Source organism: Cryptomeria japonica, chromosome 6 (assembly GCF_030272615.1).
Source record: "Cryptomeria japonica chromosome 6, Sugi_1.0, whole genome shotgun sequence".
In the NCBI taxonomy this organism is placed as follows: Eukaryota; Viridiplantae; Streptophyta; class Pinopsida; order Cupressales; family Cupressaceae; genus Cryptomeria; species Cryptomeria japonica.
In genome coordinates this window covers 165396396-165540574 of record NC_081410.1, presented here as the reverse complement: position 1 = coordinate 165540574, position 144179 = coordinate 165396396, and the positions used below count along the sequence as shown (strand labels likewise).

The window sequence follows — 144179 nt, the reverse complement described above, 5'->3', positions numbered from 1 at the left end:
ATGAAAATTCGTGTAGGAGGGTTTATAGGGATTCAGATTTCTTGTTCAAATTTTCCAAATCCTTGTCCTTTAAAACCTTGTTTTGATATTATATTAAAGCCACTCCTATAATAATTTGTTAATTGAGAAGGTGAGTGAATATTGTAATAAATTTCTTTGAAATTTGTAGTGTAAGGATGTTTAAAAGGAATGAAAGGATTAGTAGATGAAGAAGGAATATGTTGTGGAGGAGGATTTTCCTTTCTTTCGTCATGCATATCCTCTTTGGTAGATTGGGAAGGAAGACCCTTATCATCTAAGGCCTCATCTTTTCTTAATGTTATGTGGGGAGGAAGATCATGAATAAAATACATAACATCATCTTGTCTACAAATGTTTTGATGACTAAGATAGGCTTTAGGAGAATAAGGAGGATCTAGAGATATGGAAACACCAATATCTTGATTTTACCCCCCTTGCGCTAGAGTATGTGTATGAGAAGAAGATGGGACTGTGTTTCTTTTCAATGCTTGCTCTTCCTTAGAGAGATCATTGATAGGAGCATTATCTTTTTCTTCATTCCCATTAGATACCCTAGGAGATGTACAAATATTAGGTTTTCCATTATCATCTCGAGGATTTGGATCTACAAAAGCTTTTAGGTGATCTACGTATGTAATACATTTTGCCAAAAATATCACCATAATACAACGCACATGATAAATGAAAGCTTTGAGATCTAATTGATGAAAAGGAAGCAACTTTGAAACCCTAAAAATGCAATATGTCCAAGTGTTGTGAATGAAAATAAGTAACATGAAGTAAAAGAAGCCATTATCTGACACATGATTATAATAAATGTAGGTAAAAAGCAATGTAATCATATGTAAAATAGCAAATATTTAATGCCCGCCAAAATACCCTATATAAAATAACTAAACTAACCAACAAATAGAGATATATATATTTTTCACACATCTACTATTGCATCATAATACACTACAATATTCATATGCATTAATCATGTCATCTCATGAAAACAACTTAAACATAATCTTATTCTAAACAATCATAATACGCAAGCGGAGTAACAATACAATTCACTAATAATCATTCCCTAGGGTATCTCAATGTCATTGCTTAATTAACCATAACACATAAGCACATCTATATTCATGATACCATTATCATCCATTACATTTAGTTCTTAAACAATTACTTCCTTCCTATTATGAGAATTATGAACTAATGAATGCAAACCTACATAACCCCCATTAACTCTTGGGTTCATTTTAAGACATCAAATCAAATGTTCCTATTTCCCCTTTTTGCAAACTATCTATCATGACAATATCACCTTTTCCAATTAAACATCAGCTAATACAATCTAGTTCATTTCCTTTAGGAATAACCATACAACCTACAAGCTACTAATTCATATTCATATTCTTAAGATAACCAACATTAAGGAATAACATCTTTTCGATTAGAACTTTCACTTATAGACATACACGAATCATTTAGCATTTTCACTTCTATCCATAGATACACACAAGATAATCCAATCACATTACTAAATCATTCAATTCTTTTCCAATCTAGAGTTACATACATAATGAATATCCATTTGCACCAATCATAATTTATTACAACTCATCATGATCTCAGCCTACTACAAGTCCTATTGCATATGTTCACAAGATACTAATTACATAATCTCCTAATCAATTATCCATGCATACCCAATATTCAATTATAACGTTTAAACTTTTCTCTCTTACAATGGAAGATTCCTCACAAGTCTAAAGCATAATTTTCAATTCAATCACATAAGACACACATATTCCCATTCTATTAGCTTCATTATTCGTTCATGAACCTTAACCCCTATAAGCATAGATACTGATAAACCAAGATACAATACAGGTTCAACATATATTACTACACAATATTTTATTACAAGAGTGATGGTCACAACCTACCACTTCCTAATCCATTTCTAACCACATTAGAGATACACAAAACACTAAATGCACAACAATAGATCCATTCATATTATTTCCATCAATTAATCAATTTTCAAGATACAAAAAATACATCTGTGTATTCTCTTACAAGAGTCATAACCATATCCCATACATTAGCTATCATTACATATATGTCATAGGGGGATATCTCTCATCTACATGTACAATTAATTTTATGGAATTCACAACACATATGCTATACGAATCATGTGCATCCATCTACTACAATGTCCATCCATAAGATAAAGAGATAAAAATCCACAACCACGCACAAGAGTATCCAATGAGATCATCCCAATAGAAGAAGGCATCAAACCACCCAGCCATGTGGAGCCCTAAGGAACCACCCCCCCTCCCCCCCCCCGTGCTAGGAGATGATATGAGGTTCCAACTAACACTCTAGACCTAGGCCGACACCTAGCAACCAAGGGACTGAACACAGAAGCCACAAAAGATCATTAACCAAATCATGTCATGAGGCTAAATCAAAAGCAATAAAATCCTAGAGGCGTGCCAACAACCATGGTATAAAGATCAAGGACACGTGTAGGGAAGAGTGTCATCACATTTTATCCTCACAAAGAAGGGCATAATATATAAACATCGAGATCTCCCCGCACCCCTGATAGACATGTGGAGCCATCTCAAACTATGAGAAATCAAGGGAGTTTGTCTTACCATCTCCATGGTCTTCCCAAGCTCATCTTGAGTCTCCACTCAAGGGCTATGAGGTGGGGCATCAAAACCAATTTCATTATCTTGATTAGGTGAATCCTAATTACCCAACCCACCAATAAAATTATTATGGTTATCACTTGCAAATTAAAAATAAACTCTTCATGTGGTTCCATGACAAGTCTAGACCCTAAGCATCCTTACAAGGAACCTCTTAGAAGCCTATTGCTCATGACCCTGGTCCTACACATGCAAGAGCCCACTCTCCCTATCCATGGGCCAAGAACTTAGGGTGAAACATAGACACAATAACCACATAATAATATCACTGCAACATCATGAAGGCTCAACATAAACTTATATCATAATCACAACAACATTGCTGCAAAACTGAAGTACAAAAGAACCATAAGGCCAACATAATAAGCAAGAGCCTTCACCATCAAAACATAACAAGAATCAAGAGTAAGCCATACACTATCTTACTCAACAATATGCAAATACAATCCTCAATAGTGAGGCACATCCATCCCACTGGAGCTCATATGTAATCAACCTCAACAATAAGGCATTCTCCTTCTTGCTAGAGCTAATCAACATATATGCACAAACCTCAACGGAAACACACAAACCATCTTGTCGGAGTACAAATCAACAATAAAATGAATGATATTGAACCATAAACATCTCAGAGAAAAATCAAGACAATCACAAAAATCCTCTGGTACAAGCCAAAATCCAAAAATAAATCACAAACTAACAAAATGAACAAAGACACATATACAAAGCAGTTTAGTGCATTTGCCAATCAGATTAGCACATCCATAGAACATAGTAGCGCATTCACAAAATATAACAACGCATATACTAATCATAATAGAACACTGGCCTAACATAACAGTGCATCTGCCTTTTAGAGTAGCACATATACTAGAGTAAACAACGCATACAATATATATTTTAGCACATACAACCAATTTTGTAGCGCATATATAGCCAGGACTAAGAACTCTGAAAAACATAAATAAAGACTCACAACTGACTCAAAAGATTCACTAAGGCATAAATTATGACTTGAAACCAATCCAAGAGAGACACAATAATGAATATATCACAAGGAACAAGTAAAAATCTCATCAATCAACCAAAGTAAGGACATAAGATTTATTTCCAAATACCACAAGAACTCACGACATAACTTGGAGAATCAACACCTAGGTAACTAAATAAAGGATATGAACAAGGAAAACATTCATTCCAAACACACATGGAAGAATGGCAAACAAATTCACTCTTCCTAGGCCAAGATGAGAATTCACAACAAACCAAAACATTCATAGAATAATCGCAGAGCCATTCATGACAAATTACCAGGCAAATAAATAAATAAATAAATAAAAATGAAACATATACAATTTAATCTTCAATCTATATAGCATAATTATACAACATTTCATTTTCTACATTATTTCTCCCATTCCTGCATAAAGCATTCAAGCATAGAGAAGATATATCTTTTCCAGAAAATCAAATGCTTAGATAGACAAAATCAATCGACCTAAACAATAGAAATCATGTCAAAAGAGAGCTGACGACGAACAATCCAATTCCCAAAAATCCAACAGGATTCAACAATCTGACCAAGCTCCGAATTGAAACCAAAATCTCCAGCAACATTCAAAATTCTTCATAGTCGCAAAAAAATCAATCCAGAAGCCCCCCCAACAAATGCTAAAAAAAACAATAAATAAAATCTCATTCAAAAACTATAGAATAATCCCAACCAATCAAAATATTCCAATAAACTATATTCTATACCAACCCCCTTCCAAAAATCGAGGTAAGAATATATAATAATATTATTTATTTACCCCCAAATCTCAACCAATAAAATAATAGGGTAGGTATAAACATAATATTTAATTACTCAATTAGTAACAAGAGAATGTAATAATATAATAACCAATAATAATAAATCAAAGCCCAATAAAATAAATCAAAGACAATATAAATAAATGCTTCAATTAAATATAAAACCACAAATAATATAAATAAATAAACTTGTATTAAATAATAATATCCCACAATCACAACTCCCAAGAGGGACAATCATAACAAGGGGTAGGTACATAAATAATAACAAATAAATAACTAATAAATAAAACAACAAGGCAAATAAATAAATAAATAATTAATCAAAACAATAAATAGTTAGATAAACAATAAATAACCCAACAGTAAATAAATAAATAAAAAATAGACAAATAAGAAAAATGGATAATAAATAAGTAAATGTATGGACAAGCATAAATACTCAACCAGTAATAAAACAATAAATAAATAAATAATTCAATAAATCAAAAGCTCAAATAATAAATATTCAATTCAAACATTAGACCATAAAATAATATTAATATAAAATCACCAATTAAATACAAATTCATGAAATAAACATCAATAAATAATAAATCTCCAATAATAATAATTCACACATTAATATCAAATATTAATATCATCCATTAGTTTAATTTAATACTAAATAAACTATATAAACCGATTAATTATTAATTAATAAATAATCATAAACTCACAAGGCAATCCGACATAGGGTTGAACAACATACCACATGACACAAACTACAACTCAAGCCAAGACACTAACTGACAAGGTTATCAACTTAAGCCTAGAGTGTGTAGAGGGAATTCGTGCCATCTCCAATCAACTTGCCACTGGAATTAAGACACACTCAAACTTGTGAGGCCAGGTGGAGTCGATGTCTAGTACCTGCAAATCCTGCAACCACCAATAACCATGAGGCAACATATATGATAATATATATCATAAATTATCATGCAAGTGAGAGAGAATCACAACGTCATATCATGCCCACAATGAGTGATACGACATCGTCCCTGTCACAAAAACAATAGAAGACAATCACAATCATTATAGCATCAATTCAATCATCATATTAGTCTGGAACATAATTTCATCCACATAAATCATAATGAATACACTAATGTCAAAGTGACTATCAGTATAAGAATGAGATAGAGATATCAGAACACGCACAAACCTAAAAGTGTTTATCACACCCTCTCAAAAGGACGAGTCGGGGAGGGGCACTACAAAATACATCAAATCCATTAATTTTCACAATGAATATTTAAATTTAGATCTAGGCAAATTAATAAATTAAGGTTTTATAAATAAAACCTCTTAATTTACATGAAATGAATTTTAAAAATAAGAATTTGAATTTTGAATTTTGAATTTTGAATTTTGAATTTTGAACGTTAAAATTTGAAATTTGAAACTTTCAAAATAATTGAATAATACAAAATTTAGAAAAAATCATTATTCAATTAAATAAGAAAATTGATTTGAGATTTTGAAAAGATAAAAAAAAAAGGTGAAAAAGTTATGCAACCCTCTAGGAAATTTAAATTTAAAATTAGGGCTTTGCTAAAATAACCTCCTAATTTTAATTTAAAATTACCCACTAGGAGATTTGAATTTAAAACTTTAAAATTACCCAATGGAAATTTAAATTTAAAATTAGGGCTTTGTAAAAATAACCTCTTAGCTTAAAATTTAAATTTGAAATTTGATCCAAGATTGCAATTTTGAATTTGAATTAGATCTGAAATAATTAATTCAAAATTTAGACAACCCACAAGCTCAATTTTAATTTTTTTTAAATTAGGGTTTTTGAAATTAACCACTTAATTTTAAAATTTTAATTTGGAATTTGACTTGTAAATGAAATTTTGAATTTTTAAATTGCATACACACTTAGATCTAAGAACATAAATCAGAATTAAAGGTGTAAGAAGTTGGGTTCACCAAAATGTGATGGTGAAAAAATTAGGGTTTCAACCATTAGAGAGATGAAAACCACTAATTTGCCATTACATTCAAAAGAGGGTGGAATTCCATAGATTCAATCGCAAATCACTAATGATAAGGATTGAATACTAAATGGATTTAAGGAGAGTGTGAATTGTTTTGCCCTCTTTTGTGAGTTGAAATGTTGAATTAAAATAAAGTGTTGAAAAGTGGAGGTAAAAATGTGAAAACAGTGAGCTACAGATAAAAGATTTTTGTGCACACCTAGATCTAAGTAGTATATGCGGATTCAGATCTGATCCTTGAAAAAGCTCCAAAATATCGGGACCGGTGTGTCTGTCACTCTGGTTCTACTTTTTCACATGCCAAAGAGGGTTGATTCGTCTCTACAAATAATGCCTATCCTAAAGAGTACAATTTCGTATCTATTTCTTGCACACAAAAAGAAAGGGAAATAGGTTGGGAATAGGGGCTTGCCTAAGTCAAACCCTGATTAAGGAATTAACCTTGATTGAAATATTGCAAATACTGAAATAAATAATGGAAGGGTGTACCTCAGATAGGCAATGACTAATAATGATGCTTTGCTTCTTGAATTTGTAATCACATATGTTGTATGAAATGGCATGAACGTGACAAAACCCTAATCAGACACACATGCTTGCAAATGAATGATGTAATGCTGCTCCACAATTGATGAATGAAGAATGCAACCTTGAAGACCTCTAGAGATGATTGATGAATGCTTCAGTGCTTGAACACTTGATGATTATAATTTCATCTTTCTCTTATGGTGTTATCTCCTCAAATGAGAGGGGAAAACCTCCTTATATACTTGCTCATTGAAAAATGTATCAATTTTCTAACATAGGCCGACACAAGGAGAAATTTCTGCTCAAATTTGAGAATGAAAGAGGGGGTCAAAGAGAGGCCCTAGTCCCAATGAGGACCAAAGTGCCACGCTCTGGTCCTATCCCTTTTTAGGGTCGGGGCAAGGGGGTTATGTGGTGGATAAAGTGAAAACAAGGCCCAATTTGCATGGTATAAGCATAATCAGGCCTTAATTAGGCATAGGGATGCGAACACTAAGGTGAGGGCCCCAAATGCAACAAAGGGGTGCAATTTTAGGAGGCTACAAGATGCTCTAGCAGATTTGGAGTTTGGGGCATAAACGTTTATCAAATTCCATTCTTCATTAAAGAGATTGTCCTTTATCCTCACAATTAGATTTTTTTTACATCTATCAATCAAAATACCTATGAATCTAATAGAATCCCAAAGAGTAGCCAAGCCTCCTGAAGCACCTTCAGAATCACTAGACGTGAAATCAACATTCGACCATACTTTATTTGCTACTTTTTCAAAACCATCACTCTTCATTTTTTTTTTCTTGAATCAAAACAACATCCATTTTTTGATCTAATAAGGTACATTTTAGGATATACTGCTTGGAAGGGTTATTTAACCCTTTAATATTCCATGAGACAAACTTCATCAAAAACTTTCCCAAAAAACACTAGCAAAACTATAACTTCTGTGACTCCCCTATAATGGAGCATCTCCCTTTACCTTCATTTCTTTTTTGATTCTAATAAATCATCCAAAGTATTTTGCCTACCATTTTCTATCTCTCTTGCAACATCTTTACTTTTGGTTTCTTTTTGAGATGGGTGTCAGATCTTTCTTTCAACAACAGTGTTAGCTTTGTTTTTCTTCTTGCCCTTGTTGTTATCTTGAGTCCACTCCATATCTGATTCTTCTTCTAATAAGTTTAATTTTTTATTTCCTTGAGGGCGGGTTGATGGAAAACCTAGAATAGCCAAGTTTTCCATTAAATCTTTAAACCCACCATTTTGTTTCTTGGGCACTTTTTCTCTCTTTTTTTCTTTATTAAGATCAAACTCTTGGTTTTGGCTACCAAGAGAGGGAGACATTCTATCATTACCCTTGAACTGAATATTTTCTTGATCCCCAGATTTATATCCTTGACAACTTTGTTTGTCTAGCTTTGGTTCTGCATACCTTTCTTATCCATCAAGGAACTTCAATCTCTTTTTTCTTGAGGCGGATTGTCCTCTATGTTTCCCCTATCATCTTTGTTTTGGTTCATATCCCTCCTACTTAATTTTGATTTCTCATTGGAGTGTTAGTCTATGATGTTCAAGTTCCTCTCTTTGAAAGGAGAAGTGTTGCTACTGTCTTCTTGGATACTAGGATGGGTCTGATTCTTCAAGCTATTCTCACTGTTTGGTTCCTTTTCAGCTTGCACATCTAATAACATTTTCTTCAACTCTATCTTCTCACTAGATTCATAGGCTGAATCCACTGGAATAGACTATTCAAGGTGGTGATATTCCTTCATTTTCTCTAATACATTCTTCTCAGGATTAGCCAAAGTTTGAATTTCTGGTTCAATATATTTAGGGTTAAGATGGGGTTGATTCTTGCAATCTAGACCTAAGTGCCCGTTTCTACCATAATTTTGGCAGTACAAGACATCATTATCATATTCAATGTTTTAAGTCCAAGAGCCATATTTATATTTGAGAACCACCAAAGTTGGTAGAACCATATTCACCGAGACATTGACACAAAGTCTTGCAAAGACTAGTTCAGATTTTGTAAGGTCACTTTGTCCACTGCCACTAGTTATCCAAAACAACTAGCTATTCCCGAGAAGATCTCGGTGTTCCAATATTCCAATGGAAGACTAGGTAAACTTATCGAAGTAGGAATGACAGATCCCAAATTAGCTTTAAGGTCAAAACCTAGTTTCCATTTACAAAGGGAAAGAATATTATTAGCATTAGAACCAAAATTCTAGGGACCCCCTGTGAGAAATTTTAAAAGGTCTTCATTATTGACAATTTTGAAAAATATAAACCATTTGCCATAGTATTAATCTTAACACTTCCCTTCAATTTCCAGACCCCATCCACCCAATGCCTAACCTTATCAACATTACGATGAAAGGCCAAGAACTTACCTACAAGCAAGAGTCTTAAGTCTTGAATAACATCTTGAACTAAATCATTTGGGACATCAATCTCGTATCCCCTCACTAAATACAAGGATTCCATTTGAATTTATTTTCCCGCTCTTTTTGGAGTATCCCCCTATAGCAGTTTGTCAACATAAGTTTTTGGATCTTCCTCTTGGTAGGACCCCAGATCGAGAATCGGGGATCCTAGGGACCCATGCCCACCATTTTAGGGGGTGGGGAGGGAAGATGAGACCTCCCATTTTTTGTACTCTTAAGAAAACAATAAGAATCAGCCCATGAAAAAACAACCTTTCAAGAGGAGAAATCCAACTAACACACTTCAACGTAGGACAATGCACAAAAACCCTAGCTCTGCTCTGCTCCTAGATTTTATTTATGTCTCCCCTTTTTATATTATATTGTTGAAAAGACCATTAATATATTTTACTACGGATATGTTGTAATACAAACTCAACTTTTTGATCCAATAACCTTTCGAAATAAATGATATTTTGGTCATCTGTCATTAAAAATGTACATGTTTTACTTTGTCAATAATAAGAAAGTAAAATATATTAAAGAATAACAACTTTTTATTAGTTAGTAAATAAAAATAATAACTAGTTAAAGATTGTCCATCACAAGATTTTCCTCAAGGGAGGGAATGATAAGAGTAACATATAAGGTGGTAGAGGAGAAAATTGTGAGCTTTTTTCAGTCTTGAGATATGTTAGTTTCGCATTCAATTTGAGTCGTTATGCATTTAAGTTAATAGAACCTAGAAAATATCCTCAATCCATTCACTTTAAACTTCACCGATCTATGTATTTGACATGTCATACTCTTGCATATCCCTTGGATGGAATCATTGATGTCATTTTTTTCATAATTAAAATTCATTTCCCACCTACTATGAGCTAAATTTATTAAAAATAATTATCCACCCATCAAATTGTGTCCCAAACTATTCAAACTGAGTTCTAAGTCTCCTTTTTAAAAAACTAGCCCTAACACATTAGTGCGGTTATCAAATCATGAGAGGATATCAAAAAAAGTGAAAATAAATTTCTAAGTATAATTTATAAGATGTAGGCGTGTGTCAATATTTATGTTAAAAAATACTACATCAATATTCCATCCTAATATAGTGTGTCATTATTTTTAATGATGCAAAATTAAAAAAATAGGGGTTCAACTAAGGCTCAAGAAATTCTATAATTTTAGCTCTTACACAACAAATTCTATAGGTTATTTTTAGTGTTTTTGGATTCAATTGTGTGTGTATTTTTTCATCAACATTTTGAATCACATTTTATGATGATTATTATTTTTTAATCCAACTTTTTTTCATTGATTAACACATATTGGATTAAAAAAATTAATTGTTGTCATTCTAAAGTAGCACATCGTGCTACATATGACCTTCTCTTTCCCTCTCCCTACCCACCCTTTCTCACCTCTTTTTATTCTCATTGGGTCTACAACAATCTATATTTCTATTCATAAGCACTCCATTATCTATATGATGGATCATAGAGTGTGATCTGAAATGTTGATGCAAAAATACACACACACAATCGAATCTAGATGCACTAAAAAAGAACTATTATGGATTGTAAAAAATTGATATGTTAAATTCTAAAGGTGTTCCTGAATGCTACAATGAACTTTCAAACATCAAGTGAAGGTGAATCAAATTTTAAATTTTACAAGTGCAAATGATGAGACCATAGTAGAAGCGTAAGATCACAAAGTACTTGGGAGGGAGTGATAAGAGTAACATATAAGGTGGTAGAGAAGAAAAGTGTGTACTTCAACTTTTTCGGTTTTTATTCTATACTTACTTTGGTTTTATCTTAAAATATGTTGTTTTGGCATTCAACACGAGTCATTTATACATGTAAGTTGATAAAACCTAGAAAATACTCCTCAAATCCATTCACTTTAGGCTTCAATCATCTATGTATTTTACATTTCATAATCTTGCATGTCTTGCACATAGTCGTAGACATGACTCTATCCCTTGAATGGAATCATTGATGTGATCACATTTTTCCATAATTTAAATTCATTTCCCACCTACTATGAGCTAACTTTACTATAAAAAAATCTAGTCATCAACTTGTGCACCAAAGTATTCAAATTGAATTCTAAGTTGTCATATTTAAAAAGCAAGCACTAAGCCATTAGTGCAGTTATGACATCATTAGACAATTTCTAATTAATTGAAAGGATTGCATCAACATTCACATTAACATATACTACATCAATCATTCATCCTAGATTATTGCACCATTATCTTTGATCATGTGAAAATAAAAATAGGGGTTTCACTAAGGGTCAAGAAAGTATAGAAATTAACCTATCACACAACTAATTCCTAAAGGTTTTCCTCATTGTTACAATGTATTTTCAAACATTAAGTGAGGGTGAATCCAGTTTTATATTTTACAACTACGTAAAAATGGTGAGATCATAATTGAAGGATGAAATCACAAATTCAATTTTCTCCAAGATCACAAAATAATAGAGGAGAAAAGTGTCCATTTCATCTTTTTATCTTTTCATTTTATACTTATTTTGACCTTGTCTTGAGATATGTTGTTTTGAAAATCAATATGAGTCATATATCCTTGCAAGTTGATAGAACCTAGAAAATACTCCTCAATATTCATTTAGACTTCACTCATCTATGTATTTGACATTTCATACTCTTGCATGTATTGGACACAATCATAAACACTACTCTATCCCTTGGATGAAATCATTGATGTGATCATGTATTTCCATAATTATAATTCTTTTCCCACCTATTATGAGATAAATTTATTATAAAAAATTGTCCACCCATCAACTTGTGTGCCAAATTATTCAAATTGAAGTCTAAGTTGTCAAATTTTTAAAAAAACCCTAAGTTATTATTGCAATTATCACAACATTAGAGGATTTCTGATTAAGTGAAAGTAATTCTAAGCATAATTTATCAAATGTGGGCTTGCATCAACATTAACATCAACAAATACTACATCAATCATTTATCCTAGATATATTGCACCATTATCATTGATCACATGAAAATGAAAATATGGGTTTGACTTAGACTTGAAAATGTATAGAACTTAACCTATCACACAACTAATTCCTAAATATTTTTCTCAATGCAACAATTTAAATTTTTAGAAATCAAGTGAAGATGAATCTTTTTCTCAATGCAACAATTTAAATTTTTAGAAATCAAGTGAAGATGAATCAAATTTTATATTTTACAACTACAAATGATGAGATCATAGTTGAAGGATGAGATCACAAAGTCGATTAGGATCACAAATATGATTTTTTCCAAGATCAGAAAATACATGGGAGGGAATTACACGAGTAGCATATAAGGTGGTTGAGGAAAGAAGTGTGCACTTCATCTTTTCTCTTTACATTTCATACTTATTTTGGCCTTGTCTTGAGATATGTTATTTTGAAATTCAATATGAGTCATGTATTCATTTAAGTTGATAAAACCTATAAAATAATCTTCAATCCATTCACTTTAGACTTCACCCATCTATGCATTTGGCATTGCATACTCTTACATGTCTTGGACACAATCATAGACATGATTCTATCCCTTGATTGAATCATTGATGTGATCATGTTTTTTCATAATTCAAATTCATTTTCCACCTATTATGAGATAAATTTACTAATAAAAATTGTCTACCCATAAACTTGCCCACCAAACTATTCAAACTAAATTTTAATTTATCAAATTTAAAAAATAAGCCCTAATTCATTAGTGTAGTTATCACACCATTAGAGGATCTCTAATTAAATGAAAGGAATTCTAAGCATAATTTATCGAATGTTAGCTTGCTTCAACATTTTCATTAACAAATATTACATCAATCTTTCATCTTATATATATTACATCATTATCTTTGATTTTGTGAAAATCAAAATAAGGATTTGACTAAGGCTCAAGAAAGTCTTGAAATTCACCTCTGACACAAAAGAAATCATAAAGGTGTTCCTCAACACTATAATGTACTTTCAAATATCAAGTGAAGGCTATTCAAATTCTAGATTTTACATCTGCCATTCATGGGATCAAAGTTCATGTCCATGAGATCACAAAGTCAATTATGATCACACCTAATTTTTTCTAAGATCATAAAATACTTGGGAGGGAGTGATAAGAGTAACATATAGGGTGGTAGAGGAGAAAAGTGTGCACTTCTTTTTCTCTTTTCATTTTATTCTTACTTTGGCCTTGTCTTGAGATGTTATTTCGACATTCAATATGACTCATTGATGCATTTAAGTTGATAGAATTTATAAAATACTCCTCAATCCATTCACTTAAGACTTCAATCATCTACATATTTGACATTTCATACTCTTGCATACATTCTTGGACACAATTATAGAAATGAATCTATCCCTTGGATGAAATCATTGATGTGATCATGTTTTTTCATAATTAACATTCATTTCCCACCTATTATGAGCTAACTTCATTAAAAAAAATTATCTTCCCATCAACTTGTGTGCCAGAGTATGAAAATTTAGTTCTAGGTTGTCATATCTAAAAAACAAAAACTAAGCCATTAGTGTAGTTATCACATCATTAGAGGATATCTAATTAAGTGAAAGGAATCCTAAGGACAAGTTATCAAATGTAGATGTGCATCAACATTAACATTAACAAATAATATATCAATCATTCATCCTAGATATATTGCACCATTATCTTTGATCATATGAAAATAAAAATAGGGGTTTGACTAGGGATTAAGAAAGTATCGCACAACTTAACCTATCACACAACTAATTACTAAAGGTGTTCCTCAATGCTACAATGTACTCTTAGTCATCAAGTGAAGGTTCATCAAATTTTAGATTTACAGCTACAAATGATGAGATCATAATTGAAGGGTAAGATCACAAAGTCAATTAGGATCACAAATATGATTTTATTTAAGATCACAAAATACTTGGGAGGGAGTGAAAATAGTAACATATAAGGTAGCAGAGAAGAAAAGTGTGCACTCCATATTTTTCTCTTTTTATTTTATACTTACTTTGGCCTTGTCTTGAGATATGTTGTTTTGACATTCAATATGAGTCATCTATGAATGTAAGTTGATAGAACCGAAAAAATACTCCTCAACTCATTCACTTTAGACTTCACTCATCTATGTATTTGAAATTTCATACTCTTGCATGTCTTGGACACAATCATAAACATGACTTTATCCATTGGATGAAATCATTGATGTGATCATATTTTTCCACAATTCAAATTCATTTCCCACCTATTATGAGCTAACTTTATTAAAAAAATTACTACCCATCAACTTGTGCATCAAACTATTCAAATTGAGTTCTAAGTTATCAAACTTAAAAAACAAGCCCTAAGTCATTAGTACCATTATCACATCATTAGAGGATTTCTAATTAAGTGAAAGGAATTCTAAGCATAATTTATCAAATGTAGGCTTGCATGAACATTCCATTAACAAATACTACCTCAATCCTTCATCCTAGATATATTCCACTATTATTTATGATTATGTGAAAATAAAAATAGGAATCCAACTAAGGCTCAAGAAATTCTAGAACTTTACATCTCATACAAAAAAATTCCTAAAGGTGTTTCTCAATGTGACAATGTACTTTCAAACATCAAGTGAAGGTGAATCAAATTTTAGATTTTACAAGTGCAAATGATGATATTATAGTTCATGAATGAGATAAAAAAGTTAGTTATGATCACAAATATGATTTTATTCTAAGATCAAAAAATACTTGTGAGGGAGTGATAAAAGTAACATATAAGATGCTAGAGGAGAAAAGTGTGTACTTCTTTTTCTCTTTTAATTTTATTGACTTACTTTGGTCTCGTCTTGAGATATGGTGCTTTGACATTATATATGAGTCATTGATGCATTTAAGTCGATATAATCTAGAAAATACTCCTCAATCCATTCACTTCATACTTCAGTCATCTATGTATTTGGAAAATCATACTCTTGCATGTCTTGGACACAATCATAGACATAAATCTATCCCTTGGATGGAATCACTGATGTGATCATGTTTTTTTCATAGTTAAAATTCATTTCCCACCTAGTATGAGCTAACTTCATTAAAAAATATCTTCCCATCAAATTGTACACCAAAGTAATCAAATTAAGTTCTAATTTGTCATATTTATAGTAGTAGTTATCACATCATTACAAGATATCTAATTAAGTGAAAGGAATCCAAAGAATAATTTATCATTTGTAGGCTTCTGTGAACATTAACATAGACAAATAATTCATCAATCATTTGTCCTAGATATATTACAACATTATATTCGATCATGTGAAAATGAAAATAGGGGTTTGACTAAGGCTCAATAAATTCTAGAACTTAACCTATCATATAACTAATTCTTAAGGGTGTTCCTCAACACTACAATGTACTTGTAGACATCAAGTGAAGTTGAATCAATTTTTAGATCTTACAAGTACAAATGATGAGATCGTAGTTGAATGATAAGATCACATAGTCAATCACGATCACAAATATGATTTATCTAAGATTATAAAACACTTGGAAGTGAGTAATAAGAGTAACATATAAGGTGGTAGAGGAAAAAAGTGTGTACTTCATTTTTTCTCTTTTCATTTGATACTTACCTTGGCCTTGTCTTGGGGTGTGTTTTTCAACATTCAATATGAGTCATTTATGCATGTAAGTTGATAAATCCTAGAAAATACTCCTAAATTCATTCACTTTATACTTCACTCATCTGTGTATTTGACATTTCATACTCTTTCATTTCTTGGACACAATCATATACATGACTCTATCCCTTGGATGGAAGCATTGATTTTGATAATTCAAATTAATTTCCCATCTACTATGAGTTAATTTTATCAAAAAAATTATCTACCCATCAGCCTATGTACCAAAGTATTCAAATTTAGTACTAAGTTGTCATATTTAAGAAACTAGCCCAAGGCATAATGCATTTATCAAATCATTAAAGTATTTATAATTAAGTGAAAGGAATCCTAAGCATAATTTATCAAACGAAGGTTTCCTTCAACATTTACATTAACAAATACAACATCAATCATTCATCCTAGATATATTGCACCATTATCTTTCATCTCATGTGTGAAAATGAAAGTAGGGGTTCGACTAAGGCTCAAGAAAGTATATAGCTTAACTTCTCACAAAAAAAATTCCTAAATATGTTCCTCAGTGCTAGATTGTACATTCAAACATCAAGTGAAGGTGAATCAAAATTTAGATTTTACAAGTCCAAATGATGAGATCATAGTCAAAGGATGAGATCACAAAGTTGATTAGGACCACAAATATGATTTTTTATAACATCACAAAATACTTGGGAGGAGTGAGAAGAGTAACATATAAGGTGGTAGAGGAGAAAATTGTGCACTTCATCTTTTTCTCTCTTCATTTTATACTTACTTTGGCCTTGTCTTGGGATATGTTTTTTTGACATTTTATAATATGAGTCATTTATGCATTTAAGTTGATATAACCTAGAAAATACTCCTCAATCCAATCACTTTATACTTCACTTAGATTTGTTTGACATTTCACTCTTCCATGTCTTGGAAACAATCATAGACATGACTCAATCCCTTGGATGTAATAATTGTATGATCATGTTTTGTCATAATCAAATTCATTCCCCACCTATTATTTATTTTATTTATCTATAATTAAATATTTCCACTAGTTTATATAGTTGAAGATATATGACTGTATGTAGTGAAATTAGCTCTCATAGGAACACATTTTTCCTTGTGCAGAGTCTATTTCCTCCATCACAATAATATACTTGCTCTCTTTCTCATGTTGACTTTTTTAATCTAAGGCTTTCTCCACGTAAATTCAAGGTCTCTTATGATTTTCTGATTTGTATGTGAATGTTGAAAGTCTAATCACATAATCTTGATTTGGTAATGTTACTTTCAGGTTTTCATACACATTCATAAGTTAATAATGCAACTTTACTTCACATTGTTTTCAACATTTGGTATTAGAGCTAACAATTAGGTTAAGAGAGGGACGACTTTCAAGTGTTGAATTTTCTAGTTGCAATGGGAGCTTTTGTTTTGTAATATTTTGCAAATTTGTGAAAATTGTAAACCATGGTCACTACCCTTCACCAAGATATTTAAAAATTCAATGGAACTAACCAAAATGTGAAATTGAAGATGGAGGATCTCTTGAAAGAGAGAGATCGGTGGTTGCCAATTTCACAAGAAACAAATCCATCAACAATGTCAGATGAAGATTGGAAAAATTGGACAAGAAGGCATGGGGAACCATTCAGTTGTTTTATAGATTTTGTCCTCTTGAATATCTACACAAATGACTTCACATACAAGTTGTAGAAGAGGATAGACAATTGAAGAGGGGAAAATCTAAGTTTAATAAATTGCATAAACCACATAAAAACACTAATAAAGAATTTAAACAACTAAATTGATCAATTATACCTTAGCTTCTACTCTTCCTCCGACTGAGCTAGATGAAGTGGAAGATGCACCCTTGTTACTCCACTTAATTTTCTCCTCGGATGAGGGATTGGTGTGGAATGCTCTCCACTACACACCAAGAGATTGGATTGAGTAATTGAGTAGGATGAAATGGATTGGATAAGTGAGACAAGATTTGGGCATTATGATGATGCTATGGATGATCTTGGGACTAAAATGGACAGCATGTCAATGCACGAGAACTGGATGATTTGTGAGGAGAAGAGACTCCAATTTATAGATTGGAGGAGGCCAAAATGGAGGGCCAAGATTGATTTGAGAATGAAGGGTTGAGATTGATTTGAGAATGAAGGAGAGGATTGAGAGGACAAGGTGTGGGATTCAAGAGATATGCCATAAAGACATTTCTTTTCTCCACACCTCTCAAGGTACATGGGGAAGAGTTCCCCAAGTAAATTGGGAAGAGAAAAAGGAATATAAAATTCCTTGGGGGAAGGGAGGAGGAATTAAAAATTCCAAAATAGAGGATGTGTGGGAAGAATAAATGAGAAAAGGAATTAAAAATTTCTTGGGAAGAGGATGCATAGGAAGATTCAAAGAATTTGAATTTATTTGAAAGGATCAAGGTGATTAGGGACGTGCAAATGATTAAGGAGATTAATTAGGTAACTTAATGAGCGATTAGAGTGCAAGTGGGAAAGTTAGGAGGATGTGACATGAGGAGAGAGAACGAGTGGAGGAATAATGATAATCATGCTTCTAGAAGAATTAATTAGGCTAAGTGGGGATTAGAAGAAGTGATTTGTAAGAATCACATGATTAGCTTAGTTAATTGAGATTAATTAACTAAGCAGGGTTTAGAAGAAATAAAATGTTTTTAGAAGAAAAGGGGAATAATCAACTTTGATTATAAGGTTGCAATGATAAAATTAATTAAATAAGATTTAATTAATTTTAAGAGGAATAAAGACCAACACAATTAATTAAATTAATTATGCGGAAAGGCTTAACATAATTAAATATTAATTTAATTAATTTTAGGTGTCTACATTTTGCTCCTCTTTGATATAGCATCATGAAGTGATGTTATATCAAAGAATAAAACATAGTGGATGGAAAGGATAAGGACTAGTAGCATGATGCCCCAACCATAGGTGGGATGAGGAAGGATGACGAGAAGGTAGTGGTATGGCCCCTCGAGAAGACATGCGGGTTCTAAGAACATGGGTGTGCTCTCGAAATGGATAAGAGGTCTACATGATGAAAGGATGAGGATGGAAGAATGTAAAAAGGATAAGGATGATGAACGGGCAATGAATGAATTGGAGTCTCCAAAATAAATGGATGAAATGAGATGAATGAACAAAATGAAGTAGTGGATGAGATTATTTGTTGTGTAGATGTGGAGAGAAAACCTAGTTTTGATATTGCAACAGACAATCTACACCACTAACTATAGAAGTCAGGATGTTATGAATATTTATTGCATGGACTAGACTCTCAGACAATAGGTATCTCGATGCACGCAGGTTCGCAAACATGGATGATGGTGTAGATGTGAGACTATAGGATCGTACAAGAGAAACCATCAAACACGTCATACCACAAAAACTATTCCCCATTATACATCAACCAAGACATACCAAGATATAGGATGATCAAGGAAACCCTGAACAGATATAGTCTTGGGACACAAGATAAAAATCAAAGCGAAAAAATCAATCATGATAACAACATGGACATGACCAACTGATATCTCTTGCCAAAAGTAGGATGTGGATATGCATAAATTGCCAGACATGGGAAGGATGCATCTCAATGGGCAGGGGGATTGGATATATTGATGGGAGGCAACATATAAGCTAGTTGTGCAAGGTGTGTGGATGAGAGGATTTACACTGAGATTTGATTAACATAGTATGGATGGGTGTTTGGATTATGCGCAAGTCAACATAAGCTCATATAGATGGGAAAAACTTAGTTTGATAGGGAAAGCTCAGTGTGATGGGACAAAAGCTCAGTGTAAATGGGATAAAGCTCAATGTGATGGGGATCATAAATGGATTGGATAATATGGGGGGGATAAATGACTGGATATGATGTGAGGGGGATTAATGATTGGATTGGATGTGAGGGGAATTAATGATTGGATTGGATTGGATGAGAGGAGGATAAATAATTGGATGTGATAGGATAGGATTGAATATGATGGGATTGGATTGTGGATATAGGATAAATGGATTGGAACCAATGACAAGGGAGAACCAAGTCTTGGTAAAAGGATGTATGGTGTAATAGATTGCTTGAATAGGAGATGGAGGGATTAAGTAGATGGATAGTGATAGGATATGGAGGAGTAAAGCATGAAAGATAGGTGGAATGGGGATCCGAGAACTACATTGCAAAGGAGTGCAATGCCCCATATTAGAAGATAGTGCAATTAAGATGATGGAAGGATGGTGGATAAAGATGTATGAGATGGACAAATAAAGTGCAAGGGATATGGATGGAGGAGGAATTAAGGCTTGCATTTTCCAAAGCATGCATTTACATTATTTTTCCTCTAGCTTGGTCAAGATCAAAGGTAGGAATGAAGGATGAATTTAGATAGGATGAGTGATATGAGATGGATAATATGGATAGGATAGTCAAGATCAAAGATATGAAAGGAGGATGGGCGTAGATAGGATGCAGATAGTGGATAAGGAATATGGAAGATGTGGATGGTAGGATGGCATAGATGATGCTTGCCCCCAAGTGTAGAGTGAAAGATGATAAGGGGATTACACATGATGCTTGTTTACCAAGTTTTCATCATGGTACTTACCCAAGGCATCACAAGAAGTGGTTTTCACCATTGAATGGATTTTTCTCTTTACTTTTTTTTCATTTTTTTGTTTTTTTTTGAAATATTTTGGATGGATATGGATGGGAATAAGTGGATTTGGAAGATAGTGGATGTGTGATAGGATAGAGGAAGAACTCAAGCATCTAGTTCCATTGATGGTATCCCTTAAATATGTTCTATATTGAACCAAGATAACTAGAGGTATGCTCATAAATGTTGGTAGAAATAGATGGGGACATGGAATGGATAGAAGATGGAAGGGGATAAGGATTTGTGTAAAAGATTTAATTAAAGGGATGAGATTATGGAAACTGGATGTTGGATAATGGATGGAGTTGTGAAAGACTTGTGGATAAATGGATGGGGATGTTGGGAAGATCAACATTGACACACACCTTGAAGGGTAGTGGAGTTGTGGAGGAGAGGACTTTAAATTAGATGGAGGATCAAATGTGGATTTTGGGACATGAGGAACCAAATTAGATGAAGGGGATGATGGAATTAAGATAACGGATTTTGAGATGTAAGGACCCAAAATGGATTTTGAAGATGGAGGATTTTTAGATGGAGGATTGGAGGACTTATGAGTTGAGAAAACTTTTGGATTAGCTAGTTTGGATGTCGATTTGGATTTTACATTGAGATGAATTTCTTCTATGAGTAGCTTGGGAATCCACATAGTTTTTAATTTTTTCTTTTTGGGCCTTTGTGACCTTTTGTATTTTTCTTTCTTTTGGATCATATTTTTCTTTTCTTGAGCATGTTTTTTTGATGGGACATGTTGATCCTTGGATTTTTGTGGATTTTTGGATTTATGCATTTTAGATCTGGCATCCAAATTGCTTCCAATAGCCATGGTTTGGGTGAGTGAGGATGGATGACATGGAGATTTTATGGATGGCATGATGGAGGAAGAATGTTGGGAGGAATTCAAGGATGTCTACCTTTGTTGATCTTGCTTAGGGATCATTTGAGGTGATAGAGTGGTGGATGGAGGGATGGAAGGGATGAAGGGTATGATTTTGGAAGATAAGCAATGGAAACATTTGGATTTATATGGAGGGATTTTAGATTTAAAAGAGATGGAAGATACACCAACATCTTGAGCATGATTTTTGTAGCCAATACCATATGAACTTTCATTTTCTTTTACTTGAAGGGGTTCCAATATGCCTTGTTCATGGAGGCCTAACCCTTTTCCTTGATTAGTCATTTTTTGACAAATTCTTTTTCCAATAGGATACTTATTATTTTGGAAACAAGATGCGGATCCATTTTGAGGGGGATGGCATATGGGAGGGATTGTAAGTTCTTGGAGGAAATAGAAATAAATGAAGGTGGAAGATCCAAGTTGATAGGCATGGGATCCATGGATAGCTTGGATGGGGGTGATGGGATCTTATGTAGGATTGGGATCATGTGGGGGATTAGGAGGAATATTAGGATCTTGAGAAGGATTGGGATCATGACATGGAGATGAAGGAATATTTTGATCTTGACTTGGGATGGGAACATGTGATGAAGTGGGAGGGATGATCGGATCTTGAGGTGGAAGGAGAGCATTGGATGGAGAGATTATTTTTTCTTGAGATGAATTGGAGGGGATGGTATCATGAGATGGAAGGGAATCATGAGATGGAGTGGAGGGGATGGTTGGGTCTTGAGATGGAAGGGGATCATGAGATGGAGTGGAGGGGATGATTGGGTCTCGAGATGGAAGGGGATCATGAGATGGGGGGATATTTTAATCTTTAAGTGGAGAGGAATCTATGATAGCATGCTCTGGAACAAGCACTTGACATGTTTGGGGTTGTGGAGATGGTGTAATATCAGAGGATATGGATTCTTCAACTTGGGTAGATGGGGGGATGGTGATATTGTGAAGCTTAGGGATTTGAGGGTTGTCTTGATTTGGAGGGGATGGAGGTGGATGGAGGACTTAGAGAGATTGTACAACTTTGTTTTGAGGTGGGGTTTTGTCTCCTTTGTTAGTATTAATTGGATAAGATTATGAAAAAAGGACTTGGAGGATGGGGATGATGTGGATTTTGGAGGTTTAGGATTAGATGGAGGTATAGATGTTGGATATCGAGGTATGGGGATGAAAGATAATATGAAGACATGGATGGGGAATAAGAAGGATTTCCCTTGTCAAAGGTAGGGGAAGGATAAGGAATGTGAGATGAATTGGGATTGCCTTGGTAAGTGGGCTGGGGTGAGAGACATGAATAGGTGGAAGTCGGATAGCTTTGAGGCATGCTTGAGCTAGATGGGCATGATTGATAGGGTAATCCTTGAACTTCCATAATCATTTCCTCAAACCAACCCATGATGTTTGAATGTGGGTTTTGGGTAGCCAACTTTTCTTTTTGTGAGTGTGTGTAGACCATGCAAGGGTAACCTCAAAATGATGAGAATGGGGTGACAAGTTGGCAGATGAAGTGGAAGATGCCTGCAACAATATAATACATCCAACAAGTGGACAGATAGAGATTCTGGTAGCACTGGCTCCACTCCATGACACTCACTTCTCAGGCATACCAGATTCTCTTACCCCAAATATCTGAGGATCTATGATAAGGGGAATTCCTATATCATGTTGATGTGGTACATGAGGGGTATCTATGGGGTATGATCTACACACCCTGAACCATCAAACGTGGGATTTGGGTTACTAAAACAAAGGTTCTCAGTAATTTTACGACAAGTCCAGTCCAGCAATGGTTTCGCAAAGAAAGCCACTTAAGGTTTTAACTGAGCTTATCGGTGCAAGGAAGGCCCCCACATACATTGAATTCACTCAGCACTCTGACCGTCTAACTAGGTTTTATTTATAGTGGCCCAAAAACACACCACTCGAGATCACGCCGAGAGAGTCGATATCCCCTACATGTCCCAATTCAAGATACCCTTGTGAGGTGATCAAATCCCCATCAAGAATAGCCCTCTACTAAAAAAGTAAAAAGCAGGTGTTGTTGATCGCTTTTCTCTTACACCCAAGATCCACAAAGGCGAGGGGAGAGGATACTAAGCACAATGGTAGGTCCACCCTACACACGTGCAAGTGAACAAGACATGGAAAACATATGTTCATTTTAGTCCCACATGAAAAATATTTTCTAACCTAAATATAATGAAAGTAAACTAGATTAGTGCGAAAATAATGGTCTTTGACTAACGCGATGCAAAAAGATGATTAGTAGTTTATGATGATTGATCTTGGACAATATAAAAAAGTTGAAAACACAAGATGATTAGCCCAAAAAATATTATAAAATTTAACTCCTTATGATTTTCTAGGTTATTTCAATTTTTTTTTAACGAAAAACGATTTCATATGCTAAAGTTATGTGCGTTAAAAGTTTAAAAAGAAGGATTGAATTTAAATGTTTTAAACTAATTTATGAAGAATGATACAAAAAATATAATGACAACCCATTTTAGATCTCTGAGCCCTCTTTCTAACTCATTTTGAATTTTGAAAATACGATATTCGAGCAAAATGTTATGCCCGTTTTACGAAAACTATTTTTTCACTCAACGTAGATGTCAAACGTCTATGCAGACGTTGATTCAGTCCATGCGCAAACGTCGATTCACAGTTTTTAATGAAAAATTAAAAAAAAAATAGGCAGGAATATTTTTTTACTAAGCACAGACGTCAAACATCTGCGCAAATGCCGATTCCGTCCATGCGCAGATGTCGATTCATGATTTTTAATGAAAAAATTCAAAAAAAGTTAGGCGGGAAGATTTTTTTACTAAGAATAGGCGTCAAATGACTGCGCAAACGCCGATTTAGAGGGGCAGAGATGTTAAAGCACAAAGCCTACAAAAATGGCAGGTTAAAAATTCAAATTTTGCACCCAAATGTTAATCCTAATCGCAAACATTGAAACAACAAGTTGTAGATGTTGATTTCCAGGCACAAAAGCTATGCGAGAACCTGCAACTTAGAAACTCAAATTTTAAATTATTACTAAGGGACGTGGGTCCCATTGGGAGTGCCAAAATGAAGAGGGGAAAATCTAAGGTTAATTATCTATTGCATAAACCACATAAAAAAACACCAATAAAATATTTAAACAACTAAATTGATCAAGTATACCTTAGCTTCTACTCTTACTCTGATTGAGCTAGATGAAGTGGAAGATGCGCACTTGTTGCTCCACTTGATTTGCTCCTTGGTGAGGGATTGGTGTGGATTTCTCTCCACTACACAACAAGAGATTGGATCGAGTGATTGAGTAGGATGAAATGGATTGGCTAAGTGAGACAAGATTTGAGCATTATGATGATGCTATGGATGATCTTGGGACTAAAATGGACAGCATGTCAATGCATGAGAAGTGGATGATTTGTGAGGAGAAGAGACTCCGATTTATAGATTGAAGGAGGCCAAAATGGAGGGCCAAGATTGATTTGAGAATGAAGGGTTGAGATTTATTTGAAATGGAGAGGATTGAGAGGACAAGGTGTGGGATTCAAAATATATGCCATAAAGGCATTTCTTGTCTCCACACTTCTCAAGGTACATGGTGAAGAGTTCCCCAAGTACATTGGGAAGAGAAAAAAGAATATAAAATTCCTTGGGGGAAGGGACGAGGAATTAAAAATTCCAAAATAGAGGATGTGTGGGAAGAATAGATGAGAAAAGGAATTAAAAATTCATTGGGAAGAGGATGCATACGAAGATTCAAAGAATTTGAATTTCTTTGAAAGGATCAAGGTAATTAGGGATGTGCAAATGATCAAGGGGATTGCTTAGATGGCTTAATGAGTGATTAGAGTGCAAGTGGGAAAGTTAGGAGGATGTGATATGAAGAGAGAAACTGAGTGGAGGAATTTAAAATTGAGGAATAATGATAATCATGCTTCCAGAAAAATTAATTATGCTAAGTGAGGATTAGAAGAAGTGATTTGTAAGAATCACATGATTAGCTTAGTTAATTGAGATTAATTAACTAAGCAGGGTTTAGAAGAAATGAAATAATTTTAGAAGAAAAGGGGAATAATCAACTTTGATTATAAGGTTGCAATGATAAAATTAATTAAATAAGATTTAATTAATTTTAAGAGGAATAAAGACCAACACAATTAATTAAATTAATTGTGTGGAAAGGCTTAAAATAATTAAATATTAATTTAATTAATTTTAGGTGTCTACAATGATATTTATCAAACTAATTTTTTTTTCAATAAATTATATCTCAAAAGATGGTTGTATTCTTTAAAGATGAAAGTTGGCGATTCAATTTTTAATCATTTAAATGCATTTAACTTGATTACAAGTTAGCTTGAATTAGTATATGTTAAGTTAGAAGATAAAGAGATGTGTATCTTATTTTCTTGTTCTTTTCCTGAATCTTGAAAAAAATTAATTGTTGTCATTAGTAGTGGGAAAGCAAAGCCAAAGATGGACAACATCATTGAATATTTCTTTTACAAGAGATGAGAAGAAAGTCTATAAATTTTGGCTCCCGAGATGACTTGCATGCAGGGGGTAGGTCAAAAGAAAAAGGACCTAAAGGAAAATAAAAAATAGGGATAAGTCTAAAAGACATTCTAATACACTCAAAAAGAGAAAAGTGTTGAAATTGTGGTAAAGGAAGGCATGTGAAGGAGTGTAAGAATAAGAAAAATAATGTGGATTCCTCCACAAAAAGTCCTTCAATGATGATTATGATGTTTTATTTGTTTCAACTAGCACTATTAGTAATGATGTTTAGCTTATCGATTTAGGTTGCTCCTACCACATGGATCCTCACAAGGATTGGGTTGGTACATACAAACCATATGATGGGGGATATGTCTTCCTTGGTGATAACAACACAAAGAAGATTATTGGTAAGGAAAATGTAAAGGTTTGTTTTAGTGATGGGAGGATTAAAACTCTTGACAATGTTTTGCATTATCTAGGACTTGCAAGATATTTAATTTCAATATCCAAGTTGAATGATTCTATAATGCATCTGACATTTGACAAGTCTAGTTGTGTAAGAAAACTTGCAGCCAACTTTATGACAATTTACATATAACCCATTTTATATCTTAATCAAATAAACACATAGAAGCCATATGCAAAGAATAGACAACATACCCATGAAAAAGTGACACAAGATATACCCTGGGAAAACCATCATGAGGGAAAAATCCAGCCTCCAAAAGCATCATCCACCATGTATTATCAACAATGTGTCCATTACAGTACAACTATGGAAAGCTTCTGAAACTCAGTCATCACAAGCCATCAACAAGCACTCCATGCGACCAAGCATGAATCCACACATCCTATGCCATGCTTCCTTCACAAATTATAATCTGGCTAATTGACCAACCCAAACAACTACCCTTGTAGTTGCTTTTATAAACACAAGCTCCCACAAAACTACCAAGTGGTATTACATCAAAACCATGTGACAATAAAATATAATATTTTTCTTACCTACCCTTGACTCACATTTAATATTGGGTACTTCATCACAATTACATTCCCCAATATTAAATAAATACAATATAATAATACCAATGTGTCAATACAACTAATCAAGTGGTTAAAAGAATATCCCAAGGGAATCTCTACATGTTGCACGTCCATCTACGTGCTCCTAGGTGCAACAATACATTATGATATTACAATACAATTCCATGTCCACCTCACAAAATAATAAAATAATAAAACAATAAAACATTATTATGCAAGGTGTACAACATCATTTCCCAAGATTCTCCCACTTGTTGTATACATTGCATAAGGGCCAAGGAGTAATTTGTCACATGAACAAGAGACTGATCTCTCCATGCACATATACCATCATGGAATCCAAGTGTTCCATGTGCTCCATCAAGATACCTGCAACAAGAAATAAAGTGACTACCATCTCATACACGAATGCTCCCACCCTTTATCATGCCACTGCCACTGGACATGAAAAGGCCATCCAAAGAGAGCCACAAAATTTGTTGCAACAAATGATAAGTCTTTCACCAACTGATATCCAAACACAAACACTAATCCAAAGGTACCCAATGCAAAGGTAGTTGTTTTCATAACTCAAATAACACCCACATCAAGTGCTAACACATCAGCTATACATGCCTCCAAGGCATACAAACCAAGTGAATAACATCTCATCAACATATGCAACCTGTAACATGCAACCATAGCCCCAAGTGCAATACCTTCCACGTATGTACACCAAGGAACTCCCACTGCATAGGTAATGTCAATATCAGAAATCAATCCACTAACAACATATCATACAAGTGTAACCATGTAGTATCAAGAACATCCACATCAATATGAACATCATGTAAACCGATAACCTGCAAGTACCACTCTCACACCATGTCTCAAACATTCTCCCATGTTCTCCACACCAACAAAAGAAAGTGATAAAGGAACCACCATGTCATCTCCCACATGACAACAAATGAACACAAAACTAGTGAACACATAGCTCCAAACAACCTCCAACCAATGTAATGTGAATACGAACACGCAGGAAGATAACCGAAACAAAGAGAGAAACAGTGCAAATCAAATCTTGTCGTATGTCCATCTACAAAACACCTCTAAGTGCCAAATTGTGTCAAGTATGATCTCCTCCATAAAACCCCACATGAAAAGCATAACAACACCCAAACACCATTTAGTCCCTTGGACCAAACCAACATATATAACATGTAATCAATCATGGATGTAAGCCTCTCATAACCAAGAAGATCAAACTAAATATCCATTCCCAATCCCAAGGGAATGTGCCCAATAAACCATCTCCCAAACTAATATCAATGACTGCCACAATCATAACAATAACTCAAATGCACAAGGAGATAACCAATGCCATACATCTCTCAAATGAACCCTCTAGAACTAACAAACTCCATGTAGATCAAGATCCATATCTATGAAAGATAAGCATAAAATAATGCACTTGAAAGGAAACAATTGGCAATACCTCTCAATTAGTAAACCGTCGATTAGACCAAGAGTGGGGAATGAGGATGCTCATCAAGCTATCCAAGTCATCATGACTCACACTAAGAAAAATCTCCTCTCAATTCCATAAACCATGTGAATGCTCCTCGGACTTGCTACTGAAACAACCAACCTTCCCAACACATATCTCTAATCACAAGAGATTAACAACATCACCTATGTCTCAAAGTATCCATGAGTACCTATACCAATCAATCCATATCAAACTCCAAATGCAACATAGCACCACCATGAAGTAATCAAGCAAATGATCAAGTACCCAATACAAAGAAATCTACCAAGATCAATGTCAAAGCTCCAATAGTTGAATCAGGAACATAAACATGACAATGTGGTCTAATCCATCTCAAAGAGATAACATTCCTCATATGAACATATTGTTGGCATTATGTGAACCGGTATGAGGACATAATGACATTGTATGTTGTCATTGATGTCAATATGCTGAAGAGGTGAGAACCGACATATGTGAGAACCGGTATAACACTATGAATCGGCATTTGTGCCAAAGTGAAGCGATGTGTTTGTTCAAGGTGAACCGGCATATGATTATGGGAACTGGCACATGGAAGCTTTGTATGACTACTGGTTGGTAGTTTAAACTTCAGGGTTTCCGGTTGAAGTCCTTCAAGCCTGTGTGGCTCAATTGGTGACTTAGTGTGATGAGTTAGCATGGTAACGAAGAATAGATCGTGTTGCCATGTAAGCCTTGTGCACGTGAAGGATCTTGCATGAAGGAGATTGTTCCTATCTACCTCGGGAATGTGCGAAGTCTGTAAACGGTGATAACGTGTGATGGGTTATCAGCGGCCAAGAAATCGTTGGAAAATGAACGATGGAGAATGTCTTGAAATTGGATCAAGACTGTCGCATTTAATGCAATGTGCTCAACGGTCAGATTGAACCGTTTGAATTCCTTAACCTAACAGGTTTAGGGTTTAGGGTTCATGCTACCGACCTATCTATTTTCCTATAAGGTCGATGTTGTGTTTCTTTCTGAGGTTGTTAGCAAAAGTTGTGTGTGTGTATCCAAGAGAAGAGATACCTAATTCTTGCCAGACTAGAAGAGAGAAGTGATACCTGCAGAGTGTAAGTGCAGAAGGTGAAGAGGAGCTAAAGCGGATCTGCATTGGCATTGAGTGTTGTTACCAGATCATTGCAAAACCTGTTGATCTCTAACCACTTCAACAGTTGAGAAATTCCTTAACAAGGTAGCTTTAACCGACTTGTTGTAAATCCTTTAACAGGGTGACTCAAAACCATTGAATTCTTGAAATCCTCTAACAAGGTAACCTTTAACAGGGTTTAACCCTTAACCGGGTATCCTAGCCATCCCTTAACTGGGTGATCCCTAACAGGATCGGTTCCTAACAAAACCTATTGTATCAGTCTTTAACTGGACAAGGCTCCTAACAGAGCAGACTTCTAAAGAGTTCAAAAACAAGCTTGTGGGTATTCATCCCCACCGTGGTTTTTCCTAGTTGGGTTTCCACATGAAAAATATGTGTGTCATATGTGATGTCTTCTTCATGTGATGCTATGTTGTTTTCTGTCAAGCGGTGAATCATGTTGATCTAGCTGTTATATGTATATCTTTGATGGTAGATTACCTGTTAATGTACTAGGGTGAAATGGAAATGAAGTGTTAGATTGTATGAGAAGATAAGTGTCAACCGATTTATGCTTGTCTCAGTTATTCTGAGTTTTGCCGGTTGTACTCTGTTTAAAGACCAGTGTTATTGTTTGTCTGTCAATGTACAGTGTCTGCTGACAAACTGGTTTAAGATTGTGTTTTTGCCTGTACTGATTCACACCCCCCCTCTCAGTACCGGTTTGGTACTATCCATTCATCATTGAGTTATCACATATCATGTAACCATATCATGCCAAAACTCTAAGCTAGCCATCAAGAGTGTACCATGACATAATATAATCCATCCAAACAACAAGGATAAACATGTCAAATGAAAACATAAAACCACATCTATACCCGTGTGCAGGAAAAGCGGGGCTATGAAACTCAAAATGTGAAAAATGAAGCTCCAAGAGGCTTGTCCACACACCCAGAGGACTTCTTGGTGCAAGTTATGGAGTCATGAAGAATGACTCAACTTCCCAAGGATGGTTCCATGGTTCTCTATCTCACAAGGTCCCTCAAGCTAATGCCTTTGCTCTCATATCACTAAGCAAAGTGGCTTAGGGATGACAAATGCAAGAACGAGGGATGCTTTTGATTGATTTTAACATGAGAATACATCCTATCTATGCATGATCCTACAAAAGCAATAAAATATATTATAAGATGACAAGATTAGTAGTAATACTATCCTGACATGATAGACTAGTTATATGATTTAAGCTAATGATAAGAAGTAGTCTAAAATGTTTATTAGATTAATTCCTTTTGCAAAGAGAGACTAGATGTGCTAAAATTGAGCATAAATGAGATACTAAAGCTTGTATGGATCTTAGATAATAGATTTCTTAGATTCATGGATTCATGGATCCCCAAAATAAAGGAATGAGAGCTCTATTTATAGCAAAAATACGGCAATGGATGGCCAAGATTGAAAGAGTTAATCAAGGGTCAAGATTGAAAGTTGTCAATCCATGTTTACAATTCTCGCCAATGAAATGGTGACAATTGTCAACATAAGGCTGGTTGAGAGGAGATGTAAGAAGCATTAAATGCTTGAGAAGACCTCATGGTTACCCCCTCATGGTTACCCTAGGGGGTAAGGGTTAAGGTTAGGTTAAGGTTATCCATTGGATAAAGCTTTTACCCAAAGGATAAACTCTTGTGCAAGGGTTAAAGGAATAACCATGGTCAAAGCAATAAATGCTTGATGAGACCCTTGGGTTAGATGGAGGTTAAGTTAGGCAGAAAGTCTCTAACCATGCCACTAAGGGTTAGTTAACCAGTAATGGTTTGAAGACTTTGGGGACAAATTTGTAAGAGTCCTTCCAAATTTGGGGGCATTCAACAAGTTATCTTGTTGAAAGGATAAAGGCTTTAATGCATTTTGAAGACTTTACTCCAAATTTGAGAAGTGACCTCCTCAAATTTAGGGAAAGGGGATAGTTGATGGGTTTGGGTTAATCGATTAGGATTAGATGGATTCTAAAAGAATTTAGGAATAGGGTTTAGGATGCAAGTGGGAGATGAAGGAAAATGCAAGTGGGTGAGGAAAAATAAAATTAATCAAAATAAATTGCTTTATTTCAATTTGGTTGCAAGTTGGGGATTTTAAATAAATTTGATTTATTTAATTGGGGTAAACTATTCAATTAAATGTGAATTTAATTAAAAAGTAGAGAGAAGGGTTTTAATTAAATAAAATGATTTATTCAATTAAATGATGCAAAAAGGGATTAAGTGAATTTAACTAAATAAATTGAATAATTTACTTAATTAAATAGAGGAATGTGGGTGATTTAATTAAACTGGATTTAATTAAATAGAGGAATGAACATAAAATATTCATTTAGGAATATCATCATTTTTATACGTCTACAATACCAAGAACTCTGTGAGTTCTCAAGATACAAACATCCTTAAATAACATGAAGATAACCATCTCCTAACATTGTACCCACAAATGCAAGAGAACCCTTCTGCAACAACAACGTCTAAGGCATCCTCCAACATCTGCACACAAAGAAGATCATCCACCAACCAGCATGGTGAATACACATCACTACTACAATCTCCCACTGGACTATGATACCAAGCTCTCCATAGCATTGTGATAAACCATCTCCTAAATGAAGAACATCCGGGTCTACACACATCAACTGAAATGTCAATAATAACAAGTAAACCATGGAATCCATATCAAGAAGATACAACCACCACCAACAAACCATAGATTAGGAATAAATCCTGCACCACCAACTCATCGTTGTCAAAAGCTCCCACTGAAAATGCATCAATAAATAACAAAGCTATCATGACATCGTGATCAAATACATGCGACAAGTCCCAATCCAACTATCCAAGTACCATAACATCATCCATCATCTCATCTCAAAACAACCATACCAATGCACAAATGACCACAGACAAGTTCAACTAAGGAGTATGCACCACAATGAGTCAAACCTGGTGGATATAGACAATCCACATTTGAGCCATCCCACTGCAACTGAATAGGTGATCTCAAACCTACCAATCACATAACTCGTAGATCCAATCACTAAACATGCAAACTCATCATCACATTAGTAAATTGCAAACTGAGATATCAAAGAGAATAATCCATGTAGACAACCATGACTCAAACACCAAATCACCATTCGATCTGATTTGCCAAACATGTCCACAAACTAGTACCATAGTCAAAGGAACTAAATAATCATCAAGGAGATAATCAACAACCTCCTAACATAAACCAAATCACTACCAAATCACCACAATCATGACTATGTCGTGTCAATGCAAAAAATGTACCTGTATACCCATGACACCATAATCATTACCTGCATCCAAACTGTCACCCACATAAAACTCCAAGTCTCAAATCGAGTCCAATCATGTCCTCAAACCAAGAACAACATGTAAACCTCTCCATACTCATCAAATTGATACATTAACAACACCAAACTAAGCTAAACTGAACACCCTCTCCAATGCCTATTCGAAATCGAAAAATGGATTCTGCATGCAAAAAATATGACCAAAACTGCATCAAGGAGAATATCAGGCTTCCAGGCTCCCAAAACATGTCAAAACAACAAAATCATTGAACCAAACCTATACCAAATGGTAGTGCTCAAAATTACCTCTCCAATGAGTATAAGAAGTCGAAAAACGAACTCCCCGATTGAAAGACACTCGATTTCGCTATATGAATAACACATGGACTTAAAAATTTAAATATCCCAAAGTCAGAAAATATTTTCCAATTGGACAAATTAACTCTCCAAAATTTTAAAATAATATCCTTTCTGGGTGGGGCCCACAGACTAGACCCATCCACTCATCCTCCAACAAAAAATATTTACAAGTGGCAATTATTATTTTATAATACCAAACAATGCAATTTGAAAATATTAAATTTATAACACATTGCATTAAAAAAAAAAATTATTAGAAGTGGCGGTTTAAATTTTGTTACTGCGTGGGGTCCACCCTCGACTGAGGCCCATGGCCTCGCTGATTGGGAGTTCCCACCGGAACCGGCGGCTCCAACTGTAAACAAGGGCGAGGGACATGGTGGTGGAGCCACCGACAGGGGCCCAACCTTGTCGGTACCCACCGCCGGTAGTACCCCAGCCGTCGTCTGCCAACGTCGGCCCTGTCAATGCTAGTAGAGCCTGCGATTTTGTCAGCACTAACAAGTCGATTCTGTCAGCACTGACAAGTCGATGTTGTCAGTCGTGCCTGCAGTGCACGGGGTTTGGGTGGGGTACGCCTCACCACCCCAACATCAAATTTCTTTTGTTTTTCAAACTTTTCAAAAAAGTCGACCCCTGCAGATTTATATATATATTTTTTAATTTATTTTGCAAGTTTCGTATTTTTAATCCAATGGGAAAAAATTTTAATTAATTTTAATTTCTAAGACCACTTTGCAAGCGATACGGTCGTACCGTCTAAAAAAATTTCAAACCTGGGCCTCCGACAGCGAAATGGGGCAAATTATATATATCATTTTTCGTCTCCCAGCCAATTTGAATCCATCCATGAGGTTTGTTTTGTGCCACATGGCCATTTATGAAATCTCACCCCAAAACCTTCATTCAAAGCATTTTTCAATGATGCCCTAGATTGACCAAAATTCTTCCAACCCCAAATCTGCAAACAACCCATCATAACAAAAAACCCAAATAACAATCTACAAAACCATATATCTTGCCTCATCTTTTCATTCTTTCATGCATTCATGGATTCCAACTAGGGTTATAAACACCATTAAACCAATAGCTCTGATACCACTTGTAAGGAAACTTGCAGCCAACTTTATGACGATTTCCACATAACCCATTTTAGATCTTAATCAAATCAACACATAGAAGCCATATGCAAAGAATAGACAACATACCCATGAAAAAGTGACACAAGATATATCCTGGGAAAACCTTCATGAAGGAAAAACCCAGCCTCTAAAAGCATCATCCACCATGTATTATCAACAATGGGTCCATTACAATACAACTATGGAAAACTTCTGAAACCCAGTCATCACAAGTCATCAACAAGCACTCCATGTGACCAAGCATGAATCCACACATCCCATGCCATACTTCCTTCACAAATGCTAATCTGGCTAACTGACCAACCCAAACAACTACCCTTGTGGTTGCTTTTATAAACACAGGCTCCCACAAAACCGCCAAGTGGTTTTACATTAAAACCATGTGCCCAAAACCATGTGCCAATAAAATATAATATTTTTCTTACCTACCCTTGACCCACATTTAATATTGGTACTTCATCACAATTACATTCCCCAATATTAAATAAATACAATATAATAATACCAATGTGTCAATACAACTTATCAAGTGGTTACAAGAATATTCCAAGGGAATCTCTACATGTTGCACGCCCATCTAGGTGCTCCTAGGTGCAACAATACAATATGATATTACAATATAATTCTATGTCGACCTCACAAAATAATAAAATAATGCAACAATAAAACATTATTATGCAAGGTGTACAACACCATTTCCCAACAAGTTGTAGGTTGGAAAGAGGAAGTTTAGTGGTAGCTACAAGATCTCAGATATGGAATTGCTTTAGGCTAAATGCCTCTAGTTTTTGTAGCTTCACCAACATAACTAGCACTAAAAATCCATGCATGTTGTGGGACCATAGATTGTGTCATGTTGGTCAAAAGGGTCTTAAAATTATCTTAGCAAAAGTGAGATGATAGTATTTCTTATTATTCATGTTGTTAAAAAGGATTTATGTGAGCATTGTGTATTTGGTAAACAAAAAAGTTCAAATTTTCCTAAATGAAACTATAAGGCAAACAAACCATTAGAGATCGTTCATTTTGATGTATGTGGTCCAATGGATGTTGACTCTTTAGGTAAATCTCAATATTATGTATTATCCATTGATGATGGCTCAAGACACACATGCATTTATTTCATGCATTCAAATTTGAAGTTTTCACTAATTTTAAGGAATTTAAGGCCTTAGTTGAGAAGCAATTAGAATATAAGATATGAGTGTTGAGATAGGACAATGGGGTGAATATTGTTCAAGAGAATTTGATGAGTTCTATAAGCATGTAGGTATTGTTTGGCAAAAGACTACTCATTATACTCCCCAACAAAATGGGGTAGCAAAAAGAATGAATCAGACTTTGATGGAAAGAGATAGGAGCGGGTTAAGTGGTACCAAGCTTGATATATGTTTTTGGGTTGAAGTTGTGAACTGCTTGTTATTTGATTGATAGTTCTCCTTATTCAGCTTTTGTTTATAAAACTCCTTATGAAGTATGGAAGGGTAGAAAGGCATCAGTTTCACACTCAAGGGTCTTTGGTTGTGAGACTTTTATTCATGTGCCTCAAGAGAAGTGATCTAAGTTGAATCCAAAAGAACACAAATGTATCTTCATTGGTTGCAATGAGAATATAAAAAGTTATAAGCTTTAAAATCTTCTAACCCATAAAATGACCTTTTCTAGAGGTGTGATTTTCAAGGAATTTAGAGCTTACCCGGGTGAAAAACAACCAAAGGAGAAAGATGCACAATTGTAAGAACAATTAGATGTTTCAAAGGATGGAGAAAAAGAAGAGGGTTTAGAGAGTTCAAAGGAAGTGCAAGATGAGCACACAAAAAAAGATGAACAAGTAGATTCCATTACTCCTAACATGAAGAGGTTCACAAGACAATGAAATTTCGCTTACGCCACGTGTAGCCCATGAGATTTTCATTGTGTATTTGCTTAGTTCAACATTGACGACGAACCTAGATCTTTCAAAGAGGCTCTCTCTTTGAAGGAAAGTAAGTCTTGGATGCAAGCCATGCAAGGGGAGATGATGACCTTGGATAGTTTCCCAAAGGAAGGAATCCCATTGGTTGAGTGTAGGTATTTTTTTAAAAAATTGGTGTAAATTGTCAGTTAGAGCGGTACATGTTTAGATTGGTGGCTAAGGACTACTAGAGAAAAAGAATTGATTTTGGTGAAGTTTTCTCTTTTATTGCTAAATTGACTTCTATTAGATTACTTTTATATATTCGTGTTTCTTGTGATTTTGAGATAGAGCAATTGGGTGTTAAATTTTCTTTCATGCACATGGATCTTAAGGAGGTAATTTATACGAGATGACCTGACAGTTTAGTGGTAAAATGAAAAGAACAATTGGTTTGCAAGTTAAAGAGATCTTTGCATGGTTTAAAATAGTCACCCAAGATGTGGTACCATAAGTTTGATGTTTTTGCATTGAAATTGGGTTATGTTAGGAGCAAGGAGGATTATTGTGTTTACATTAAGGCTATTGATTATCAGATACTAATTATTGTCTTATATGTTGCTGAGATGTTGTTTATTGGTAACAACACGATGATGATTAGAGAAATCAAGATTCAACTTTATGGGACATTTGATATGGACTTGGGGGTTGCAAAATATATCTTTGTGATGGAGATCACTAGAGATTGGGTTCATAGCAAGCTTTAGTTAAGCCGGAGTAAATATGTTGATACCATTTTGTAAAGGTTTAATATGCATGATTGTAAGTCAGGTTAATATTTGATTTCCAATTGATACGAAGTTAAGTTTAGACATGTGTCCTAGTTCCAATGATGATGGAACAAATGTCTACTGTTCTTTATACCGTTGTTGGTAGATCAATGTATGCAATGTTTGCATTAGACCAAATATAGCCCAAGCAATGTGAGTTCTAAGGAGGTTTATGTCTAATCCTAGTAAAGAGTTTTGGACTTTTGTTAAAAGGGTGTTTAGATGTTTGTGAGGTACTTTTGATTACTATTTGGTTCATCATGGTACTAATGATGTGGTTAATCATTGGACATGTAGAGGTATTTGTTGGGCAAGTGACATAGATAATTAGAGGTCCAATAATGGCTATATATTTTTTTTTGGAGGAGCAATGAGTTGGATGGGTAAGTGATAGCGTACAGTTGTATTGTCTACCATTGTTGCAAAGTATATGGTTTCTACACATGCCTCTAACAAGGTGGTATGGTTACAAAGACTTGGTGATGGTATTGGTTTTAACAATAGGACTGTGAGGATCAGAGATGACAATCAAAGTGCTATTTGTTTGGCAAAAAATCCCATGTATCATGCTTGTACTAAGCTATTGATGTTCATTATCATGGTATGTAAAAAATAATTGATAATTGTAAGGTCTTGATTGAAAACATTGACAATTTGGATGATGTTGCAAATTCTCTTATGAAGCTAGTGACCACAAATTTGTTCTCTTGGTGCAAGAAGGCTATTTGTATCTCTTGGATGTAATTGCAATATATAATGTCAAGAGGGAGAATGCTAGGATGTGCAACATTAACCTTGCATTCCTATTTCATTCATGTGTCTCCAAGTTCCTTGAAAAGTGCTCTAAGGGACATGAGAGGAAAAACATTTAATATTTGTATTCTATGACAATTGTAATTATATATTGAAGAGGTGAACATGTGTTGATGATAGTTACAAGTCAAAATGGGTTAAGATACCTCCTAGTCAACCCCTTTTGGGAATGTGAAAAGTCATGAGTTGGGCACCCAAGATTGGAAAGTGAAAGGTTGTTCGGTGTGTGATCTAAAGAGTCATCAAAGAGTTACGAAGCATTTGGGAAGCTAGAGAGTTGAGTGGCTATGGGATAGGCACCCATGTTGGAGCCATGAGAATTATATTATTTTATTATCATATATGTTAGTTGTCCATTATCCTAGGCGTGGTCTTTATGCAAGTGATTTATTGCATGTATTTTTAGTTACTACAACAGTTTTCCTTGCCACAAATTCCTATAAATTGGAGCCATGAGAGGTAGTTTCACGTTGAGTTCTTGTAGATAACAAGGTGTTGCCGAGTTAATCAAAGGATAGTAGCGAAGCGTATTATTGCACATCATTGAAGATTAATAATATACTTGCTCTCTTGTGTGGAGTTTTTTTCCCCAAAAGGGTTTCTCTATGTAAATTAAGGGTCTTTTATGTTTTGTTGATTTTTATATGAAATTTTAATGTGTAATCACATAATCTCGATTTGGTAATCTTATTTTCAAATTTGCATGCACACTTGTTAGTTAATATTGTAGCTTTACTTCACCTTGTTTTCAACAAAAGATCATAATCTCCCATTAAAAAAATCAAGTGGGTATCATGGAGTTTATTTTCTAATCCTCTTACTAAAGTTTAAGATGAAAATAAGTTGAAATTACATTTTTTGATATAAAGTGGCTAACAATAGATTGAAGAAACTTAAGTCCTTTGTTGAGCCAATATTTTTTCTTGGAATAAGAATTTTTTTAAAAGGAATTAGGGTTTTAGACATTTAATTTTTATTTGAGGTCTCTTTACACTCTCCCAAATTTATAGAATATTTAAAAGAAATCCTTTGTTGTTTAATTATAATTGGAATAAGAAATTGCTAAAGTGGAATTAGATTTTTGAGGTTTCTCTACTTATTCTCTGAAATTATACAATATTTAAAAGAAATCCTTTATTGCCCAATTATTCTTCTTGGAATAAAAAATTGTTAAAAGTGAAATTAATTTTTGGGTATTTTCTTTTTTTTAAAAGGTCTCTCTACTCTATTCTCATATTTATAAAACATTTTAAAAGGAGCCCTTTGTTGTCCAATTATTCATCTTGGGAAAGGAAATTGCTAACGTAGAATTATAAAATATTTAAAGGAAATCCTTGCTTGCCCAATTTATCTTGTACTCCTAACTTGATTGTTTGGTTGTACAATCTATTAGTTTGTGCTCTACAATATAGCTCCCAAGAGTAATTTTTTTGCTTTCTTCATTGAAATTTCAAGATCCAAAAGCAGCCTCAAATTGGTTGAAGGAAAGCAATCATCTAATGTCATTATTAGTTAGTAGAGGAAGAAAATGATTAATCATTATTCTTGGATATTTTACACATCTTCGACCTTGCAAAGGATCTTAAACTAAAACTACTCCCAAATGACAATCAATGATTGAATGGATGCAAAACAAGCTCTTGAATTTTAAAAGAGAGCTTAGGCGCATGGAAATAACGAGGGAAAACTTCTTAGATGTAAATCAACTAACATCTTTTATGCCCCACTTTGCTCAACGAGGTCAGGCAACCTCTATGAACTATATTCTGTTAGCAATGATTGATCTTATTAAGTGTACCCCTTGAAATACCGTGAAAATGGCATGCTTGATTAGAATATATAACCTTCCATTCAATGCACACAACACTAGCAATCCAAGGAGATGTGTCTTATATAGAATTCGAGAAGCAACGTAAGTGATTATCCAAGGGAGAAACGTTGATGCAATTATATGAGAAGGAAAACGTGGATTTATTTTCCAAAAGGAAATTTGTGAGGATAACGAAGATAATACGTCCATCGTGTTGAGTGAACTAGAGATGGATAATGAGAAGTTGGTCAATGAAAACAAATCTAGTGGTGATAAACTATGATGAAGCTTGAGGGTCGATTATTTAATCAAGTCTTATTTAACCAAGTCTTAGAGGCTTGTTACAATTTTGTTTAGAATGATTGTGTTCGATGAGAATACAATCAAAATATAACAATCCTTGGTGGTAACATATATGTTTGAGTGAGGGGGATAGGTGAAATTTGGCATCCTCATTTTGATTCCGTCGTAGATTCAATGTTGCTATCCTATGTGGAACTCAGCAATATGGCAGACTATTCATCTAATGTTCATTTAAACCTTTGTAGTTTGGACCATAATGTCCATAATTTGGCTAGGTTCATAACAGTAATATCTAGGTACCAACCTAATATAATTTTTATATAGCGAGGACTGTTTTTAAACTTCCTCTAACTTTCTATCAAATCTGCCTTATGATGTTATGCCATTAAGCTTAATTGCTATCTTTTTAGTCAGCTTGTGACCCCTTTTAGCAAATTAATAATACTTTATTGGAATTAATTGACCTATAAATACAACCTAAATGTAATTTAAGGTAGGTTGACATGGATCTAGTAGCCAATTATAGTTAATGTAAGTTCAATAGTGAAGAGAAATTGAGGGGTCTTAGCCAAGTTTCATTGACTTTGACTTGAAATATAGAATAGGTGATAATTATATCTATATCAAGAAATAGGTGAATTATTAAAACTTGTGAATTTTAATGTAACAGAAAAATTGAATGATCTTGGCCAAATTTAAGAGAATCTTGACTTGAAATATATTCACCATCAAATATTGCTAAAATGGGTGAAATAATGATGATGATATTAATATTTTATTACGTGAAAAAATTATAAAAAAGAATTTGTCATATTAAAGGATGTTGGCTTTCTCCTCATAATAGGACAATAGTCTCTATTATAAGACTATCCTCTATTAGCTTAAATAAGCAGTTAACGAATACATTGTGAATGCAAAGTCTATGATGTAACACTTTTGACAAAAGACATTTGATCTATCCTAGAGAATCATACTCTTTAACTGATAAATTGTTTCTGTGCATGTTTAATTAATCACAATTGTTTTTCAACACTTATAATAAACCTTAAATGTGTTTTCCACAAAATTGTACTCAAATTTTTTAATTTTCTATTGGAGAATACTTGATGTTATAACTTTTTCAAATGAGGATAGGTTGCATCGTCTTCTAACAAAATCAAGTGGACTTGGTGGAGCCACTCGGGTCTGCAAGAATTATATAAGAGAAAGTGTGAAAACTAAGTTGTTGATAGTTGAAAATCCCCCACTATGAGAAGAGGAGACAGAGTAACATAAATGAGAAATTAAGTAGCCATGTTATATTTTCTTGCTCCGAATCATTTCTACCTGGATTCCCTTGACTCAAATATTAATTGACCATGTGGCTTGAGATTTGGTAGTAGTGTGGGACTCGCTTTTAGTTAGCTGGTGAAAAGTTTCACGGTTTCAACAATAGCTTCATCAACATATCATAGGAAAGCTCTCAATCAATACTTTTTGATGGTTAATGGTGAAAATTTAATGTTATTACACTGTCTATTATGGGAAATATGCCTGATAAAAGTCTGCAGGTCTTAATGGGCCCACTTCTTAGTTTTAACGATAGCTCCTTTCTGAATGGCCTGGTGTCTTAATCTTGAGCTGAAATACCTTTAAAATGTACTGGTTCTCATGTAACATCAATAAAGTACAGTAGGAAATCATAACTAGTTTCAAGCCATAGAAATTCAAGCTCAAAAAGTTCAGTACCATATATTGTCTTCACTAAGAGAGCAAGTTGGGCAACTCTTGGTTAATAAATATAATTTCTTTCCGACTCACTTAGCTAAAACGAGCAAGAATGTTAACAAACCATAGCTTTAGCATTTCTATATTTTCAGTGTCTTTTTTTGTGTTAAACATGCTCAAAATTGATATTGTAACTTTATATGTATTTGATTATTTGACATTTGGTACATGCTGAAATATACTAGAAATATTTGATACAGTTTCGCCAATTCTGTCAAATAATGACTTTTCTAGTTTGTTTTCAATTGCCCTTCTGACTATGCTACAAATATATTTAATGGGACTTTTAGCTGCACATTGATAATGTTTTGCTTCCTGGAAACTAAAGTTGAAATGTCTCTAAAATACATCTTTTGCCATACGGTACATGTTTCCTGCTTTGACTTGTGCAGTAAACTACGAACAGGAGGTAACTAAGAAAACTATGACGAATGAATTAGCCCTCTCTAAGAAAAAGGAAATGAACCTGATTTATTGAATCTAAAATCTTCTGAATTTTTGTTCACATGCCATGTCCATATAGTTTTTTCACACGATTTTTCAGTCTTCTGCTTGTATGCCATTCAAAAATGGAATCCTAATTTGCTCCACTTGACTAAAAGATAAATTCTCTTCTTCAACTCCACACTGAAATAGGGGAAAAAAACAAGCAAATTCAGATAGACAAGCTTCAAGTATGTTAGAAAGGCGTACTATTTTTTTTCCCTTTAAAGACTTGATAATTAATCACATGAATAAACGATTACCTCTTGTGCTTCCATGCTATTAATATTGCCCCAAGGCAATTTAGATTCTGGATGAGCATTTGGCAGGCTTGGGGGCCGAACCAAAAAGGATTGTTCTACAGCCAGTTTAAATAGATATTCATCATTATTTTGAGAATCCTTGTTAGGTTCTGGCCCTAAACTTTGAAGAATGAATGCCAGAATTATTGTCAGCCCCTGACAAACCAAAACATGTCAAAAAATTTAAATATGACGAGTTTAGAAAAATCTAAAGTCGAAGACAATTTCTAAACTATTGTGTGTTTTTGAAAGACCAAATAAAATCTAGTAAGTTGAATAGAATAAATCCAAATACAATACAAAAGTAAAGCCAAGTTAAGCTATCATCCAATAATTGCATCTGGTATCTTGGGTATTGTCCAGAAAGAAGCAATTTAAATGACCCATAAAAAACATCTTAATAATGTTTATGAGGTTTATTGCAAGATTGGCTATAGACGGATTATCAGACATAGTAGATGAAGTTAAAGGCCATGGTATGGACCAAAATAAACCTATGCTAAGTGAAGAAGCCACTGCTGATTGTAGAAGGGCCTAAGTCAATAGGAGGAATCCTTTTTCATTTTCACCTGCTGTAAGAAACAAACTGATGTGGATGCATCAATGTGATGAGTCCTCTACACTCAAAAGACTTTCTCACCACTAATAGTCGTACCCTAGAATCTACTCAATGGTTGCTTTGTCAGCCTTACGTTTCCTTGCTCGATTACCTACTCTCATCCCTATCTTCATGGTGGCTGGACACTCTTGTGGCTGAAAACTACCTAGAGCCTCTTTCATTTCATTGCATTTTAACAGTGCTCTTACCATGTTTTGGCTGATTTGATGTGTAGACATTCAGATCAAAAGAGATCCAAGGAACCACTCATTCGATGGCTGATAAATCACTAACATTTCATTAAAGTTCCATGAATTGTTGATCATTTTCAATCCAATAAAGCAAATGCAAGTGCAAAATCTCAGATTAAAGTTCCATGAATTGTTGATCATTTTCAATCCAATAAAGCAAATGCAAGTGCAAAATCTCAGAAGTTCATGGATGGCAGGCATCCTTTTTCAATAAGCATCCCCATCTACGCCAACTGTCAAATCCAGTGCCATATCAACAAATCAAATGGCCTATGGGATTCAAAGCTAAACTTCTAAAGGTGTTATAGATTAATTCATGCCATTGGCCAAAGTAGCGAAGATTGGGCCCATGGGCATGAAGTGATAAAGAAAAAAACACTAAGGCATAAGCCTCAACATTTAGACAAAAGGAAGAAAACCTCCAAGACACGTGACACTACCATCCTCATTCTAGTTCTGACAAGTTGTTAGAATGATCTAGCAGGATCTGGATCACTAGATCATACCACAAATATTGGATGTTATTCAACAGCCTTTGTGGTTTCATTAGCAAGATCCTCATCCTAGTTAACACCTATGTTCTAAGATTCAAAAGCCTATTAGCTGCAGATCCAATGTCGCTTTAGAAGAACACTTCGGAATTTTCCAAAAAAGCAAAAATAGAAGGCTAAAGAAGAAAGAAGAACAAGCTAAAGAAATTGTCAAAGAAGCCAAAATCAGAAACACCAAAAATTGCTAACAAGAATTCAAGGAAGGAGAAAGATCATAATAGCCCATTAAGCAAGGACATAAGGATTCTGCAAAGTGAGTTAAAGGTAAAAGTCCTTTGATGGTAGAAGATGTTTATTTGACTTCTAATGATTGCATGTATCAACAAAACATTGATGAAGTAAAGCTGGGAAAGGCATCAATTTTTGGAGCAAAGAGTTCAAGATGGGGGAAGATACATCAAATCATGAACTATCCTTCAATTTATAAATGGTGAACACTTGATTGATCTTCAAAGTAGCATTGTGGATGGATACACACTTAAGGAGAGTATTCTGATTGACCCCAAGGAAGAAGATGTTGAGGATATCTCAATAATTCCTAATTTGGCAAAGGGAGGTGATTGCTATGATTCCAACCAAGGTATGGAAGTAATCGTCATATTTCAAATTTGTTGCATCCTACTATAACATTGCAAGATATTTGCCATCATTGAAAGCATTCTAAAGAAGGTGATCAAGGGAAGGATACAACTAGCAGTATAGGGCATTTTAAACTCTTTCCTTCAAACTTCTAAATGGTGAACTATTGATTGATCTTCAAAGTAGCATTGTGGATGTATATGCATTTAAGGAGAATATTCTGATTGACCTTAAGGATGGAGGTGTTGAGGATATCTCAACAGTTCCTAATTTGGAAAAGGGACACAATCACAGTGATTCCAACCTAAGGTATGGAAGTAATGACCATATTTCAAATATGTTGCATCCTACTATGTCATTGCAAGATTCTTGCCATCATGGAAAGCATTCTAAAGAAGGTAATAGAGTGAAGGATACAACTTGTATAGGGCATCTTGATTCTTTGATTCAAGTTCAAGATTGTGTTTCCATTTGGGACCCAAGGGATGTTTTAAGAGAAAGTTTTGATATCACTTGGATAGAAAGAAATCTCCTAAGAAATCACAAAGTATATTGTGTATTCTAACAAAGTTGTGAAAGATCATTGCTCAAAATTCATAGTTCACTCCTTGGAGCTAAATCCCACACTTGAAGACAAGGTTATAAATGATGGCTTAATGAAGCCAGTAACAACAGCATGTTAAATGCTAGATCATGGTTAGCAAATAGATGTCATTTTGATTCTATGACTAACATGGTATGGTGTTGTTGGAATCAAGATTCACACAAGTTTGCCCCCCTTGGATGGGTGAAAGAAAAGTTCACATGAATATCTGAGTAGCACACCAAAAGCGTGATGGGGTAACTCCAAGTTTGAGTATTTGTGCAAAGGATCATCAACAAGGTATGAAAGAAGATAGTGGTGATAGTATCCCACCATCAAATGATAGAGAGAACACTCTCAGAACAGTTATGGGTCTTATTTTCAACCTTGATGTTTTTGTCATAACCATTATCAGCCACATTACTTCATTTGCCTTTCAAGTGGATAAGCAGTTATTTTCAGTCATGGGGAGTGTTGTGACATTTTCACACATCGCCCCAATGCAAATGGGGATCCCCAGTTTTCACTTTTTAGGGTAGTGTTTTGGTGTTTAAGTTTTTTAGTCTTTGAGGAGTTTCGTTGGGTTTAGAGATGTCATCAAATCAATGTTTAAAATGTCTTGGCCAGGAAAAGCAAATAGGTCACCCTCACAATGTTAGAGTCAATATTGGTCTTCAAGTTGGTGCCAGAGTGGTTGGAAGGATATTCTGATACTACAAATGCGTTCAGACAGGTTAACAGAGAAGAATGCAACTTTGCGGGATGAAATCGGTGAACTTTCTATTTTTAGAAATTTGCTTTTTTGCTTTTTTTTATTTCTAGAAAGTGTCATTTTTAGCACTGACAGGTCAATTGGAGAAGTTTCTATTTTTAGGAGTTTCTATTTTTAGAAAGTGTCAGTATCAAAGGTTACTACTATGGAAAGGTACCATGAAAAGAAATTCCTCAAGGAAGTGTAGAAATTCCTATTCCAAGGATAAACCAAGCCTAAGGCAAAGTGGACAAATTCACTTGGAAAGAAAGAAAAATTTCACTTAAGGTTCGAATTTCCCAAGTTGAAGGTTAAGAAAACAAATCAACTTGGAAAGAAGAAATATCCACAAGGAGAAGAGAGAATCCACTTGGAGTTCGAAGTTCCCCAAGTTGAAGGTAAAGAGGAAAATCCACTTGGAGTTCGATTTTCCCAAGTAGAGGTGAGCAAAAGTTTCTAAGTCCTTGAGAATTCATTGTGAGGTAAAATGAAAAAAAATTCCACTTTGAAAATCCACTTGGAAGACGAATTTCCCAAGTGAAGAAGTAATTAAGGTTAAGTTGAAAATCCACATAGAGGTCGAAAATCCACTTCGAGGTAAAATGAATTTCATAAGGGCAAATTGCACCCTTTGAGTTTTTTGCAAATTGGTTGTTAATGAAATTTTTTTTTTTTTAAATCTCAATCTTTAAAACAAGCTTTTTCTTATAAATCGCCTATGAGAAGGCAAGGGTAAAAAGTTATCTTGTTTTTTTCAAAGAGAAATAAAAAAGGAAAAAAAAACACATAAAGCAATCTCCTTTAAAGGAAGCTTGCAAGCCTATGAAGAGGCAGCTATTCAACCATTCATACTCCAAGATTAATTACCTCTAAGGCAGAAAGAAAAGGTATTTCTCAGGAGCCAAAGGCAGAGATAAATTTGCAGTCAAGTTTCAAAATTCAATCAAAACTTGTCAGCATTGAAAGACAATTTCCATCAGCAGATTAAGTATTTCCAGACTTGAAAGGTCATTTCCAGATTTGAAAAGATTTTGAAAATATGTTTAGAGATGTATAAAGAGTGTGTATGATGGAGTTTATTTTATCATCACATTGTTCTTGATTCATAATGTTTTCTTTTCAGGTTCAATGCAAGGATGCTGCAAGGTGATGTGAAGACTTAACATCAAGAGGAATTCAAGATCTACACATGCAAGGAAGTGGATGATAGGCAACTATATTAGGAGAGGAAAACATTCATACTTCAAGAAGGAATACAAGAAGACCATCAAAGAAAGATCCAAGAGGATGAGGATCAACATCATGAAATGGTGAGACAATATCAAGGAATCCACAAGGATGATGAAGATGAAAGATTACTTTCAAAAGGAAATCAGCATGAAGATGAAGGATTTAGGGCATTGCAACCAACACATGAAGATTGCTCTTCAAGTTCAATAACTTCAAGACATCACAATGAAGACGAGGAAATTTGATAATCTTGAATTTCTTTCGGAAATCCAAGAACAGGAGTTGGTACAAAGAGGTGATCCTGGTTGAGAAATATTGCGACGTGGAGGTATCCCTACATCAAGTAAAGGAATTCAAGACTAAAGAAAGGATCAAGGATGAAATGCAGTACAAAGGAGAAAAATTCCCAAATATGAGAGTAAAATGTAAGAATGATTGAGAAGGAAAGATAGTTTCAGAAGAGATAATCAAAGTTAGAAGACTTGATCATCCAAAGACGGTGCAATTTGGGAAAAGGTCCAACATCTTTATCACAACAAGTAATTGGAAATGTTGAGTATAAAGAGATACTGCCTAAGGTATCAACACTTCTTCATGATGAGGAATCAAATCTGCAGGGCAAGCTGAGGTGGCATCCCAGTAATCAATCAACCAATCAAAGGGTTCGAAGTCAAGATGTCCAAGTACAATGAACCAAACTCAACAAGTGGAAGATATTAAATGATGTACAATGGCTCCTATTTTCTCATTGGTTATTTAAAGTATTGCAATTTTCTCATTGGCCAAAAGGAGTTTGTTGTAACAAACCCTAATTAGGGTTTTATTGTAAAATCTTGGCCATTGATTCAAGAATCAATCTAAGCCATTGGAATGTATTGAGCCCTAAGGCTCGAACTTCTCATTTGTAAAGGTGAATAGAGAGTAGCAGAGAATAGTGGCTAGACAATAGTTAGTAATTAGATAGTATAAGCAATTAGGTGTTAGAAGTAGAGTAGGAGAAAACCAAAAATTGTTGCCAAGGCTTGTGGAAATAAATACTTGATTTCATTGATGTTATGGTGGATCCTTGCGTATTATTTCAACTTGTTGCATGGTTTCTTGTTACTTCTCATAGTTTAAGTAAAGTTCATTGATTATGGTGAATGCTTATGAGGATATTGTGATGAATTCCTTGGTTCATACTTTTTGTGGTTTGCTGATTGTAAGTCACAATGTAAAGTTAGCCTGAACCTCGTAATTGTGCTAAGTTCGATTGTGAATATTTGTTCAAGTTGCACTAGCATTGGGTATTTGGGTGATATATCTGCAATGTGAAAATCTTTCATTTTCCTTAGAAGATTGCATTTGTCTTGCATAGTTGTTGTTATCATGGCGAAGCAAGGCTTGATTTGAAGGAGTTTTTCTATCTAAGTAACATTCATCGTCATAATTGATCTTAGAAGTGGCATAATCTTTCTAAACCCTTATCTCTTTTGCCTTTTTATTTTTCAAGCAGATTAGTTAGTTTCCACATTCCAGCATTGTTCATGTTCAACGTAAGTCCCCTTGTGATTCCAGCAAAATCACATCAACACACTTAGTCTATCCACAATATAAAGACAAGACCTGAGTATCAAAACCTTGGAGTCATCTCATTTGATCACATAGTTTAGCATCCAAGAGGTCTTTGTTCAAGAATACTTAGTATTTTATTCTGTGTTGCATAGTGTCATAAAAAACACATCAACAGGGAGGAGAATTTTTCATTTGCTGACTGCTAATAGACTATTTTTAGTTCTTGCATTGGTGTTCTCAGCCTCTACATTGCTCACATTTTTTATTTTTGGATGGAGGTTTCAGTTTGGCAGCTGTTGTACCATTTTCATGCTGCTGGTTCTTAATAAGAGTCTACAAATAGTTGATCTGAAATTCACCAACACGACTGTCTGGGCTAATGGGAAGCAAATGACAACTATACTTTATGTTGGTATGATCACATTTAGCCAATGTCATGAGGCTGAATTGACATGCTAGAAACACTGAGAGAAGTTGGGAACTCCAAGATACTATGTACAACAAAGGCAAAACTTCATCTTGCTCCTACTACTGATTTTGAACAGTAGAATAATTCTTTTTGCAAGCAGCCATCTACTTATCATGCTTGTGCTGATCACGGGAATAGAGAGTCTATGGACATACTAATGCTGGAGGGAGATAGTTATGCTCTTAAACTTTTGCATATGACACAATCTATGAGGATTTTTGTATCCTACAAGAACACAGTCAAAACTCATAGAGTTGTGTATGACAGGCACACAGAGAAAGTTGACCCAGAATGCTACTTCAAAGATACTTTCAGGGAGAAGGCATCTTTCGGATGTTTTCATTGGTTAGAGATTGATTTGGGATCTTGGCATTTCCAAGAAGGTCCAATCTAAAGGAGTTAGAGTTGAACCTACATTGCTTGAAGAGAAGTAATCTTTGCAAATGATAGACTATCATGCCCCTTTTCCGACTAAAAGTATAATTTAATAATTGAATTTAAGTTGTCCAAAAAGTAACTCTACTATTATAAAAAGAAAATTATATAGTATTATTAAATTATAAAGTACATCGAAGTGATTTTATAAAGTGCTATCAAAATTGTCACTAGGTCAGGGGGCACAATGAGATATTAAATTAAAAAGAAAACTAATTCCTAGAGACTTCTTTTGGAGGGCTAAAGATAGCAAACAAGTGAATATAAAAGGAGTTGGGCTTGAAGAAAAAAGCATCTATTTAATGCCAAAACCCCCTTTCTTTAAGACTGAGCTTTTGTATTCATCTTTTCGCCAAAGGACGAACACCCTCTTGGTGTCCAAATTGGATTTGGGAACAAAAACCCACCTATCAAGTAGAGGCAATTCCATCCAAGAATTACAGTTACGCAGAAAGATTGATTCAAGAGCATATTGAAGATTTTCAAAGTTGTCCCAAAAGAAAAGGATTTCCAGATTGCAATTGGTTTGTGGTTTTCCAAGTTCAATTATTTGGTTATTTGGACCTTTTATTCTAGTTCGGTGAATAGCAGGTTTCTATGAGTTTATATTTGCAAGCATTTATATATGGAATTACTATTTGTTGGTGCTCAGAATTAATAAACAGTCATTCCATAGCTGGTCATATCAACCTTTCGCTATATTTTTCATTGTACTTTATTTCAATCCCAGCCAAGGCTTTTTCAAAGTTTAATATTGGGTAGTGATTTAACTTTATAAATTTTAGAAGCCGATTATACAACCAGCTCAACTCATCCCAGGGTTACCTTTGGAGGCCCCATCGAAGTTGATTTTGATCCAACTGAGTGCAAGGGCCACCCATTGGACATCAACACGGGGATTAGTCAGGAGATCAACCTTCCCAACCCCATTAACAGGGGGATTTTAGAAACTGATTATATTGTGAGGTCGTATGATATTTAAAAATTAGGGAGAAGCTATTTTCAATTGATGATGTTTGGAGAGCCGTACATAGTACGGAAGTGTTGTGACGTTTTCACACATCGCCCCATTGCAAATGGGGCCCCCACTTTTTTTCTGCTTTCTTAGTTTTGAGTCTTTTTGCTATTTGCCTTTCATTTGAAGAAGTATGATCAGTCAAAAACTTATCAAGTTGAGTTACCTTTGATGTGAAAATTTGGCTAAGGCATGAAAATGATCTAGGCTGTCATTGCTCTCGGCACCCCCTATCATTGCTCTTGGCACCTTGTGTTTGATCACGATGAGGTATGAATGAAAGCAATTTTCGATCAAGTCTAGTTCAAATAAGATGATGGAAAGGTGGCTAAGTCTTGAACTCCACATGATGCTACATTCAATGTGAAATTTTGAAGATCAAAAATCAATTCAAGTGGTTGATGAAAAGCCTTTAATAAGAGTGGTCATACAAATGTGGTCATTCAAAATCAACACCTTGTGATGTGAAAAGTTCGATGAGATTCATTAAAACCAAGGCAGCCAGCATCACTACAATCAAGGTTTTTATGAGTTCTAAGCTAGGCGATCAATGATTTGAATGCAAAATTCCATGTATTTCACTAATGATCGATCGAGAGATATTTAATGAATGTGGTGAGTTTAGCAACAATATATCTGCTAACTCGATGAATGTGAAAGATTGCATTCAATGATGTAATGTTAATTGCACTAAGTGGCTCGATTTGTAGTAAGTGAAGCCTTACATAAAGGCATCATTAAATCACATTTAATGCTGGACCTCTAACTCCATGGATCAATTACAAGAGGATTAAAATCGAAGAAAGCAGGATTCGAGGTTTTGGTGGTCAAGTATGTAATGCAAGTGGTGTGTTTTACCTCCCAAGTGCCACGATTTTGAAATTATCATTGAATGAGGGTGGCAAAGCTTTTTTGTTCCAGTTGGACCTCATTAAGTGAGCGCCAAATTCGATACTTTCATTGCAATTATTTAATATTTGGCGCCTTGTAGTCGCTCTAATGCATTCAATCTATTAAGGTGGCGACTTTATTAAACCAAGCGATTTTGAATGATCATGATCTGATAACCTTATTGCAAATGACATTAAATGTAAGTGCCCAACGATTTGTGATGAGGTATCCAACTCCTAGAACAGCTATAAGCCCCAAATTGATCGTTTCATTTGATCAATTTGCAATCGATATTCCTTTTACTTGTGCAATTTGACTTTCAGCCTGATTACCAGTGACTTATTTTCATCAGCGAATTGCTTATTAGGGAGAGCGATCTGGTTTTGATTCTCATCTTACACACAGCGCTTCATAGGTGACAGCGATAACAAAGGCAGTGAACAAGAGCATGTCAATACTTCCAAAAGATTGCCTTTCATAAGTGAATTACTTTCATAGTACAGCGAATTTTCTTCATCTATGGCTGCAATCTTGATTGTGAATTAGTGCGATCGATGCACACACGTCATTCAAAAGAAGATCACTATAATAAGGCGATTTTCGGTGGTGAATTCGCAAGTGAATCGCCATTCTGATTGTATATGCAGTAAATTCATTTGGAGGCAGCAAATTCAAACTCTGAGCAAATTGCATTTTTTGACAGAGATTTTGGAAAGAGTGGCAACAACATTGCAAAGATGAATTACACTTAATCAAAATCCAGTGATAGGCGATTTTGTCAAAAGGAGATTGTTCAATCAGATGGCATTCGTGCAATTTGATCAGTGATCAGCGAATTCACTCTCATATGCATCAACTTTGTCAACATCAACATATCTATGGGCAGCGAATTAAAGTGAAGGATAATACACAGTGGCAAAGTGATTCAAGTTTGACATCCAGCGAACTCTTTACTGATCACAATTTGCATTTCATCAGCCACAGCGAATCACTTCATCAACCAAAAGGCAATTTGACCAAAAGAGGCAATCAAACTAACATAATCAGTCTATTTTTTAAGTGATTCAAGGTCTGAAATAAGGTGCATCTCATCATTTTTATATAAAATCAGACCTCATTTCGCGACTGATCCAGCTTCTTATTCATTATCTTCATAATGCTTTTGTTTTCACAATCATGATTAAGGTATATTCGTTGTCTTGCAGGTCTGATATAGGGAGTCAGTATGGAGAATAAGGAGGAGATCAACATAACTCTATCATTGTATCGAGCAAAGCAAGGAGGCAGGGTGCTCCACCTAATTAACACTCTGTATACACCTAAAAATGGTCTGAATATAGTTAATTAAATAAGCAATTATTTAATTAATCCCCCTCCCCAATTTAATTGAATTCATTAGCAATTTGATTGAATTCTTCCACTCATCTACTTATTAATAAATCTAAGGATTCATTTAATAGGTTCATTTCAATAGTCCCCTTTGATTAATTAATTCAAATTAATTAATCCCTCCCCATTTAAATTCATTTCTTCTAATCTTCTAATCAATTAAAACAAATCAATTTATGAGTTGTTGAAAGTTAATTAGTCTTTTCCTATTATTTGAATTTTTAAATTCGAATTACCCACATGCCTCCTTATCCTAACCTCCTATGGTGTGGATACTCTCCCCTTGAGACACATGGCATTCTTGGGCCACATGTCCCCTCTCTTGGAAGCCCCTTGACACTTGTCACCATAGAGATGACAAATGTCCCCTTTCCTCCAACCTCTTTTCCAACCTCCTCCAATTTCACCATTGATATCTTCAGACTCAATCTTGACTGTTGATTCCTACCACCTCACCCCTGGCCTTGGAAATCCTATAAATATCTCCCATTTTGGAGCAATAATGATCCCATCTCATTTGCATTTTAGGCATTGTTACTATAGGCATAATATCTCTTAGCATATCATTTGAGCATTGTTATTATAGGCAATTGCATCTTAGATCTAGCTTAATTTGATCATTTTCTAGCATAATTGTTGAATCATGTAGCTTAATCATTCTCTTTTCTAGCTTAATTGCATCATTATCATTTCAAATCCTCCATCTAGGTGTAGTCAAGTCATTGGAATTTGCTTATCCAGATCTAAGAGCAAATCCACACTCGCATCTCGTAGGAGGCGATAGATCGCTTTGCCATGGTTTTATCTTTCTTTGTTTTAAATTTGCTAACCATGCTTGTAATGATCTATTGAGTGTTTTGTGTTGCAGCTGCAGGTATCACACTTCACAGGCACAACACACTCCAACATTCATCAGTATTCAAGAGATGAAGATCAGCTCCAGGATGAAGGAAGACAAAATCCATCTTAGCAACGACACCACCCATCCAAGGCAATGACACCATCCGTCCTAAGTGAAGACAAGAACCAAGAACATGATCAACATGATGATTCATTGCAACACTTCAAGTCTTAGAAGGATACAAGGAGGCTGCTCGAAGGAAAGAATTTCACAAAGCACACTTCAATTGAGGAGCAAGATTGACCCTCATCAAGCACTCAAGGATAAAATTTTCACAATCTTGAATTTCCTTCGGAAATCCAAGAATCATTGCCGATATAGCCAGATGAAGCTCAAGAATGCAAGTGATTAAGACGAGATATTTTCAGAAGAGTTAATCAAAGTTTGAAGATCAACTTGAGCCATCATCATCACATCAAGAGCCTGGACATGTTGAGTAGCAAGAGATATGCCTCATTCATTCACACACTTGTGATGAGTCACAAAGAGCGAGATGAGGTGGCCCCTAGTCATAATTTATCCAATCATATCATTTCATGATAAGGCATCCAGATTCAATGAACTTGATTCATCCTACAAAGAAGATAACTACTACATGGGCACAAAGTTCAATGCACCTACCACTGTCATTGATTGGTTGGATTTTCACAGAAGGACATGTGTCCCATCAATTGTAATTTTGTCATTGGTCAAGCATTAAATGCTTTGCAATGGGTGTAACAAACCCTAATTAAGGTTTCTATCTTTTGATCTTGGCCATTGATTGTGAATCAATCTAAGCCACTAAATTGTAATGAGAGCACTATATAAGGCTCCACTTCTTCATTTGAATAGTGAATCGTTAATAGTAGCAATTCAAGAGTAGAGAATAATTAGAGTAGAGTAGAAAGAGAAGGCAAAGATTGTTGCCAATACATTGTTGCAAAAGACATGTAAACTTCATTGAAGATATGGTTAAATTGATATGTTGATTCAACAATTTGCGTGGTCTCTACTTCTCAATTTGATTTCCATGTTGTTTAGATGAATGAAAAAACTGTGTATGATTAATGGTGAAATTCGTATATCCATAATACCAACACTTTGTCAATGGTAAAGTGCCTTGCGTAGTCAACTGGATCTATTTAGCCAAGCTTAACTTCAATTATCATTCCTTCATTGATATGCATCAAGTTGATGGTGTCTATGCTTGTGGTAGTGATTTGAAAATCATAAAGCTATTCTTATGAGATTGCACTAGCCTTGTGGAGATGTTCATAGCATGTCAAAGCAAGACTTAGTTTGGGTTTCACCAAAGATTGTCCTTTGCTCTTACATTCCTAGAGTTAGAGTAGCCTTCCTAAACCTTATCCTTTTTCCCTTTTTTTGTCAAATCAAGTTAATCCCACATTCCAACATCATTCGAGCACTCAAGCATTCAACATAAGTCCACCTTGTAAACCCAGCAATATCACATCATGTACAACTGAGTCTATCCAAGAGCACATCAAGACATGACATTCAAGAACCTGGGAGTTGTCCCACTTGATCACGCAGCTTAGCATTTGGGAGTCTTTGTTCAAGAAAGGATAGAATACTTAGTATTTTATTCTGTGTTGCATAGTGCGTAAAAACACCATCAACAGGAAGCAATACAGTTTCATATTTTGAAAGGATCTAAAACATAAAGAAAAAGCACAGCATAGTCTAAGTTTTCCATAGCATTCTCTAGTAAATCCGTGGAGTCTTTGGGAGAGAATCAGCTTCTTGTGGGCCCCAACATGGCTGGTGACTAAGGTAACAAGGCTTGACAAACCTAACACAGCTTATTTGGAATTGTTTGTGGCTGACCAATAATAGGTCACAGCTTGCAAACTTCATATAGCATGCACTTCACCCAATCGCAACACTAAAGAACAGATTTCTACCAGCAAAATGATAAAGTATAACAACAACTAAGTATTGAGCCATAGCCAAGCTACCAGCCATTCCATATGTGGAGGTGTGAAAGACTTAAACAGACTTGAGTCACAGCATATTGGGTTTGTACAGTCACGCTTATTATGTCTATCATAGCCACTTATTATGGTTAACTTTGATTTGCTAGTACCTATACTTGAGTATTCATATCTACAAGGGGTACCTGTTGCACTAATTGAAGGGGGGCTTAGCATCAAAAAATTAATGAGGATTGCAATCATTTTGTGAGTGGCAGTAGTTGCTGGCTATAACACTATTTAATAACAGAAGTTTATCATTAGTCTACTGTGACAAATCTATCAACCTTGAGTTAGATTTCAGCCAATTATAATATTCAAAGGTTGTTATTATTCAATTCAAAATATGGTCTTTTGTAGCTAGTCACTCATTCTAGGTATTTTTATAATTTATGTTCTTTGCCAACTGTTTGACAGAAATCCAAAACATGAAAATATAAGAGTACCCATTACTTCCATGTTTCAATCAATGTTATATTTCTGCTGCTTTGAAAATATTATACTTTCACATCATTGTTGTCACTTGTATCTGTAAAAACAAAATAATTGCACATATCCAAAAGAGGGAGATTACAGCCTGGGACTTTGAATTGCTTTCCTTTGAAGTGGCGTGTCCCTCCTATAAGGTGGCACACCTTACCATTGATAAACAAAAAAAAATGAACTTTCATTCTTTTATATTGTTATGCACCATTGTCATTGTGCACACCTGTACCCAAGATATTAGACTTTTCAAAACTTCTGCTTCTTTAAATTGGTGCACATCCAATCTTGGACAAGCATTTCATAATCCTACGAGGGTTAGAAAAGAACCAACAAGACACTGTGAAGCAGATAAGATTCTAAAACATATCGAGGGTAGGAAAATGAAGATATTAATTTATAAGCATGACACAAGATGAAGTTTTTGTATGGGTACAACACCTTGCAAATTTGAAGAAAGCACTTCCTCATCCACTATTTTGTTTTCTGTTGTTGCAAAAGTAACAATTTAAAACACCAAAAAGATGTAATTGCTGGTGTTGATTATAAAAATGTTTCAAGTTATTGATTCCAAGGAATTCATAAAAGTCCAAAAACTCTTAAATTATGTATGGTGTATCCAATTTGAAACATGATAACACTTTATTTTAAATGTTTGACTCTTATTTAGCATCATCTAAGCTACATTTTAGATTTTCTATTAATGTATGTATAGTCATTTTTCTCATATTTTTCTGGAACTTACAGACTTCTACATTTTTTTCATTTCCCTTACCTCCCATATCTCTTGTGCCTGGTAACTATGATGCGAGCATCATATTTTCTAGGCTTTCAAGAGAGAAAGTTATAAAATGCCTCACTGATGAGCTATTAACTTGCTTGATTAAGTAACTTGGTTGAAAGTATTGGTAGAACTGACAGCGTTAATGCTATCCACAGAGTTATGATCTATTGGAAAGAGGGTGCACTTCTCGAAACAATGACAGGTTCAAATTCCAAGCGGTATGCTCCAGGTAGATGTCTTTCTATTTCAGCTTGACAGGTAAGTTAGTTCCGTGATCCATTATCAGGATGTACAGAGAAAGAGCAGAGATCCTGATGATGGATCATGGAGTGTGATCCAAAACATCAATGGAAAAAGTTTTTATGCAGTAAAATCCAGAAACATTCGGTATCCAGTATTATGGACTGTGGAAATTTAATGTATTTAAGTTAGTCAACTGTTAAACTAGGGACTATTGTAATGTTCGAATTTTGTTTTAGAAACAAAACAAATACCTAGCACTGTCTGTAGACGCAAATACAGTAAGTCATTATAAACTACCTTAAGCGGAAAAACTGCTCTCTAGTTAATCAAGACTGATCTTAAAAATAGCTTACCTGCACAGCAATGGTAATCACACCAATGCCTTTGCATATTAAAATGTTATCTTTGACAAATTTCTTTAACTGATCAAATCGACCAGTGGGGTCTTCAGGAACATACTGCAGAAAATTCCATGATTATCAATAACATCAAAGCTATGATATTCCATGGCACAATAAACTGAAACAAACATTGCATAATCAGAAAGAGAACATTTTTTTTTCTTTTTTCCTTGTTATGAATACATTAACCACTGAAAAAGAACATATACTTACATCTTCCCACTTCTTGTTTACAAATATGTAGAAACAAGCCCCACCTTGAAGAATCAGTAACGATGTAACAAAAAACATGTACTGAAAAAATTAAGGAAGATATGTAAAATAAAAACATCTTCGACTATAAAATATAATGACTAAGCGACCTCGCACATGAATGCAAATGTGTACAGAAATGATTAATTTTGCCTTATCTTTGGAGCGTACATGAAAATTTTGCAGTTGCTTATCAAAATGATTTGATTCCGTAGTGTATTGTGTTATCGATAAAATGTTCACTCATCTAAGTATTCTACAGTGAGATGAATTCAGACACAATTTCAAGAAACCACCTCTAGTATCCAATCCTAGGCAAATATAATCATGATAAGATCAAAGACACAAAGCTCTTGAAACAAGACATACCAGCTCAAGCTTTTAAAACAAGCAAAATGGTTATACATTAGAAATTTAACAGTTACTAGACATTAGACTTCTTTCAAGGGGTTTTATTTTTATAACTAAATGATTTGTTATTGGATCCTTTTATGGAATGTCAAGGGAACATTCCCAGATAAAACAGTTCTTTGATTAATTTTCCACAGTTTACCACTGTATATCTTTTTGATACTGGCATGATCTCTTGGTGGACCGATATTCTTTCAGTCTAATAAATCCTATGATTTTATTGTTTATCATTCCCATACAAGCAAGAGGCATTTGAACATCAATTTTGTGTAAAAACTCAATTAAGAATCATCGGTTAGGGCTAACCACATTGTCATGCTTCTGGATCAGACCACAATTAGCATTGTTTGGAACTGCATTTTACATCTGTCTATGGAATTCTACAACAGATGAAAGCTAAGAATGCTTCCATTACTGTCTAGTTCATGAGGAATATATCAGATCCAATTTGTCTTTTATAGTCTATAAAGTTTGTTAGGCAACATTATTGCCAGTGATAACTTAAGGAAACTCCCTCCCCCCTTAAATATATGTATAAAATCCTAACCTAGAATCTGCATTATAACTCCTAGAGATCCAAAACCATTCTCAAACATCTTGAAACTACATACATGAAATATAACTTGAAGTATAAGGAAGTCCCTATACTTACATGTTTATTTCATGTATATAACCTTTACCTAGCCTACAATTATGTACTATTAATGGCAAATTATTTTAGATTTGTACTATAACTTAAAAAAATTAGGCAAATCAGATCTAATCTTCTATCAAAATTATTCAAATAATGTGGCAAAATAGTCAAGCTCAAAATTCTAAAAAAATAAATGCTCTAGCAATTTGACCACAACTAAAAAAATTATTTTTAGCTGTGGTGGTCCTAGTCACCTTAAATACTATACAATTCACCAAATTTTGATTTTTGCGATTTCAACTATTTGCCAGTTGGAAAATATTTGACACTAAAAAAATCCCTAATTATTGCCGACTCTGTGCCATGTTTTAGATGTGTTTAATTTCAAATACTTTCAGACCAAAATGGTGTTTAAAGGTGAAACAATCTTCTTCTTTTTGAGGTCCAAATATGATCCCAAGTCTTTCTTGTGTATATTACTGATGATATTGTCCATTTCTATAATATTTAAAATAAACAATCTTATAAAATCCCAAGGGTAAACTTGATGGAAAGTGAAGCAAAGCAAAAGACAAGGAAAATCAGATAAGCATAAAACCAGAGAGCAATGAAAAAGGACCAAAACCTATATAACTGGGTTTTGCAAGAACCCTAGCCTAACCCAAGCCAGTTCAAGTTCTGATCCTAGTCACACAAACAAGCACCGTTATACCCTTGGCAAGCCTCACCAGAAATACTGCAGCAAGCATATAGCACCACTCAATATAATAGCAGCAAAAGTAATTGCAATATACCCAGAAGTTCCCTTTTGCTTAGGTTGTCTTCACTCTCTATGACTGATCCAATTCTGGCAGCATGTACCTACTACACAAAACCATGTACAAACACAATCCCAAGCACTTGATTTATAGGCAATGGGCAAACTACAAAACAAGGAACGTATTCCAATAATATAGGCCCAAAACCATGAGTCAAACTTGGTCAACACCTCTCCAATTAGACCCATGCATCCCACCTCACGAATGCATACTCCATGAATAGATTGCAACTCCTCCATGAGATTCTTGATCCTTACAATCAAAGAGTCCACCAAGTCAAACCATGCAATCTGTTGCACCCCTACAAAACTCAATGTGCATACTTGTTTTTTTTAATTTGTCATCAAGATTGATTGTTGTTGTGCATTAACCCAATTCAATTTGTGATCTTCCCCATCAATTGGCAAAGTTTTCATTTCTTGTTCTTGGTTTTACGACTAACAACTATTGCAAGATGATGAAAGTTGCAACTATTCAATATGAAGTGATGACAAGGTTCAAGATGATGTCAATGTCATCGGCAAAAGAAGGAATGGAGAGATGCAAAGTCAATTTTTTTCTCCACCTTGGCAAGTGTGACTCAAACTTCTGCCTAGTAGCCATAATGAAAGTGGTGAACATAGCTGGGAATGTGCCTAGAGTGGCTAAATCACTCAAATCTTCCACACAAAAGACAAAAAGTGGCACAAGTACCATAAAGTTCCATTTTCAATGAGTGAATATTGGCAAACATTGGTGCACACTTTTAGTGGATCAACCATTTTCAAATCTCTACCTAAGTTTGCAAAATTCTCTTAAAAGGAGGAAAATTCTGCCACACGCGACATAGCCGTACTTTTGTAGTGGCTTTGCCACTTAAAAGTTGAAACTTCTAGTTCACATCTTTTACATGGCAAGAGCAGTCAAAGTCCTGCCTAGGGTTATGGTACAAGTGAGCAAAATGTCTGCTTTGGTTTAAGTGATGGATATTTCCACCTTGGATGAGAGGAAAAGTAGCAAACTTGTCATAACCATGTTTTGGGACAGACTTCACCATGTTTTTACTTCAAATAGTGTGGGTAGACATAAATGAACTGTGCACCCCAAAGGTTTTAGCCCAATCTAAGTGTTTTTTACTTGATGAAAACATGGTAAAACTAGATAAAGCATGCATCATAGAGGAAACAGCCATTTTAAAAGACTTTAAACATGGCTAAAATAGTTATAAGTGTGTGCATAGCAGGGAAAGTTGACAACAGTTGACAAGTGGTTGAAGTAGTGCTAAGGTGCCCCTATGGAGTGAGAAAAGTCTAGTAAATTGCAGGATCAGCAAAAGTTGTCTAGTAGTAAAGGTATTGATGTGTTTTTTATGCACTTTGAACACAGAATAAAATACTAAGTATTCTATCCTCTCTTGAACAAGAAAACCTTATATGCTAAAAGACATGATCAAATAAGATAACCCCAAGGTTTCTATAGTCAGGTCTTGACAATGCAAATGGATAGACTCAATCGAAATTATGTGATATGCTGGTATCACAAAGGGACTTACGTTTATGAATCATGGCTGGAACTTGCAAACTAACTCAAACTCAAACAAAGATCAAAAGGAAAGGGTTTAGGAAACCTATGCTAATCCTAAGGACAATGATGACAATAGATGATGCTCTAATAGACAAACTCCTTCAAACCAAGATTTGCTTCGTCATGATACAACTACACAAAACTGATGCGATCTCCTAAGGTAGTGAATGATTTTCATTATTGCAAATATTCATACAAATACCCAATAATGGCGCAACTTAAACAAATATCCACAATTGAACTTATCCACAACAACAAGGTTCAAGCTAACTTTACACTATAGCTTACAATCATCAAACCACAAAAAGTGTGAACCAAGTAATTTATCAAATGTATCCACATTTCTCCATCAAGATCAATGAACTTAAATTAAACTCAAAGAAGTAGAAACCATGCAAAATGTCAAAATAACACACAAAATCCACCTTATCTTCAATTAAAGTAGTATGTTTATTCCATCAAGTCTTGGCAACAATATTTGTCTTCCCTCCTACTCTACTTTAACCAATGAGAAAATTACATTTATTAGGACACATGTCCCTCTTTTAATGTGAACCAATGTGAAAATAGGTTAGGTATTGAGAGCAATGAAAAGGTGACAAGGTTAGTTGTGCATATAAATTCATAAAACTAATGAAAACATGAAATACAAATAAACTTATACCTTTCTTACTCCCTCCAATTGAGCTTGAAGTGGAAAGCACCTTTCTCCACTTGATTTTCTCCTTTGACTAGAGGGATGTGGATTGCTCACCAAGATACATAACAATATGATGGATTATATGGATTGGATGAGACTAAATTTGAGCATAATATGGGTATGATGGATGATTTCTTGGACTCAACTGGACAACATGACAATATGAATGAAGTGGATGGATTGTGAAGGGTAGGGACTCCAATTTACAGATTTGAGGGGCCCAAAATGGATAGTTGAGATTGAAAGGAGATGGAGGGCCAAGATTGAGGGAAAGTGAAGTGGCTTGGAGAGGACAAGTGGGAGATCCAAGAGATCCTTGCCATAAAGGCATTTCTTGTCTCCACACTTCTCAAGTACAAGGGGAAGAGATCCCCAAGCACACTGGGAAGAGGAGAAAGGAATTAAAAATTCCTTGAAAATAGAGAGCCTTGGAAGAATAAAGGATAAAAGGAATTAAAAATACCTTGGGAGGAGGGGGCATGGGGAGACTCAAGGAATTCAAAATTCCTTGGATAAACAAAGGTGGGTGGCATTTAAGGTTGAAAGATGAGATAGAAAGGTCATTTATGGCAAGAAGTTGACCACTCCCTAATCATGAAGATTAGGAATGTGCAAGTGGTTAATCAGAGGATTAGGTGAGATAATGAAGGATTAAGAGAGAACATGGGTGAGTTAGGAGGATGACATGAGAGAAAATGAGTGGAGGAATTTAAAATTAGAAGAAATGATGATGATGATGATTAGACCTTGATTAATTAGGCTAAATGATATGGATTAGGAAGAGGATTAGTAGGAATCAGAATATTAGTTAACTAATTAATATTAATTAACTAATCAGGATTAGAAGGGAATATTAGCTAACGTTGAAAATTGAATTAATTATAAAAGAAATAGGCATTTATATAATTAATTGATAAATTAATTATATGCTAAAGTGACAAAATTAATTAGAATATAATTTAATTAACTTTGAAAACGAGGGCTAACATAACTAATATCATTAATTATGCGAAAAGGATAAGGTAGTTAAATATTAATTTGATTAATTTTAGACGTTTACAAGTATGATGAATAATATTTGATGCAATGCCACGTGTCACTTGCTCCTTTACTATATAGGTCAAGTTCAATGTACTTGGACATGTTGACAAGCCATTTCCTGATTGGTTGATGATGACTAAATGCCAACTCAACATGCTTGTTTTGTAGATCATCATTGAGAAATGTTTTTGTTGGGGCAATATCTCTTGATACTCAACATTTCCAAGCCTGATGTGATGATGATAGGACATATTCCCAAATTGTATCATCATGATCAAGCCTCTAACTTTGATTAACTCTTCTTAAACTATCTCCATTCCTTAATCACGTTTCACTTTTCATCTTCTTGTTTCGGAATTTTGAACTAGTTCACCTCTTGATGATTTTGATCCTGAAATTCCATGATGTCTAAGCTTGATCCTCTAGTGCATGATGTAGTTGACCGAGATTACCTCCTTGTTATACTGACAATGATCTTGGATTTCCGGAGGAAATTCAAGACTGCTAGAACATTTCCTCTTCAATATTGTGATATTTTGAACCTTCTCTTTATAATTGCATTGTAAAACAAGCTCACACTGTTGAATCCTTCATGCATTACCAAGTTTATGCAGTCCCTCTATATTGCAATGTTGATCTTCTCCTTGCATATGTAAGTGTGATCTCTTATTGTTAATGAACTCATCATTTGCCATCATTGTATGTGATGCACAACCTCTTCCTTGAATTGAAGCTCCTTAGCCAAATCTCTGAGTAGGGCGCAATTGCAAGGTCATAGTGGATTAGTGCCCTACTTGGTCATCATAGTGAAATTGAATGATGAAGTGAAGTAACACCCTTGGTCGGTATTTCATGGTAATCTTGCAATTCTCTTGAATGTGATTGCACATGAGGTCTTAGGGCGGGATTGCAAGCTAGGTTTGCAATAGCGCCATGTTGAATTTTAGGATCAGATTTAAAATAAGCAGAAACACAGAAATACAACAGCACGTGAACAATGAACATAGCAGATACCCTAGGAAAATCCTCCTACTCAAGGGAGAAAAATCCAGCAAAATATAAATATCTCTTATATATAGATATCAAATGAACAAGAGCAGAAATCTGCTTTACAAGACTAGCCTTACTCAAGGCTGAATTATTACAAGGAATAATTATAGCATCACTCCTTGATGCTGAATATGATCCTCCTTGATAGTTCGATCTGCTGCTCATGTGTGAACTTGACTTCGGATTATCCTCATCATGTAAGAATGAGCATTGCCTTCTTTATATACAAGGTAAGGTGCCTCTTCACAAGCAAGGCAACTCTCACAAGGGTCGGCCTCATACAAGAAATAAATATAAAATATAATTTGCAATATGTAGGCTGCTTGCCTTTATTTAAGGAGAAAATATCTCCTGAAGCTACCAAACACTAACACTCCCTCTTAGCTAGGGAGATATTTTCCAGATATCCATGTCATGGAATCTCTCAATATGACACCCACAATGGCTACATCTATTTGTGGAAAGCTCAAAGGTTCATCACAGAGTCTTTCAACGTGACGTTGTCATGGAGTCTCTCAACATGACATCCACCATGGCTACTCCCATGTGTGGAAAGAAACATGTGCACAAGTGTCCATCACGGAGTCTCTCAACGTGATGTCATCATGGAGACTTCAACATGACGTCCACCATGGCTACTCCCATGTGTGGAAAAACACAAGTACAAGAGTTCATCATGGAATCTCTCAACATGATATTGTCATGGAGTCTCTCAACATGACGTCTCATCTCAATCTCAGAGATGAACAAGGGCTCACACCTCATATTTCTCCATCTCAAAGAAACATACACTACAAGGGCTTTCACTTCATACTTCGTCGTCTCAAAGAAATATACACTACATGGGATTTCACCTCAAATTTCTCCGTCTCAAAGAAATATACACTACAAGGGCTTTCACCTCATATTTCTCCGTCACAGAGAAATATACACTATAATAGATCTTCATGATGATGTGACTCCCTCTGAAGCTCCAAGTACTTGCATCAACCTTCTGACCTCCTCGTCCAAGATTGTCTAAAATGCTTGACTTAGAGGAATGGTTTCCAACGCACCCCTCTGACACTACTGACTTGCGAGAGTTCAAGACTGTCCTTCTCGACCTCATCCTAGAACACCCTATTCTGAATAGGTTTGCGGAGCACTTAGCTGACACCTTCACTTCTCCTCAATGAGTCACTCTAGTTCCTAGAGACATATGACTCCATTTTGTTGAATACAAAACTCCCTCTTGATCCCTGCCTCAATACAAAGATTACAAAAATCCTCTGGAAGTGAACTCCTTCATTGAAGAATCTCATAACCTTAGTCCTTTTCTCAGACATGTCATTGTTTTACTCAACTTGCTTTCACAACTTCTCAATCCAATGACTTGTACAATGATCTTTGATAGGAGCCTCACTGTTTTCCATAATTCTTTCTAGGGCTGCCAATAGTTGATCATGCAAGAGCCATAGACTGTTATTCCAAGTCAGGAGGATAGGATTTTTGTTGTACCAATGCTTAGTGTCTTCATCCTTCTTAATCATCTTTGCTAATGCAAACTCTCCATCCAAGGCTGACCCAACCTTGGGCCCACGAGAGATGTCTCAAGTGAAGTTATGTCTCCATTCTTCAGCCTGCGTGACTTACTCACAGGATGCATCAAGCTCTTTCTCCCTTGAATGCAATCTATCATCATCCTTATGCTCCTTGATCCATCCTGGAGGCATCTTTAGAGAGATTACTAACAGTTCATAGAATCAACCTATCCGAAGAAAAAGAAACAAACCAATGCTGGAAGCATAGATGATTCACTATTTCCAATGTTATTGCATGAATTTTATGACTTATAATGTTATTGCATGAATTATTATTAGTTACATAAAATTCATGATCATTAGTCAAAGGTACAAACAAGAAATACTTATCTCTTTATTGTTGGTACATTCTACAGATGCAGTCAAGCGCTTGTCTTGCAGTTTCTTCTTAGCTGTTAAGTGATTTCTCCTTACATGTTGCACTTAAACTATGTGCAGGCTTCAATGGTGAAGATCTAGTGGGTGATTACTTAGCGTTCAAGCCGAGCCGAGGCTCGGGCCATTGCTCATATTTTGTCACCAGGCGCTAAGGCAGATCACACGCACAGTGGACACCATGATTCTCATTGCAGGGAGTTCCATCGTGCAGCGAGTGCATGATACGACTATACTTGTGGATCAAAAGCTAGGTGGTCAACGGGCATCAGTTCAGCGCCATTGCAGACATGGGTTCGCAGGTGAATAAGGCGCAAGGTGTGCCATTGTGGCTTGGCGCCACTATAAAGGGCAACAAGCCCCTAATCAACCGTCCATCATTGTAATCGTTAGTATAAGCACAACTCCCAACTATCAACCAAATGTGATCACAGGCATTTGAATCTTCGAATGTCACAAATTTTCAGTTATTATCACTTCGTTGGTAACCACCAAGGATGTATTAGAACTCCATTATTCTCCACACCTATTCAAAACACTTTCTGTCAACACACTTGGAGGATCTCGTTCTTCAATACTAGTTACCGTAATATCATATTTAATAAGAATAAGCCACGACGTCCAATTTGCCTGCAAATGGTGCGCTTCAAGGAAGACACGACCTCCTGACAGATGGAGACTCCTGAATGAATTCAAATTCCTTCAAGGAATACAGCGACGGCTATTAATACACCCTTCACTACAAAATAATTGCACCTGACAAATATCAAGACACAATTTAGAGTAATCTCGATGCTATAAAAATATTCATAGACCGGTGCATGAAGTGGCGCCACCATACATCCCATTATAGCACTTGTTTAATTTTAACGGCAACACCATTTATTGGGCAACATAATTCCATCTCCTTTGGCAAGATCACAGATTGGCCTCTTCCTCTATAACCACGACTCCCCTATTGTGGCGAAGAAGACATTTTGAGACTATCTTTCACAGAAACCTCTGTCATACCGTAATCTATGAATATATCATACACACCACATTCTAATGTTCAATAAGAATAGTGCCAAGAAATCTATTCAAATCCCCAATGGCTATAAAATGATGTCTTCGAAGTGCTTGATAGGTTTCCCATCATTCACACCTCTACCACAACTTCGGTGTTTAGATTCAATGTCTAGTATTCATCCTTCAGTTTGACATATTACGACAAGCTTGAGCAAGAGTTTTTGATGTACACTTCCCGAGAGCTTCAAAGACTTTGTGAACTATCCAGGAAATCTCTTCTTTTGTTAATTTAACCGAAAGTGTGAGAGGGAGGCGAATATCTCTAAGGATGCTGACTTCTACTGCTTACACAAATCTGATCGGGTCTTGTCTTAAACCTGGCTCTAATACCATGTTGAATTTTAGGATCAGATTTAAAATACGCAAAAACACAGAAATACAACAACAGCACATGAACAATGAACACAGCAGATACCCTGGGAAAACCCTCCTACTCAAGGGAGAAAAACCCAACAAAATATATATATATATATATATATATATATATTTTACAAGACTGGCCTTACTCAAGGCTGAATTATTACAACGAATAATAATAGCATCACTCCTTGATGTTGAATATGATCCTCCTTGATTAGTTCAATCTGCTGCTCATGTGTGAACTTGACTTCAGATTATCCTATATCATGTAAGAATGAGCATTGCCTTCTTTATATGCAAGGTGAGGTGCCTCTTCACAAGCAAGGCGACTCTTCACAAGGGTCGGCCTCATACAAGAAATAAATATAAAATATAATTTGCAATATGTAGGCCGCCTACCTTTAATTAAGGAGAAAATATCTCCTAAAGCTACCAAACACTAACACGCCATACATGATTTGTACAACTCCGTTGGGCAAAATTGCAAAGAGGTCTTCCAATGGCACCCTATACTAAAACAATTTTTTCACTTCCTCAAGCTCTCCTTGGGTGCATTTGATCTTTTCCTTCATCTCTGTGTGATTGAATCCTTGAATGTGCTCGATCTCCTATTAGCAATGGCAAATGTTGTAGGTAGAATTGCAAGACTGTCAAACCCTTGGGCAGGATTGCAAGGTGGTCTTGCACCACCTTGCAATTGCACCCTTCCACTTTGGCAAATGCGTGACTTGAAGAAGAGTGGGCGGGATTGCAAGTCTGATGTGCAATAGCGCCCACCTTATGATGTGATTGTCTTGGATCTTTTGAGCTTTCCTTGATGCCTTGATATCTTCTTCATGTTGCAACTAAGTCTTTCCTCTTTGCCTTTGCATCAAACTCCAAGGTAGTGAGTCTCCCTGAATCAAGTTTGTAGGTGCATGTTAATGGTATGATCCTCCTCCTTTCTCAAGTCCTAATCTTCCTTCTTCCTTTCCTTATGCCAAGCATGCAAAACAAACACATAGCATTAGTCCTCTCACAAACCCTATCACTCAAAACCCTTGCAAAATGCTGATGAAATTTTCTTTCAACATCATCAGGTCTGCAATCCATTTCTTCTCCTTATTCACATAGAGCTGCTAGTGAAATTCGCTTGGAATTGGCATGAAATGGTGTTGAATGAGGCATTTGATCTCTATTTTGTAGCCTTCTTACAATTTTGAATTCACAATCCCACATCAAGCCAACCTGGGCCCTTGGAACATTGATTTTGTTCTTTAAAATGTTTGAACTTCATCTCTAAAGTGGGCCGACCTATGCATTTAACTCCTCAAGCGGGTTTTAGAAGGTTAAAGGGGCAAGGTTGAGTGCATTTGAAGGGGTTCATGGATTAAGTGAGTCGGCCTATTTGATTTGCTATTTTCCTTTGTAACATTTAGTCAAGTCGGCCATACCTCATTTGAAAACTTCTCACCCCTTGAGCGCTATAAATACAATGTCAATCAATCCCCTTTCAAAACAATTTACACACCAAAGTCATAATTTTGCTCTGCCATGCGAATAAGATCTCAATTTAGGTTTGAATTTTCAAGTTTTTTAGGTCAGAGTTTTCATGTTTCAGGTCTGATTTGATTTTGATGTTGTTTAGGGTTTGATTTTCATATTCTAGATATGCATGTGCACAACCTAGGGCAGGATTCACTAATGACCATGGGAAACTTTTAGAGGGTTGTATTGCACAAAATTTAACCCTAGGAACGCATCTTAGATGTGTGAGTGCACAAAAATACATCATCCTCCCTCATGAGCACATTTCAAGGGGTGGTTTGCAGAGCGGGTTTGGAAGTCTTGTTTGCACAAATAGGTGAGCGGGTTTGGAGGTCTTGTTTGCACAACATGGAGAATGTTGAGCACAATTCTAAGGTGTATGTCCATGTTGTGCGTTGCACACGCTCCCTGTCGCCGACAGGGTCCCCCTTTCCTGTTTTGAGTTTTTTGATCGTTATCCCGAGGATCCAAGCAGAGTTTCTCGTGTCTCTTCGAGCGAGTTCGTGACTAGTCCATAAGCTGATCGACGTTGGAGTAATGAACCAATGAGTCCTCCTGACTGATCTGGCTTTCGGGCGTGAATGCCGAAAGCTTTGTTCCAAAATTTTAAAAGATTGCCTTGGATAGGCGTAAGATGGTAAGAACCAACGGACCCCGCCAACCCAGAGCTATAAGGCCAATTGCATAAAGTTTGCTACTCGACCCTTGCAAGGAACAGGCAAAAGATGATTTTCGCCTCCTAAAGGATCAAATTGCTCGGCCCAGCACCTGGGTATTTTGATGCCTCCCAAGTCCAAATTTGTGGAGTCTGGCGAAGTTGCTGGGAGGTCCGACATTCTGTGTAAGTTTCCAAAATTCTCTAAGGAGCAGATTTCCCCCCCCCCAAGATCACAAGTATAGGAGAACGATTTCGGACCTCACGTCCGAAATTTTTGATGAAGGCGGAATGTTCTGAAAAGGATGCATAGGGTCCGAAAGCCCGAAAAGGCGCTTAGATCCGAGGTTGCGGTGTCTTCTAACGCGTTAAGCTCCGAACTTTTAAAAAAAAAAAAACAACGATAAAAGAAACGGAGTTTAAACCGAATGCAAACATTTTTTTCGGACCCCAGGTCCGAACTTTCACAAAAGTGAAAGTTTGAACATAACGCGAACATTTTTTTGGACCCCAGGTCCGAACTTTCACGAAAGTGAAAGTTTAAAACACAAAGGCAAATTTTAAACATGATACAATCCTTTTCGGACTTAAGCTCCGAACTTGTCCGAAGTTCAAATTTAAAACAACGGGGAGTCTCCTTTTCGGACTTTTGGTCCGAACTTTTGCAAGTTTAAAAAAACATTATGCGATGATTTTCGGACTTTAGGTCCGAACTTGTCCAAAGTCGAGTTTAAAAACCTAATGCATCTCCTTTTCGGACTTTCGGTCCGAACTTTGGCAAGTTAAAACATAAACTTTGGCGAAGGCAAGTTAAAACATAACCGAAGGCGCTCATCCTTTCGGCGCTTAGCTCCGAAGTTGAAAAACGCGGAGGCCAAAGCAAGAAAAACGCGGAGAGCAAAGGAAGAACGCGGAGGCGAAGGTCCAAAGTCCACAAGGCGATCATTATTTCCAACTTGAGGTCCGAAGTTCTTTTTAACAGCGAAGTTTACAACCGAAGGTGCTCATCTTTTCGGACTTTAGGTCCGAAGTTCTAAAACGCGGAGAGCAAAGGAAGAACGCGGAGGCGAAGGTCCGAAGTCCGCAAGGCGATCATTATTTCCAACTTGAGGTCCGAAGTTTTAAAAACAAAGATAAAGTTATATTGCAGAGCTTATTTCCAACTTGGGAGCCGAGGTTAAATCCGAAGCCGGAAGGTTTTAACGCAAGAGCCAAAGCTTCAACGAAGGCACAGTTTGTAACGGAGAGCCAAAGCTTCAACGAAGGCACAGTTTTAACGCAAAACCCAGCCTTCAGCACAAAACGCAGTTTTAAACCACGGAGCCGAAGGTCGTATCGCGAGGCCAGGTTAAATCCGAAGCCTCCAAATTTGTCAAAATCCAAAGTTAGAAAGAATGCAATTCAAAATTTGAAAGAGCTCTCAAATCCGGAAAACAAGGAGGTAAGACGCCGCATTACCCTCCCGTCAACCATTTAAAATTCAGATTGCTAGGCATAGAACCATGTGAAATTGATAAATCCTCTTTCATCCTCCAAACCGCGAAAATTTAAATAGGAAGGATAACCGTTGGGATTCAAATTTTGCAGGATCATCCGTTCGCTTCGCGCGACGAGGTCCGGCAATCTCTCGTCATTCGCTCCCATCAGGTAAGTACGCTTTAACGCGTATGGTCATTTAAAATGTGTAAATCAAATAGGCAAATACGCAAAATTTAAAATGCTTGGAGTCTGCATCTCCATTATTCGAACATCCGAAATTTAGGATTCATTCCCGAGGTTTAGCCAGAAACTGCATCTCTTCTCAAATTCAAACTTCTCATATTTTGCCTCTGTTGAAAATTAATCCAAAAAATTCGAAAGTGAGAATGCATAGTCATAAATCTTCAGGAATATGATGCTGTTAAAGTTAATCAAGTTGTTAGCCAAAATGATATTTAAACTAATCCCGGTCTGTCGAAGCACTTCTGTTATTATCTAACCCGCATTATCATTCTTGTATCACCTTGTAATCCGTGTCCGGCTATGCAGGATAAATGCCTAAGTCGGCGGCAGAATCATCAAAAACACCCGCTGCAGCCGAAACCTCACGAGCATCCAAATCAAACATCCCGCGGAAAGGTGAAAGAATGAAGTATCAATATCAGAGGGGAGGATTAAGAGAGTCGAAGGTCCAGAGCGTCTGGGACAACATTGGTGACACCGACCTTGGCCACATTGATATTCAGGACTTCAGGGATCGGGTCTTCTCACCCAACGCATATGGCAGGCCTAGGCAAATGGTGGAAAGTGGCATCGCCCAAGCAGCAGGTTTTCCTCCAGCAATCCAGAACTATGAATTAGTAGTGGAAGCTGCTCGGCATTACGAACCAAAGTCCAGATTAGTGCTTCTGGAAGATATGACTATCGCCGACTTCTCCCCTGAGGCTATTGGTGATGCATTTGATATCCCCTTTCCAAATAATCCCATAGCTACAACAATGGACGAGGCGCAAGGGGCATATGATATGAACCCGGCCCGATGTAGGGCATTGATTAACGAAGAATGGTTCAAGGAGAAAAGGCCTTCAAGCACCAGGATTGTGAAAAAGACCCCCAGGAGTGACTTTCATAATGAACATGGGGACATGGTCACCTTACTCAGCCGAGTCATGGGACTTCCTAAGTCCAGCTACTTTGAAGAGTGGATGTTCTATTTTACAGAGAAGGTCTTTGCCGGAAAGTCTAAGTTTGACTGGGCCCAGATCATAAGTGATAACATCCACGCTCAGTTGATTGAGCTCGAGACAAAGAAGTACTTCACCATGACCTCCTATTTGGTCTATATGTTCGCAAAGAACCAGCCACTGCCAGGGTTAATAATGAAAGGTGAGATCGGGAATGGGCCTGGTCAGGTAAAGGTTTATGATTGCTACCCGCAGCTGCATTATCAAGATATAGCTCAAAGGGAAAAGAGCAGCCCGGCTTACGCGGTTGGACAGTACGAACGCGTCAACGACGCCTTCACAATGCGCCTAGTCAGGCTAATGCAGGGAGGGTTACACATAAGGCTCTCAGAGCAACCTACCACTTTAGTGCAGAGGTATGGGGCCTGGTTCATTCAGTTCCCAAGGTTCTCCTACATCCGAATAGCTGGCTTCGAAGGTGCCCCCCTTCGACTTCCGCGGTACCCAACCGATAAAGTAGTCCTCATGGAGGTGGCAAGGCAATCACGCCCTGCCGGCATATTACTACGAGAGAGCAAGCAGGCTGGATTCGCATTTCCAATGATCATAGGCAGCCATGATGTCCAATTGAGAACCCCCACCCTAGCAGAGGAGTCCCTTGCAGAGCTAGCCTCTTATGGCCTACAGGAACATTTCCCAAGGAAAGGTTTTGATCATGACAATTTGGCAAAGAGAGCTTACGGTAGGCACTACAGAGCAAAGGAGTCAATTGAAGATTATTGGAAAAATTGCTCCGATGACTACGAAGTCAGGCGACGGGAATATTCTAGATTGAGTGTGCAGCAAATGCGACTCTTTGAGTACCGTCAGGTCCCGGATCAGCTCACAGACTCAGGGAACTGCCTCCAAGTCCGAGAATTCGAGGCAGTAAGGCACCTCTTGCCAGGCGTTGATTGGTCTCAAGACCCAATCACGGATTTCGAAGCAGTTATGGCAGCCCCGGCAAGATACACAGATCAATGGTTACATCACCAGATCGAGAGGCTAGTCCATGAGGGGGTCCAGTTTACTTACCATCTGATGGGCAGTTTCGACTCTCAGTCTTCCGAAGACGAAAGGACATCAGCTGAAAAACCAGAGAAAAGGAAGAAAGCTAAGGCTTGCAGAGGGACTCGGACGTCCAAAAGAACAAGAAGGAAGAAGATTCCCATAAGGAGGCCAGAGACCACTTCATCTTCAAAGGACCCCAGTTCGTCCGACGACGCCATTGATTTGGATTGCATACCTGCCCCGCCTTCCCAGAGCGACATAGAGGCATTCCAAGCCAATGATCCTCCTGCTCCAGATATGCCGGACACCGAGCAAAAGGGCCCCAATTCGACCAAGCCGGGTGACCAAATAAAGGAAGGAGAAATCCCATCCACCCAGGAGATCGAAGTGCATGAACTTACCCAGCAGAGCCGTCACGAATTGCTACTCCTCCATGCAGCCAAGGACGACTCGACTGTCGAAGGGGAACAAAGAACAGACGAGATTCATGAGCTCGAGGGAACCAAGGAGCCACCGTCACAGGAAGATGTCAGACAATTGTTCAGTGAAATAGGGGAGAACTCAGATGCAAACAAGGAGCTTCCTCCTTCTTTCACCCCTCCGATGGCGGGACAGCTGCTAATTTGTGATCAGCCGGTTGAGAGCATGGGAGAACAAGGTGCTAACTTAACCCTATCCTCAACCCAGACGGTGCCTCAAGAGTGGCTGATCGCCAGAGCTCAGCGCAGGGCCGCCACCAAGGCACCCATCGATCTAGAGGACATCTTCTCACGAATGGATCAAGCAAAAGCGAAAGGGAAGAAGAAACCAAGAACATACTCTAAGATAACCAGGGATGAGCAAAGGAACCGCACTCTTCATATTGCCACCCCGCCCGTGAACAAGCCAGCAGATCAAATAACACTAGCAGATTATAGCATTACGACTGTCCCCATCGGACGAGCTACAAAAGAGCAAGAAAAGGAGGAATTTAAGGACTCAGTGCAGAACATACTCAGACAGCTCGAGGAAATCACTGCCGAAAAGGATATGTATCGGGCCCGTGCTGAACAGGCCGAGGGATACATCGATAAGCTCCTGCGGCCATTACACAACCCCTCTGAATCCCATATTCCCCTAATAGCATTGGCACAAAGGACCACAACTGAATTTGAAGGAATTCGGGATACCGCAAAGGCCATCAAGGAATGGGTGCAGGACATCAAGGAAAAGGGAGAACAGATCCTCAGAGAAGTAAAGGAAATGGCTCTCCATCGAGAGCTCACTCTAGTCAGGCTGTTGGAAGTAAAGAGGGAATCCCTTCACATGCATGAAGTAGCGGCCTCTACCCTTCCCCTCCTAAGAGCTCTTTTCTGGACACATACACAGATTCCCACACTGCCTGACATCCTAGATCCCCATGGCATCAGTGTTCTCAAGGAATGGTACTGGACCGTCACCATGAAGAACAACGCCCAGGAAATTATTGACAAAGAAAATGACGCATGTGAGGCAATTCTGGGGAACATGCAAGAACTAGGCAAGACCATCCTCCGATCAATGGTTTCGGGGTGGATAAATGACCTATCCGACAGTGTAATCCGGTCGGATTGGGAGGAAAGGTTGGGAGCAGATAAGGTTTCTTATTCCATTGAAGACTTGAGTTTTGCTGGTCAGTTCCATTCAGACATATTGTGCTTCGAGCGTAATCGCTCCAGCTGGAAGGACGGTTTAAGGCACGTGGACCAGTATCTCGAAGGCATGCAGTACAAAATTCGCCACCCTCCCATGCCACCTTTCAGTCCCCTCTTCCAATTATGTATCAAGTTTCAGGAATATGTTCGCAAGGAACGAGCGGCAGGTCGTGATTTATGGCGAGAATACCTGCATGGCGAAGACCAGTTTCTACAGAAAGAATGTGAAACTAGAATAGAGAAAGTAGTTTCTCAAAAATGCCTTTTTCCCTCCAAGTCTTAAAAGGTGCACTTTTGTCCCAAAAAGGTGACAGTTGACTTCTGGTCAACATATTGTAAAGTTTTTTGTACACCTTTTTTGGATTATTCCAATTGTTGTAATTATCCTTTTTTGGTAGTTATTGCTCCCTTTGGGGTGGTTGTTGATATTTACCCCCCATTTATGGGTGTGGGTCCCCCTTTTTGTAAGGATGAATCTGGGCCACTTGTCTAGATTAGATCTTGGCCATTCATCCATTTTTGGAAACCTATTTAAGGGGACTGGTTTTCCCTCATTTGGGAGGAAGTTCTTGGATTGTTGCGAAAGCTCTGAAGGAATTTTGCAGAAATTAATACAATGGATTAAAATTACTTTCAAATTTCCCTGTGAGTGCATGGTCTTGTTGTGACGTTTTCACACATCGCCCCATTGCAAATGGGGACCCTTGCTTTTTTGCTTTTTAGGGTTTGTTCTTTAGGTTTTTTTAGGGTTTTGTTAGTTAGCCTTTGCATTTTGAGTGCTGTCGGGGAGATCAATAAGGTAGCAAGTCCGGCTTGAGTGAGGTCCTGATCCTGAAATTTGGCTAAGTCTGGAATGTCCTGATCCTGAAATTTGACTAAGTCTGGAAACTGAAAAACCTCAAAAAACTAGATTTTGCAATATAACTCCTGGAGGTCTGAAACCACTCTCAAACATCCTGAAAGTATATATGGAATATAACTTAAAGTATAAGTTCTTATACTTAAATGTTATATTCCTTAAAAGTTATCCTGATAGAGAGTTCGAAAAGTCAAATTTCGCTCCTGTCCTTCACTGAGGATCCAGAGCGAAATTCGCTCCTGTCCCTCTCAGGAGGACCAAGGCGAAGCACTCCTGTCCCTCACCAAGGGACCAGGGCGATAATACTTATTTGAGCCATTCCTGACCGTGTTTGGACGAATTGAGACATCAAAAGCATGGTGAAGGACGAAATAAGCATGATAGAGCATCCAGACTTGATCAAAAACAATGAAATGATGAAGTTTTGCCTAGAAGGTCAAATTCGCTCCTATCCCTCACTGAAGGACCAGAGCGCTTTTCTTTATATGCACAATTTTAGACTTTTTTTTGGACATTAACTTTTATTCATAGCATTAAGTAAGATGATATCTTCCTTAGCCAAGACATTTTTTGATGAAAATTGTAACGATTTGGCCTAGAGAGCAAATTTCGCTCCTGTCCCTCAGTGAAGGACTGAAGCTTAAAATCCAACATTGTCTTGTCCTTGCAGGATTTGAACGATTTGATGATTTGAGGAGAACAAAGGAAGTACACTTCATCAGTTGAATATAATTTGAAAGCGCAAACATGAGGAAAATGGACCAAAGAAGCAAAATTGCTCCTGTCCCTCAGCCAGGGACCAGGGCGAACTTAATGATAGCTCCCATCCCTCTCCCAGGGACCAGAGCGAAATTCCTCATGAGGCATGTTTTAGGCAAAGATCAAGCAAGTTTAAAGTTTGAAGCAAGAAAGGAAGGTGTAATGAACCCATTGAAGACAAATTGAAGATTACAAGACATCAACAGGAGACTCAAATCGGCCTAGGCGCTCCTATCCCTCAGTTAGGGACCAGAGCGATTTTTGCCTTACGTCAATTTCTTGCTAAGTTTGAACAAATTCCCGGCCAAAGATAAATGAAATGGGGCACAACGAGATCGTTGAAGATAATTTTTGAAGTTAGCAAAATATGATGGAGCCTATAAGTGCAATTTCGCTCCTGTCCCTCAGCCAGGGACCAGGGCGAAATATTGGGTATCTTGCCTTTTTTCCCAAATTCAAGTCACTCCAAGACGAAGTACAAGGTGGCAAGGACATTTCGAAGTGTTCCAATCAAGCACAAAGCATCAAAGGTCGCCAACATTGAAAGATTTGCACTAAAATATCCCAGTTCGCTCCTGTCCCTCAGGAAGAGACTAGAGCGAAATTTGCATAAAGGCATAAATTTTGAAAGTTTATCACGCATCAAGCGACTAAGAAGGATCAAGGGACTTTATTTTACACGATGAAAGTGATTGCAAGTTGGCCGAAACAAGGACAAGCTCAAAATGTTGAAGTTCGCTCCTGTCCCTCAGGAAGGGACCAGAGCGATATTGAATATATTGGCCAATTCATGCAAAAATCACGTTAAGTCAATGTTTTGCAAGGTCATACAAGGTCTAAGGTGTCTTTTGAAGATGATATACAAGGGTTTTGAACATCAAAAGGTTATTATTTGAGCTAAAGAGATTATATCGCTCCTGTCCTTTGGACAAGGACCAAAGCGATTTTCATTAAAATACTCATGTTCCGTCAAAACCAAGTCAAGGCAAGGATAGGCAAGGTCAAGGATGCTATTTGGAAGGCAATGAACGAAGAACAAAGATTGAAAGATGGCAAATTTAGACCAAGACATAGGGATCGCTCCTGTCCCTCTCCAAGGGACCAGGGCGATATTTGCCAAAACGCTCGTTATCCTTTAAAGATCACGTTAATGTAAAGTTGCACAAGGTTTAAAACATCATTTGGAAGGCGATACAAAGGAGGTGAACGTTAAAATGTTACTAATTCGAGTTTGAAAAGGAGAAAACACTAGGATCGCTCCTGTCCCTCTCCAAGGGACCAGGGCGATGTCACATCAAAGAGCACTCATTCACACAAGCAGGACACTCAAGTTCGAAAATCCTAGCGAAAATGGCAAATTCAACGTGGAGATGAAGATTTTGGACGTAAAAAATGCAAGGATCAAGACAAAGTAGATGGATCGCTCCTGTCCCTCAGTCAGGGACCAGGGCGATGAGGTACGTATCTTTCATCTTCAAAATTTGGCACTCAAACAAATATTTTTAAATTTATTTTAAATGCTAAAATCGATAATTTTTGAAAATTCAATTAAATGGCATTTAAATATTGCGCTTGGTATTAATTAATTATTTTGCCTTGTAAAAAAAAAATCGAAGTTTATTAATTAAAAATGAAGGCATTTAATAATTAATTATTAATTTAATAAAAAATCAAAGGGAGCGCTTGGTATTTTATTGTTTTATGAAGGTCGGCCCTTGTTATTTATTAAAAAATCATTTAAATTGCTTTATTTTTACAAAAGTCGGCCTATATGGAGGTGAGAGGTAAGTGCTTATAAAGGGAGGTGAAAACCTTCATTTTTATATCATCGTTTTACCATTCAAGTGCGAGCTTTCATTTCAAGCAAAGTGGTGCGAACTATTATTCAAAGGAGTGCGAACTTGAAGTTTACATTTGAGCGAACTTGGAGATCACGTCAAAGACTTGAAGGGTGGTGAAATTGACAAGAGGAACGTTGCTTTGAAGATCACATCAAGGACATATCAAAGGTGGCGAAGTTGATATTTTGAAGAAGAAATCACGTTGAAGAGAGATCTAACGTCAATTTTGCCTAGGCGATTTTATTCATTTTGCATTCTAGAGTTAGCTCTCAAGTTGAGGTATGGCGATATTGCTTTATTGTTTTAATTTTAAATCATTGATCGTCATAGCCTTAAATTTTGAATTCCAGTAGCTCAATCCTTTTTAGGAAATGATAATTCAAGGATTTATTATGAAGTTTCCTAAAAATTAATCTAATCTATGTTATATATTGCAAAATCATGTTACTAATTTTGAAATGTTGTGTAGGCATCAAATGGAGATCTCATCAAGGAAAATCAAGCCGGATCAAGGACGATCTTCGCCGGGACGATCAAGCCAAGATAAGGGCGACCTTTTCCAATCCAGCATTCCAAGGCGAGGTACATCAATCATCTTGCAAATCGAGGACACAAGAAATCAGAACAAGGGTTCGTTGAAGAAGCAGATATTTCCAGATGAATTAATTAAAGCAAGCTTCTCAACAACATCAAGTTGAATATCTACCAAGTTACAAGTGTCAAATGAGGTGGCGTCCTAGTCATCATTTCTCCAATCAGTGAGGTCCATCTCAGCATGTCCAGATTCAATGTACTTAATTCATGGAAGGTGGCCCAAACTCCGATGTACCTACCCCGGCTATCCATTGGTCGATTTTTCTAGAGAGGACATGTGTCCAAGCAATACAATTTTATCATTGGTCAAGCATTAAATGTTATGTAATGGTTGTAACAAACCCTAATTAGGGTTTTCATTGTAAAATCTTGGCCATTGATCTCGAATTGATCTAAGCCATCAAATTGTATTGTGGGCACTATATATACCCTGGCATTTCATTTTGTAAAGGAGTTATAATTAGAGAGAGTTGAAAATAATAGAAAGCAGTTAGTAGGTAGAGAGTAGTTAGAAATTGATAGAATAGCAATTAGAGTAGAATAGGAGAGGACAAGGCAAGAAATTGTTGCCATTGATTGTAAACAAACTCCATTTTCATTGAAGTAATGGTGAAATATGTCGTTTTCTTGCAATTTGCATGGTTTCTTGTTGAGTCTTCAATCTTAGATGGTAGATGATTAGATGAATGGAGGAAATGTGCTTGATTGATGGTGAAATTCATATATCCATACTACTAGCAGTTTGTTGATTGCAGACTTGCCTTGTGTAGTCAACTGGAATCGTTCAGCTTAAGCTCAATTTCAATTTGTCGCTTCTTCATTGATATGCATCAACTTGATGGTGTCTATGCCTGCAGTGATGATTTGAACATCATAAAGCTTCCCTTAGAAGATCGCACTAGCCTTGTGGAGATGGTCCATTGATGTCAAAACAAGACCTAGTTAGAGTTTCATCAAAAAATCAATCATTGCTCCTACATTCTTAGTATTAGGATTAGATCCTCTCTTCGCCCTTATCCTTTTTCCATTTTTTCAAATCTAAGTTAGTTAGAGCCTGTGTTCCAGCAAAGCAGATCGGAAGTTCAATCACCAAATGTAAGTCCCCTTGTGATTCCAGCAAATCACATCATACCACGGCGAGCTTATCCACACGTAGAGACCCTACATCAAAGAACCTTGGAGTCATCCTGATTGATCCTTTTTCGCGATATCTTCAGCAATCAGAGGCTTTATTCAAGAGAGGATAAGGTACCCTTGGGTATTTTATTCTGTGTTAGGCAGTGTACAAAATACACGTCAACAGGTCTCCTTCTTCATTTAATTTAGAAAGCTTTTGATTATGTCTATTCATTTTGCACAGCAGTTCTTACCAAGCATCTGATAGAACCTCCACAGTCCATACCATTAGAGGATAGCTGATTGCTTTTTCCTTTCCGCATGGTTAATCTGGGCTATTTTATGATTCAGTTCGATTATCAAATATATACATATCATGAATGTAGAAGTTCTAATATCGTATTTGGTAATATGAAAATCTGGTTTCTCCTTTGAAGATTGCACTAAGTTTATGCAAACATTGTGTCTGAATGACTGATGAGGCTTAATTTAGTTTCCTGGAGGTGTCTGTCTGCTTGATTGAATCTGCTGTCCTAGTTAAAATTTACAGTTCTCTCTCTCCCTATCCTTCCTTTCTTTCCTCCCAATTTTATCCCCTTTTTTAGAAATCTGCAGTCCTGCTAAATCAGCTTCAAATTAACCAACGTCAAACCGTAAAAGGTCCCCGGGAATTTATACATGGAGTTGCCAATCAAACGTAAGTCCCCTTGTGTTTCCAGCATAAACACATAAAGCCACTGAGAGATCCCACAGTCAAGACCTGACAAAAGAAACCTTGAGGTTATCCCCATTGATCAAAACGTAGAAAATAGCATTAGGGATTCCCTTATTTCAAGAGAGGGTAGGCTACTCAGTGAGTTTATTCTATTCTGCGTTGGCCGTATGGAGTTTGCAGCGATGCGATCCCATCCACGTCAACAATACACAATATGTATGGAGAGGGATTTTGGTGTATGATTGCACAAAGAGGTGAGCGGGTTTGAGACCCTTGCCTACACAAGTAGATGAGGGGGCAATTACGGGGTGTTCTCTAGCTAACCTCTTTCACCTTCCTCACCTAAGGTGTATATGAATTTATTTCTTATACAAACATAGGCACATATGAGGGGGTAACATGTACAAAATGATGCTATTATAAATTTTTCGAATGGGGAGTTTAGGCGGGAGCTTTGGGCAGGGAGATCGACAAAGGATGTTTGCGATTAAGGTCGTTGGTAGTCCGTAGGGCGTGCAACATGCTGGACAGGAAGGGGTTGAGACAACATTTTGCTAGTGAGGAGACGCAACCGTCTGTCGTGAATCGAAGACTTTGTTGTCTGCCGCTGCTAGGGTTTTTCCGAATGCTGCCATTGGTTCTGGTGCTCCGAGGTCTCGACAAGGGAGACGGTCATTTGATGGTGGGTTTATTCCTATTGCAAATGCCATTTCCATTGATTTGAAAGCAGAGACGAATGAGGAAATAGATCATAATGTTTATGTTTTTTCCACACAAGGTGTGATATGTCGATTTAGTGGTTTTTGGCCTAGCCTCCCTCAACTGCATACCTGGATCTCAGAACATTGGGAGCCTCTCATTACTGGTAAAGTTCATATTTACCCCATGGCTAAAGGGTTTTTTATTGCAAAGTTTGATAATGCTCGGGACAGAAATAAAATCTTATGTGATCATTATTTTAGCTAGGAGGACAGATTTTTGTTGATGATTAAGCCTTGGCACTCTGATTTCAACCCTTCTTCCGAAACGTTAAACAAGATCCCGATTTGGGTTCGGCTTCCTAATCTCCCCCTTCATTTATGGGTTGATCCTCTTTTAGAGGAAGTAGGTGAAGCCCTTGGATATTTTTTTATGGTGGATGATGAATCATCTGATATTTATCACTCCACCTTTGCCCGCATTCTGGTTGAAATGGATGTTTCAACAAGGCTGCCTACTGATATATTACTCAAATCTTCTAAAGGATGTTGGGTTCAATCTTTGGACTATGAAAGGATTCCCTTTTGGTGTAGAAGATGTTTTAAAACAGGTCATGCGGCTGCACAATGTGGATTTGAGAAGAAGGCAATGATGGCTACGTGGTGGAAAAGGGCTTTTGAACAGCATTTTACGGTTGAGAAGAAATCTGAGCAACAAAGGAGTTTTTCTTAGGTGGTTGCGATGGATTCACAGGGTCTTGGGACATCCTCTCTGGATGTCACAATTGGTGGGGTTGTTGAAGCTATACAAGATTATCATGTTGAAACCCCTAAAGAGAGAGAGAATGGGCCTCAAGCTGCAATTTCTGGTGATAGCGTTATAGCTATCAAATCTGGTGGCTCTTCTGATAATGTCATGCCTGTAGGGAGGAATACTAACTTTGAGATGCTGGAGACTCTTTCTGCAGGTATTCAATCTTTCATTGGCTTGGCATGGTAAGGCAACGCAAGTGGAAGAGGGTTGGATTTTAGTTAAGGGTAAGAAAACTAAGTTCTCTAAGCCCTCTTTTGACATGACTCTCCGCTACCACAAGAGTAGCTCTAAATGTAAATATTGAAGGTTCTTGGTTGGGGGCTGGCTTTAGGCTGGCTGTTGGCTGTCCTTTTTGCAGCTTTTGTTTTAGGTTGTGGGAGCCTATTTTTAAAACCCATGTACATGGCTATGGAAGCCAAATTAACCCATGGTTGTCTGGTGCTTTTTTGTTCCTTTTGTTAGGCCAACTTTCTGGCTGAGGGATCTAGATCCATTCAAAATCTGATTGTAAAAGATTTTTGGTCCCTTCAAAACCTATTTTTGCCTTAATCAAAAACATGCACAAAATGATGCTAGTTCACATATGAAGGAGGTATTTGTACTACTTTGTATGGAGCGCATCTAGCATGCTGACTTGCACAGCCTTGTGCATGCATCTACTAAGACAATCTCACAATTGCCTCCCCCTTGAGTGCATATGAAGTAGAAGTATGCACAAGTTTGTACAAGCTATGAGGGGGTTGCTTCCAGACTTGGACAATTTTCACACTCTTTTCTCACCTAGGTCCTACACAAATATAGGCTTGTAATTCATGACCTCAAGCACTGTGCTTGCAATTCTTGACAAAATTACAAGAAAACTTCCCATTTCTAGCTCATATATCCATTCCTCACAACATCATGCATCTTGACAACTTTTTTGACAACATTGACGACTTTTAGCAACTTAGCAATTTTGACAACTTTTCTCAATCCTGACACTCACAACACATACCCCCCTCTTAGAAGAAAAGGCCAAAACTACGAAACTATTGCCAAGCTAAAGGCGACTAAGCTAAAACACCAAACTGAAAGCAAAAAGTGGGGGCCCCCACTTGCAATGGGGCAATGTGTGAAAACGTCACAATAGATTCCACCTTTCCTAGTGAATACTAGCAATGATTTGCACTATGAAGGATAAGAAATGCAATATGTGAATCTATTACTGTTTCTGAGTTCACTAGACAATTTGGAGTATTCAATTATACTACAATATGTATCGACATTGATCTCAAGAAACCTCTACCCAACATAATTATAATATATTATTAGATATTGGAGGAATAGAGTGGGAAAAACCTATTGATTGAGAATATTGCCTTTACAAATAACATCTACATGATCATGGGCATCTTGCTAGAGTGTGTCTTTCCCTTCCACCTAAAGAACAATATGAGGAAGAGCAAGCAAAGGAACAACCGCCACAAAAGAACAAAGATGTGAAGCCCAACATAAAAGCATCCACACAGACCTCTCCTGCAAAAATCACTTTAGATATAGAGCAAAAATCAGCAAACAAACCAAAGAAGATGATAAGATCCAAAGTACATATGCATGAAAAAAGAAAGCTGCCCCACAAAAGACATCACACCTCAGTCATTCTATCTCATTTGTAGCTCTAAATTAAGCATAAAAGATTTTGAAGGCACCCAAGATGCCATAGAAGTCCCTGATATACTTCCCTCTTGTGTGTAATAGCCACCCTAGATTTTTTTAAAAATTTACATCAACTGAAAGTGAGATTACAATGCAATATCCATTCCACTTTCTGATCACCCAGATCTCCAGATGGCCAAGGTAAGAGCATATGATGAAAAGATTAAATAACAAACCAAACAGCAACAATTGGAATGGGAAAGCACCAGGTGGCTAGCCAGCCAATACCACTTATTCAGTGGAGTGCATATGCAATACTGAAAAGGAAATCACACAACAACTTATTCAACAGGATGTGATTACAAACATCCACTTATTCAATGGGTGAAAAAAAAGAGGGCATTTCCACTTACGCAGTGGGAAAGCTTACTACAAATGTAACCATGTGTTCAATGGGGTGAATAACAAACAAAACATCCACTTATTCAGTGAGAAAATACAGAACAACTCTTCTACTTATCCAATGGTGAGTGAATACAATATTATCATTTGTTCAATGAAGTAAGTATCACAAATAAACAAGACCATTGTTACAATATTAGCTCACATACAACAGTACCAAAATATAAGTGTATCTGCTGTTACAAAATGCTAATAAGAAAAATATTGCTGTAAAAAGTGTTGATGATAAAACAAACTGCTAAAACCCCTAACAAATGTGCTAAATAACATGTACCCAACAACCTAGCTATGAAATGACAATATGCTACCTTGATTGGAAGAATAGGAAAGTTGGTACAGGTCTAAAAATGCACTGAAACATGTTGCAGAAAATCTGTGCAGCAAGGAAGATACCCAGAAATCTCACTAACACACATCAAACACTCACCCAAACTGCAACTTCACTTGAAGCACTCCAAAATCACTTCAAAACATGCCCAAACATGAATGAAGGAAATATATATCAGATTGTCATAAAGATTAATCATTCACAAGTTTGGAACCAAATATCCTTATTGTTGGCACGACAGGTAAAGCAGCAATGTGTTGTGAGGTATTCACACATCGCCCCATTGCAAATAGGGACCCCCACTTTTTTTTTCCTGCTTTCTAGGTAGTGTTAGAGTCCCTAGCTATTAGCCTTTGCATTAGAGGGGTAAAGGTGGTCAAAAGGCCAGGAGTCGGGTGGACAGCCTTGTGTGAGGCGTGAAATGAGTAAGTTTGTAAGGTCTAGATTTCATGTGAGTCAATCATGAGCTAAACCGAAGAGTCTAAAGAACTGCTAGTTAGTGACACTCTAAGTGCTCGAGGTTAAAGACAAAAGCTTCAAGTGCTTCTCATGAGAAGCAAAATTCACCTCGAATACCCTTGACTGAGAGCGAAGTTGTTCCAAAAGCCTTATCTTGCAACTTTTGAAGGAGGAGAGCGAGCTTCAGGAATTAAGCTAGAGGAGCAAACTTCATGTTTGGAGGTAGGAGAGCGAATTTCCCCTAAGAGCCTTTGCTTGAGTGTGAATTTGAGTGTTTGCATGAGATAACTTTAAAAACCTAAGGATTGAATCAATAAAGCAACAAAGTGATTGAAGATGAGTTCATTTGAAATTAACTTCATCTCCAAGCCCTCGGGAGCAAACTTCGTGTTTGGAAGCAGGAGAGTGAACTTCATGTTTGGAAGCAGGAGAGCGAACTTCATGTTTGAGCATGGGAGAGCGAACTTCATGTTTGAGCATGGGAGAGCGAACTTCATGTTTGAGCATGGGAGAGCGAATTTCATGTAATGATCTCCAAGAGAGAATTTCATATACCCGAGAGATGATGTGAGAGTAATTACCTTGAAGCTGATTTGGAGTTGAAAGCAAACTTCATGTTCAAGCACCCAAGAGCAAACTTCACAAGTTGAAGGAGTGGAGCGAACTTCATGTGCATGTGATCAAGAGCGAATTTGCAAGATTATGCTTGGAAGGAGTGATTTTGAGTTAAGAGGATGAATAAGAAAGATAGAAGGTTACTTCATGTGCTCCCATCTTGGAGGGAACTTCATGTTTTGGAGGAGATGAGTGAACTTCATCAACTGGAGGAGATGAGCGAACTTCATGAACTGGAGGAGATGAGCGAACTTCATGAGCTCAAGCATAGGAGAGAACTTCATGAATTGGAGGAGATGAGCGAACTTCATGAATCCAAGGAGGGGAGCGAATTTGTATCATTTGCTAAAAATAAGATGCAAAATTCCTAATAGGTCATTTCCTTAAGCTGATTCGATGCCTTAACATGCTTAGGATAGAATAGTTTTGAATTTAAGATGATCAAAGGTAAGTTAGAGGGCTACTTCATAAACTAAGGTAGAGGAGAGAACTTCATAAATCCAAGGAGGGGAGCGAACTTCATGTTTAAGCATAGGAGAGCGAACTTCATGTTTGAGCATAGGAGAGCGAACTTCATGTTTGGGCATACAAGAGCGAACTTCATGTTTGAGCATGGGAGAGTGAATTTCATGTAATGATCTCTAAGAGCGAATTTCATATACCTGACAGATGATGTGAGAGTAATTACCTTGAAGCTGATTTGGAGTTGAAAGCAAACTTCATGTTCAAGCACCCAAGAGCGAACTTCACAAGTTGAAGGAGGGGAGAAAACTTCATGTGCATGTGATCAAGAGCGAATTTGCAAGATTATGCTTGGAAGGAGTGATTTTGAGTTAATAGGATGAATAAGTGTTGTGACCATTTCACACATCGCCCCATCGCAAATGGGGACCCCCTCTTTTTTGCTTGTTTTTCGCTCGTTTTCGCTTTCGTTTTTAGGGTTTTGTTAGTCAGTTAGTTGTCTGGATTTAGGGCCAAGCCTTAGGGTTTTAAATTTTGCCTTTTCAAGCCAAAATCCAGTCATTTTTTGAGAGCTTCTGCGCTTCTTTTCTAGAATGCAAATTTTGAATGCAATGATTTCGCCAAAATGGTCTAATTTTCAATTAGAATGTTCATGCAGGACTTAAACTTGTCTAAGTGTTGACCATCAATATGAATTTTTGTCTGATTGAATATTTTGACCAAATTTTGACTTTTTTGAATTTTGATCCTGGGCATTGGAATTGATTTGTTTTCGCCTCGTGAAGTGTTAAAATGTGAAAAATCTTGTTATTTTGGCCTGTAGGAGCAAAATCGCTCCTGTCCCTCAGTGAAGGACGGGAGCTCAATTTCAAATATCTCATCATCCTTGCAGAGTCCAGACAAATTTTACGTTTCAAGTGATGGAGAACGACGAGATCTTTCCATTGAATATAAATTGAAGATTGTCATGAACACAGAAAGGCCTCCAGGAGGAAAATCGCTCCTGTCCCTCAGTGAAGGACAGGAGCTACAAATCAAATTTCGCCTCGTCCTTGCAAGATTTCGACAACTTAATGATTTGAGGACGTCCAAAGGAAGATGCTTTGCCAAATGAATATAATTTGAGATGCAGAAACGAAGGAGAATGACCTATATTGACTAAATCGCTCCTGTCCCTCTCCAAGGGACCAGGGCGAGGTACCTTGTAGCTCTCGTCCCTCTCCCAGGGACCAGAGCGATTTCCTTCATTTTGCAAAATCCAGACAAGGGTCAAGGCAAGTTTACGTTCAAAAACAAGGGAAAACATGAGATGAACGCATTGAATATAATTTGAAGATTTTTTGGACGTCCATACCAGTGCTAAATGCCTAATTCGCTCCTGTCCCTCAGGAAGGGACCAGAGCGATTTTTGATATAATTGCTTTTCTTGCAAAGTTACAAATGATGTCAAGGCATGAACGAATAGAGGGAAGAAGGACGAGTCCGTTGAATATAAACTTGGAACCAGGCAAAGCGAGATAGTGGCCACAAGGGAAGGATCGCTCCTGTCCCTCTCCAAGGGACCAGGGCGATGATGGTGATAATACTCTCTACGCAAGTTCAAGGTCGTTCCTCCAAAGTTCAAGGCCGATCCAAGTCAAGACGAAGGGTGGCGAAGACATTTTAGAGCATTTCCATCAAGCGCAAGGTTGTAAAGGTCATCACATGGAAGGAACGTGCACTCTAAGACCTAGATCGCTCCTGTCCCTTGGGAAGGGACCAGAGCGATATCTACATAATGGCGTAGATTTCAAAAGGCAAACAAGTTTCGAGCAACCAAGAAGGTCGAAAGGACGTCATTCCACGCAATGAAGTTGATTGCAAGTTGGTACAAACAAGAACAAGCACATAATGATAAACTTCGCTCCTGTCCCTCTCCAAGGGACCAGAGCGATATTAGATGTATTGATCATTTCATACAAAATTCACGTAAGGACAATATATTGCAATGTTCTGGAGGGTCCATGGTATGACAACAAGGTGATAAACAAGAGTTTTGAACGTCCAAACATCGCCAAATGGTGTAAAGGCCCCACATCGCTCCTGTCCTTTGGACAAGGACCAAGGCGATACTATCAAAACACTCACGTTCCTTCAAAGATCAAGGCGAAGCGAGGTTAGGAAGTGCGAAGGACGACGTTTGAAGGACATTGCAAAGGAGATCGAAGTTTAAAAGTCGCCAAGATCAAGGAGAAATAATGGATCGCTCCTGTCCCTCTCCAAGGGACAAGGGCGATGGTCCCTTTAATGCATCCAAACACATAATAAAAGCAAATGGGAATAAGCGCAAAAGAACACAAGCATTGATATTTCGAAGGTCAAAGATACAAGATGAACATGAAGACATGGAGATCGCTCCTGTCCCTCTCCAAGGGACAAGGGCGATGTTAGATAAAACACATGACATTCTTTGAAAGTCACGTTAAGACAAGGACGCACATGGTTCTAAATAACGTTTGGAAGATGATACAAGGAAAGGATCGTACCAAAATGGAGAATTTCAAGCAAAAAACTTAGGATCGCTCCTGTCCCTCTCCAAGGGACTAGGGCGATAATGATCATGAGATGCATTTGCTCGCACAAGAAAGGCATTCAAATTCGAAAGGACCACCAGATGATCAATTTGGGACGTGGAAGTAAAGGAGTTAAACGTTGAAAACGCAAGAATCTAGACCAAAATCATGGATCGCTCCTGTCCCTCTCCAAGGGACCAGAGCGATGAGGTACGTCCCTTTATTTTCATATTTTTGGCGCCAAATTAAACAATTCGAATTTCCTTAAATGCTAAATCGATTTAAAAATTGAAAATCTTATTTAAATTGGCATTTAATATGGCATTAGACATTTATTAATTATTTTGCCTTTATTTAAAATCGAAATTCTCAAATAAAAAAACGCAAGGCATTAAATAATTGATTAATTAATTAATAAAAAATCAATTGGAGCGCTCATATATGGAGGTCGGCCTTGTCATGTCATCGCAAATCATTTAAAAATCGTTTAAAATGGTTTTATTTTTGTTAAGTCGGCCTAAGGGGTGAAGGATGAATGCGCTATATAAGGGGGGTAGAATTATCATTTTCTACATCATTATTTTACCTTCCTTCATGCGAATTGAGAAGAGGCGAATGTAGTGCGAGTTTCATTCATCCAAAGGTGGTGCGATTTCAAACCAAAGGTGGCGCTAGTATCATCTTGCGTGGAGTGCGAAGTGTGTTTGGAGAGGTGCGAATTCCATCCAAGGTGGCGTAAGCAATCAAAAGGTGATGCGAATTTGAAGATCCATTTGAGACCACGTCCAAGGCGATAAGTGAAGATCACATTCTATCCAGAGGTGGCGAAGTCAATTTTGAGGGGATCATATTGAAGATTATCTTTATACCTCAATTTTGCCTAGGCAAATTTTGTTTTTGCATTCTAGAGTTAGCTCTCTATCGAGGTATGGCGATTTAATTGTTATTGTTTTATTCATTCATCGTCATATTTCAAATTTTGAAATTTTGATTCTTGAATATCTCTTGGCTCAATCGTTGTATTTTAGGAAATGATAACTCTAGAGACTTATCATGAGGTTTCCTAAAATTTATCTCTCTTATTTACGTTATTTATTGCAAAATCTATTTCTTATAATGAAATGTTGTGTAGGTATGGCGACCCCAAAGGCGGGAGCATCCACCAGTCGCTCGGCTCTCATGAAAGAAGATCAGAAGACCGAAGAAGTGGAGACCAAGATCGTGTCCAAGTGGAGCAACATTGGAGATACCAACTTGGGGAACTTTAGCACGAAGAAGTTCCGAGAGGTCCCTTACATCGGCAAGCCATCACCTGTCGCCCGGAGAATAATAGAGAGTGGCATCATCAAGGCGGCCGGTTTTCCTCCAGCCATTCAGTGCCACGAGTTGATGATCGAGTGTGCCCGTCATTACAATCCACAGTCCAGGACAATTGTGTCCAATGAAGGAAACACTTTGGCGTACCTTTCAGAGGAAGCTATAAGTGAAGCCTTCCATCTTCCAGAGCACAGGGACATGATATACAAGAGCATTGAAGGAGCCAGATCAGTGTACGATGATGATCCAGATGCTTGCCTAAGCATAATCAACAAGAACTGGCTACTTAAGAGTCGTCCCCGTCTGAGCAAAGTACCGAACACACCACACAGGATTGATTTCCAAGAGGAGTACAGAGATTTGATCACCATGCTCAACAGAGTCACAGGAGCACCTCATGCCTTCTATTTTGAGAAATGGATGTTTTACTTCATCCAGGTGATTGTTCAAGGAAAGGGTACAATACATTGGGCTAGGATAATTAGCCATTGCTTAGACGTACAGTTGAGAAGACTCAGGGCTACTAAGTCCTTCCACATGAGTTCATACGTCATCTATGCCTTAATCAGGAGCGTTGAGTACGCAGGACTACCTCATAGAGGAGTGATTGGAAGAGGACCCGGCGAGGTCAGAGTTTGTGAATCCTATACCTACTTGCATCATCCACCAGGGAAGAACTACAAGTTAATCAATGATACTTTCACGATGAACATCACAAGGACGTTGCAAGGAGGGATTCACAACAGATTATCTCAGGATGCCCAGGAGTTCATCAAGAGGTATGGTGCTTGGTTCATTCAGTTTCCCAAGTTCACTTACATTAGAGTGTATGGATGTCCTTTACCTCCATACATGTTGCCGAGGTACCCGACAGACAGAATTGTGTTACTTGAAGTAACAAGGCAGTTGGCAGCATATGTGAAGGCATTCAGACACAGACATCAGAATGGAGTTCAGGTACCTATTATTTTGGGTAATTCAGTTGAGGTATGTCCTAATGTCTTAGCCATGGATGACGCAGAGAAGGAGTTAGCCTTGTATCCTTTTTCATCTTTTGCTTGGAGGAATAGTTTTGATCCACATGGACATTTAGAGGAGACGGTCGGTAGAAGATTTAGACATGAGTACCAGATTGAAGATTTTATGATGAATCTCCTAGATGATCTCGAAGTAAAACGAAAGATACATTCTAGATTGCCTTTGGATTTCATCAGGAAATGTAAGATTTACAGAATAGCCGACCAAGCTCAGGACAACGGCAGGCACATCCAATCTTCATATGATAGAGAAAGCAAAACAATAAGTTTGAATTGGAATGAGCCCGAGGCCGTGGACTTAGATGAATTGATGGCACCAGTCTTGTCTTGTACTCGCAGATGGGTAGACGTTCAACATCAGAAGTTGAGAGAACAAGGTATAGCCATGTCTTTTACTTTGGAAGAAAAGCCAGCCGAAGGTGGAGCCAGTGTTAGTGAAGGCAATCCTAATCCTAGGAATTCGGGTGAAGGTAACCTTCGATGTGCCAGTGAGGGCAATCTCCATTCGAGAGGTTCGAAGAGAAAGGAAAGATCAGAAAAGAAAGAACCTTCCAAGAAAAAGCAAGGTGCTAACAAAGATCAAACACCAGGTACTTCTTCCAGACCAGAGGATAGAACAGTTCGAGTGGAAGAATCCATGGAATCGATGGTACAGAATGACAGGCAGGAGGAAGGACAAGCACAGCATGTTTCATCCGATGGATCTCTCCAAGACTATGATTTAGACAATGATAATGAAGTGACATCTCCTCCCAGACAAGAAGAAATAGTACATAAAGAAATTCAAGTTCAAGAGACAAGATCGAATATTCCAGATTGGTTGAAGGAAAGATTGACCAAGGTGATCGTCGTAGAGGACGAGGACAGTGCAATTGATTTAGAGAGCCTTGTGGGACGTTCACATATGACAACAGAGAAGAAGAAGGCTACAAAGATGTCCAAGATGATTCGAGATGAGGCTGGATCTAGAAAACTGCAGATAGCTACACCGGCAGCAGACAAATATGAGGGTGAGATCCTAGCAGAAGACTATCATATACAGACTATTGAGTTAGGACCGTCCACAGCAGAGCAAACTTTAGATGATGCCACCGACACATTTGAGGCATTGAAGGACAAGTTTAGAGAAGAAGTAGAAAAGAATAGAAAGCTTGAGAGAGAGAGAGGTGCATGGAGGACTTATTTCAGTCACATCAATGAACCTTTGGGACGTCAGGATCCAGTTAGATCACCATTGCAGGCATTACCCCTTCAATCAATCAATGAAGCAGAAAGATTCAGGAATATGGTCCAGCGTACATGTAGTTGGATGGATAGATCTCACACGGTGGCCATTGAGTTTGTTACAAGGATGTCGAAGATCACCCATCAGGCTATCCAAGTTCTTGAGATTATTCACAGATTGATGGCAACAGTAGCTGCATTTGCCCATACCAAGGACGTTGTCATTCCTGTCTTGAAAGTTATAAGACACACATCCAGAAGAATTTTAGCACAAGAGAAGATCTTAGAAGGTGATTCTCACAGTTTGTTTCAGTGGTCAACCTTACTCCATATAAAGAGTGTTCTCTTTGAGGACATCAGTGTTAGATGTGGTCAAGTTGAGGAGGTGATCAATCCGATCCAGGACAGAGTATTTGAGGTACTTCGTACCATTCTTGGCAGAAGGATCGAGGTCGAGACAGATGTGGATATACAAGAATTTGAGGATAGAATCAAGATCATCTTTCGCAAGGACGCAGATGTTACAGATGAGCAGTATGATCAGATGTATGCCACCATGCTCCTGATTGATAGAACAAAGGAACTTGAACCTACTTGGGACACAGCTCTTCTAGATGCATTTGATCAGGTTATCCACTTAGAAGAGAGTATCAAGAATCTTCCCGAGATTCCAAGCACAGAAATCGAAGAAATCGTGACAAAATTCATTGCATATGCTAAGAAAGAGAATTGGAAAGGGAATAAGATTCTAGATGAAAGGTTGTTACAGATGACATGACATCTTATTTCTCATTGGTTGATACCTCCTAGATTTTTGTGCCAAATTTAATATTTGGCTATGTATTTAATATTGTTCAGTAAAAAGGAGGTCATTTGTAACAAACCCTAATTAGGGTTTAGGTGTCATGATCTTGTCCATTGATTTGCTTTCAATCTGGACCTTTCATTGTAACTGGGGATGCTATTTATACCCCCATTTTTCATTTCATTTGGTGTGAGTTAATAGTCGAATAGTCAGATAAGAGTGAAATAGAGAGATTAGAGTTGTAAGCAATTTTTATTTTGTAGCAAGATTGAGTCTTGAAGAGAGAAATTCAAGCAATTGTTGTATATGATGACTTGGAAATCAATAAAATATTGAAGTTATGGTGTTTTGTTGCAAATTTCATAAGTTATCTTCATGGTTGTTGGATGTACTTGAATCACGCTCAATCAAAGTAGTTTGTTAATTTGAAAGGCTAAGTGTGAGATTTGATATTTGGTAGGATTCGCAATCCAAACCACTAGCTTCTTGCTGATTGTAGGAACGCCTTGCGTGGTCGACTGGAAAACATTTTGAGTCCTTAACCTTCAAGCATTTTCGCATCTAGGATATGTACCTTCGTAGTAGTGTCCTTGGTCTTTGATGCATTGAATACCATTATTACCTTAGAAGATCGCACTAATTTCAATTAAGTTGTTATCTTATGGCAAAATTGAAGTTGGTTGAGTCTTGCCAAATCTCATTCATGCTAAGTCGTTCATAGGGTTAGGCTAGATTAGACCTCTTAAACCCTGTCCTTTTTCCATTTTTTTTGAAAGTTCCTTTTAGGTTAGTAAAATCTTCGAGCTTTTGAATCCGTAAGACGCCTTGGAGGAAACAGCAAATCACATCATACCACTAAAAAGCTTGTCCACACGTGGAGACCCCACTAAAAGAACCTTGGAGTCCATCTAACTGATCCTTTTTGCAGATCTTCAGCAGTTAGAGACTATTTTCTCAAGAGAGGATAAGATGCCTGTCGGTATTTTATTCTGTGTATGATCGTGTACAAAATACACGTCAACAATAAGCAAGATAGAAGGTTACTTCATGTGCTCCCATCCTGGAGTGAACTTCATGTTTTGGAGGAGATGAGCGAACTTCATCAACTGGAATGATATGAGCTTAACTTCAAATTGTTTATGCATCCATTGTTTATGCATTGACTTGAATGGTGAGCAATGTTTGATGGTAATGATTTGAACATCTTTGAAATGTCCTTAGAAGATTGCACTGAGCTTGTGTCAAATTGTTCAAGTTGATGGTGAGACCTTGCCCAGTAGGATTCCACCTAATCATTCATCCATCTTCTTACATTCTAGGCCTTAGAATAGACTCTCTCAACCCTTTATCTTTTGCCCTTTTTTCAAAGTCAAGCTAGTTTAGGAAAAAAAAGCATCACAAGATTGCAATATCAGATGATCAAGTTCCAGCGATTCAAGCATTCAAGCATTCAACGTAAGTCACCTTGTGATTCCAGCATAATCACATCAAACCAATGAGCTTATCCACACGTCGTGACCCAACATACCAGAACCTTGGAGTTGTCTCAAGTGATCCTTAAGCCAATCTTCAGCATTTGAGACGCTTTGTTCAAGAGAGGATAAGATACTTTTGGGTATTTTATTCTGTGTTTGCATGTGTATAAAAAACACATCAACACAATGAATAACAGATAACTCCTTATATAATCCTTTCTCCACCAAAAAAAGGCATAGAATCTTCCAGTAGTGTCAAGGAACCCCCTTACCAAGTGGAAAGAGCTCCCAAAACTAGGCATTCTAGTCTCTAGCTCACACATGCCTTTCCAACACCATGGTATGACCTGTACTAGAATGGTACGGCCTATTTTATTTGACTACAAAACCTTTGTAGAGTGTACAGCCTGCAACAATGAGGAAAGTGGTGTCTAAACAGCATACAAAGGAAATGAAACATTCAACAAATTTACCCACAAAGCGGCAACCAACAAGAATGGTACAACCAACTATGAACCTCCCAAAATCGCCTTTAAACAAACACTTTCAATGATCGCTAAATCTTACTAGCAATCACACCAAAAACCAACTACACAAAACATTGCGAAGATCTTTATCTCAGCAACCCAAAATCTGAAACTTCAATCTGTAGCACAATGGAGATCTCTATATGAAACCACAATAGCCAACTAGGAGGGTTTTCATCCCCAAAACCAGTAACTCCAAGGAGGTTTTCATCCTCAAGAAGCTTGGAATAACTCAAGTTCTCTCCAGAAGCATAACAATAACATTCTCCAATCTAACCTCATAATGAGCCCTCATTCTCCTTATATAGCTTTTTGAAGAGAAATATTCATAATTTTGAAATCAATATTCACCAAAATGACCTTTTAGAAAGATAAATAATATGTAAATGTCCAAAAAGGCCCCCCATGTCCTAGTCATCCAACTTTGAAACCCACTTCAACACCTTTTTAAAGAGATGTTTTACTTAAGCTATCACTTTAATATTTTAATAACATTAGAAACTTAAGTGAATATTTAAATTATATGACCCAAGTTACAAAAAGCACTGAAATAGTATAGAAAACAAACTCTAATCAAACCAACATGATACTGAAGATTTGGGATGATGATTGGAAGCAACTGAATGACTTACTAAAAATAGACTGCTCCTCCACGAAGTTTGGAGAGCTCCCCAAATGTCGGAAAACACTTTTGAAAGTGTTACAATGATCCGCCCAACTAACTGAGCTCATTGCCATGAATAGAAACCCTGCAATACCGAACTTATGCTCTTCACAAACTTTGAAGTTTCCCTTACCAATTACCCTATGGGAAATTCGAAATATAGGCTAATTGTCCACCAACAGATCATGCTCAGGATGGGGGCATTAAATTATGCCCTAAAAAATCAAGAACAAAACTAAATGCTAATAAGAACAAGTGCATGTTTTCTGTGTTGGTTGATCAGATCTACAAGCACTAGAGGCAAATCAAATGGTGGAGATAAAACACAGTAGATTTTTGTGATATGCCCTTAGGTCAAAAAGGCAAATAAAAAACATCCGAAAATAAAATAGACCTGTTAGAAGACTGTTAGGGATTGAATTACTGTCAATCCCAGCTCTAGAAAAATTAAGAAACTGAAGAAGTCCTAGAGCAAATCATAGTGGATTCAGGAAACACTTACCTTCTTAATGCATGGAATATCAGAGACCTTGATAGGCCAAATAAGTGCCAATGAATTGGTTTAATATTAAACGATTACTAAATTCTTTGATTTTGGTAAATTTTTTATTTTCTATGGATTTACCTAAATTTGAACTTTGAATTTCTGTTCTTTGATATCATTCGGGCTTCAGGCTATATCTGGATATTACTGCTGTTGATGTTTTTGATGTTACAATCTTTTAAATGTTTTCTAACAACAAGCAGAAGCATCAAAGAATCTGCTTCATGTATTCTCATTTTCCTCCTCGGACACACATTTTCACATAAGAATCAACTTGGTAAAGAAGTTCATATTTGTTCTAAAATATTTGGTATTTGCCAGTATTATTTTTTAAATTAATTTAGCAATACTTCAAACTTTTGAATCTTAAAAACTCTTGAAATTTTGGTTCAAATGATCCAAAAATGCCTTCTAGATGAAAAAAAACGGAGAATGACTGAAGACCTTAATCAAGAATCGGATGCATTTACCCTAAAATTTATCCTAGGTGCACTAAGAACGTTGATTGTTCCTTACTTAGTAATCACATGAGGTCAAATAGAGGGATTCAAAAATCCTATTTTAATAATAAATGAACAAGAGAAGCACATATGATAACTTATTTAACTGATCTAACAATAACAGCACGACACAGTTATCTGAGAATAAGGATACAATAGAAAGGGAGAAGCCATTTGCAGTTTCAACAGCAAAATGACCTAAGAGTGCAATGAAGCATAGCAACATGCCCATGCTCAACAATGTGTAAATAAACCTGCACAAATTAAGTTCTGTGCTAGTCAGATCTTGGATAACAACAAAGAATTAGAGAAATAAGATAAGAATCAGAATTGATTTTAAAATTAAGACAATACAACCAAAATATGGCAAACCTCAATTTGCAATAAGTTAAATGAAATAACCATTAATCTAGAAAATGATGTTTGAAAAAAGTTGAACAGATTATTATCAATTTCTTGTTTTTTTTTATATTTGAATAATGTACTTATCAAATTAGTGATAATGTAACAAAAAAAAAAAGGTATTTTCTGATGATTAAAGTTCTAAAGTATGCTTATTATGCTAAATAATAAAACTATGAGTGTACATAAGAGTACAACAGCCAACATTCTAGAATCTACAAAAAACACCATCACCCCACATAAGCAATGAGAGCACGTAAATCTCCAGAATTACATTTTCTCTAAATAGTTACACCTTAAATTTTTAGCACAACATGACAAGTTAAAAGTAAAACTGCTTTGAAAGGCTCAATCTATTCTTATTGCAGATACGAGGGCTCTCTATGAAGTCAATTTCCCTTTGTGCCTCCATATACAAGATATATAGCTTATCTAACATTATTCTAAACATCCTTTCCATTATTGTAAATCATCCAGGTTTAACTCAGGAGTTCATCATCTACCCAAAAGGTCTGACAGAGAGGCTAACATATTCTCAAGTGATCCAGTCCTGCAAACCCCTCGATCTTACACTACAAGAATGCAGGATGAACCAAAACTTCTAACAAGCCGCCCGAGTGCTGTTGGCAATCTTATACTCTCTGTCTAGCCTTAACAGAAATCTTTGATGAATAAAAAGCGTACCAATAATGGAAAACAAACTTAATGTCAGTTGTCTATTCCATGTTCCCAATAGACATTTTCAATATTACTTTGAGTCCACGTTATGGTCCTATATTCAGTATATAGATTGTAGCAGAATATAGGTGGTCACAGTAAGATTACACAGCCTAAATTTTATGGAATAAGACCAAAAAAGGTAAATTAGATAAACAACAGTATATGTGTAGTCGACTAATGTTAACACCAATTAGAAACTATATATCCTTAACATATAACAGGCTCCTTAATATAATTTAACATAGGCCTTGAATGCCCTTATTTAGTCCTTAGATACTCTTGCATGGTTGAAATCCTACTCAAGTAGTTGTTTGGTTCTAATGTGGTAATAGAAACCATTTTCGCAAGGATACCAACTTATAAAAAAATAACCATGGAATTTATCATATACTTACCACCAAGTTTTAATGGTTAACCTATAACAGGATCTCTTATTTGTTTATATCTTTAGGATTCTATCTAACCATACAGTACGTTGTCCTACAATCATCTCTTAAGCTGGAGGTATGTCCATTTTCAGTTTAAAAGAAAGGTAGGTTCATCACAATTCTAATGTCAAAATTTATATAGCCAGAGATGGAGCATAATAAGAATATTAAGATTCTAAACAATAACTCCTACATACAAATCAAAGACATAAGAGCTTGCTCATAACCTGTGTGTTTCCTCAGTTCAGGGACTGCATGTACAAGTGAAAGAATGAACTCTTTCTTGGAAGAATAAAAACAATGGAGATCCTTGTTACAAGTAATCCTTCAAACAAATAACATCTCACTAAAAAATTACAAGTAATACTTATATGGGAGTTAAAATCTATTAAATGATGAACTCCACTAAAAGATAAAACACTAAAGTAAAGTTAGTAAACACATGAAACTCAAACTATTAAATGATGAACTCCACTAAAAGATAAAACACTAAAGTAAAGTTAGTAAACACATGAAACTCAGATTTACACAGCATGATAACGCCTTGACTTTTGACTAACCCCCTTGAGTCGCATGGGTTGTGTTCAAGTGATTGATCAATGGACACTAGTTGAAAAGTTATAGATCCAAAAATACATTGAATGAATGTTTTAAACTAGTTATTAAATATTTAAGTAACATTCCACTTCTATGTCTAGGCACAGCTACATCATGACCAGAACTAGAAGCAATTCCGTGTTAATTTTGATAGAATGCAAACTGAACTGAAGATAAGCACCCATTGTGTATTTGAAAAAGAGGTCATTTATCAACAAAACATAATTAAATCCTTGGTGCTTACCATCTCAAGTAGTTCGTTTGACTCTAAAGTGGTAATAGAAACCATTTTTGCAAGCATGCCCACTTATAAAATAAAGAACCATTGAATTTATCATATAATCCCAAGTTCCAACCAAGTTTTAATGGTTAATCTATGACAGGATCTCTTGTTTATTTATATCTTAAGGATTCTATCTAACCATACAGTTGGCTGTCCTAAAATCATCTCTTAAGCTGGAGGTATGTTCATTTTCATTTTTAAGAATAGGTAAGTTCATCCCATTTCTAATGTCAATTTATATAGCCAGAGATGGAGCATTCTGAGAATATCTAGACTCTAAACAATAACTCCTAAATACAGATCAAAGACATAAGAGATTACTCATAACCTGTGTGTTTCCTCAACTCAAGGACTGTGTACAATTGAAAGAATGAACTCTTTCTTGGAAGAATAATAACAATGGAGATCCTTGAACAAGTAATCCTTCAAACAAATAACATCTCATTAAAAAATTACAAGTAATACTTATATGGGAGTTAGAATCCACTAAATGATGAACTCCACTAAAAGTGAAAACACTAAAGTAAACACATGAAACTCAGATTTGCACATCGTGATAATCCCTTGACTTACCCCCTATTGTGACCTAATCACACATCACCCCATTGCAAATGGGGACCCCCTAATTTTTAGGCCCTCTTGGTCTTTTGGTTTTGGTTTGTTGGGTGTTTTCACGGCAGTAACATCAGTCTCCTCAGTTTGCAAGTGTTTGGGGGTCAAGTTGATCAAGTTTGCAGCTCGTTTGAGCAAATTTGGCCAAGTCCAAAGCCTGTTTTGTCCCTTTTAGGGGTCAAACTTGGATTTGAGGCCTTTCCTTTAGGGTTTTGGGAAAACTATGCATTGCATAGGAGTCATGACCCTTTAAGGAACCTACCCGTGAAATTTGAGCAAATTTTGAGCAACTTTCTATTTTTAGAAAGTTCCTATTTTTTAGGGATTTCACTACCTCCCAGATTGGTCTAATTTTGCCCAAAATCAAACTTACTATTTTTAGTAGTTTCCATTTTTTGTAAGTTTCTATTTTTAGTGTCACTACATCCTGTTTTGCCCTAATCCTAACATTTTAAAGCACTTTCTATTTTGGGAAAGTATATTTTGGCAGGCACTGAAGACTGAGCATTCCTAAACATTCCAACAGTGGAAAACATCAAAAATCTTCAAGTCTGGCACAAAATCACTTCAATTCCAAATGTGGTATCTTGAATCTGAAAATGGTTGAAAAATGGCTGTCGGGATGAAAATTTCCTAAGGCATTGAAATGCCTGATAGAAACAAGGGGATGCCAAATTGGTGTTGTGGAAGAATTCCTCTACAACACGCCTTCCTACAGGTACATGAATTAGCGCCCAAAAGGAGAAGTGGGCGCCAAAATGGGGTGGTGGAGGAATCTTCCTCCACCACCCCATTTGGCTCCCACTTCTCCTTTTGGGTGCTAAACCCCCAAAATTCTTGCCAGTCAATGATTTAGCGCCCAAGTTAGGAGATGGGTGCCAAGCAAGGGGTGCCATGGAAAATCAACAAAGTCAAAGATTCCTCCACCATGTCAAATTGGCGCCCAAGTCAGGTGATGGCCGCCAAAGTAAGGATGTCATGGAAGGTTGAAAAAGAAAGAAATTTCCTGCACTCAGTGAAATAGTGCCCAAACACAGTGGAGAGCGCTCAAGAAGGGGGGTCATGAAAGATAGCAAAAACAAAAAATTCCTCCATGACGAGGAATTACTGCCCAAGATAGTTGTGGGACACCAAAATGAAGAAGGGAAGGAATTTCCTTCCAAGTGGAAAATTCCTTCACAACATGAATTCCACGACCAGGATGAATTGAAGGTAAAAAATTCTAAGGCAAGGAAGAACTGAACAAGAAAATTCCCCTCGGGAAAAATTTTGAAAAATCCATTTTCGGGCATCAAAAATCATCCAAATTTCTAAATGATGATAGATTTGGATTCCTAAGACAATTTTCACTCTCTTGAACCCTATAACCCTAGTTTTTCGAAAACCCTAAAAAATAGGAAATGTTGAAAATCAAAGAGAAATCTCCTCCAAGGCAAGGAAAATTCAAAACTTCAAAGAAAACTCTCCTTGAATCATATTTTCTCTCTCCTGAAGTTTTCTCTCCTAGGGTTTCTCACCAAGTGGATGGATGGTAAAAATCTCAAGTAAATCCTTCAAAGATCCCTCCAACATTCAAAATGGAAAGTTGGCAAGTTGGCGACTCAAAAAGAAAGAATATTCCACATAACTCAAGGAATTAATGGAAAATTCCATTTTGAAACACAATGACAATGGTGGGTCCCGTTTGCATGGGATGTTGAAGAGGAAAGTATGACGCATCATTAAAACAACTGCCAAAGTTGGTCTTTTGCCAACTTAGCAAGTTGGTGAGAGAATTATATTTAAGCATGCAAACACAATTCATTTCTCACATGTGAATTTGGAGAGAGCTAAAGTTGGAGATAAGTAGCAATGTCAGAATTGAAGAATTTCTTGTTCCTTTCCAGAAGTTTTGATCGTGGAGACAATGAGACAGTGAGATGAAGGGATTCCTTCCAGAGTCCAAAATTGTCTCCAAATGGAAGGAAATTAGTGACACAAATCTAGGGATTTTCAATTTGGCTGCTTTTCGGATCAGGATGTTTGGAACAGCCGGACATAATCCATCACCTATCACTGCCAAGATTGTTAAAAGTGGAATTGTTGCAGCAGCAGGTTTCCCTCCATCTATCCAATGTCCACAGTTGATCTTGGAATGTGCAAAAGACTACAACCCGGAGAGAAGAACTATTTCAAGAGAGAGTGGCAAGCTTTGGCCAATCTAACTCCGGAAGCTATTGGGGAAACATTTGGAATCTCATTGCATCATTCCATGACCTACAAGACTAAGGATAGAGCTGAAGCAATGTATGATGTAGATCCTGACAGATGTGTTGGAGTAATCAACAAGAACTAGATGTAGAAACCAAGGCCTCACTCCAAGATGCCCAAACAGCTCACTATTTTTGAATTCAAGCAAGAGTATGTGGACTTGTTGATGATGTTAAGCAAGATTATGGGGTGCCCACATGCCATCAATTTTGAGAAATAGATGTTCTTTTATGTTGGTGAGGTCATGAATGCCAATGGAATAGTGGATTGGGCCAAGTTGATTAGCCATTACGTGCACGAGCAGTTGAAAAATCTTAAGGAAAAGAAAACCCAATCCTTCTACATGAGCTCATATGTGATTTATTCACTCTTGAGGATGGGTGGCTTCGATGGTTTGCCAGGAAATGGGCCCATGGGATGTGGACCAAAACAGCTTAAGGTCCATGAATGTTATCCCGAGTTGCACCTGAACAGCACTAGCTCATTCAAATTGGTGAATGACACTTTTACTATGTATTTAACCAGGTTGATGCAGAATGAGCTTCATACAAGAGTGTCACCTGAAGCTAGGGCACTGGTGCAAAAGTTCGGAGTCATGTTCTTGCAGTTTCCAAAGTTTACTTATATCAAGACACAAGGATTCTCCTCCCAACCACATAAATTGCCAAGATATCCATCAAACAAACCGGTCTTGCTGGAGCTTATCAGACAATTGATAGCATATGACTAGATTTAGAAAAAGAAAAAGAAATTATCCATTGAGTTCCCAATTGTCCTGGGTGATTATGTGGAATTGTGCCTAAACTTGGCAATAGCTGAGAAGGCAGTGGAGGAATTGGCATTCTACCAGTTACCATTCTACACATCCATATCTTACTTTGATCCATATCATAAAGAAGAAAATGTTTTCCAGACTACCCCTTAACATGATCAGGATTGGTGAAATAGTTCAAATGCCGGATCAAGTAAAGGAGGATCCAAACGTAGTGCAACCAAAATTTGAAAAGGTAAAGGACCAACCTATCCAGCTCCTGGATTGGTCAAAACCAGAAGTTGATGATCTAGACATTTTAGCCAAACCAGTTCTGAAGTTCACTAGGCATTGGATCAATCAGCATGTCAAGGCACTGAAGGAATGGAATGTCCACTTGAGCTACCAGTTAATGGGAAATCTAGATTCCCACAATGAAGCCACAGAAGGATCGTCACAAGTCCAAGCTAAGGAGGGAGAAATCCAGTAGAAAGGAGTTGGACCTGGTGAAGGAAAGAATGCTCCAAAGAAGCCTAGGAGAAAGAAGAGGAAGGAAGTTCAACCACAAGTCCAGCAAGAAGCCCAACCGGATGTTCAACATGAAGTCCACCAAGAAGAACCACAGCAGAAAAGAGCAAGGATTGAAGAAGTTCGAACCCCAGCTAGTTCTTCCAATGTGCGAGAGGTGGAAATGTTCACACAAGAAAATCCATCAAATCCACCACAAGGCAGTTTTCCTGATAACACACTTACACAGGATGTTCTTAGCATCAGCGTTGCACATAGGCCAACTCAGCCAGGAAGTCAAAGGCAAGAACTTCCCTCCCATCGAGAAGAACCATGCCAAGATAGTTTCATAGAAACGATCCTTCGAGAAATGGAGGAAGCTTCACAAGAGCAGGCACGGATGAATCAACAATTGCTCCAAATTGGCTAAGAGACAAATTGAGAAAAGAAACCAAAAAAAGGAAGTGGATCCAGCACAAGAGTTGGAAGAACTTCTAAGAAGAATGGATAAACCAGCAAAAAAGAAGGCTGCCCGGAAGTTTTCCAAGGTCACAAGGAATGAGTCTGGATCTAGAACTTTATATATCGCTGAGCCTGCAATGGACAAGGACAGAAATGAAATCATGCCAAATGATTATGTGATCAGAGAGGTTGATTTAGGGCATGCTTCCACGACGCAGGTGATAGATGAATTTAAAGGATCTTCCTTGGCTATGAAGGAACAGATGCAGAAGCTGAAGGAAAAATGTAGAAGACTGAAGAGTGAAAACAAGGCCCTATGAGAGCATGTCAAGAGTTTCAAGCAGCCACTCAGAGAGGAGGATCCGTCCTTTGTTCCTCCTTCCTCTCTTCCTAAGGAATCCATTGATGCCGCTGAAAAGGTGAGGAAAATTGCCCAATATTCTAAGGAATGGGTGGAGGATGTTTTCACCGCAGCCGGAAAATTCAATGAAGACCTGGCTAGCTTTCATTCTAGACTTGTTGCCCTTTTGAACCAGCTAGAGGTAGCAAATGGTGCATGGGAAGATGTTCACATTTATCAAGACCTAACCATTCCACGACTCAGAGCCTTGATGAAAGTTCCAAAGTAGACATTGATTAGCGGGAAGGTGATTCAAGAGAACGACATTTATGATTTCCTGCAATGGTTTTGCACCGTCTGCACTGGAAGGGAGGCCTTTAAAAGATTCAGCATGGAGTCTTTGATTTTGAAAGACTCAATCAAAAGAGTACATGAGGAAATCCTCAATGCAGTTGAGGCATTATTTGCAAGGAAGTTGAATGAGAGCGGGGTGACAGTAAATTTTCTAAGGGCCTAGTTGCATGAATTTTTCTTTGAGGGTGCATTTTCCAAGGCACACTTGGTAAATGTTTCTTTATTTTCCAGCACTATGCGGAGGACACAGGAAATGGTAGCAGAATGGGAGAGTTTTCTCTCCAAGAGTGAAGAATAAATTACTTTGATGGAGTTCAAGATAGGAAGTATGCCAAGTATCTCCGTAGGAAAATTGAAGATCATAGTTTTCAAGTTCATTGCTTATGCCATTAATGAGCGAGATAATGGTCGTCCATTTTTGGATGAGGATCTTTTGACCGAGTGACATAGTGGCATATTTATTGCTGGAAAACTTTGACCAAGTGGTGGCCAGGTCAACGCATTTTGAATTAATGGAGCATCTTTTGCATGCAGCTGTCACATTTAAGGCATTATGGCAAATTCCTTTTGCATGCAGCCGTGGCATGGAGATGATGGATCATTTATGGCATGATGGGTGATTTTTGCATGAGGGAATATTCATTGCATGTTGGGCAAATTTAGTGGAAAATAGTGCATTTATTGTATATTGGTTACCAATTGTAATAGGCTGGAATTAATTGTATATGGGCATGATGGGCATTAATTGTTAATTCCCACCTTGTTGCATCATGTGTGGGGAATCTTTTAGGGGAAAACCCTAATTAGGTTTTGCATGTAGCCAAGGCATGAAGCCTATATAAAGGGGTGACGCTCCTCATTTGTAAAAGGAGGAGAGATTGCTTTTTGAGATTGTTGCTATAAGTTGTTGAAGTTGTAACTTAATACATTGTTCAATTTGATGGTGTATACTTGTTCTATTTTGCAACTTGCATAGTCTCGCTCTCTTCACTTACATTAGATTTGCTTTCAGTTGTTAGATGAATGGGATTTGATGAGATTGTTTACAATGAGACCCTTGCTCATACCTTTTGTTAGTAGCTGATTGTTATTAACTTTGTGAGGTTAGTTTGAGCCTTTTTATGTGTAAACTTAACTTCGATCATCGAGTGGATATTTTTCTATGATGGTGTCCATTGGTGGTATGAAAAACTCCTGCACAACCTTTGAAGATTGCGTCGTCTTTGTGTAGTTGTACGAGGATTGGCAAAGCAAAGTGCGGTTTGGTTTTACTTGAGCAATCACTGTCTCCTTGTTCTTAGAGCTAGCATAGATTTCCTAAATCCTTCCCTTTTTTTTTTTTGCGTCTTAAAACCCAAAAAACCTAAAAAAGAGCCCCATTGATAAATCATTCGCAAGTGAATTGAAAATTGCAGAATTGCTTAATCTTCTTCGAGTGTGCATAAGTCCCCTTGGATTACCGGCAAATCACATCAGCCAACAATCTTAGCATACAATCGTACTTTGATCAACAGAGAGTGAAGTGACCGTTAGGCAACTTTATTTTCTGTTAGACGCTGTCATAAAAAACACGTCAACACCCCCTTAAATCAGATGGGTTGTGTTCCGGTGATAAATTGATGGGCAATAAAAAAGAGAATATATTAACAGTACTAAAATTTATGAATACTCCTTCTGAGCAAATGCTTGTGAAGGCAGATTACAAGAGCCAATGTTTCCTAAATCTCTTTGAAAGAAAGAACTTAATCAAGATATCCATAATGGAAGATACAAGCAGATTTACCAAAATATAGACTATAAGCGTTGCAGTATAAACTATAAGTATACACTTGACCATTAACAAAAGGAAAAAAAGAAATATTGTTAAGGCCTCAATTATTGTTTTAAGGATTCCAAGTTGCTTGGCCAATGAACATACAGCTCTTCAGATTCTCAACTCCAACCAGTTTGATGTAAAGAAAATGGTCTTGCACCATGAAAGAGAGGCAATACTAAGCGAAGCACATGAAAGGACAGAAAGTGGTCTTAACAGAGGAAATGCAATAGAGAAAAAGGAGTCCAACTAGCATCACTAGTGATCAAGGAAAACATTTTCTAAACCAAACTATTGAAGATATGTCAAAGTACTTCGTAATAGATCACAAAAGAAGTGCCCCTTACAATCCAAAATCAATTGGTATTGCAAAAGCAGTTTGCAAGATTTTGTAGGCATTATTGACATATAAATGCCCTCTACGAAGGATTAATTTGGATGATATGATGCCAACAATATTGTGGCCATACCGGGCAACCCATAAAAGACACAAAGTATTAACCCATTTGAGTTATTATATGATTCTGAAGCAAAGGGGCCCAAAGAATATGTTATTTCATGTTTGACAATAGCGATAAACACTAGAATAAATGATGATGATGTTGGCAAATGCACACTCCAATGAGAAATTGTAGGTGATTGAAGGTATTGTCATTGATGGCAACCTTGCAATCATGTGATACCAGCAGCAGACACAGGCACCGGCATCGGCACCGGCAAACTCTACACCGGCACACAGTACACCGACAGCGAAAAGGAAGAATACTGGCATCCTGGCCGACAGCAATTTTGTATTAATATATTTTGTAATTAATTGTAAAATCTTTTGTAAGCCGACATGGCCGATTGTAATATGACTCATATATGTGTATGAGATCATTGTAGATCATTTTGAAGACGAGATAGGATGCGAAGTATGGAAAAGTAATAGTAGACCTAATATGCGAATTATTGGTTAAGGGTTTATGTTGTAGCAGAGCTTAAACCGGTACTGAATCTAGCATAGCAGATGCTAATCTAAAGCAGTACAAGACATTGGATTAGTATAATCCATTTTTGTAAGTCAGTGAGTCTTCTTTTGTAATTGAGCAATGAGCTCTAGGCACTTGGCCTTCCTGAATGTGCAGGCACCTATTGTAAGAGTAATATTCCCTTATTGGCCAGTAAGCGAATATTGTGGGTCACAAATCCCACCGAGGTTTTTCCCACATCGGGTTTCCTCATTAAAATACTGTGTTATGGTGGGCTTCTCATGTTGTTGTTATTGTTCTTATTTACTGCATTATTTCTGGTTTACCGGTACTCAGTTTTAACATGCTTTTCATGTTTTAAATCAAGTAATTTGATATACCGGTTAGATACTGATTCACCCCCACCTCTCAGTATCTTTGGGAATCCTAACAGATGATTCTTTAAAGGAAATATTGATAGACTTGGAAAATAGATGAAAAAAAATTTATTGCAATTTATAACCAATTATAAGAGAAGATGAGGCAAAAAGCATGGCATGGTAAAAATCCAAAAACAAAGGATTCAATTACTAGAAGAAGCAAATGCAATCAAGGATAGAGAGCCAAATGAATGGCAATCTTAACCTTGCAGCCAACACAAAGATGAGCCGCACACAAGGAACAAGAGCTACAACACAAATCTGGAAAACAAAAACTTGCTCATTCATAAACAAAGACTAGTACATTCATTTGCTCTCTCAAAATTTTGACACAGTCTCCCCAATGAAGTGCCCTCTTTTGCTGTCAAAATTTTGACAAGTCTGCCCAATGAAGTTCCTTCTTCTTCTTATTCCTACAATGGAAAGAACACACAAACCTCTAGCATTGCAACCACAGAGCATTTCATAACTTTCTAAGGCAATGGAATTTGCATACCCTTATCACAATTTCGTGTCCATTTTAGCTCTTTTCATCTGCGTTTTGTATGTCTTTTTAATCATTTTTTCTTAGCCATGGTGTTCCCCTTCCCAATATTGTCCTAGGCCTTGTTTAGCCTCCCTAAGTGTCATTTTTTATTTAACTTTTGACCCCACCCTATGTCCAATGATTTTTTTAGTGGTGAATATTCACCAATTGGCTAATAGTTGAAATTTGGAAATCAACATTTGGTTAATAGTTCAAGCTATAAGACAACCTGAATCGCCACATTTTTACAAAATTTTATTTTAATAAATCGCCAAAGATTGTATTTTATAAAACTTTTAAAATTAAAACTTGCCACAAGATTTGATATATGGTTCTAAATTTTATAAGTTATTGTAGAAATCTAAATTAATTCACCGACAATATATCATAATTATTAGTTACTTTAGGGCCATATCACCAATCTTTAGTTGCCACCATTGACTTAAAATATAATCTAAAGGCCCTCGCTATATTTTGCAAGGTAAAATGTACCCCGATTTGTAATGCTCATGAGGCCCGAAATTGCTTTTGGAACATTGATCTCAATAGATATCAATGGTCTAAAAACAATTTCAGGCCCCATGAGCTTTACAAACTGTGGGTACATTTTGCCTCACGAAATATGAGGGCCATTAGATTATATATAGTATAGCCCTAGTTTTTGCCCTAAAATCACCATTCCAAGTACAGTAAGAAATGGAATAGAGATCTCATTTACCAATTAGATCTTGATTGAGACCCCTCAATCATGTTAGATATAAAGTCAATCATTCATACAAGGGTTAGGGACATTATCTTAATCATTATTGTAAATTACATAATATACATGTGGGATTCCTTTAAGGTTCTACCCAACAACCCATCTTCATTATGGAGCACCACTTGGGAGATCATACAAAGCACCTTGAGCCGTTCCATCCAGCCCAGTAGCACAAAAGGACATCCGCCATTTGGACTCCCAGCCCCACTTGGGGTGTCTCTACCGGAATGGCTTCCAAGCTATTTGCCTTCCTCATATGCACTATCTCCCCTCCATAATGGGACGACAAATTGGCTGAAGCTTTAAAGGAATCTTCATTATCATTGATTATGAATATCTATATATATTAGAAGCAAGAGATTATCTACATACATTCCTACTACGAAAACCAAGAGGGACATGCCTCTTTGTCATATAGTCTTAATCCGTTGGCCCAAGGTTTGTCGTTGCACCAAAAGATCGACCTATTAATGTTCGATACAAACACGAGAGATAAACAAACCACAAGAGGTAGTTAAGCCATGTCACGAATCCCCAAGGGCAGTGCTGAACAACCAAGAGGATGAAGGCACCAACCTTCCAGTCCCCCCCTAGCACGACCAAGGGATTCGAACCCATGACCTGAGCTCTGATACCACTTGTTGGCCCAAGGTTTGTCGTTGCACCAAAAGATCAACCTATTAATGTTCGATACAAACACAAGAGATAAACAAACCACGAGAGGCGATTAAGCCAAGTCATGAATCCCCAAGGGTGGCATTGAACAACCAAGAGGATGAAGGCACCAACCTTCCAACATAATCGCTGCTCTAATACTAATGATAACTGCTGCTCATGGTTTATTTATTAAGTCTAACCTTAACCCTTTTCTTCTCCTATCACAGGCGCTGCATTTATTTATACCCCTCGCTGCTTATTGATACTCATTAATTTGGGCATCGATAAATGAAGTCAGCCTAAGGCGCCAGTAGTGAAGTCGGCCTGATATATATATATATACATAGTACATACATATGTATGTACTCTCTCTCTCTCTCTCTCTCTCTCTCTCTCTCTCTCTCTCTCTCTCTCTATCTATCTATCTATATATATATATATATATATCGTAATGTCCCCTTCTCACTGATGACCTTCCAATGGTCCATTAGCCTATTCCTGAGACCCGTAGGCTAGGTGGAATGAAGAATGAGGGTCCAGCATTGATGAAACGAGGACTTACTATTTTTAGTAAGTCAAGGAATGACCATTCTGGAGTTACTCTCCTACTGAGCTCTCCATGTTTTGCCTCTGGACGCGATGATCATGTTTTTCTGAGCATTAGTTCTTGACTTACTATTTTTAGTAAGTGGTTGTGTGGCACAATTCTATTTTTGGCAGTAGACAGGGGTTCTGATTCTGCAGCAGTTATGTGGTTGTTTGGGCTCAGTTTCATCCTGACTGTGATAATAATCAGTACGGGAGTCATTTGCGACGTAATTAAATATTATTTCCTTATCCTAAGGTTTAATATTTAATTAATCTGATTATTTGCGACTGATTTATTAAAATTGGGATTAATGCCTATTTTTCCTAAGTTCTTGGCGAATTTCATGTTTATTAAAGAGATGTCGAAATATTGAGAAAGATATTTTTTTTTTATGACTTATCTCTAATATTTGCCAAAGTGTAACGTGGGTCCTTGCCTTAGGCGTGAGGTTTGACTTGTGGGAAATGGCACCACATTTGGGGTCCACATGTAGTGGAGTGAAATGCAAATGAAAGGCATTGAAATTGAAGGAAATTGCATTTGGGGTTGAGGTGTGTGAAGTTATAAATATGAGACTTGGGCTCCCATTTCCACATCTTTGAAAATTGCATCGTTGTGCTACCAATTTGGCTACTGACCATCTGAGCTTCGAAGTTGGCTTCCTAGCTGAGTCTCAGTTTCGTACTTGCAAGATAGTACCTAGCTGTGTCCTTGTGTTCCCATTGCTGATTGGTGAATGAGTTGCAGATTATGGAGTGTTCTATGTTGGATTTGAGTGTTTCTGGTTGCTGGTCGCGGGACTGCTGAAAGTATATTTTGCTCACATCTCTTAACCAGGCAACTCCATCATTCTAGGTACCGGCTCATCCTTCCTTCCTAGCCATGGCGATACATTGTGTAAGTTTTTAGCAAGTTTAATTGAGCATTGATTTTTCTAGACAAAATCGAAATCCCTAGGTATCGCATGGGTTTCTGAAATTGCATTGGGATGTGTGCAAATTAAATAAGGGTTGTTTGGGGTTGTAGTTTGGATTGGAGGTTGTTGTTAGTGTTATATTGGGGGATTGGGATTGATTTGAGTTGATTCGGGTGAAAAATGAGAGAGTTATGAGTATTTTGATGTTTCCATAGGTTGTTGAATAGTACTTTCAGCTTGCAGATTAGTTGTAACAGAAAATGATAATAATCTTGTTGTAGAAATCTGCAATTACTCTTCTCATCTCATCTCTATTTTGTAAGGTTGTTTCAATAGTACTGATCATCCCTTCTTTCTGCTCTTATTTGTAATCCCCACTGCATAAGTGGAAGAGGCTGGCTTGCCGCTTTCTAAGTTTTGTAATTCAGTTTTTGTACTCAGTCCTCCCACTGAATAAGTGGTCGAGTGATAAGTTCAATACAATGGTCCTCCCGCTGAAATATGCGGTAGAGTGATAGCTTAATGTAATGTCCTCCCGCTGAAACACATAGTAGAGTGATTGAATTTCAGTTTCTTGTCATTTTCCCTTGGTCGGTTTACCGCCAAGAGTTTGGTTTTTGTCCTGTTGGATAAGCAGAAGGGGCTAGCTTGCCGCCCAGGCATTGTAATTTCAGTTTGATTATTGTTGCTAACGATCCTCGGAACACCGTATGCTCTCACCCTCCCAGACTGGGCTCTCGATGAACAAAAGGTGGAAGGGTTCCCTTTCAGTAGTTCGGTTTATTTCTCTAACCTTAACGGGTTGTGGTGATTGCTTGTGTCGCTTATTGTTAAAAATTCAAAAAAAAAATTACTGGGATATTACAGTAGTATCAGAGTTGGTCTTCCTGCCAGCCTATGAGAGTCAGTGGGTTCAGAAGTCTCCATGAGTGAAAGAGACGTCAGATACTACAACAGAGAGCAGAAGAGACAGCAGTTTCAGATTCCTATAGTGCCCGAAGAGGACACATTTTCAGAAGTACTGAGAAATAGAGGGAAGGATCTAGATACCTCAGATTCAGTGGATTCAATGGCAGATAAGACTATAGAGACAAATGAGGCACCTGACAAGAAGGCAAAGAGGCAATTCAATGCCATGATGGACATGATGTCTTTACTGTTGGCAAAGCTCAACCAGAACGTTGTTGGGGTCCCTAATCAGCCCAACAATGGACCGGAAGCCAGCACTTCTAATGCTCCTGTAGGCAATGGAAATGGGAGTAACAACAGGAGTAACCATGGAGATTCAGCACCAAGGCCTTTACAACCTGTATTTCTGCCAAGAGAAGTACAACAGGCTGAAACAGAGATACCCACAGCTGATGAAATAAGAAACAACTACATGGAGTATGCTTCTCTTCCTAGTGAGATCCGAGATATCCTAACTTTGGATCAGTTTATGAATCAAAAAATGAAGAGAGGAAGGAGGAATGACTATAAGTCTACTGCCCCAAGAGATTATCAGCAAGCTTTTGGAAGAGTGACATTAGCACACTTTGATAGAAGTGCTAAGAGTACAGCTAGAGCATGGGTACAAAAGTTGGACAATTACTTGTCCTTGAGGCCGATGCCAGAGGAAGTTGCCATCAAGTTTGCTACCTTGCACTTGGATGGAGTGGCCCACGAATGGTGGTACCATGGGTTGGTCACCCTTGGTCACAACTTAATCACCACCTATGCTGATTTCACCAACAGGCTGATTGAGAGATTAGACACCAGGGATCCAGAGGTGAAGTTCAGATAACTTGCACAACTCAAGCAGCAAGGTTCATTGAATACTTACGTGACTGAATTCCAAAACCTGTCAGTCATGGTGAGTAGCATCTCAAAGAAGCAGTTGGTTGTCCTTTTCACTGAAGGACTTGAAGAACCTTTGAGAGGATGGGTCAAAGCTTTCGATCCGTCCACCCTGGCAAAAGCTATAAAAAAATCTAGAAGTATGGAGTTGGCTGCCCCAAAGAGTAAAGTTCAGTCCAAGCCTTTCCCTTTCAGAAAGGACAAGAAGAAGTTCACGAATTAGACCAAGAGGTTCCCTCCGCGTATGGATGATGAGCTCCGTCAAGAGCTCCGGAGAAAGAATCTTTGTTATTCTTGCAGAGAACCTTGGGTTCCCGGACATAGGTGCCATGGAAAAGGGAATTTGCATCAAATGGAATGCTATTCAGCAAATGGATCAGATTCTGAAATTTCAAAACAGCAAACTGAAGTTGAGGACAGCGAGTATGAAGAGGCTCCTAAAGGGCCTGAATTTGGGTCAGAAGATAGAGGAGTGGTTGCTCAACTCTCGAGCATTCACAAAAATGAAGCCTTCAGAGTTCGAGGTGTGATTGGAGAGCATCGTGTCATAGCTCTCATTGACACAGGTGCAACACACAACTTCATTGATGAAAGGATTGTTGCAAAAAAAGGGACTAGTGGCAGAGGAAGTTGAGGGCTTCAACGTCATGGTAGCGAATGGCTCCACTATATCCTGTAACTGAATGATTTCCAACATGTCTCTGAAGTTGGGAAATCATGAAATCAAAGATGATTTATTTGTGGTGAATATTGGAGGGACTGATGATGCAATCCGCGGGATTCAATGGCTGAGATCTCTTGGTGAGATCACACTAAACCTACAAACCATGGAGCTGAAATTCATGTCTGAAGGAAAGAAGGTAGTTTTGAGAGGAATGTCGCATGGGGGACTTAAAGTTGTATCCTTGAAAAGAATGCAAAGGCTGATCCATCATAATCAGGTGGAGTGGGCAGCAGAGTGTTTGATAATGCCTTCCAATCCATTGGTGGATAAGGGCAGCTATTCCTCAGATATTTGAGCAATGGTCAAGGATGGAAGCAAGATCATGGTAATGCCATCAAAACCACAACAAGAGCACAGAAATTATCCTAAAGACATTCAAGCTTTGATAACTAAGAGAAGCAAGGTGTTCGAAAATCCCCCTCCTGGCAAGCCCCCTGAAAGAGGTGCCGAACACATTATTGAGCTTGAAGAAGGAGCTAAGCCAGTCATGACTACTCCTTACCGATATCCTAAGAAGCAGAAGGATGAGATTGAGAAAGCAATTCAGGAATTGCTTGACATGGGTTACATACGGCCTAGCAAAAGCCCCTTTGCTTCGGCTGTTGTTTTGGTGAGAAAAAAGGATGGGACCATGCGCATGTGTGTGGATTACAAAGCCCTGAATCAGAAAACATCAAGAATCAATATCCTATTCCGAGAATTGATGAGCTCATTGACGAGCTACATGGGGCAGTGTTCTTTTCCAAGATTGACCTTAGATCAGGGTACCATCAGATCAAAATGAGAGCTTCAGATGTGGAGAAGACTGCTTTTAGATGCCACTTTGGGCATTTTGAGTTCCTAGTCATGCCTTTTGGTTTGACTAATGCTCCTGCTACATTCCAGTCATGCATGAACAGAATCTTCCAAGAACAATTAAGGAAGTTCGTTTTGATATTTTTTTATGACATCCTAATATTCAACAAATCTTGGAAAGAACATTTACAGCAGTTGGATGAAGTGTTGGGCATATTAGAATCTAAGTCCCTGTTTGCCAAGGAGTCCAAATGTGAGTTTGGGATGGAAGAGTTGCTCTACCTCGGTCACATTATCAGTGCGGGTGGTGTGAAGGTGGATCCCGAAAAGATTAAAGCCGTCCTTGATTGGCCTACTCCCGAAAACATGACACATTTGAGGGGATTTTTGGGATTGTGTGGATTCTATCGGAGGTTCGTGAAGGGGTATTCTCAGTTGGTTACCCCCCTTACAGATCTCACAAAGAAAGGAGCTTTTGAATGGTCCGACAAGGCACAGACAACATTTGAGCAATTTAAAGGGATCATGAGTTCCTGCCCTGTTTTAGCATTCCCTGATTTCACCAAGCCATTTGAACTATAGTGTGATGCATCTAGGGAAGGTGTTGGTGCGGTCCTCATGCAAGAAAAGCACCCTATAGTCTTTGAGAACAGAAAATTGAGAGGTCCTAAGAGACTGTATTCCATTTATGACAAGGAAATGCTTGCCATAATGCATGCCCTTGCAAAGTTCAGACAGTATCTGGTAGGGAGTAAATTCATTGTTAAGACTGATCACAATATTCTTAAACACTTCATGCATCAGAAGGATCTGAATGAGAGACCGCAGAAATGGGTGAGTAAGCTACAAGCTTATGATTTCGATATTGAGTATGTTAAGGGTAAAAACAATATTGTGGCGGATGCCTTATCCAGAAGACCCCATTTAAGCTCACTTTGCAAGCTTACTGTTGATTGGAGAGAGTTGTTGCTTGCTGATTATGCCAAAAATCAGTTTGCAACCAACCTTATAGAAGGTACTTTTCATGATGAAAGGTACAAATTGGTTGAGGGATTGATCCTGTACAAGGGAAGAATCTTCATAGTAGTTGAATCTAAGTTAAAAGAGAAGATTTTGAAGACCTTCCATGACATCCCCCTTGCTGGTCACCAAGGTTATTTCAAAACATACAGGCAGATCTGGGAGAGATTCTCTTGGAAGGGACTGAAAAATGATGTTTTGAAGTACATTAAGGAGTGTCATACATGTCAGAGGAACAAAGATGAGCACACTCTACCAGCTGGTTTGTTACAACCCTTGCCTATTCCCAGTCAAAAATGGGAAAGTATTTCCATGCATTTCATCACAGGGTTGCCTCAGGCTCAAGGGAAAGATAGTATCTATGTGGTGGTGGACAGACTTACAAAGTTTGCTCATTTCTTTGCCATCACCAGCTCTTTTACAGCAGCACAAGTTGCTGAAATGTTCTTCTGGGAGGTGTTCAGATTACATGGTTTACCGAAGAACATTGTGAGTGATAGGGACAGCAAATTCCTAAGTGCTTTTTGGCAAGAGATTTTCAGATTGTGTGGTACTGTGCTCACTCCAAGCACCAGTTATCACCCTCAAACTGATGGGCAGACCGAGATAGTGACTAAGTGGTTGGAAGGTTATCTTAAAAACTATGTCTCGGAGCAGCAGAATACTTGGGTAAGATGGCTTCACCTAGGGGAATATTGTTACAATTCCTCCTATCACATGTCCATCCAGATGTCACCATTCATGGCACTATATAGTTATGAAGCTCCTAGCTTCGCAGATTTGGTATTTGGTGATAGCAGAACCCCTCAGGCAAAGGATATGATGCAGCAGAGTCAGGATATTCTGAAGATTTTGAGGGACAATCTCCAGCATGCATAGAATCAGCAGAAGTTGTATGCTGATCAGCAGCGAATTGAGCGCACCTTTGAGGTGGGCGACATGGTTTATCTGAGGCTCCAGCCCTACAGACAGTCTACTCTCAAGAAGAGTGGGGTTGAGAAGTTGAAGCCACGATTCTATGGACCTTTCAAAGTCAACAAAAGGGTTGGAGAAGTGGCTTGCGAGTTGGAATTGCCAACAAGCAGCAGGATCCATAATGTATTTCATGTGTCTCGCCTTAAGAAGGCTCTAGGACATAATGTTGTTGCTTCAACTGAGTTGCCTCCACTTGATGAGGAGGGAGAATTGGTTTTGGTTCCGGAAGCTATCCTTGAATTCAGGGAACGATCTTTGAGGAGAAGAGTGATCAGGGAATACTTGATCAAATGGAAGAACCTACCAGTAGAGGATGCTACGTGGGAAAGTGAGGAGATTTTATTGCATTCAGCCTTGCAGTTGCTTGAGGACAAGCAATTTTGGGAAGGACGGACTGTAATGTCCCCTTCTCATTGATGACCTTCCAGTGGTCCATTAGCCTATTCCTGAGACCTGTAGGCTAGGTGGAATGAAGAATGAGGGTCTAACATTGATGAAACGAGGACTTACTATTTTTAGTAAGTCAAGGAATGACCATTCTGGAGTTACTCTCCTACTGAGCTCTCCATGTTTTGCCTCTGGACGTGATGATCATGCTTTTCTGAGCATTAGTTCTTGACTTACTATTTTTAGTAAGTGGTTGTGTGGCACAATTCTATTTTTGGCAGTAGACAGGGGTTCTGATTCTGCAACAGTTATATGGTCGTCCGGGCTCAGTTTCATCCTAATTGTGATAATAATCAGTACGAGTCATTTGCGACGTAATTAAATATTATTTCCTTATCCTAAGGTTTAATATTTAATTAATCTGATTATTTGCGACTGATTTATTAAAATTGGGATTAATGCCTATTTTTCCTAAGTTCTTGGCGAATTTCATGTTTATTAAAGAGATGTCGAAATATTGAGAAAGATATTTTTTTTTTATGACTTATCTCTAATATTTGCCAAAGTGTAACGTGGGTCCTTGCCTTAGGCGTGAGGTTTGACTTGTGGGAAATGGCACCACATTTGGGGTCCACATGTAGTGGAGTGAAATGCAAATGAAAGGCATTGAAATTGAAGGAAATTGCATTTGGGGTTGAGGTGTGTGAAGTTATAAATATGAGACTTGGGCTCCCATTTCCACATCTTTGAAAATTGCATCGTTGTGCTGCCAATTTGGCTACTGACCATCTGAGCTTCGAAGTTGGCTTCCTAGCTGAGTCTCAGTTTCGTACTTGCAAGATAGTACCTAGTTGTGTCCTTGTGTTCCCATTGCTGATTGGTGAATGAGTTGCAGATTATGGAGTGTTCTATGTTGGATTTGAGTGTTTCTGGTTGCTGGTCGCGGGACTGCTGAAAGTATATTTTGCTCACATCTCTTAACCAGGCAACTCCATCATTCTAGGTACCGGCTCATCCTTCCTTCCTAGCCATGGCGATACATTGTGTAAGTTTTTAGCAAGTTTAATTGAGCATTGATTTTTCTAGACAAAATCGAAATCCCTAGGTATCGCATGGGTTTCTGAAATTGCATTGGGATGTGTGCAAATTAAATAAGGGTTGTTTGGGGTTGTAGTTTGGATTGGAGGTTGTTGTTAGTGTTATATTGGGGGATTGGGATTGATTTGAGTTGATTCGGGTGAAAAATGAGAGAGTTATGAGTATTTTGATGTTTCCATAGGTTGTTGAATAGTACTTTCAGCTTGCAGATTAGTTGTAACAGAAAATGATAGTCTTGTTGTAGAAATCTGCAATTACTCTTCTCATCTCATCTCTATTTTGTAAGGTTGTTTCAGTAGTATTGATCATCCCTTCTTTCTGCTCTTATTTGTAATCCCCACTGCATAAGTGGAAGAGGCTGGCTTGCCGCCTTCTAAGGTTTGTAATTCAGTTTTTGTACTCAGTCCTCCCACTGAATAAGTGGTCGAGTGATAAGTTCAATACAATGGTCCTCCCGCTGAAATATGCGGTAGAGTGATAGTTTAATGTAATGTCCTCCTGCTGAAACACGCGGTAGAGTGATTGAATTTCAGTATCTTGTCATTTTCCCTTGGTCGGTTTACCACCAAGAGTTTGGTTTTTGTCCTACTGGATAAGCAGAAGGGGCTGGCTTGCCGCCCAGGCATTGTAATTTCAGTTTGATTATTGTTGCTAACGATCCTCGGAACATCGTATGCTCTCACCCTCCCAGACTGGGCTCTCGATGAACAAAAGGTGGAAGGGTTCCCTTTCAGTAGTTTGGTTTATTTCTCTAACCTTAACGGGTTGTGGTGATTGCTTGTCTCGCTTATTGTTAAAAATTCAAAACAAAAATTACTGGGATATTACATGTATGTACTCTCTCTCTCTCTCTCTCTCTCTCTCTCTCTCTCTCTCTCTCTCTCTCTCTCTCTCTCTCTCTCTCTATATATATATATATATATATAGAGAGAGAGAGAGAGAGTACATACATACGTATGTACTATATGTATATGTGTGTGTGTGTGTACATATATATATACATATGTGTGTGTACATATGTATGTATGTATGTATGTATAATATATATATATATATATATATATATATATGATTTATTCTAAACCTCTTAAAAGTTGATTACTTCAATAAGTCAGCCCTAGTAGATATTCTCTTAATTTCACTACTAAGTCTGCCCTGAATTTATTAATACATAATTTTTATCTTAGTTGACCTGGGCTCAATTGCCATAAAGGCTACGAGATGCTGTGCCCTTGAACAGTGGCACGGAATATACAACATCCTAGTCAACTACTTAGTTCATTCTCTCATTGAACTCACTGACACAAGGCCATAATATCCCCATCCCTACCAATTAGACCTGGCTAGAAAGCATGGTGGAGAACATTCCAAATCAAGTGGACCCCTCTAAAAATAAGAAACAATCATTCAAACAAGACGTGGTAGAAGCATACATTCAAGAGACCATTGATCCCTTAAATCAAAGAGGAGAAAGATAAATTGAAGGCTACAATAACAAAACCACTCAGGACAAAGAAGTTGTTGTGGGTTACTTCTATCTTAGTTGGGCACAATCATGAAAAAGACAAAGGATGAACTTGACCAGGTTAGGCAGCAGTTATCACTAGCAACGTCAAATTATAAAATAACTAAAGATGAAATAAGGGAGGAAAGAAGGGAACTGATTTCTCTAGGAAATACCTTTATATAGAAGTTGGTGCCACAAGCAACAACCATTACCAATATCAATGAGATAGACATGGTGACATGTCCCCAAATGGATAGAATGCAGGAGGTTATAATAAGTGAGCAAGCATAACTTCAAAGCTTGGACACAGAATGAAGGAAAGTGGAATAATCTTCCACCATTGTAAAATTGGCAACCGAGTTAGCAAGCTTGAGGCATCATGTCTGCCATATAGAGACAATTGTGAAGGGATGGGATAATTTTTTACAATATCCCACAATATTGATATACAATGGAATGATCGAACATTCAACTTTATGGTGTACCCAAAAAACTCTTATGTTTTGACACACTACAAACAAACACTAAAAGACAATAATGAAGAAAAGATGTTTGAAGGAGCGAAATGGAAGGAAAAGTTAGTGGGGTCTAGGCAGTAAGACCTGATAAATCAAATAGGCAGTCTATTTGTGGTCACCTCCACCACTTGCCACTTTTGGCATCCATTGATAAATCAACTATGCAGCCTCTTTGTTGTCACCTTCACCACTTCCCACTTTTGGCATCCATTGAGCTACACAGAGAAGTAGATAATCAGCATCACAACTTCTGCAAAACTACAATGGCCATATGGGATGAGCAACATCAGAATTTTGGCGAAGACTTGCACATTTCTATTTTTGTGAGCATGACCGACTAATTGTCTCCTAAGGTTGTGGGATTCTTCATCTTGTTTTCTCAGAGACAAGACAACTGGTTCAGTCTGGAGAATAGTTAGCAGAATTCTTCATCTGTGTAATTTCAACCTTCTCGATAGCATGAATCTCCCAAACATATCATGCCACCACATATGCTGACAGATGGACTATTTTCAATAGTTTTGGCTTTGCACATATATGGCATCATATGGGGGTCCATGGCATGACATGATGACTTGAATGAACAGTTGGTTATGACCCCTTTTTCTTTGGTGCATATATGAGGTATCACATATGCCACTATATTGAAATGGCTCACAAACAGCAGATACAGAAGAGTAGTGAGCAGATACAGAAGAGTAGTGAGAAAGTAAAAGTATATAAAGAGATGGTGATATGGCAGAATATAATAAGGACTTACGTTAAATAAGATAGTTATGTGTATTATGTGTAGATATCAGGTGGAATGGTGGACTTCTCTCATCCTTTTTAAGCGTTTATGTAAATAAGTGTGAATAAAGTTAATCTTAATAATCTCTCTTGTGTTGGATTAGCTCCAACCAAGGTCAATCTCACTGGGGTAAGTACATCTTAATTATGCCAAAAACCATTAAAAATCGAAAAGATTTTGGTAGAGAAGTGTCCTATAAACCACCTTGTCTCAGAGTTGTTCTCCACGTGAGATTTTCACTCTCACTGACTTTTAAGTTTGTACACAAGGATAGAGAGATATTAATGTGGAACGAAATCCTCAACAAGGGATGTGTTACTGATTTCCGTAAGCATGAAACTGTGGACATGTCATAGCGGCACTGACCAAATGCAAGGGATCCTACAAAGCTTGCAGGAACCTTGAGGTGATTTTAAAACTGCAGCAAGGGAGGATGCTTCATTTGCACTCCCAAAAGCCAGCTTCCAGCACAACTTTTGGTACATATGTTAGTTTTTTAAACACTCTTATCTCACACAAAAACCAACAGAATGCTAGATGAGAACTCACTTACCAACACAAGCAACTTTTAATTTAATCTATATTAATATAAAACCCTTAATACTAATTTATGCAGAGTAGTCAAGGGGCTATGGTCTGATGGAAATGGGGGGCACCGGTAAGAACATAACCTGGGCTCAATTACTGCAAGAACCCAGCCCCCAACAGTTTAGCAAACACGTGAGATTGCAGTGTGATAACTATAGGGTGCATTCAACCATTCCGTAAGTTTATTAATCATGAGAATGCAGCAAATAACCTCACTCTAGATTGACCAAGACATTTTAAAAAAATCATATGTACATAGGAGCAAGCATTTTAACATATGTTAACATTTCATGTGAATTAACCCTGAGTTGAAGCAATATTTAGCACAAACCCCTGTCTAGAATGCAGTAAAAAGCTTCCATTAAAGAAGTCAAGGGACAATTTTGCTTAATTTCAATTGATCCAGCAGTAGAAAGGTCTCCAGGATTCTTAACATAATTTATCCAAATGTGTGACATCAAGCAACGGCACCACACCAAATTAAAAATTAAAAAGCGCAAAATGCAAAGATAACCGTGGTACTATCATAATACCTTCTTTAACCTGGTGGATTACTTGTAAAGACTACTTCATTAGGCCACTCGTATTGAGACAATACATATTGAAAAATATTCATAGCTAGTTGAATTAATTGTTTGCATTTGCAATGAAACAGATGAAAACAGGAAATATGAAGCATTTACAGCTTCAAATCCCATGTAATCACCCAGAATTAAACTAACTGCTTCCATTTTTTTTCTTACTCGGATCTGTCATTTCTTTCTTTTTTATGGTACTTACCAGGGTCTAGTTACAACTCCAAGGTCATGTATTCCATGCACTGTGTGTTGTTGGTCATGCCACTTCTTGAGCATCCATAGAGAATAAGATATCATTCCTACTCCGACCACAGTTAAGATGGAATTTATTATCTTGAGAGCGCATTTTATATAAATCCTTAATTGGTGCCTCATTACTTTTCACTCTCTCAATGTTCACCTGTCCTCCTTTGCTACTATACTGCCTTCCACATTCACTCACAATTTGTCCCAGTATAAAGACAACAATGGACAAATAGATTTTTTAGATTTTGTGATTGCAGTGCCTCTACCCATCTGAAATCACTGGTTTTAGAATCGCCTAAAGTAGAGCAAACTTCCAATCATGTCAGGTTGCAGATTCGTTTCAAAGCGGTTGGAGTGCATTAAACTCTGTTTTTTTCTCTTCTTATATTTGGTTCTTTGCCCCTGCATATGACATTGAGATGTCTGGTCTTCGAAAAAAAGTGCGCGTGTTCACCTGACAGATGAGTCAAAGAGATTGGTCGTTGAGGAATTCATGATTACTGAATTTTTAATGAATTTTAAACTCTCTGCAATCGTACTCGCACCCCGACCGTGATAGATAAGGGCGTGATTTTGAAAATTATAGGCCATGTTTTAGCTTTTGTTGAGGTGCTATTTTATTATTCCAAATAAAATAGAACCCTCGCCACTTGTCTCCATTCACAGCTTTTTGCATGCAAGACTTTAATGGATTTGTATTTTAAGATAACATTTATTTTACAATGATTCTCTTCTATTATAAGATATCTCTCCGCAGATTACTAGTATATATATATATATATATATATATATATAAAGTTTATATATAATATATAGTGACGATTAAGTGATAAATTAATATTATTTTAATTAGGAAGATAATGAAAAAAATTAATTTAGAATAGTTGTTCAGTATGATTGAAAATGTCTTAAAAAAAATATAGATGATTCAATCTAAAGGACATTTTCAATCATTATTGTCACAATTGCATGTCTAAAATCATATTAATTTATGGGTTCCACAATGTTGCAATAAAAACAAAATAGTAGCACCCTTTCATAATTTTGTAGTATATATTTGTTTGATTGAATCTAAAGACATTTTCAATTACCATTGTTACAAATTCATATCTAAAATCATATTAATTTCTAGGTTCCACATGTTACATCAAAAATTAAATAGTCACATATCTTCACAATTTTGTAGTTTGATTGAATCTAAAAACATTTTCAATTACCATTGTGTTAAATTCATATCTATATTAATTTATGGGTTCCACATGCTACATTGAAAACAAAATAGTCACACACCTTCACAATTTTGTAGTATACATATGTTTGTTAGTTGATCACATGTTATGGGAATTTAATGCTAAAAGTCATTTAAAATAAATATACTATTTAAATTTTGTTAATAACTTTTTTATAATAGTAATATTTTTTATTGTATGGAATTACTAAGTAACATGTTTTGTTATAATATTATCATGTATGAGAATATTACTAAAATTTAGTCAATAGATTGTTCAAATGTGATAGTAAGTCTAAAAATATCATGTTTTCATGTGAAAAATATTTTGAGTCTCAAAAAGCATCTTGTCATTGTCATATTTACTCACCTTTATTGAGTAAAATCATCATATTCACTTATCTTTAGTAAACAAACTCATTTGTACTATTCTAAACAAAACTTTATCAACATTAGCTCACCATCCAAAAATTATGTCATTGTTTTAAATCCAAACATACAAGTAATTGGTTCACCATCCATAAACTATGTTGAAATTTATCACTACAACATATATGCTTGGTTGTTTTATGTCGAAATAGCTATGATGTAATATGAGTTTGAGGTCACAATTAGGGAATACCTAACCACGCAACCCTAGATACTCACCACACACACAATGAGATGAGGACACTACCATACAAAACAAAAAAAATACACCATTTTCATTAAATGGAAGTATAAGGTTACAAGTTTACGATAGACCTTGCCCTTATTTTACATCAAATATTTCAACTAGTATACAATTTAATTTGTGGGCTTGTAACTCTCTCACACACTCTCTTTTGTGGTAGAAAGAAAAACTAAAATTCCACCCACAACTCTATAATATATACATTTTATTAGGTATTCAAATTTCTTCATCTTGGTTATTTTTCCACCCAAAATCCTCTTACCACCTAAATTTAAATTCACCTACTTGTTACTTATCCCCATGTCCATTCTAACAAGTCCTAATCCTTCACATAGATTGTAATTCAAACTCTTCTTGCATTTTGAACGAATGTTTTCTCTCTCTACCATCTACCCAAATCTGCCTCATGCATTTCCTCCAAGGCTTTGATCCACTAGTGATTTTTACCTAGTTTTTGCTTTTTCATTTTCACTCTTGTCTACACACACCCTTCTTCATGATTCTTGAAACTCAACCTTTCTTTGCACACTCTATTTTCCTATGCATCTTTCTTTGGTACATCATCTTCCTTAATTATTATACATGTATATTTTTGTGCTCTCTATTTGCATGCTTTCTCACTTATTTTTTCTCCTTCATACTTGACACGTGCATGTCATATCTCTAGGCCTATTGGGTGGTTCTCTTCATGCATATTCCTTTGCATCTTTCTTTTCTCCTTTTTGTGTCCCTCGTGCACTCTATGTTTGTGAAATATCCAACATTTATGCCCAAACTTGGCACTTATACCTTTTGTGCAAACTATTTATTCTATGTTCAATTTATGATTGATTTTCCTATGACTCTATATTCTTAACCCTAATTACCATCAATTGTAAGATTATGGATTGACTAGGTTTGCCTATACACCCAACACATAAATTAATACATAAAACAACACACATAGCTCTCAGTGCCTATCTTCTTACCTAGTCAATTGAGAAATATCCTTTCTAATTAGTTTTATTCTTGTACATTTTGTAAAGCGACATGGATGTGGTGGTATGTGTGTTGTAGATTATTCAAATTCTCAATAATTTGACACAAACATAAATGTAGATCACAATCAATAGCCCAAATTAATTAGAAAAGAATATAAGTCGCGTACTTATTTTCAAAGATGTTAAGAAATACACATTATGAAAGTCAATCTAAGTATACATTAAAAATGTTCATTCTAAAGAAAAAAAGTCATTATTTTTGTTGTAAGGATTTTGATTTTAAAAAAACAAAAAAAACAAACAAACAAACAAAACAAAACAACCCTTCTAGGTTGTAGTAGAAAGACCACGAATATATTTCATTGTACTCTGATTTGATTTAAACCTACATGCATTTTTATTTATTTAAATATCTTGAACATATGAAATCTTATAAATCACTGGTGGCTACTATGTTAGATAGCTACTATGTTAAATAGCTTTCTATTTTCATATGCATATTTGGTATAACTTATATAATGTTGAGAAGGGTATTATCTATTTATTTATATATTACTAACATGAGGTTCAAATCTATCTTTTATACATGTATGATGTTTCTCCATGTCTAAGATTCCTCCTTTCCAATATGACAAAGAATGACTAGAGTGTCAAATAGTTTTGCTTTTTTTTCTCATACTCATAGCTCACTTTTTTTCATCTACTTTCTAATTTACAACATGTTCTCTATTCATGTATGTTTTCCTAGTATGTAATTATTCAATTCAAAATATGTAGAAAATTGGATCCTAATCATTTTTTAGTTTTTAACATTTTTTAATTTCTTTCCACCAAAAAGAAAATCTCCACGCATAACTTTATCAAGATTGACTATACACAAATATAGCGTGAGCAAAAATATACTACATCTCATGGTAATTAGGTATCTAATTCATTTTTGCTTGCACATTTATAGAAAAGTATATAAGTACAGAAACAGTTATCATTTTCTTAATTTTAACATTTTTGTATTTTTACCAAGATTGACTACACAAATATAGTGTGAGTAAAAATGGACTACATGTCATAGAAATTAGGTATCTAGTCCATTTTTGCTTATGCCTTTATAGCAAAGTATATAAATATAAAGACAATTATCCATTCAAAATAACTTTTCTATATATATAACTAAAGAGGTAGATTACATACATTCTTCTTCTTCATATAGTACAATCTGTATATTTTTTTTACGAGATTTTTCATTAAAAATAATTAAATACTTAAAATCTTGAAAATCGTATATAATTTTATCAATAACATAATGAAAAAAGATGTGATTGAAATGAAACTTAACTTTTTTATGACACTCATGAAATTAGATAAAAATATATGAAACCAAAAAAAAATTTTAAAAAAATTTAAAAATTCTTAAAAAGCAAAACTCTACTTTTGACAGTCCCCTCTATTGATCATAACTCTTGTACTATCTGTAAATTGTGATCCATTAATGTTGTTTGAGCTATTTGGAAATAACTTTTAATAGTGAAAGAGGATTCCAACGACCTTTCAGGCAATTGAATATCATCCATAGAAACTGAGGTCTTTGTCAACACTCCATTTTTTAAATTCTGACAGTGTTATATGTCATCAGCCTAACATCCAATCCAATGAGGAAGCCATTATATTAACCACTTCTTTCTGTGACTCAGAATTGTACAGCTAGTCTGCCACGACAACTTAAAGTGGACAGCTTTAAAATGTAAGCTAAGGACAAACTATCAACGTGACTGGTCTATTCTGAAAACAGTGAAGTTATTAATGCCTTCCATGGTAGTTTCAATGCACAGGTTCCACAGATTTCATATTGTTTCACTGTTGTTCACTACAATTCTATCCCTGGATTCTACAACTACGACAAAACCATTGACAATGCAAATGATTTCAGCACGTGGAATTTAAATGATTTCAACAAATTTTCGAGACCAAATAGTCTATGTGATTCAGGGATAGGGGAGAGGATCAAGTAGTTGAACACGTTCTAATTGTTGTGATATAAGTCGTTGATTTAAATACCCATACTTGTTAATTTGATATCTATACTTGTTGATTTAATGTCCAATTCTTTTGACAACATTGCACCAATAGTTGTGACATTAAAGTTGTTATTGCTGATGATAACTACCTATATCTCCTTGTATCTCTATCTTTCTATCACTCTATCTCACCATCCATATCTCTTTATGTCTCCCTCTCCCTTTATATCTCTCTAACTCTTCCTCTATCTTCCTTTCTCCCTTGTGTATCTAGACATGTTTCTCACTCTCTCCCCCTCTTCCCCTTTGTAGGCCTCTATATCTATACATTTTTGTAGCTCTATCTCCATGTCTTCCTTGATCTCTATCTTTGTAATACCCCTCCCTCGATGAGGCTCTACTTAACCATGTTGACACTGGTTGACTTTTTTTGTGTTCATGTGATTGGATGTACTTGCTCTTTGATATGATGTTTGGATTAAATAAATATTAATTGTGCATTATATCTGTGTGGATGTTTGATGTTAGATTATATGATTAAGTACTAACCTTGGACTGACATATCTTCTTTATGTATGAAATATTTTGTGTTTGTCTTCTTGTATGAGTATAAGTCTGTATGAGGTGCGAAGGGAAGATCTTTCGTCACCCACTTCGGAGGGACACGAACTATCACGACTCTCCTTCACCAGTGTGCCTGTATATGTTAGATGTATGTATGTATGTATGTTTTTCGGTAATGCGGGACTGCAGGTATCAAGCATTGACTTCACCTGAATCTTCAGGTCTAAGTGTGCTTTTTTGACCTAATGGAAACATGGAAATCGGAGTTATCAGTCAGACCCCATGGTATCACCGTTCCTATGGAACAAGTTTCTTGTCAAGTATCATTATAAAGTACTTGTCCAGTCTTGTCAGTCGTTAGCTTGGTTGGTCCTCCATGTGTTGATTTGTTGTATTTTTGTTGTTCCTATGTGTAGTATGATAATTATCTAATATTTTGTGAAAAAGATTAGCATTATATTTAATGATATTTGGGATTCGTTGTTTGGTTTTAATAAGTTGAATTGTGGAACTTAAAGATTTAAATTATTTGAATTAATTTAATTAATTCAAAAAGAGTATTTACTAAGGGAATTAATAATAACATCTAGTTGTGTGTCTTAAGATTAATTAATTAATAAAGGTATTATAATTGCCTTCTTTTACTCATTTAATTGAGAAGTTTTAGGGCTTAAATTAATTATCCAATTTAGAAAGATTAATTAAATAGAAGATTACAAATAATTAATTAAGTATTTTGTTACTCTTAATCTAATAAAAATACATTTATCATCTAATTGTTTTAAAAATAAATAAATAAATTTAAAGAAAATAATTAATATTTAATTAAAAATTATTTTTGCATGTGAGTGGGAGTTACAAATAAATAAATAAAATAATTAATGATTAATTAAAAGAGGAATCTGCATGTCGGGAGTTACATTTTGGACAAGATATTTTATTTGGCTTTCTTTGTTTGTTTTTTTGGGGGGATGAGAAGAAATTTTGCAGTGAATTTTCCTTCTCTCTGCAATTCGTGTTTCTTAGATTTTGGGGGTTTTCAAAAAAAAGTTTGGGGAAAAATTTTCTGGCCTTTGGGTAAACGAAATTTGAATGGGATTGGCTCTCTTGGGCTAGTATTTCGTGCATACAGCTTCTGCCTCTGTTCTCTTTCCCGGAAAGCGAAAAAGGTAGGAATTTTGGTTATTTCCCCTGCATATTAAAAACCTTTCTCTTGATTCGAATGGATATCAAATAGATGTAGTTATTGTGATGAGAAAATGGAAATCAGATTTGTCTGAAGATTTGGGTCTCAAGAAAAAGGGAATTAGATTAGATCTATTCATAGTTTATTTTACATTTTGAAATTACTCATTTCAAAAGAAGTAATATGTGGTTCTGAATCTGAAAATTTTTAGATGGCTCTTTATTTTCATTTACCCATAAAATTCTCTGTATGTATATATATATATTCCTTTCTGAATATTGTTATGGCCTACGATATTTAATGGCATGTTATTATCGTTTGGCTTGCGTTATTTATTCTTTTTTATTTATTGGATGTTGTATTGACGGTGTGGTTGGGTTTTACGAAGCCTTTGGAAGGTTGAGGGAAACCCCCATGTTGTGGGTGGCTCCATCCACAATCATGGGGAGACCCATGGTTGTGGGGGGAACCATCCCCACAGTCATTAGGAGCCATGGGAGATCCTCACAACAACCCCCTTCCTTTCCCATACACACTTGCAATGTCGTGTTTCGGCCTGAGTCTCATTTCGGACTGTAGGGGTATTAAATGGTTTTGTTAATTGTGTGTGTGTGTGTGTGTGTGTGTGTGTCAATCAGATCTTTCATTCGAAATGCAAATGCATCAGTTTATATCAAGAAACAAATATTTTGTATGTTCATTTTTGGAAAATGTGTAGCTTATTTTGGATAAAATAAAATGTAGGATTAAATTAGACTATTGATAAGATAGTATAATTGAATAAATAGATATGTATTTGGCTAAATATATATAGGAATAGATAAAGATAGCTTCTAAGGCTATAATCAAATAGAATTATGTTAATTTTATAAAATCTGGTTATGGAGTTATGTTTGTGATTTATAAATATGTATTTTGTAAAATACAGATATTTTGGAATTAAATGTTGTTAGATTAGTCTCTTATATAATTAATTAGTCATGCGAATAAGTGCCATGCAGTAGTATTTTTGGGTATATCTTTCCCTTTGGATTCAAAATCCTTCTTTGTAATTGTTATTGACAAATTCATGATTGCAATAGGAAAATTTTGTATGACGTTTTTTGTAAGGTTGTAGAAGAAATATTAGTGTTTTCTTATAAATGTATTGAAATAGAATATATATACCTTCTTGTAATCATTAAGTGATCATATCATGATTGTGGATTGATAGAAATGTATTTAGTTATCATTAAGGAATGATCAATGAAAAGTTAGCCTTATTGTGGAAATGAGAATCGAATGAATTTTTATGTTTTGAATTTTGAAAATTGGTAACTTAATGTTAAATTTGAATTAATGAAGTTATAGATGATTATCTTGAACTCCTTGGCTTAATAGTAGAATTGTACTCGTTACGTTTGGTTTTATGAGTCCATGGTATTGGTTTGTTTGTCCATCTCTGTTGGATACTCGGTTATCATGCTTCAAATGTATTTAGCTTCCAGAGGCTTGGTCAATGTTAGAGTTACTTTGTGCTTTATCCATGAATGTTGTGAGATTGGCATCATGCTAGATCTCCTTGTTAGTTGAGCCTTCATTGTTGATCATCCATATACTATTTCTCTTGATATTTTGTTTCAATGGATTTTTGTGTGCTAGATGATCATTCCTAGCCTATTGATGTTATTATTATTTTTTGGGGATATATTCTAGCATGTGAACTAAACCATTCTATGGTTGAAATCATGTCACCTTATGTTTTGGATATCATGGCCTTGTGGTTGTTTTGATTCCTAGGTGCAAGTAGGGGGAGTGGCTTCTATTGGGGGTCGGGACCTAAAGTGGTCACCTGGGTAACTCAATGGAAGTTTTGTAATCAAGTGATAACCTAATTAATAAACTTGGATGGGTAGTTAGTACACATTAATTAGGATAATTCTCTGATGGCTCCTTGCTCGCAAATGCTTGTATAGGTTTGGGGTAAGTGGAGAAGGGCCTAGAATGACTTCCACCAATCATATCTCCTCAAAAGATTGGTGCGGTCCGCTAGTGCATGTTTGGGGCCGAGGGTCGGGAGAGGTCGCCAGGGTAACCCAGGATGGGGGTTGGGACCCAGTGAACATCTATCAGGGTAACCCATGACATTCTTCCCTTGCAACCTAGTGGTAACATGTATCTTTATCCTTCTATGTTTTGTTGAGTTTCCGAAAGTGGTTAGTACTCTCATGATTTGTTGCCCTTTTTGTGAATGTGTTAGAGCTTCTGGTGTTTCATTGTTATTTATGTGTCTTTTGTGTCCTCTTGTGAGCCTCTTGCTTGTTAAGTTTAATTGATTCCTTGATAGTATTGATATGTTGGTTCTACAGTGAGTCATGTTGGTACCCTTGTATATTTTGCTTCTTCCTAGTGGGTTTGACTGGTACCTACTAGCACAGGGGGGTGGACCAATTTTGGTGCCACATGGTTGGGTGGAGTGATTTTCGCACCCATTGGGTTTGGCTCTTTCAGCTTCATGTTCGTGTTGGCTCAGAGAAGATTTGAAGGCTACCATTGTTGTACCAGATTTATGTATGCTTCCCTACATGGGAATTTGGAGATTTGTATAATGTGGATCTATTATTTTGCATATGTAATTCTCATGTAAATTCTCGAGCATAGTAACGAGAATCTTGTATCCATGTACTTTTTTGCAATGTAATTTATAACCGTTTCTTGTAATTATTTTAAATGATGTTTAACCTTGTGTAGCATCATTATGGGGCCTTGAGGACATTTGTTAATTGATTCATTATGTATTTGGTTTAACTGTATTTTAGCATTTTCTTATGTTATATTAATTGATTTTAAAAAAAATCTCACATTTTCTTGTTCTTGGATGTAATGTCCTTTGGGCCTTATGGCGGGGCATGACAATCTTGTTATCTCTCCATCTCTCTACCCCTATATTTCTCCCTTTATCTGCTTATTTTTATCTCTCTCTATATATATCCACTTATTTATCTATCTATCTATCTCACCCTCTACCTCTTCCTCTTTCTATCTCTATCTCCCTATCTATCTCTATCTATATCTCTCCCTCTACCTCTCTATCTCTCTATCAACCTCTCTCACTTTTCCTCTCTCCCTTCTTAGTTGATTTGAGGCTATCATTTTTTCATTGAGACAATCACTGTAGAAACAATATCAATTTCTAAATTCCCTACCAATTGACTTCATGTATTACATAATTATATTCAAAATATAGATCGGATTTTCTCCTAATTGATCTTACATACCTCTTCGACATACCCATTGCACACCAAGGTGCAATTGCTAGTATCATATCTACTTTATCCCCCTTTCCTTTGGTATCTTAGATTTTCTAGTGTGTCTATTAGTCAATTTTAATCTATAACTTTTGTTATCTTTTTTTCCTTCAAATAAGTTACTCAAGGAGCCCACAAAATATTCTTGTATGTTGAACATTCCATGATGTCATGTCATTTCGTCTCCACCATTCCTTGAGTACAATAATAATTTATCTCCTATACATGCAATCTTCTCTAGGTATCATCCACCTTCTAGTTTCAACTGATGTGGACTAGTTCTTAATTAAGCCATTAACATTTTTATTTTTGCTCCTATATATTTCTTTGTGTAGGATCAAAATGTTCAAAGGAAACTTAGATGGCTTTTGTGATCTCATGTCTCAAATAAAAGTTTCCTAGCTTGAGTTCACAAAGCAACCTCTCAAGCACGATTTATTTCCAAGAAGAAAAAAATATTTATATTGGTTTAATTATTTAATTACATATTATTATATTGTTATTCAAGCATTTTAATTATTTAAGTAGGATAGGTTAATGGGTTCGTACACATTTTCTTTTTCTTTTTTTTTTAAGTTTTCTTTGCTTATCCTTTTAGATTTGAAAATTTAGATAGCAATCTCTTAATTTTTTTTGTTTTTTTTGTTATGTCATCATTCTTATCTAATTTAGAAATCCCAAGGCTATATATTGTTTGCATCCTATCATCTCTTGGTGAATCAATCTATTGATCTCTTTTGCATATTGCATCTGAAAACTCTACAACTAGTACCACGCAACAAATCATGCCACCACTAGAACTTGACACCTACCTTGGCAAAACCAAGTGGCACCACCCTCTAAAGGGGCCTAGTAGCTACCAACTACTTTTGACCCTCCAAAACCACCATCTACCCATATTTTTTGGTGCAATTTTTTAAAGTACATTTTTTTTAAACAATGATGTAGTCTAATATATTCCTCTATATATCAAAATTGTAGTTTTAGTTCTCTAGGCTAATCTGGCATCAATAATACATTGAGAATAAGACTACTTCACTTATTTGGCATGTGGCAACTATAATCACACTGAGTATAAAGTGTAATACTTATAATTTACTAAATACTTTCATAGTTATTTGATTCTAGGGGGGAGGGTGATCTTATGATCTCACACTTGATTTTGTTAGTTTTGTGATTGAGTAATCTTTGGGAAGGTAATTGTGTCTCTAAGTCTCTCTTTTCCATTTTACTATCCTACATAATTCTCCTAAATGATGGAAGGTATAATATGGTTACCACAAGAGGAAAATATGATGAAAATGCACATCTTCTAAAGCAAATTGATGAATTGAAACAACTTATTAAAAAAAAATGCATTAGTTTGTTAGATTCTTCTACTCAATAGCGATAGATATATCAAGTGTTCATAATTAGACATATAATTTGAATGTGTAGTATTTTTGGATGAGAAGTGTAATTAGATGATATGCATTGAGATCTCATCATCATCAACCCCTTCTAAAAATAACTTATAGTAGGCTCATATCAATCTTGTTGACTCACTTCATCAAGAGATCTACTTACCATATATTTCACATTTTTCTATAGGGCCCCATCTTTTGGATCTTGATGACAGTATTAAGGATATTTATCTCCTCTTTGAATTTAGCTCCCATGGAGTTGCATCATCTTAAAATTTAATGAGGGCACATTAGACCCTCTTGTTCTTTCTTTGCTTACATTTGCTTCTATAGTGACAAATTTCACAAATTTTCATGAGTCCACACATCTAACTTAGTCATCTTTTATGTTAACACTCTTTGCACAAGTATCAAATTCTCATAGCTCCAATTATCTTCTTTGTGGTGAGTATTATACATCTATGATCAGTGTACCCAAATTTTACAAGACACCTCACTCATCTTATCAATATTTTTCATAGTTTAGTGTTGGCTTGGGGATAATTGAGTAGCATTTGGAGGCATCATATATTTTAAGCTCTCTTCCCCCATGTCCCTTTCATAACTAGAAAGGCACCTTGCATAAACCTTTGGTTTTATTTCTTCGCAAGGGGAAGAATTTAGTTTGATACTCTTGGACCTTCTTCAACATTATATGTTCGACATCCGCCATTTATCCAAGAAAATATGCATTAAGGAGGGTTGCATGGTCTCTCTTCTTCTCTCTATTTTGCAATGATTTTTATCCTCATGAGGTTTTATCCTTCTCACTTTTTTGAGGGAAGATAACCTAGACCTTATCTCTTCATCCTTTCATGGGGGATTTATCCTAAGAGTTTTCTTTTTTTCATCTTCTAAGGAGCATCATATTTATACATGGATACCTAACATGGCTTGTTTTGTCGAGACTCATTTCTCATTTCACATTTTTCAAAAGTTGCACTTAAGGGGAGGTGTTGGTGTGATTATTTAATTATAGAGATTATATTAAATATACATAGGTAATTTCTTTTTATTACTTAAGTAGGATCCTACAATAATGAGTTCACATGCATTCTCTTTCTTTCATACATTCTATTTTTTTCTTATCCTAATGGAGTTGGAAATTTAGATGGCAATCCCCTTGTTTTATAGTTTATTACCTTTTTATCATCCTCTTTTAATTTAGAAAACTATGAGGCTATATATTGTATACATCATATCATCCATTGATCAACCAACTTAATGGTTTTTTTTTGCATACTGCATCCTTGAATAGAATGTAGCATACATTGCTATTTGTTTCTTGCATCATGTATTAGTGAATCAATCTATTGATCTCTTTTGCATATTAAATATTTGAATAAAATAATAACATTCATTCATATTGATCTTCTCATTATACTTTCACTTAGCTCTCTTGATTTTGGGTGCCTATTTGCATAGCCAATTCTAACAACTTTGGATTGTGGGAAACTAGGAAAGTTTATTGTATTCATTTGTTGACACTTGCATCTTATTTTTCTTAGTCTAAAGGCTTCCATTTAGGGTTTAACTTAGTAAACATGATTTTTTAGCTATGAATTCTTGTATTAAATAATTATATATAAAATATATGATCATGATTAATTTTATAGTCTTGTATCCTCAATTATAGTTTACAAATCACTGACTCTATAATTTACAAGGTTTTTTTATAAAGGGAATACCTTTGACATAAATATGTTAAATTTATATCATGCTTTTTAATTTGTATTAATTATTATTTAAAAATATATAGATAAATTATTTTCAGATATTTATATAATTTATGGATTTTTTATAATAAAGACTTCATGCCAATGCTTATTGCAAAAATAGAATAATATTTACCACGAGGTTCTAAATAGTGGCTTATGCTATCATTTTATGGAGGGAATGCTTAAAATTTCTCCCTTGGTGTTGTTAAGAAAATTTGGTAGCCTTTTACAATAAGAGTCTCATGGATTTTATAAGAACAACTAATAGTAAAAAAATTAGCTAACAATTTTAAAGAAACTAGTGATTCCATGTGTGTGATGCTAAAAATGTTGTTAGTATAAGAGGCATACACATATAATGAGACAATAAAAATATAATTGAAAAGCTTAATTTCAAAACTAAATCAAAGATGCAAACCATAAGCCTTTTTTGAAATGTCCCATTTTCCTCTATTCTTGAGGACCTTGAAGGTGTTGGATTGATGGACTCTCAGCAGAGCAATGAGCTCCAAAATGACAACTCAAGAGTTGAGTAGCCATTTGATCATGATTGACTATGGAGATAATATGAAATGCATGATTTAAGAAACTAGATTAACATGCTATGATTAATCCAAAATCTAATTACTAGATAATTGAAATGTAAATTGCCTATAGTAATGATGCCTAAATTGATATGAGATGGGGTCCATATTGCTCCAAAATGGGGGATATTTATAGGAATTCCAAGGCGAAAGTTGAGGTGGCAGGAATCGACAGTCTAGATTTGATCTGAAGATATCAAGGGCCAAGATTGAGGAAGTTGGAGAAGAGGATGGAGGAAGAGACACTTGTCATCTCTGTGGTGACAAGTGTCTAGGAGCCTTGCTCATGAGAGGGCAAATGTCCAAGGGAGGAGACATGTGGCAAAAGTGCCATGTGTCTCAAGAAGAGAATATCCACACCATGGGAGGTTAGGATAAGAAGGTTAGGATGTGCAAGATTGGATAGGGTTAGTTAGACCCAAGATTAGATTGAGTGGGTTAAGTTAGGGGATGGTTAGGTTGGGTGGTTAAAGTTAGGAGCCATGTTCTCATTTGAATTTAGAAATTCAAATAATTGGAAAATGGTAATTAATCTCAACAAACTTGAGTTTGTTAATCTTAATTAGGGATTAGAAGAATTGATTAATATGGGGAGACATTAATTAATTTAAAATTAATTAATCAAAGGGGGATGTGAGATGAACTATATAAATAAATCATTTAGATTTATTTACTAGTAGATGAATAGATAAATTAATTAAATTGCTTGCGAATTCAATTAATTGGAAAGGGGAATTAATCAAATAACTACGTATTTAATTAACTATCTTCAGACCATTTTTAGGTGTCTACATTTTGCCCCTCTTTGAAGCAATGTGTGACGACGCATTGATTCAAAGAAAACTTGATTGATGATGTTGCTGATATTGATTTTGATAGGATGTAGATTCGATCTTGATTTGATGTGGATTTGGTTTCGATATGATATTGATTTGATTTGGAGATGATAAATCTCGATATGATGTCGATTCAATTTTGGAGATGATAAATCTTGATATGATGTGATTTCGATCTTGGAGATGATAAATCTCGATATGATGTGGTTTCGATTTTGGAGATGATAAATCTCAATATGATGCCCCAGACGCTGATTGATAGATATCGATGCGAGGATGCCCCCTCGGGAGATGAATCGAATAATTTTTGAATGTTTGTGAATTTTTTGCGATTTTTTGATTTTTTTTGAAATATTTTGAAATTATTTCGATTTTTAATGATTTTCCGATTTTTAGAGATTTTTAGAGTCAATCCAATTCATTTCCTGATAAGAAATTTGAAAATGTTGCCCTGCCAGACTGATTAGTTGATTAGATGATTAAAAATAAGTGGAATAAAAATCCCACTTAAATGCCCCATTATGAGTTTAAAAAGGTGAATTCATTTTTACCACTCCTCATTTGTGCACTGCAGTTTTTGGAGAAAATTTGCTCTAGAGAAAGGAAATAGCGATCCCGTACCACTAGCATATGGTCCGCTGATACATACTTTGAGAAAACCCAGCTTTGTTAATTTTTAGTTGATTTTTGAAAATTTTAGCTATTTGAAAAAAAATCATTTTTTAGCATTTTTGTCAGATGGATTGGGAAGAAAATTGTATTTTTGAGATGGGTTTTTCAATTTCCGAAATGGGTTTTTTTTTGGATTTAAAAAAAAAATTCCTTGTGCATCCCAAAAAAAAATAAAATTATACATGCATTTTTTTTTTGCTAAAAAAAATAAATTAAATTTTATTTTTTTTTTTCGTTTTTTTGAAATTTTCGGCGGGAAGAGGGAATGGCGGTGGTGGAGCCCTGGCGACACCACCGACGTCGCGAGAAGTGCTGTGAGCACCACTGCAGGCGCCGCCAACGCTACAAGCAAAGGGTGGTTTTTTTTTTTGGTTTTTTTTTAACAATTTTTCGATTTTGACAATTTTTCGGTTTTGATGATTTTTTTGTTTTTTTTTTTTTATTTTGACAATTTTTCATTTTTTCTGGTTTTTTATTTTTCGATTTTGATGATTTTTCGAGAAAATGATTTGATTGATCGATTGGTTGACTTTGCTGTCAATTTGATTTTGGTTTTTAATGGGTAAGATTTGATTAGCTATCTAATTGATAAAATTAGACGCTCCTGATTGATAAATTTGATGATCAGTTTTGATTATCTCGATGCACACGCGAGATGAAATAAGTTTGATAATGACCTCATGATAGATGAGCGTCATTGATAGGGGCCCAACGAGATTTGATAAAAATCTCGATTGAGCAAAATAAACCGATAGATAGATTGATTTGATAGATAGATAAATCAAGAAATTGTAATGATGAGATGATTTGATTGCAGGAGCACTTTACCGTTCTTTAGTTTCGGGAGCGTTTCCCGAAGACATGGATGCTGACACCCCGCCTTAGCCAGGTGGAGCGAGACCACATTGGCAGGTGTGGTTTGTCTTCCCTTCTTGACATGCCCCGACCTTTGATAAATCGGGGATTACTGACAGCTTTAGAAGAGTGTTGGCATAGTGAGCGTAACACGTTTCATTTGCCAACGAGAGAGATTACAGTGACACCTGAGGATGTCTATCAGATTCTATGCATCCCTATGATGGGTGATCTAGTATATTATGATCTCAGCAAGCGAGGTGGGATAGAGGCACTTTGCAGAGCATTTGAGGATGATAAGATAGGTGGGTATGATATTGCATGGCAAGAGATGCTAGAGTTAAGATATGCCACATTACCGACTGTGCTTGCTAGATTTAATGGAGGCTTCCTTTGTCTTGATCACAGGTAAAAGGGATTATCTGTTGGATGGGGTCGTCTTCTTGAGCAGATGGTGATAGAGGGGACCTGCTTTACATGGGGGGCATGTATGTTGGCGCATTTGTATCATGACTTGCACTGAGTTGTGTATCAGGGATCAGCCGTGTTATCAGCAGGAGTGACTATGCTTCAAATATGGGCCTGGGAGCATCTACCTATCACATGACCATTGGCTGATAGAGATAGACCTATAGGAAGGCCTTATGCTGGGGTATCCAGGTATTATTGTCCAGCGAAAGTTGGGCAAATTAGAGTATTGGCAACGGGCCTTGGATGATCTGGATACTATGATATGGAGACCATACAGAGATTGTGAGATTTGGCCTGAGGATGCAGTGGAGATGTCGTATGTATTCATGATGCGATATCTGATTGGGTCGACACCCTATGTCATCAAGCGATTCCTTTGTATGAGGGTGTTGAGACAATATGGCAAGATACGGGGAATGCCACAAGGTACAACTCATTATGCTCGTCGGAGATTGGATGTGGCTACTTGGGGGCCTTCTATTTCATATGACTAGGCCTGCGTAGAGTATCGATCATTGGAGCCAGTTGATTGGGATCATCTTCCAAGCATGATGGATAGCGGGATCACACATGAGCATGCTATGCATTGTACTGTACACAGGTTTCCGAGGCTAACATGTGCGGATGAGCCAGAGCTAGTTTTTGATGAGGATGATGAGAGGCTACGATGCAGAGCTCCTATACGACGGAGGGATGGTGAGGGGAGAGATGATAGCAGAGATGGGGATGGATATGGAGGAGATGTAGGAGATCATGGTGCCAGAGATGATGCTGGAGGAGATGATGATGGGGGGGATGATGATGGGGGAGATGGTCGAGCAGTGGCAGCGATAGTGACAGGCACACCAGGAGCCAATAGTTCTAGATCTGCCAGAGATGTATATATAGATTGGATGGCCCGGGTGGTCAGACGCGAGAGATCAGGTCCAGGGGATCAAGGACATCAGGTTCCAGAGTAGGAGGGACCCCCAGTTAAGCAGGTACCTATGACAGTATCATGGGTTGAGCAGCCACAGGTAGAGGCACCTCGACGGATCCTCATTAGGATGTCGTTGCATCAACACCAGGCTCAAATTACGAATTTACAGGCTCAGGTTCAACAGCTAGAGAGTCGACTAGCAGAGAGGGACTCTCAGATGGCCCAACTAGAGACTCAGATGCCTTCTCTCCTAGTCAAGAGAGACATAGCTATGGATAGGTGTCGGCAGGCTGAGACACAGGTACAGTTGTTAGGAGGGTCTACTTCAAGGAAGACCACCCTGAAGCTGATGCGCTAGGGGATCTGAGAGGCTGAGTATTATAGGACAGTATACTTTACTATTGTTCCTCCTGATCGGAGGGCTCCAAGATTTTCACAACTGAGCAGGAGATCAGGACAGAGCCAAACTGAGAGTCGAGGAGTGACAGAGGCCACTTTGGAGAGCTCCCCCAAGTGGGGACTCAGGTACAGGGGCACTAGCCAGTGCTACTCTACCTTTCGCATCAGGACAGAGTTCCACTCCGCGTCTGAGTGGTCACACTGATATGGCACATTGATCTATTTATGTACACACCTTTTTGTGATGAGATATTGATGATTCCTGCGATGTATAGTTGTGATGTATCTCATATATTTTGTGATATCATTGTACCTTGGACATTGATCTTGCTTTGATGATATGATATGTAGTTGATTCTATTCTCTCTACATGACCTATGAAATGATGGATGCATTCTATTTGACATATGATTACGATGTGCAGTTACTTTCATGATGTATGCTTTAATTTTTTATATGGTTAAGAATTCTAGATGATAGATATATGATGATGTAGTATTTACATGATGTATGCAAATATTCATCGTGATGCTTATAATTTCTATGTGATGTTTGTGCGATGCAATGCTTTCTATGTTTATGATATTTTTATGATTTTCTCATGCATGTTAATATGAGATGGATGCAATGCAATGCAATGGTGATACCTCATATGATTTAAGAATAGATGAATGTCATGCAATGATCTTACTAAATGAATGAATGAGTTTATGCTTTATATGAATGATGTCTTGGTATGCAATGGTTACTTGAGACGAACTAACTTATCATGCAGGATGAATGAATTGATTATTTTTGTTATTGTCCAATATACTCAATCACGTAATAAGAGAGATAACATCATATTATCTTTGGCCTTGGAAAAGATGAGCATTGTGATCCCATGTAGAATGAAATGCAAATCTATCTTAAAATGCAATGCAATGCAGTGATCGGACCGGTCATGGAGTCATTGCTTTGTTTCATCATTGAGCCTTTAAAATGTGGGAAGTGAGTGCAAACATCAATGGTATAATTGAACCATGATGACCTGAGCACTATTTTCCTGGGTTTTGATATTGCAAGTTAGCACAAGCATCGAGGTATAATTGAACCAAGATGACCAGAGTGTTGCTTGCGTAAAATAGGTAGTATTAACCATTTCTATATGCAAGTCCAAAATGTCTTCGATGATACTCTGATGATCATTTCCTTAGACAATTCTGCACGTATTAATGATTAATTTACAGACAGTAGACAAGAAAAATATCATGTTCCTTCCTCGTTCCTCTAGTCAAAGACATCCTGGAGTTACTCAAAAATCATGATAGTGAAAATCAAAATAAAATAGTTGAACCATTATTGCCAAAGTGTTAAAATCATGAGTTAAGATATATCATCCATTGATATGTGTTTTGTCATGTTTAGATTGATATGTGATAGTTAATGGTTGACAATGTGATCTTATGTTCAATGTTGGATGTATCTCAGTTTTTCGCTTGACAAGCGTTGTTTGACTATTGTTCTACCTGCTTGATTAAGCTTAAAATGATCAAAACTTTTTGCCCCCAGCCAAGTTCAGGATTTTGTCCCCAACCTAGAAACAAACCTTTATTATGATATAGTCAATGATCCAAACCATGACGAGAAATCACCTGGGATGCCTACGTATGTACAAAGGCTTTATGACCAATATGAACAGTGTTGATGGAAAAGAATGCAAGTGGAAGAAAGTGTGAACCAATAGATGGCAGAGCTAGCCGACAGATAGTGCCTGTTTGCCAAGTTTCACCATTTGTTTTTATTACACTTTTTCTGATATTTGATTTTTTTTGGATTTTTTTTCTGCTTTTTCATTGTTTTTGGATTTTTCTAATTTTTCCTTGTTTTTGATTTTTCTGATTTTTCACTGTTTTGGGATTTTTTGCTTTTTCAGTGTTTTTGGATTTTTTAGACATAAAACTTCTTCAGATGCATGCTATTGATGGGTTCCTCGAGTTGATCTTCATCTTGTGTTGATAGCTGATATGCCCCTGACCCAAATACTATTATGACCACAAATGGACCTAACCAGTTTGGTTCAAAATTTTCCTTCTTTTCTCGATCTGACCGATTTCGTGGATTTTCCTTTAGTACTAGTTCTCCCACTTGAAAGATTCATGGTTTGACCTTGTGATTATAACTTTGGCACATTCTTTGTTGATATACCTTTCGATGATCAAAGGCATTTTGTCTTCTTTCATGGATCAGTTCTAACTCTTGCAGTCTAGATACTCGTTGTTCTTCATCTGGGATAAGTCCTTTTAGTAATACACGTAGAGAGGGTATCTCTACTTTGATTGGCAATATGGCTTCTGATCCATATACAAGAGAGAAAGGTGTGGCACCTGTTGGTGTGTGGATATTGGTGCGGTAGGCCCAACAAGAAAGGTTTAATTGAATATGCCAATCTTTCCCAGCATCGTTCACTATCTTTTTGAGGATTTTAAGAATAGTTTTGTTAGATGCTTCTGCTTGCCCATTCCCCTGTGGATAATAGGGTGTGGAGAATCTATGTTGGATCTTAAACTTCTCACATAGCTCTTGTACATCCTGATTCTTGAATGGTCGCCCATTATCAGTGATAATGGTCATTGGTATTCCATAACGACAGATGATGTAATTCAAGATAAATGCAACAATTTGTTTTCCTGTGATATTTGTGAGAGGTACTGTCTAGATCCATTTTGTAAAATTTATGTAGCTACAAGGATGAATTTGTGACCATTAGATGAAGAAGGATTTATTTTTCCTACTAGATCAAGACCCCATTGGTAGAAAGACCAAGATGTTGCCAAAGCATGAAGTTTTTGTGTTGGTGCATGAATCAATTTCCCATGGATCTAACATTGTTTGCAGGTTCTAGCTATCTGAAAAGAATCTCATTCCATTGTCAGCCAATAATAGCCCAAGTGTATGATTTTTTTCGAAAGGGTAAGACCACTTGAATGAGTGCCACAAATGTCGTTATGGACTTCCTTTAAGGCCTTCTCAGATTCTTCTTGTTTGAGACATCTTAAAAGAGTACCATCTAGACCTCGTTTAAATAGGGTATCCGCGACAAGAGTATAATGGGAGGATTGGCGAATAAAGTTTCTCTTTTGATTTTTCAATAAGTTGGGAGGTAAGATGTTATCTTTTAGGTATGTGTAAGTTTGGCCATAGCGGGAGGAATCATGTCCAATAATTTGGCAGATGATTTGGGAATCAGGACAATTAAAGGCGAGATGAAACAACTCTTCAACCAGGAATTCATAACGCTCTTGATTTTCCTGTGTTTGTAATAGAGAAGCAAGTGTTGCCATGGCATCTGCTGCTTTGTTATCATTTCTTGGAATTTGTTCAAAA

At 36.7% G+C, this 144179-nt stretch overlaps 1 protein-coding gene across 1 annotated transcript; it reads right to left on the bottom strand.

Annotated features, from left to right (window-relative positions):
* Positions 1–42332: 42332 nt before the first annotated feature.
* Positions 42333–123562, bottom strand: LOC131033300 (tetraspanin-19). Its single transcript, XM_057964486.2, has 6 exons — positions 122944–123562; positions 97723–97822; positions 58360–58440; positions 58099–58203; positions 43024–43218; positions 42333–42904 (listed from the first exon to the last, which is right to left on the bottom strand). The coding sequence occupies exons 1-6, from the start codon at positions 123114–123116 to the stop codon at positions 42818–42820; spliced, it is 741 nt and encodes a 246-aa protein (XP_057820469.2). The 5' UTR covers positions 123117–123562; the 3' UTR covers positions 42333–42817.
* Positions 123563–144179: the final 20617 nt, after the last annotated feature.

Excerpts from the sequence above, each read along its gene's own strand:
- LOC131033300 (XM_057964486.2), bottom strand. The coding sequence starts at position 123,116 with ATGAGGCACCAATTAAGGATTTATATAAAATGCGCTCTCAAGATAATA. Across the intron at positions 58,441-97,722 it reads ATGGCTTCTCCCTTTCTATT|TACATGTTTTTTGTTACATC; the intron begins GTATCCTTATTC and ends TAATTTTTTCAG. Across the intron at positions 43,219-58,098 it reads TGATTACCATTGCTGTGCAG|GGGCTGACAATAATTCTGGC; the intron begins GTAAGCTATTTT and ends TTGGTTTGTCAG.